The 115190-nt window shown below is 40.3% G+C and overlaps 2 protein-coding genes across 2 annotated transcripts; both read right to left on the bottom strand.

Moving 5' to 3' along the window:
* Window positions 1–50242: 50242 nt before the first annotated feature.
* LOC108882488 (transmembrane protein 26) lies at window positions 50243–89883 on the bottom strand. The gene is given in 7 exon segments (XM_051070979.1): window positions 50243–50277; window positions 50628–50724; window positions 50836–50853; window positions 86535–87155; window positions 87819–87963; window positions 89689–89858; window positions 89860–89883. Coding segments are annotated over 7 exon segments (1110 nt in total).
* Window positions 89884–93740: 3857 nt separating this feature from the next.
* On the bottom strand, window positions 93741–113156 carry gabrd (gamma-aminobutyric acid type A receptor subunit delta). The gene is made up of 9 exons (XM_018675146.2): window positions 112742–113156; window positions 102053–102168; window positions 99814–99881; window positions 98713–98933; window positions 97829–97911; window positions 97592–97729; window positions 97014–97169; window positions 95755–95966; window positions 93741–94798 (listed from the first exon to the last, which is right to left on the bottom strand). Exons 1-9 carry the CDS (start codon window positions 112807–112809, stop codon window positions 94475–94477), a joined length of 1386 nt encoding a protein of 461 aa, XP_018530662.1. The 5' UTR covers window positions 112810–113156; the 3' UTR covers window positions 93741–94474.
* Window positions 113157–115190: the final 2034 nt, after the last annotated feature.

Here is a 115190-nt window from a genome sequence, read left to right as displayed (position 1 = left end):
TCAAATCTTTACTGTAACTCCACAGAATGTGTAGTTTTCTTGTACAGGTCCCTCTTGTGGCTGTGTAGCCATTTGGTGTGTTTATGCAAATACTCTGCAGTAAGTCAGTATGAGCCTGCACACAAAGCAATCATGTTATCCAAGCCATATAATATTGTCATGTATTTTTATTTCAGTAATGCTCTTGGATTTAAAACCAGACTGGCAGCAAATATTACACATGCAAACTAAATTTCATTTAGAGCTGAATTAAGTTAATTAGTAATTATTTAGAATTTGCCAAGTGTTGGTCCTCCCACCCTCTCCAGTTTGGAGAGTCTGATCTTCACACAGTGCTACTGTGTTACTGCTTATCTTAAACAAGGTCACACTGTGTGCAGAGGTTCATATACTATCTGCATGTCCCTGTCCAACCACCAGATGTCACTAATGCTGCAACATGGACATGATCCCTCACCAGCTTCCCACCAGAAAATATGCTGCGCTCCATTTACATCAGAGGTCAGAAGTCGGACCTGGGAGTGACGTCAAGTTAACGGCGTTCCAGTTGTCAGAAAAACATGGATGCTCACAGAGCCTTTATAGTTGCTCTTTCAGAGTATAGACAACTTCAAAACTAATCTGCACTCCACCTGAAGAACACCTTAGTTGTTAAAATCAGATTTTAATGCAAACACTTTAGAACGTTCTTAAAACGCTGTTCAAATTTAGAGAAGTGTTAAGCCATAAACACGAACCGTTTGAAATGTATCTCGGATCAGCCATTGTTAGCAATAGCAGTTGATAACAACACTCTGTGCTGTATTTTGTTCGTACAAACAGCGGCAACAGTCCTACAGTATGTGTATGACTGACTCACTGTGAAACCAATAATACAGAACTGCTGTAAACAGTAAAATTAGCAGTCTTCTCTACTAAAAGTGTGAGCAGTAGCCATCTTGTATTCTTATGTCGGTGTTGGTGAGGTTTCTCCGACTTTTCGAGTCGGAAATCTGGCTTCGGGGTGCATTCCAGTTGAAATTTTGACTAGGAATTCAGGAATTTTGACTTCCAAGTACAACTGGAACACACCAATACTAGCAGACACAATGTCTGTTAAGTTTTGTTAAGTCAGTCAAGTTTCATAAGAATCTGTTTGTAAAGGTCTAATAGGGAGGTAGAACTCTAGATGAAAATCATGACATAGAATAATATTTTGTACATTTCTTTGCCTATAAATGGCTATTTAACACAGAAAATGAATAGATTATTTATTCCATGTGTAGACCATATACAATAAAAAACATCAAATATTTCCCTATTTTATTTAATAAAACAGCTCCACAGTCATCTCCATATTTTGTCACCTTCTTTAAAAGTGTGAGCCCAGTTTTTAGAATGCAGGAGAATATAAAGGTTACAGTATATTTATAGATGGATGTGTAGTGATGTCAGAATTCAGGAAAACATGGACATCAGGATCCATCACATCACCCTGAGCTTCAGAGCAGCGATAACCCCCCTAAGCCGAGGTTAACTGTGTTTTCTCGTAATATTTACCGGCTGAATGCTGAAGTGAAAGGTACTTAGTGAGCAGTGCTTATATCTACCATCTTTCCCATATGACATGAATGTAGCATTAAACTGTCATCCTGGAGGCTTTTTGCACACCTGTACTACAAGATGTCAGTGGTAGGCAAAATCCCATTACATTAAAATCAATGTGCCGATGTGACCGCACAGCAAGATAGGTGAAAATATTACCTATGACAAGATCAACTCTTGCGTGAGAAACAGAGAGAGCGCAGCAGCCTTTCCTTTACACCTGAGGGTCAAAGTGTCAAACCAATGACCACATCACACCTGTTTTAGCCTTTACCACTGCACTGCTCTTTCCTGGAAAAAGTAATAGCAGGTTTGACTGTTTATGCTTTCTGTATTTGAACTTGCTCTGTGCACAAATTCGTAAGATTCATATTCTGAGCATAGAGAAAGTTTCCCTCCCCGTGCCTCAGGTGTGGCTGTGCGGCTCTGTCGGGCTCTGCCTCTTCAGGACCGCCTCCATCAGCATGCAGTTATGAACACAGTCACTCTCCTCCCAATCAGATGAATTGCAGCTGTTTATACATTTGATTGCTCTATACATACACAAGCAACTTTCCTCCCCCACTAATTGTTGCCATGAAGCACACTTCTGTCAAATACCATCATTACTGCATTAGAGAGTATACATACATACTGATCTGAGTGGATACCTCTGTCTGAGGAAACTGTCTGCAGCTCTCAGCAGATGGAAGCTGTCATCGTTCTCTCCGTCACCTCTTCCATCTCTTTCCTTCACATTCACACTCCCGCGTTGCATGTTTGCGTATGCGCTCATACTCACATGTTCTAAGTGTGTAAGTGTGACCCAGTGTGAAGAGGCTGATTTTGCCTCAGAGACAGAGTCACAGGTTGTCATGCATGTCTGAGACTGCGGGTGGCTTCGGCTCACATGGACCTAAACGCAGCATACCAAACATCTGTTGTGTAAGCCATTAACACCCCGCCACGAGAGTGCAAATTAAAAGGAAGAGGGATTTGAGTATTGCTGTGTATCTGCTAAGCTGGACTGAGTCACTCTGAGCACAAGTTGTGGGTACAGTTAACGTGTGTGGGGTGAGTTGGATGCTGCAGAGGGGGTTTAAGGCTGGGGTTTGCAGAGTTTGTCATGAAACTGTCCTTCCTGTCAGTCTTTTAAACCCATTTATCTGAGTCTGGGAGCTTTATACAGCTGGACACAGTATTTAACATACAGGCTGTGTTGTACATATATTAAACTTTTCACTCTCTTCATCACATACTGAAAAAATAGATGTATTCATTCCAATAATTCATTTATTTATTGATTTATTCATAATTTTGTTATGTATTTGTGACCAATTAAACAAAGAAATGAATTAATTAACATCTGCATTCCCTGAACAAGTTCATAATAATATTTCTGTGAATATTATTTCATATCTTTATCTCTAAATTTTAATGTAGAATTTAATCTTAATGAGCATACTACATCACAGGGGTCAGACTGCAGTTCCCCAGGCTTCACTGTCTTAATGGCTCCTTAACAGAAATAGACAGACACACTGGAGCTTTACAGTTCTTGTCCCCACTTTTCTCTCTAACTCCCACTGATGTTAGAATATTTGGCCCTATAGCTGCTAAATGCCCCATATGTTCACCATATGTGTATCAGTGTCCTGCTGTGTGTGTTAACAGGGCTGATGAGAGCAGAGTTTGTGGCTCTGAAAATCAAAACAACAAACAAGAAGAGGCTAAAAAGTTCTCAGCTGAACTCAGTCAGGTAATAATCCTCTGTCCATTTAATCCATTGTTAAAAAATGTTCATCAGTGCATCCTCAGCTCTGGTAAACTTCTCTTGTTCTTGCGATCACTGCTGCATACTGCTCTGCTATTTTTTACCTACAGAGGGAAGAAGAAAAGACAACCTTTTATTTATTTAGTCAACAGTAACTTTAATAAATACAAATGTAATTACACTGCTTGATTTTATTAGTATTGATGTTGGGAGTACTTCTCTTTAGATCTAATATTGCCAAGTGTATGACAATATGAATGGAGAGGAACCTCAGGGAACAGTGGGATACAGTTATGAATTCCTCTGCTGAATACCAAACAGATGATAAATACAACATACTAAATGAAGACAGCGTTTATCATTACACACACACATACACATACACACACACACACACACACACACACACACACACACATTAACACTACAGAGAATCTGGACAATGCTACTGAAACGTTACTAAACAGCTCTGTAATTAACATATACACTAGGAGATGTCTAAATGTTTAAAATATAAATACACTCACACAGCACTGCTCATTTTTCTAATCAAAAGTTACCGAGCTGAAGGTGCATTATTATACTGTGTGATTCTATTATGTTTGGTCCAAGTGTGGCTAAAATATAAGTGGATGTTTAAAAGAAAAAGAAGGACTTAAAGGTACATGTGTTGCATGTTTACCACAATCAGCTGTAATCTGTTGATGCTGAGGACTTTTTCACTGGTGTAAAAGGTTTTTATATTTCTGAATATTACTGTAAGATTAGTTTTACCAAGAATCTATGTGAATAAGCAAGGAGCTTTTCAGATTTCATGCTAGACTCCCAGCCATCACTGGGTTAATTGAGCATACTCACAATATAAAAATGTATTGTAATTAAGGTTAATTCTTGTCAAGTGATAGCACTATAACAGGTCTGTCCATATGCTTCTATTATAACATTCATTTAATCCAGTGTTTTGGCAGCTTTTCAGGTTTGCCTTTGCTTGATTACACAGGAGCTATCTACACTGTTTGTATATGCAAAGACCCATTTAGCCAGCCATTAATACACGGTTTAGTTGGACATTTTTAATACCACTCGGTACAGTGCTCCTGCTTCAGAGGAGAAATCCACATGATTCTATGGACAGGTTAGTTTGTATTCCTCAACATTTAACACCACGTCTCAATGAACAATGGCCCATATTAGTTAAACTGTATTTAAAAAGACAGGTTATATTTTAAAAACTAAGACACCACAACAAAATACAGTTGAATTTGAAATGTGAAGCTGCAGTGAAGCAGCTCCGGGTTTCAATCACAGATTTAAAAAGTGACTTAATCTTTTGGACTTTTGACTCATGAAGCAAAGTAATCCCTCTTCCCTTAACCCCTGACCCTGTGTCATACTGTAGGCAAAGAGTTCCATCTAAAGAACAATTGTCACATTTCACATTCTTTTATTTGATTAATCACCAGCAGGTTGGAAACTATTGGGAAGTTTACAGGAAAAAAATATCAATATCCCACAAAACCTCCTGCAACACAACATAATTATTCTGCATCCTTGTGATGGGTCCCCTGCCAAAAGTTGTGAAGCACTGACTCAGAGAATTTATTCTCAGGTTTCCAACTTTCAAAGTCATCGCTAGTGGGAATTTGAAACTGAAATCATAAACGCAGATAAAATATATTGCAAAGTCAGCAATATGGGCAGTTGTTAGTTTCCTCTTCATGCTACTAGTGTGTAAAGTAGTGCCAATCAGAGCAGGCTGGCAGACATGTCTGCCTCAAGCCCAGAAATGTTATGAGGAAAATTGTTACTATCATGGGAGCCTCTGCATTACTGCAAGCAACTTTTTATGTCACAAAATTATAATATTCAGGTAGATTTGCTATTATTTTGTTAAAAGTTTCCTTAAATCAAAGTTACAGCATGGAGTGAAGATTAATTTAGGTCAAATGAAGAACTTTTACAAGTTTCATTTTATGGGGGCCACTGTGCACACACTGATGGTGAAACATAGTGTAAATGTAGCACAAGTAAAGAGCAGTCACAGATGCACTGCTAGGACTCAGTAATGCCTGCTACACTTTGATATCTAGCTAAACACATTAACTGGGTCTGGCTTCATTCTGATTCATTTGCAAGAGGGAGTTCAAACTCAGCCACAATCTAAAATACAGTACTGATGTCAATACATTCATAGAAACTGTGCATCAGGGTGCAGCCTACAGTTAGTGTGTAGTACTTGTAGAAACAGGTGAGCTGAAAAGTTTTTGTAGGTCTATTGTGTGTTCTTATGTTTCTTGTGGAGGCTGACTTGTGTAATTTCTTGGCAATTTGTGCTTACCACTCTATTTCTCCAAAGTGCTGATGAAAACAAATACATCAAGAGAAAAGGTTGGTGAATGTGTAACAGATGACCTTTATAGGTTTCCATTTAATTTGATTTACTGTATTATTTTGGAGCTGGTGTCACATTGAATAATGGCCACTTTTCACATTTGTGTTATGTTACACAGTGTCCTAAACTGATACACTGGTCATTTATACCTACATCTACACTCCTGATATAGTCATTTGCCTTGGTAACCATACAGCATGTCATGGAAATCTGATATAATCACTACATCGCATGCGCCAAAAAATGTGGAGCATGAGACTGAGCAAACTGATGTGTTACTATGGCAACATCATTTGGATGAGCATTTCAGTGGCAGCTGGGATGAACAGTGTAACTTTCTAGGGATCATGTTTTTTTTTTTTCTTTCTTTCAACACATGAAATGTGTAGAGAACAGCCACATCTCAGATGGTGTTCAGAAAAACTACATGTCCTTTCTCTCCAGTCATGTCTGTGATCTGTGAACACTGAGCTGATAATGTATGAGTGGTCAGGTGAATGGTTGAGGTATTTATAGAGGCAATCATATTGTCCTTTAGTTCTTTAGCTCTTGGGTATTAACGGGGAGGTTGAGCCCTACAGAGAGGAGAGTGTGAGCCCATTTAAGGGGTCAGGATTGGCTCTTAGCTAATGACTGAGGGAATTCAGAGGCACAAAATGGACTTGAGGGATCTGTGGACTAGACTTTTTCATCCGATGAGTTGTCTGACTGTGTACATGAAACAGCTAACTGGTAAATAACATGAAAGCAAGCCTTTTACTTCTACCTCAAATAAGCCACTGGTCTGTAAGAGAGAATAAACAGAGCTTACTGACAGTCTAGTCAGGGAGAGTACTTCATGTTAAATATTTCTCCTCTAATGCTCCCTCTAAGCCGTGCCTCTTGGCTCCTATTCATTCATATATTTTCATTTATTTCTACAGTCCTTTCAGAGAACAATTCAAGAGGTAGTTCCCTCTGGATAAAACCATCAAATCAAATACACTTAAAACTACAACTGCTTCTTCTTTTCCACTTTTCAGTGCACTCCGTGTGTATGAATGCCTAAACAAAACCTGGTCGAACAACAAAGTAAAGTTGTTGTATTGATATAGTCTTTCAACCTAAACCAGCACATACATCATTAATCCCTAAGCTCTGACACAACCCTTAGTTTTAAAAATCAATAATGAAAAATAAATAAATATCTAACCTTCCACAGTAATGGTTAGGTTAGGTTTAGGCACAAAAACAAGGAACAAGAGGAAAGGTCACAGTTTGGGTAAAAATAAGTACTTGATTAAGGTCAGAGGACATTTATCATCATGGTTACAACACTGAACATATGGTTAAGGTCACAATTGTGGTTAAAAGACACAATGTTGACTATTGATTTGAAACAGGAAACAAAGAGCAGGTGCCTGTGTTGACGTCCAGTGTTTTGTTGACCCATCCATCCTCCTTGATTTTCCCCTACGCAGACTTTGCTGCTCCCGTCATATTAATTGATGTATCTCAGTTTAGATCTTAGTCTGATTTTAGTTTAGGCATTTTTAATCTTCCATATGTGTGGACCCAGTTAGCTGCACTAGACACTGCCAACATGGTAACATGTAAGGAGTGTCAGTGGAGTTCATCCCATCATCCCATAAATGAATGATGTAATGAACTGTGGAAGGGAACCAAATGTATATCTTGCAATATCTTACAATATAATAAAATCAATTACAATACCATTGTGTTAGAGTGCTATTTACTTGATTGCATTTCATACAGACTTTATAACATACATTTCAATGAAATATTTAAATTCATAAATTACGCTTTTCTGATTAAACTGTGTATAATACTGCTGCTCGCTTGGTAAATCAGACATAATTTCAGCAATCGAGCCTCCTATGTTTCTTGATTTATGTTGATTACAGTTGCTCCCACGGTTATAAATTTGGAGGTTGTGCACTACGACTCTGGGCCACAGAGAGTGAACAGCTGATTGTGATTGGAAATATACGAATGGAGAATGAAGCATACAATATTGTGCTGCGATACTGTCAGCATGTTATCTTTTGAGCTTCCTTTAATGAACAGTTAGCTACAGCTATGTTGTTTTGAAGCTATTTGACACTGGTGGACAATCTTTGGGTGAGAAGTAGGCGCAGGTCAAGTCAGGTAAAAGGCTCTTTACTCACTGGTTTTGCATGGTTTTTAATGGGGGGTCAAGTCAGGATAAGATGAGATCAGATCATGCTTTGTTAGTCCCACAGCAGGGGAATTAGCGATCTAGAATGATCCACAGGCAGTGAGTCTGATATGACAAACAAGAATAGCTTCAACACTACATCAGTTAAACAATACATACAAGTGCATGTGTGAGACTGTTCTCTGGATCTACTGAGGAGCTAATGAGCAAATGAGGAACAGCTGTGTAGGGAGCTGGCTGATGACAAGTGCAGTCAGGTGAATCTGTAGTGGACAGGTGTGGTACATCGGGGTCTGGAAAATGAGAGAGAATGCAAGAGAGAAGAGGAGGCAGGCTGATGGGGATGATACAGGCTTCATCATGAAAAGTTGATGATGAGAAGTGAAGGTCTATTTACTAGTCATGAGGAGTGCAGCTCAGCCTTTGAAAACAGCTGTAAAATGCCTTCAGTGACTCAGGAAGAGCTTTGGCAGTTTGGAGAAAATAGGAGAGTTTTTAACAAAAGGCCTGTGTTACAAAGCAGGCGTGGATTTTAGCAGACACACAGGGGCTGATGAAAGCACGGATGTATTAAGAGAACTGGATGCTGCCACATTCATTTCTATGAAAATTTGAGTGTGTAACCCAACTAGTTATTGTTACCCATGATTACAAATCTGCTCCAGCTCTCCAATCCCCATGTATTATTTAATATGCTGGACGTTTGCAGAAGAAAAACAGAAGTGTGTAAAAATTTTGTTGGGAATGTTGGTGTTGTACTAAATTTTGGTTTGGACAATATATGTTAAAATGCAATGTGTACACAACATTTGATTAAAAAAAAACACACTACACACACTTTCCTCAAGGATATGTAACCCAACAGAACCGATGAGTTTCATTGTTTTAGTTTTCATTTATTTATTTTCTGATTCACCAAAATAAAGTAAATATGTCAATCTAGTCAAAGTCCCACCCAGTCCGGCAGTACAGAGAAAAACAGGCCTCTGTAGAAAGAGTGTGAACTGAGGAGAAAACTAATTCAACCAAAAAGTGCAAAGCTGAGACTTTGTCAGTGAATGCTAACTGTGCTTGGAGATGACAGAGGTGAGTCAGGAAATCCATGACCCTGTGTAATGAGAATTAATTACTTCTGGACCGTCTTGACAAAGGGGGAGAGCGAGTTGTCGTAGGACCTCATCGCTTCTTTACACAGAAGAGGAGGAAACTATCCAGTATCCAGTATCCATCACTGTGTGCTGGTACAGCAGTGTGGTACGACTGATCAAACCCCAGATCTTATCTAAGATCTACATCAGAACTAACAGACTGAAACTGAACTGATGAGAACTACAGAATCGAGTTTGAAAATGACGCAGGGAAGAAAATTTGGAACTTTGTTACTTAGGTTCACACAGTCTCTGTTTGGTACAGCTGATGTGAACCTCACGTATGAACCATCTTTTCAAGTGGATATGATACAGTGTTCACACTAATCAAACAAACTGGACTTTAGGTGAAGTGCACTTGGATCTGGGCCCAGACTCCTGATGTGAAAACCCCCTTTAGGCTGTTACATGACAGTGATTGACTGATATGCCTCTTTGACACTTTTGATGTTTTTTTTTGTTTTTTGTTTTTTTTCTCTCTCTTTTAGTAATGGATAAATTACGATTATACAAAGAGTAATTTAGGTGTGTCATGCAATACCAACTGTGTCCTGTTACAGGCCTGGTATTGTGCTTTGTTTTTCTTTCTCAGCAGGTATCTGCATCTCACCTATAATCACCATCAACTATTTTCAGGTGTCAGGTGCCTTTATGGCTACACCCATCTCTCTTACTCTCTGTCACCCAGTCTGCTGCTGCAGCGTACACCTTAATGATTTACTTAAATCCTTAATATATATCCTTGTAATTTATACCCTTGGTTTTCGTGTTCTCTTCACTACACCATAATCACCTCGCAGTCTGCAGTCCACTGATTTTATCTGCCTTCACAATTATTCCAATCTCAAGGAAGTGCAGTAGTAAAATTGCTGTAGCAGCCTTTTAATGTAAAAAAGAGATTTTGTCATAAATTGTGATAATTTCTAATGACATCAGAGTATATTTTAAGATGAAAATGAGGTCTACTACTTTTTAAAATCTATTTCGTTCAGTGTACCAAGCTGACGACTTTTCCTCATGTTTTCCTTGACATTTTTTCTGTGACATTAATGTGTGGTGCTCACAGAGTGCGAGCAGAGCAACTGTTAGAGTCTGTGGATGAGCCACCTCCATTGATCTTCTGCCATCCAGGGCTGTGATACTCGACACTCCCCAGCAAGACTCTGGAGTCAAGCTGGACATGTACTGCATGCGCTTATTCTGTCTTTTATTAGGTACACACACACACAAACAGACAAAGGCGCCCTGTCAGCACACTGGGCCAGGGGCCAGTGCCGTTCAACAATGTTCAGGGAAATGTCATATCTTCTCATTTCAAAGATGACCAACAATTTGTTTTATTGACGTTTCAACTCTCATTCAGCTCAGTTTCCATGTGGTTTTTGGTGTGAGAAGGGAAAACAATGTGTTTGTGTTGTGCTGCAGAGGAGAAATGGCAGTTTATGTCTTGACGGATAACTTACAGATGAATGTTGAAGGAAGAGGGGAGGAATTGCACACTTACAAAATGTACCTATTCACCTTGAGGGTGAATAACAAGTTCAGACTGACACCCTCAAGCTGCAACCTTTGATACTGCCAACAAACTTTTATAGCAACATTGCTCCTTAGATGGAATTAAACTAATTTTAATAAGTCCAACAAATCAGAGGAATGGAAAAGTTGAGATTGAGAAGACTGTGAAACTGAGTATAAGACTACAGAACAATTGTTGTCTTTGAGCCACTAACATATGTTTTCCAAAGAAACAGACTGGGGTTCCTTTTATTTGGCATGTATGTATGGCCACAGACATAAGCCTGGAACAAGTGAAAAAACGAAACAACACAGTGACTCGATTCTTTTCACACAGGGAGCGCTGTTCGCCAGAAGTGGGAAAGACTGGCATGTGATAAATCACCACAGTGCTGGAGTGTTTTACATGATTAGATGGTGGCGAGAACATTAAATCATGCTTGATTTGCTAACTGACTGACTGCAAGACTCTTATCCCTGTGCATTCTGGCTCTAAGCATTCTCCATGTACCGATGAAAATGATTGTCCAAAAATATAAAGCATCCTTCATCCCTTAGACCCTATCCAGAGCTTACTGTTTTAATGTATGGCTTTACAGGCGGCTCTTGCAGCGTGCCTCACCTCCTCCAGCTCTGTGCTGCTTCTTATATTTTGTCATTTTGTTGAATCATACAAAGGCAGACTGATAAATCAGCAATGTCAGCGGAGCCAGAAAAAACAGTGGGGACAGTGACCTTGAAGAAATGTTCAATGTGTGTTAGCAGTGAGGGTTTAATTCTGGTTAAGCAGTGTATTCTCTGAGCCCAGAAGATGCAACAGTGGTTAGGCACAGAGATGAGCAAAATAAATAAGCTGGAGCCTACTCTGTACAGAAATATAATGCTGTACCAGATTAGATCTCTCTCATTTCCCCTTGATATTTCTCATGTGTACAGTCTGCTTTCCTCTACTTCAACTCTTTTCATTCAGCTGAACACAGAGAGACAAAGTATAAAGCTGCTCTGTATGTTGAATGTTAACACCTGAGCCGTTCAACAAGATATCAATGGAAATTTATTGGAGCACACTCAAGGACAATTGACTTAGAGCTAGAATATTTCTGTAGCCTAGCAGAGGATCTGTAATGATGAGAAATTCTTCAGTGAAGCATTGTCACCCCGGCAGTGCCTACCTGGAAGTCGAGAGTGTGGGAGCACAGGAGTCATCGCTATGGAAACAAGCATAACACTGACAGGAAAGCGGCATACACGGGGCACAACTTAAAGCAGAGAGCGCGCGGCAGAGGAGAGAGTGCTCTAATTGATTGGTCGATAGTGCTTATGGAAGTGCAGAGAAATACCTTGTTCTATTTTCCCAGGTCACATGTGTAGCACATTTTTCCCCGTGTCTAGGTGGAGAAAAAGGTGTTGTAACAAATGGTAACACTACTGTGCAGGGACAATGGATAAAAGCCTGGAGGGAAAAGCACAATCTATGCAACAGCTTCAAGGTGAGGTCTGAATGTCTACAGCAAATTCAGTTCAGACAGAGGTTTTTTGTTTTGTTTTGTTTTGTTTGATTAATGGTGTTATGTTACCTGGGGAATATGAGACACTTCTAAGCATATAACATTAGCCTTTATTAGGATCTTGAACTTAAATTCTTTTTTAGACCTTGTTGAGAAAGTAACACTAATTAGAGTGCGTATCTTCCTCCTATAATAACAGGATCCTAACATGTTTTTTTTCCCCCAGAGATTTCAGTGAGGTAGAACGCAGGTCAGAGAGACAAACTCCTTGAGAAACAGAGCATGATGACCAGCATGACCATGGGGGTAATTTGATTTATTTCAAGTCACTTCTGTGCCCCTGTCAGCCAGAAAAATGCTGTCCTCTTGTAAGAAAATTTGAGCCAGAATAAGCACAGTTTCCTGCCTATTGGTGAAGCAAAATTCTGCTTGAGTGCAGTGGGTGGATCGTGGCCATTGGAAAGCCAGCACAGCCAATATCGCACATGGTTGGCTTTGGTATTAAGTAGGATGAGATATCTATGGAGGGAGAGAGGGAGGGAGCACAAGTGGACAGACCACAGAGTATGAGTTGTTGCCATCCTGGAAGGAGAGCCTATAAAGGACTGGCTTTAACTTAAAGAAAATGGTCCAGACTATAGACAGATATTACCAACATTAAGAGCAATGCATTTGTCATAAGAATTTATTTGTTTGACATCCCAGTGGTCCAGCAATCTGAGGTGATTACCATGTAATTACATTGTACCTGGTCTGATGTGTGGGAATCCTCCTCTCTCTGTCTGAGCTTCTTGTCTAATTTTATAACAACAAATTTAGATGCTGCAGTTTCCACTTTGTTGAAATTGTGTTGTTGTATATAGTCACTGCTCACCCATTTGTCTTTGTGTCTACAATAAAACCAGATTATATCTGAATAGAAATTTCACAGAAAGATCAATTTAGTAGCTATTTTAATCAGCAGATGTTGTTTCTCCAGCTGTAATGGGATTGGAAATGTAATTGAACAAAAGTGTTGAGTCTGGGTGATTTAAGGAGATTAAGGACTGACTGGTCAATAATGTTGACAATCTCAACATGATCCTGAAGAGGATCCTGTCATATGATCATAAGCTGCTTAACCACTGGTTCAGAGGTCAAGAGTGAACTGTGGACTTCAGCTTTTTAAACAGTACTCCACTGATGTAGCACATCACTCCTATAACATTGTTGGACTCATGATAGTCAGTTTAAGAAAAAAAAAAGTAAAGTCGTCTTATTTATTCCATGCATTTTTCTTGTCAAATACTGGAGCCTATATGACCAACAACTCAACCTGACTGTCAGCAGTTTGGCCAGGAGTTCCAGTGTTTTATGTTAGCAGCAGCTAATGTAGCTCTGAGCTTCTAGCAGAGATGGGTAGTAGCTACATAGGTCTGGTAAGCTTACTTCTCTCCACATCGACTCCACATCAGCAGATTTTCTCAGTTTTTAGACTTGTAGTCTTCAGTCCAACAACTGACACTGTTTCAACTTTAGCAAACTTCGTGCTGCTCCCTCTCAAGCCACAAACTGCTTCGCCCCCGCCCCCCTTCCCCCAACATATACACACACACACACACACACATACATGCAGCTGCTTTCCCGAAGAAATGTGAGTTTGATGTGATAATCAGTGAGTTCTCCTTTGAGCCAACATGGACTATATTTATTTTTAGCAGCATCAAATTATGAGATTTTATAGTTCTGTCCACTGAATCCACTGTGGTACCAAATGTTGTCTGACCTGCTTGTTATTGGGATATTTCAGGTTTTGACAGTAATCTGGCTTCAAACATTGCAGTCATGATGACTCTCTGGGACAGTGGGCTCTCCGCTACAAACTCCCACTCCTTACTGCCGGCCATTTACGCAGCGAGGTGATCAGAGGGAATGGGTTTACCCAGTGTGAGAGGTTTGTCACTGAAACTGAATTAGGGCAAACTGATGGTATTACTCCTCAGGCTGCACTGCTGGGACGGTGTAAATCACTTTGCTGCTGAGCAATAAAAAAATGTCAGCCCGTGGATTAAAGACACTCTGGCAATGAACTTTTCTTTTTTCATCTCAAGCTACGCAAATATGACATTTGGAATGAACGGGACCCTCAAAGCGAAAGCCGCGATCATCCTTGTAACGTATCCAGCCATACCATACCACTGCTATTGTCTGCCAGGGGCTGTATAATAGTGTGTTTTGATAAGAGCTTGTGTGCCACCAGCATATTATGAGGCAGTTAATAGGTTTTACTTGCTTTCATCTGCAATTCAAAGGATTTTGCTGTACAAACATAATAATTTGGTTTTTCTGTCCTAATGCCCCTGTTACGTCTTGTGGGTAAATGCAGATTTAGTGCGCATTCAGTCATTCTGGATTCCAAGGCGGGTTGTGTTATTTGTTTGATCTCGTCTTGCCCCTCATCTCCACACCAATTTTACTCTTTAGTACTCTTCTGCCTCTGCAGGTTATGCCATCGCAAGTGAAATGAGGGTCAAAAATCCAATAAGATTCATCACAGGCTCAAATCAGATTAGTCTAATCCAGTGTAAAACAAGAGCCAAACATACTTCCTGTGGAGGATCAGAATTCAGATAGAACAATGATAGACTATGTAGTATTACCAAGAGTATATGTACAGTACACATACATTGAAACAATGTGCCCTTGTTTAAGGCTCCTTCCAGCACTCACTTTACCCATCACTGAGCCCTGTGGACTACTTGTCAAGTAGCTGGAAAATGTGGATGAAAGCCTGTTGTTGTGTTAAAAAGAGTATTCTGTTCAAAGGGACTAGTCAGTGTCACTGATGCCTGAGCATGTAGAACACCTTTTACAAGACACTTTACAAATGTTAAAATGTAAAAGCTGGAATCTGTGCTTCCTCAACAAACCAGGGCTAAAAAAATCGCCTCCCGCCTTTTTGTTTTACACCTGTGTTCTTCACTGCGCCCCCAGCCTCCCAGTGTAGCAATTCACAGAGACACTGTTTTAATCACCCTGTAATATTGCCTCACTTCACTTCCTTCTCTCCCCCCACTCACTCACGCCACCTCTCTGTGGCATTTAATTTATCCTCAATGCATCGATTTAAGATCAGGAGTGTGGACCACTGCTAACGACTCTCAAAATTATTCATATGTTTATTGAAAGGCTTGTGAAGCTCACTCAGACCCCCCACCCCTGCTGCCGCCACCCTCCCGCTCCACACTTGGCGATAAATTCCTTCAAGGTTTCAAGACAGGTGATTTGAATGATTTATATCTTCCCTTACTTACACATTGCTTTAGTTTCCTTGTTAATGTAAAGCACTGTGGTGTACTCCCGGCACTTTGCTGATTGGAGATCCACTTCTGCTGAATATCTTTACTGTGGCTGGGTGTGTGGGTTGCATTTTACCATTTGCTAATTGGGAAATGAATATCTATAAACTTTAAGGAGGCTGCCTGACTCTGCTGGTGTCCTGTTTGCATGATAATGGTATTTGATCATCCCTACAGGGGAAAAAACATGTATATGTGAAAAGACATTGGGCATGACTTAAATGTCACGCTGTATGTATGTACTGATGCTGTTATGGCATGTCAGGACACTTTTCATCATCACAGTGGAGCGGTAGCAGTGAGCGTGGCACAGTAACATTAGTTTTGTCCTTTTCCTCTCTGGTACTTCCACTCCTGGATGACCTGGAGGCTCCCTTTGTATTTGTCTCACATAGGGTCCACTTGTCAGAAGGATGGCGAACATAACGTAATGATGCCCAGACAGGGTTTGGTAAGTGGTCAGACAGCTGCGAACCGCAAAGCAGATGGACTGATGTACCCTTTACTGGGCTGAATGTCATTGGCTGGCATTTCCCACCATGCCTCATGGATAAGACTGCTGAAAATGGCCTAGAGCAAGAAGGAAATGCTCACCTCAGTCTAACAATGTACAGGGACAGAGATGCTCAGAGCTGTGATCATATGCTTGAACTTTATATTAATTACATTAAGCACTGATCATGCATTCCTACAGAATAACTTTGGAATAAAGCTGACGGACATGTTGGAAAAGAAATGTGACTATACGTTACCATAAATGGAGCAGCAAAGTGCTGGTGGACATCTGTCTTTTATGCTTGTTATGAACATAGTGCTGACATTGACTGTAAGAACTCTTGTTACTTTCAGGCCTCAGTGGAAGTACATTGAGGTTGAGGTTCCTCAGCTGAATCTAAATGTCCAGTCTTATTTTGCCACTTCACCACATTTTGTCTAAAAGGTCCCCCATAATTCATAGTAATAGAGTTGGGAAGTGGGAGGGAGTTGCACAAGCGTTTTCCTTCTTGAAACAACATTGTTAACAACAAAACACAGGACTCTCCTGGATACATTTACAGTCATTTAGGTTTATGTTATGGCCACCAGGTGATGGTGAGTGAGTATAAATACTACAGTATTCCTGAGCCTCAAACACTGCTGCTATGAATAAACCAGAGGTAAGAATCAGAAAGATTGGGTATTCAAAATGCTTTGTCATTTTTAACAGAACATGGCGCCATAGCTGCTGGAAACACAAGTCAAAAAAGAAGCCATTTAAGCTGACAGAGTAATTTTTAGTTCTTGCCCTCCATTACCAGCTCACATGAAAGAGTTTAAATCTTGATGATTGGATGTTTCTTGCCTAAATGCCCCTTGAGGGTCATCATAAATTTCAAATCCCTTCTAATTTGTCTTCACAAGCCTTTACCTTCAACTTTTTATCGTGGAATCTGATCATCTGATACAGTTTCATGGAGATCCAGGTGAGTCATGTAAACTGTTTATGGGAATAATTGATGAGACTTTTACTTCTGAAACCAGGGATGACTGAAATAGTCTCTTCTCACTTACAGCTCTGTGTGACTGTGACATTGTAACAAGCTATAAACTACCAGTTCAGTGCAGAAGTTCAGCCTACAGCCTTTCTAAAGGATGTGTGAGGCTGTACTTGAGCATGATGGGGCTTTTGGTTGAATGCTAACATTAGCATGCTCAGAATAACAATGCTAACATGCTTAAACAGATGTAATGTTTAGCATGTCCACTATATTAAACTAATGTGCTAACATACTAGCATTTCTTAATTAGCAGTAAACACAAAGTGTGACTGACTGATGAGGAAGTCTTAGTTTTACAGCTGCCTATAGTGAACAATTGCAATTTTACCTGGTGATGGCATCAGACATCCAGACATGAATTTGTGCACCAAATTTCATGATCTTCATTTCACTCAACGAGGATCAGTCCTCTGGGTTAATGTCTGAACTCATGTATGAAAATATTTCACAGGATTAGTGAAAACTTTGATCTGCTGTTGGCACTGGAGGAAAAGTGAGGATCATCAAATTCAGCAGGTTTTTTTATTTTCTCTAGGGTTCATGAATGTGATGGTGTGTGTGCCTGTACAATGATGAGCTCCCTCTACTGATGAAGATCATGAGATGGGTTGAAATCCAGCACAAAAAGCTGGAAAAATGACCTAGACATGTTCTTAAACAACAGTTCAGATACATATAACACAAATATACCATACCATTTTTTTTACACATTTACTGCTGTTATTTTATTTTAGTGAGCTAAATTGCCAAGGTGCCAGTTTCAATTCAAAACTATTAAATAATCCTCTGAGATGGATTACAGGGCCACAGTCTTGGCATTGGTTATATCCCTGGCAATGACTGAGGTCTGAAGTCCTTATAATGTATTTGATCGCCTCAAGGCTCTGTCATCACAGTATGTATGACCAAAGTCTGCAAGAGCCGAGTCTGCATGTCCAGGGGGGTGGACATCGGAAATTCAGAAGTTCTCTTCGACTATATCCGGATTTTTATGGCCTCAGTAAGTGGCAGAGATGGTGGTCAGTGTTATACCTAAATCCAGGCTTTAAAATGTTTAAACAAATAACTCCTGAATCAGTGAGCTCTGTCTTTTCTAATTCAGAAATTTTACGCCAATGAGTAGCCAAATAATGCCTCCTACAAGATCTCTTCAAAACACAGAAAACAAAATGTGTTTATAACAACAAGTAATGGAGAGACGATAAGGTCTAAGTGTTTTTTTTTTTATCCTCCTCCCTTCTTTAATTTGGAGACTGCCGTCGGCAGTAGCAATAACTGTAGATTAGCAGTAGGGGGATTTCTCTGGGGAGTGAGGCTACAGAGGAAATCGTTCCAGGCCGTTCCTCGGCAAATGTTTTCCTTTCCAAAGGCCAGATCTCTCTGCTTCATTGTCTTTGCAGCCCCCGTATTTTCCCCAGTTTTACGGCTCTTCTGAGGGACAATTTGTGTGTTGGGCCCTGGTTTTATTTGTTGGTGCTTGGCGAAGGGTAGGAGAGGACGTCAAATGAAACCCATTAATCACCTCACAGGCTATAAGAGATAATTGTGAAGGGAGAGCGAGAAAGACATTGTGAGAGGGAGAATGAGTGAGCGGAAAAGGAGAAGTAAGCGAGGGAAAAGAGTCAGGGGAGAGCAAACAAAATAAATCAGGAAGTGTGGTGTGGGGATTCTTACATATAACAACCTTTGCCTTCAATTTCCTCACTTATTCTCTCTCCCACAGTGCAGGGAGAGGGTTGATTGAGTGCAGCAGAAAAGTGAAATATTAGAGTAAATACATGACTTTTCAAGCTCCCATGATGCTCAATTGATGGTGCCTTGTACCATTTCTTTAAATTACACAGCTGCCTTGAACCCAAATTTAGAGTCAGCTGACAGGCCCTTCACAAATGAAATGTGAATCTGTGGATTGACCCTAAAACAAAGCAACAATAAACACATCACCTGCTAAGAGTGACACTGTTACTCTGTGGGACAATAAATCACACTGATGGTAAAACATCAATATCTCCCTGGATTATAATAAACTGTATGCAGTGTATGTGTCTTTGTCTTGTTCCTGGTTCTTGAGTTTGGAGTCGTATTGATAAATGTGAAAAACGCAGACTGTTGTACATACATTGATAAATCTGTGTGAGAGTAAAAAGATAAAGATATGTCTATGAATCCACTATTAGTTGCAGATATGTACACGGTGGCAGTCTGTGATATAGAAACTGACAAACAAAAATCAAACAAACGAGAAGATGAATTGATCTGCAGCAGGGATTTATCCTGGAATCATGAATGAATCATGATTTGTCCCAGTGACGGGGAAGTGAAGGGGTCACGTTGGAGACCTTAAATGAAATGCAAATGGATGATAAAATGAATGATTTCTCAAATTATCTCATCCTCCCCTGCCAACTCACTCTGAACTTCTGATGAACTAAAAATTGAATTTACATAATTAGTCAACACAGCAGACACAGGCACATCCTCTGTGAGTCCACGCAGTTCACTAGATCAGTTACAGAAATATTTCAATACACTCCACAAAAAACATTTTTTCATTGTTCCCCTATACAAATAGGGTGCATTTACAGTAGACTGTGATTATCTGTGGACATTAACATCTAAGTGATGCTCGATCAGTTCAGTTCACTTCTGGAAATTATAACAATTCTCTGGGGAATGAAATGGCTTACAATGACACAGTACACACAGTTAATCAGGTTTTACTGTCCCCCAGAAACTGGTGTTGTTTGTTGTGCTGTGATTTTGCACTTACAGTGATGAAGATGTTTTCATCACATGCTTATTTGCATAAGATTTCTATTGGAACACACTGTAGTGCATTTGGCCATTTAGTGCAGTTTGTTCAGGCTTGTGTGATCTGGATTAAACCAGATCTAGACTGCTGACAAGGTGTGGAACACCATAGAGACTACACAGTATTCTGGTGCAGAATAGATGTTTTTAGCTGTACAAATGATGGAACTGTACAGAGGTCAAGTAATAATGCACTAATAATGCTCATATGTGAGCTCTTTGTGAGGCCAGTATAACACACATTAAGTTGCAATGTGGGGAGCTCTCTGAGCTCAGAGGTCTGCCGATTGCTGTACATACTGTATGTATGTGATACATATTATTTCATACTAAGCAAACAATTCATTAACCCTTTTGTGTCCCATATGGAAGCCTCTGTATTTATTAAATCTCATTTATTCTGGTTTTTCCTACTAATTTCTCACTTGTCTGTAAAAGCTACACATTCTTTTTTTCATGGACAAATATCCACATCTCCACCTGGTACGAAATGAATGAATGAGTTAATGGGTGTCACACTGTTTCAGCTTGGTGTGAAGGCTAAAATTAGCATGCTAGCATAAAAACATTTCATCTGTGTATTTAATTCAATGACCATAGCAACACTACCCTTAATGAAAGCACTAATATTTGTGAATACATTTCCTACAAACTACAAACTGTATGATTGTTCAGATTGGAGACGCCACATAAAGGCTGCAGTGATGTTCATTCTAGCTTTTAAGAAACAATGAATAGTTCAGGGAGCCTCTGAGATTGGGCCATTTCCCAAAAAATGCCAGGCCAGCACTCTCTGTTTAGAAGGTTTTAAATCTTTGCAGGATTTGAGGTAATCAGAAACACTTAATTAGCAGCATTTGCAGGAAAAGCCACTCATAAATTATGTCTGCTTGGTGCAAAGAGCCAATAAAATATTACTAATTGCACCTTTAATAATTGTGCTGAATTTATTGGGTCGGTCTTTTTAGGTGTCAGAACTAAAAGCCCGGCCTCTTCATTCTAATCTGCTCTCTTTAATGAGGACAAGCTCATTTATTGACCACTTGCACACTGCTCGCTGTCTACAAGACACTGTATTCAATACTTTTGTCATCCTGTTTTAAATCTTCAGAACTCCCAACTGGTAATGATAATTCTGCATATGAGTCAATAGCAGTGTTATTTGATGATATAAGAGTCAGTCTCCCACTTACTGTGCGTTGTGCCAGGGCTCAGCATGGAGAAAACACACGTTTGATTCAGACAGCAATGTTTCACAACAGAATTAGAAGGCTGTCAGTGGCTGCCAAAGTTTTGCAATAGGATATGCAAATGTGCTGATGAGCTGAAGAGAGAGAGGTGGAAATTATCTTGAAATACAACACTCCGAAGCAAAATAAGTGTGAGCTGTCACGGCTCGCCCAGAGAGCCCCTGTTCTCATGTTACTCCCATCATTCAAATTGGCTGGAGCCTTGCGGTTTTCTGCCACTTTTATGGTGTCTATTTATTGTTGGCTGTTGAATCATTTTACTTATCCACCCTCTAGATATGTAGCTTTATTCACTGTAAGGCCTTTGATTTAGGGCCCAATTAACAGAAAAGCACCACAGTCGCTTGTTTATAACTGTGTACGTCAATGATGCATTGACTTCAGGCTCTATAGGATTTTTACTGTTTCCTCATAAGATATACTGCATTTAGTATGGCTGCACACTGCATTCACCAGACTGAACCAAAACCAAATTATACACCTTATCTCGTGATTATGGCTTCTGTATCTTGCAATTTTAAATCATATCTCGTTAAGAAATTAAATAATATGAAATTAATGAAAAAGTATATGATAATTATGAAATCCTGTCTCATGATTATGAAACAAACTATAATTATAAGATTCTTAGATACCAAAATTAGTTGTGATAAACTAGAATTACTCTTATTAGAGATGTGTATCATTTAAGTTGTCCATTCATATTACTTCACCTCAGGCCAGCTTTAGTTCCTACCTGCAGTTATTTGTGGGGGGGGGGCAGTTTTGAGTGTGAGATGAGCCTGGTGTTCCTGTGTTACTGATCTGAGAGACTCTGCAGCCCAATTATTACCCACAGCCTGACTGACTGGAAGAAGTTCTTCTTCAAGACTGAGGGGTCACATTTACATAACTTGGAGACTAAAACCAAAAATTAGACTCCAGTTGTTTTAATATGCAAATATGCATTCATTGTTTACTGAGCAGCACCAGACTGGACATTAGCAGAACAAATTTCAGAGAGTTGTTTCTATATTTTCTGGCTCTGGGCGAGTTGTTGAAGCCATACTTACAGATACTGATTGGGCATGAGGCGGCCATCAGAGTATGATTTCTGTTTAACTTAGCTCTGTTTAGTTTTGTGGTATTTCACTTAAAAGTCCTCATGCCTCCTCCAAGGCTATGGCTACGGCTCATTAAAAAATTTACATCACGTGTTTGGTGAAAGGCCGAAAGCTGTGATTAAATTCGCTCATTACCATCACTCTATGACTGAGCACCACGGCGTTATTTTGCACAGGTCAGGCAGCCTGAGAGCAATATTCATAAGAGAATAATGTCTGTGGCGCGCTCATTAAGAGGAGGACAGACATCACCATTTGCCCACTTTTAGAATTGTAAAGACTTTCTTGAGGGGCGCAGGATCAAAAGCATATTAAAAGAACACTCTGCCAGTGCCAACCTCTTAAGTAATGGCCAGGATTTTTAAGGAAGCCAGCCGCCAGGCTCAATGAGGGCGATATAGGGCTGCAGTAAGGCTCACCAGCTGCTTTTTATGGGTGTTAGTTGATTTAGTTTGACTGGGGCACACTGATGCACTTGTCATCTATGTTTTGCTTTAATTGGATATGCCTTCCTCCCCACACCACGAGATGAACATAGAATACAGAGATGAGTTTTCCTCATTGTCAGCTTTGTGTGTGGATCAAATTCCAATAGAGAGAGGACGTGATTATCATTTGTAGCTGCAGCCTGTTTTAACTGTGAACCTGGGATAAACATGTCTTCAGGCTGTCAATTAATACGGCTATATGATCAAAATGCTGAGCTTATTTCAGCTGGAATTTAACTTACACATCATGTAAATTAAAGCAGTGTGGGTTGGATTATGGTTCAAATGAGCAAGGTTGTACAAAGTGTGTGTGTGTGTGTGTGTGTGTGTGTAGTGGGGGCAGTGATATAGTTTAAATATGGGGATAAGAAAGTACATTTTCAGACAGTTGCGTCCGTGCTGCACTCAGTTATTCACACAAAAAGTGACAGAAATTGTTGTGTAATGAATAAAAAAGAGAGAAGTTGAAAACCTGGCTGCTCTCACCCCACAGCTGGACACAGTAGGTGTGAATGTTGGGCTGATGGTTTCGGAAAATTACCAAAACTTTCAGCTGCAGAACTGCCCTCCCAGTACTGATTTGGGAAAGGTGAGGGGATTTCTGAAGCTGCTCAACCATCCAACAAACAGGTCTGATGAGACACACTGGCAGCTTAACAACAGCTGCACAGAGCTGGACTGTTTGCCCTGCCCACAGCCAGGCTTAGAATGTGAGTTTGATTTGTTATAACTTATCTTATTTTTCAGGTTTTAGCCATCAGTTTCTATCAGTTATAATAATACTGTACTCACTAAACTCAGACCTTAGCCGAAATAAACACAGTATTGTCCACTCACACATACACACAGATAGGAATGAATGAAAAGAATAGAATGGACGATCTTATTGAGTGATCACAACAAATCAAAATTTACACTAAGTGTAAAAAATTCCAACATTGGCTCTCAGAAGGAGGGGGTTATACTGTGTCTTTTATCCACGTATGGCGGCACATTTGTCTCTCCTTAAATGTCAGCGATATCAAAGTGGAGATCACTCTCATTTTGACCACAAAGACGGGGAATGTTTATCACACTATCTATCTCACCATAGTTCTCTCTCTGAATGATGCTGTGGACAAGAACCTGTTGGCAGTAAACGAGTAAAGCCGTCGGACAGATATATCACCACCGTGACCTTGTGGTGCCACAAATCATGGATGTGGAGGTTGTGGAGGCGACACCAGATATTTCATTGTGATAAGAGGTCACAAGATTTATCACACGCGGTACGATTCAAACAGCAAGAGGGAAGCCCCACTTTCACTGTCACTGCCGCCCTGCGTCTCATCCATATACAGTAATCATCCGCCTCATTCCCCCCTTTAATCCATGTCTCTATTTAACTCCAGCTCGTTTTCTCTCCTCTCTGTTGACACTGAGGTTAAAGCCATCAGCTGGAAGTGTATGACCTACCATAGAGCGAGCTATGTGGCGTGAGTTTGGTTCAGTAATCAATCTCCCATGTTATCAGAGTAAGACTTGCATCGGTCTTGAGTGGAATTAGTTGGCGTGTACTGTGGAAGCTTGCAGTACAAACGAGTGTGGTAGAGAGCTTGCAAGAAAACACTCAGCCTCCCTGGAATAACAGGTTTCTAGTCGGAGCAGCCGGATATTCCCACATGTTGTGAAACTGTTAGTTTTTCAGCCAACGCTACTTTCTGCTTCTCTCTACAGAATTGTAAACAACAACTACCAAAATCTTTTCTCAATCCATGAAATGGCCTTTTTTCAGTAATACTTCAGCTTTGATGCCTGTGTGCACTTCAGGGCTCAAACTAAACTCCACTTCACCACAGAATCAGCTCATAAAGCTTTACTGGATGTTGAGTTTCTTCTCTCGGACCTTTGAGCTGAGACCGAGTTCCCTTGTCAGTAAAAAAAATCAGGCCAACCAGTGAGACTTGCTGAGGTCACCAGCATGTATTGTGCTATTCTTGGACTCACTGTACTGTATCATAATGGTCTGTGAGAGGACACCACATTTTGTTTTATCCAACACATATTTAATTGAGTGCCTGAATCTGCACAGGCTAAATACCAGTGGAGATCAGCTTTACTGCATCAAGGCCTCTCAGCTTTGGACAATTCAGAGGAAAATGCTGACTTCAAAGGTTTCCCTGAGTTCCTCTTTTGAATTTAAAACTTGTACATGTTAGTAGCTGTGCAGTCATATGAGCATTATTCATTTACTTAACAGTGTGTTTCACCAGTTTAGCATTGCACTCCCAGAGCAGGACTTACGATCAACAGTTTAAAAAAAATAAATAAATCAGAACTGATGCAGGCAGAGCCAGATCAGACCAAAAGTTGGGATGGAGATTCAGGTGTGTTTGGCCAATAGCAGTGATTGTAGCCTTGAGCTGATAGCCTTAGGTGGAGATGAGGATCAGGCTACAGAGGTCTGGTAAATTCACTTCTGTCAGCCTCTTGTTTTTATTTTTTTCCACATCAAAACTTAGTGTTCAGACCCAACTGACATTATACCACAGTTTATCTTTGCACAGGACTAACAGTCACCAAAGTGAATGTAGTTTATTCTAAGGTGGACTTGAAAGCCTGAACCACATTTGGTCCAATATTGTCCATACTCATGGTTTCATCTGAACTAATGAAAATAATGGCAAAATATTTTCTACTCGCATTTCTGTAAGTTTGAGTTTGCACCGGTACACACTACCTCCAGGAAACAGCCATATGCTCACACTCTGAAGTCAGACACTTAAAAAAACCTTTGTCCTCTCTCTCCCGACCCTGTCTTTATATGTTACCAAACTGTCAGACATTTAAATGGAAGCATTACAACCCTAAACACTCACAGTTAAACTCAGCTGTGAATGATACCAGTACATTCTAAGTTATTAGCTAACATGTTATGTGTTAATATTTTTGGAGGTTATGATGCATATTATTTAATTTCCAGTTAATAACAAAACATATCATCTGGTATATACCAAGGGAAAATAACACTTGAACATCTGGCACTAAAAGGTGGTAGACCAACAGTCAAACAGTTTTCGCCATATAGCACTGCCAAAAACCTGTTTCAGTTTCGAATAATAAACCAACATCCATTAAAGTGAATTTGGATAAACAGCTGTGTGTTCCTCGTTGTGTAAACTCTGATCTTTGTACAAAAGTGCAGGTCAATTTCATGCTAAGATGGACACCAGCATCCCACTGTGGCTCTGACTGAGCACACACTCCCAGCACACTCCACACCGGTTACAGATGGACCAAAAGTTTCACCAGACAAAAATGGCCAATTAACCACCATTAGCACCAACACTGAAAGCATAAACAGAGAGTTCAGAAAACATGTTTCTAAATTATCAATCTGTGGAATTTCAAGAAGATCTGCAGATGTGATCATGGCCCTAATTTACACCTGAATTTCTTTGCTATTGTATGTGTAATACAGAAGGGTTATCTAGCTCTGAACCCAGAGAAAATTTACACCCAGTTCTGCAGCCAGTGGTTAGTTTTTCCAGCACTCTGATAGACTGTTGAGTCTCACCTCTGGTTTTCAGTAAACAAGCTCAGTGTTCACTGTTAGCCAAAGCCAAACAGTGGCTGGTGAAAGATGTTTGTCTCAGTAGCTGGTGAGGACTAGAACAGAGCTAAAAGAAGATAATGTCATCTGTTTCCTAACAGCTGTGCTCAGTGTTCTCTTTTTTGGAGTCTTTCTGCCTCCTAGTGGGGAAAACTCACTTGACGGCTTTACAGTGTGGGGCAAAAACCTGGGTGTGGTTCATTACATTTACATGAAAGTATTTGGGTTAGGGCCACAGGATGAACTTGTTATTAGAAACTGTATGCTCACTTTCACTATGGATAATAACACTCTTGAAACACATACCTCAACAGCTTGAGTTTTATTTGAAAAGATTATACATTTTCCCAATTACAGTTGCACTTGAAGGCAGCTTGAAACCTGCATTAACAGATTTTTTTCTCTCCACATTTTCACCCTCTAAGCTAACATGATGAACTTACTCACCCTGTATACTGTATTTGGTGTAGTTGTGTTCAAGTCCATCTGATGAATGTATGGTAAATCCAGTATTAGCTCCTTTTTTTAGCTCTGTTTTTCTCTCCAACCCCTCAGGGAAATATTTGTCTCTTTAGCTGCTAAATCCACCACTACATTCACTTACTAGTTGCATTGCAGGTAGCAGTAAGAGTGACACACACAGTAAAGTTGTGGACTGGAAAACCAAAACAATGAGCTAAAGGTCATTTCATGTCATTAAGTCATGCGACTTAATGGCTTAATATCAGGTGATGGCACATCCTGAAAAGTGCCTTTATTCTATTTTATGGACCTGCAAACAGTTTGTGAAATTGTGCTTAGATGTTTACATGCGCCTGAATCAACAAAAGACAGCAATTTTATCTGATTTTCGTCAGAACACTGTCAGTCTCCCTTTCTCTGAGTCTGCCTGAAGTCTCCTCAGCCTGTTTTGTGTTGCTACAATGAAAAGACATCTATGCATCTAGGAGAGTGAAGACAGAATGCTCTCAGACAATTTACCATATATTGTTGATATCCTTAGCTATTTGCAAATTGCAACCGCTCCTCTGAAGCTACTGTATACTTTCCTGTCTTTGTCTTCTTTGTTCCACAGCGACTGATTTAGAACATATATGTATGTATGTATATATATATATATATATATATATATAGCAGAGAGTTTGTCTGATGAGAGCAGTCAGATTGGGGGGAAGATAGCTCTAAACCTCTATCTAACCTTGCTGGAATATTCATAAGTGTCAAGGTAATTCCTCCTGCAGTGCACGCATGTAATATTAGCACTTGTTTAACAGGCTGAAATGGAGTGAAAGCTAAACAAAACCCCTGTGTAAAACATCTCTAAATAGCCTATATGAGCCTGATGAAAGCTAACAAGGCCTTATGAGGAGGAATTGATTATGATATCTCTGTGGAACAGCTTCTGGTTGCTTGTCTATTTTCCCTCTTAGTGAATGCTGTGTCCTGCTAACAGTGAGGATTAAGAACTGTGATTTCTTTCTGTCTGTCTGTCTGTCTGTCTGTCTCAGATGATCATTAACTGTGCTGTAGATTTTCATGGTTCCATGATCCCAAACATTTCTGGTCATATTTGTAGCTCCTCCTCATAAAAGGGCTCTAAGAACAGCAATATCATCAGCAAGTTGTTGGTTCCATCTCAGTTTGGTTGGTGTAGCAGCTGCTAGCAAGACTTGCATTATTTGAGTATTATGTGGAGTTTTAAGTAAAAATATGTTTACGTCCATTACATGTGTCATCTACTTGTATTTCCAATGATCTAATGAACCAAAAATAAAATAGGAACTTCACAAGAACTTTTAAAGGTGCTATATGTAGGTTCTTGTTATTGATACATAGCCAACATTAGCATTAACACCAGTTTTTTAACCAGTCTAGAAGAAACACTGTGAGTCCAGAATCAGAATCATTCCTGTACTTGTGAAGAGCTGTCTATGGGCAGTGCGAAGCAGCCCCAGTGTAAACTCGTTTTTTTCTTCTACTGAAGTAAGCATGCTAACCAACTAGCTCTGGACAGTCTTATAATACCACTTTGCAATAATGAGTCCCTACATCGTCCAGTCTGCCCTCAGTCCAACATGAAAGGATGAAGTAGTAGTTCTGCCCAGAGGACATATTCTATGTTAACACAACAATGGCTGCAGCTCTTGGTAAGTGAACTGCTGTCAGTTCTAATGTTGGCTATGTAGCGATAGCAAAAACTTACATACAGAACCATAAAATAGATATTTAACATTTGACCATTTGATAGCAAGTGTATTGTTTGTTAAAAATGTGTAAAACTATGCATTTTCATAGTAGGCTATAACCTGTAAACATGGTTCGATGATGATGGTTTCTTTCAACAACAATGTTTTTCATCAAAAAAGGACAACATCAGTGTTTTATCTCAGTTTTTGTGGGTCAATATTTAGTTAAAATATTTTGGTCAAAGTTAGGCTAGGTTATTATGGGTATTATATGGTTAGGCCAAGTAATTTTAGTTAAGGTCAAAATAATAACTTCATCAGACTTTGTGTTTCCAAGCAGTTTTGTCACACACGTACACAAGTATTCACCATGTCTCAGTCTATGAGTTTTTATGTAATTAAACTGACACATAACAGAGTTTGCTTTTGTATCAATAACCAGAGTATATATTTCCTGTGAAGTCAGGCTGCATTTGAAACTCCTTTTAAGGCTCAATCTCACCAGCATTTAAAACAGTGAAACTGCTGTTTTGCTTGAGTTGCCTGAGTGAAATTAATTCACCTGTGCTGCACCCTCCAGTTTTCTATTACCCTGCTCTGTGGGTGTACAAACTGCTCCTAAATGGAGATGCGACGTAAATTTCAGTCATCAAATGTCTGTTGAATGAAGTTAAAAGTAGCCAGCCATGTAAGTAGCCACTATATTTGCTTTACATCAGACCTGATGTGCACTTAAGGGGTTAGAGTCTCCTGCAGGTTTTTCAGATTTTGTTAGTCAGAATGCAACTATGCAATCAGAGTTGCCTTCGCACTATTTGAATGCACTTATGCAACATATGTCGAGTTTTCTCTGATGCATCGTCTGATTCAGGAGTACATAAAAAGTTTTTATGAATCAGTGTCCCTATAGTCGTCTTGTACTTTTGGTTTGCCAGCTGGTCAAAACTTTTCTTAATGCAATACTTACTTCACCCTCTGTGGCAAACACATTTCTATTCTGCTCTCGGAACATATCACATAGCTCGCGCAATGGCAATTCCACAGACTTATCGATGTTGGCCGGTCTGTCCACATTGATTTTGTCCTCTTTTCACATCAGAAAGATAAATTATTTGACTCTCAACAATGGCACGAGGAGGGCCTGAGGTGTTTTAATGGAAACCTTCTTCAACCGGGGCTTTGTCAATAGTCTACGTAAACATTCAGACAGCAAATCTCTGTATACACTCTATTTCCCCTGCCAGCTGAAGGCTGAAAACAGACCAAACAGAAGGTCATGATCGTATACCTCAAGTCTTATCCCTCATTTTCTGCTGACTTGATACCCTTTGTTGTTTGCAGCGATGTCTCGGGCAAGTTGGCTTGTTGACAGGCCCTGAAATTACTTTGATCAAGTTTGTGGGTTGCTTTCTGTTTGTTTAGATGATTTCTCTTTTGTTATCACCAAAAACAGAAATCAGTAATGGAGTGTCTGGGAGAAATTTTTCAGGAGCGAGAGGACATGTCCTAACAACTTCTGTGTTTGGGGAGAGGAAGAGAATCTAATTAGCCAATACAAATCCACAGCAAGTGTACTTGCTGTAGTAGTGCTACCTGCTTCTAAGAGAACAAGAGTGATCAAACAAAGACAGTCACGGCTCTCTGAAGCCAACATTTCTTGTCTGGTTAATTAGGGAAATGTGTTGTCTGTTCAAATAATCTCAGCTACCAACATCAGTTTACACTGTAATACAGAGAGGTGAAGACTTCAGACAGGGATTTTGTTGTAATGGTGTAATTGGTTATTACAGTTGGGTTTTATTTCATGTTATTCACAAGTTTGCTGAAGTTAATGAAATTTTTTATTTTTATTTTATTTTATTAAAAAAAAAACCACTCTGTTAATCTCTGAGGTAAAGAAAGTCGAAAGTTCATCTTGCTATGTTTACTCATGAGCTGTACTCAAATCCAGTTTGAAGAACAACTTTTTACTCCACTACATTTATTTTACATCTACAGTTACTAGTTACTGTACAGTTTTAAGATTTTACACATATGATAAATTGTTAGACTATTTATCAACTACCAATAGCTACAAAATGTTGCTTACAGGTTAATGCATCAACATGCATCAACAATAGTTATCAAATATTAGGATATATAATGATATTAAAGCAACATTATGAAACTATTTTACCTGAAAATAACAATAAGAGTCATTAAAAACCAGAGTTCATCTCTGATATCCAGCCCGGAAACTTAAAAAATATAAAGACTGCTAAACAGAATTTGGTGTGTGTGTTACAACGACAGCACTTCCTGCTCCAGAAGCTGGGGATCATCATAAACACTGTTTGGCTGGGTTTTAGTTCTGAGTGCGACTACGCAGTTGGAGCTCTCAAGTGATCAGTATATTTAAACACAGCAGTTTGTTTGGACTCTGATTTAATTACCACTCATGAGGGCGCTGTTCCTCAGCAAAGTTACATTTTGTTGCTTTAACGCTGCCTGGCACCAGTCAACCTACGTGGTAAGTATTCTTACATTACCATTGATTAGAATACTTCTTTTCCATAGGTAAAGGATCTCCACACTCCTGCTAACGCTAATTCTCTATGTTTCCCTGACATGTTTGCTTTCCAGTATTTTAGAGGATTTAGTTGAAATCCAGTGCTGTGTGTTGTGTTCCTGCATGTCAGCTGATGTATGTTGTGTGCAAGGACTGCAGTCGCTACAGTATTTTCTGCATTAATCCCATCAAACAGACAGCGCAAGGTTTATACCAGCGAAAGGGGCACATGTTTCCAAACTATGTATTTAATAATGAGCAAATAAAACCATTGCAACAGAGGAATACAAATACCCTTATTAGCTGCAGATTATCTTCAAGCACACAACATTCAAATAGTTTCCCGGACGGTGTTCAAAGTGATACAACAACCACAGGCAAGCTATTAAAACACTGATACACTTTTTAGCTGCACGAATGCTACCAGGCGAGGGACGCAAGAAATTCATTTTCTTGTTATTGCAAAATTATTCAAATGAGAAAACCATCAATAATAAGATTCCCACAGAGAAAATCCCCCCTAACAGGTCCAATGGGATGAGAGATTTGATAAGAGGCCTGTGTCCCGCTGGCACAACATAATAAAAGGATTTTTGGAGCCCAACGGGTTCAGTGTCACAGATGCTCGAGTCCATGATGGATGCCGAGGAGCTAACCCTTCTGTCTGTGCACATCCCTGTTTTTTAAACGATGTTTTTAACGATGACACAGCACCAATGAGGTAATTCGCTAACCCGTGCTAATTTTTTCCTCACCCTTTCGGGCCACAGTGACAACCCAATTTCCATTAAATATAATCTGGCAGTTTAACACTTGCTATAAAACCCAATGGGGCAGAGACAGGTATTGTGCGGGTTTTAATTATCTCACCGATAGCCTTCAACAGCTGCTGTGTGTTTATTTCTCTTCACACTTAAAGAAATACTGTCTGTTCTCCTGTACGCCCCTCTCTCCTTCATCTGTGTTGTCCCTACAGACGCCCCACTGTAATGTCGTGTGGATTTTCTTAATATCATCATAATGTCGTTTTGTTACTTTATCCTGTGGGAAAAAAATAGACAGAGCCATTATGATCATCATGCTCAGCTAGCGACTGACCTCATTGTATCACATTGTCAGGGCTGCAGGCAGGATTGAAGGGGTCTGCAATGCTGGATTGCAGATTCTGTTGTTGCAGCTTTTAATTGGTGTGAAATTACTTTTTTGGTAGAGGCATAAGTATCTGACTTCGCCGGGAATAATTGAGTTTGATATGGTTGACAGACACCCCCATGGAAGTTGTGCACAGTTTGATAGCAGCGTCTGCCCAGCATAAACAAAGAAATGTCAGAGGACTCCAGCAGAGGTGACGTGAGGAAACGGGGAGGATGTCACTCGCCCAGATGAGCCAGCTGGTGTGTCTGATTGTATGTGTAGGTCAGACGTGGACAGCCTGTTGGTGCAGTCGTAAATACTTGATTACATGTTCACCTTTTGTGTGCTATAGCGTGTCTAACACCTGGATGGGAAAAGAGAGGTCGCTTTGATTCATGAGGAAGTGCTGCTGAATCTAGCAGAAATCTTTCACTTCAATAGTTAGATAATAACAGTCAAATGTCTACAGATGGCCATCCTCCGTTAGCTATGAATCCAAGAGAAAAAGGTCATACGTTGACCTTCACTGAACATGCACTGAGGTCTTCATGAGCCCAATTTGACTTGAATTGCTGCTTTAGTGCATGTCATCTTATTTTCAGTGGATTATGGGAGGTGCTTGACCTACACTATTGAATCAGTCTGAACACTTGTTTGACAGGGCTCTGTCTGCTCAGACTGTCCTCTCAGAGAATACCAAATCCCTCCTGCTGGAGGTTTGGAGTTTTAGATGAAAAATTCACTCAACAACAACAAAAACTAGGAAAATTTAGTACTTATGGGAAAGTGTTTTTTTTCCCTTGAGCAGAAGTAAGATGTGTACATTAAAAATATTTTTACCACAAGGTGTTGACATTCCTGACTTTCAGAGTTCCGCAAGCTCAGGTCTTTGTTGCTGCTCTCTGAATATAAAATCTAACCTTGTGAAGCTCTATGTCTAATGTGGAATAGAAAAGCCACCAGAAACACTGTGTGCTGGATCATGTTCTTCAAATTGGTACAAACATCTTTTATGTTCAAAAGAGAGGGCAACTGTAACTCATGTTAGATTTTTCCTTTCTTTTTTTTTTAATTTTTGGAGCATAAGATTGAGACAGAGATGTGAGGTAGTGTATCCCCTTGATGGCGTTAGCATAGATTTTCACTGTCAGAATAATGGAGTAGCCTGTGGAGACTGAAATAGAGCGAAGCATCGAGGGAAGCCACCTGGAGGTCTGCTGGGCCAGTATGAAGAGAAACAGTGCTGCTGCATATCACACCACTAACTAGAAAAGAAAACACCAAGCCGCTAATCAAACACCCAGTCCAGGTGGCCAAATGTAGGTTACATTCACAATCCTGTGCATCCTTTGACAACTTTAAATAGCTCTGAGTGTAGTGAGATATAGTGGACGGTCGCAGTGAGCCTTTGTGGGTATTTACTTCAATTTATTTTTATGTGTTATTTTCATGCTGGGATTTTTTTTTAACATATATATTAATGGCTTTTAACTTTACCATTAAGACAAGACAAAAATCTCAATAGTGCTCCCCAAAGGCTGAAATATTAATTATAACATACAACACAAAAATCTTTAAAGAATAAACAAGATGTTCCCTGCCGCCTCTATGATTAGTAAAGTTTGTTTTATATACTGAGGTCTTGGTTCTTGGGGAGCATAGAGAGAACTGCACAAAATCTGATAAATTGCTTAAATGGTAATGGTAATGGACTTGTACTTATATATACATAGCGCTTTTCTAGTCGTTGTGCTTTAACACATTTACACCCATTCACACACTGATGATACATTGGAGGCAATGTGGTATTCAGTATCTTGCCCAAGGATACCTCAACATAGACTGGAGAAGCCGAGGATGAAACCGCTGACCTTCCGATTAGTAGGCGACCTGCTCTACCTCCTGAGCCGCAGCCGCCTGTAAAGTGATGGCATTTTTTCATTGATTTATTGTGTTTGATTTTACTTTTTGGCCTGAGCATGCATGGAACAGGAAAACTAGTGGCATGTGTTGAAGGGGTTCATCCTCTGGGCAGCAGGAATGTGCTCAGTAAAATCTGTTAATCATAATACATTTCTTGTGTTTGATCTTTGTTTGCACTCGTACATACATTCACCACTGATGTTACTGATAATCACACCTTAATTTGTTTTGTGTTTACTATTTTACAGTTTATTTAACTAAATGATTTATTATTTGCCTTCAACCTGCAACACCATCCTTTTTGCATTGACCTCAGAGCCAGGTCGTGACAGGAAAGTTTAGACAATTCTGTTTTAAATGAACACCTAAAATATGTTAAACGAAAGTCTTAACAAGTAGGAGGTTTTCTGCCATACAACAAACTGTCTGCCAGACCCAACAAACTGTTGAAAAATATGGATATAGATTCATTGATGTCAACCACAGGATTTGTGAATGATCAGCTGGAACACCTGTGTGCCTGTGGTTTAGTCTTAAAACCCTCATGAAGCTAAAAATGTTCAAAACATTCACCAAGACTCACACAGCTCTAACCTCCATGCTGTCAGAGGTTTTTTGATGCCAGCATTTAATGCTGAATATGAGCCATGGTGGTTGTCACTTAATTGAGCCATGTCACACGTATTCATGATATTTACGCATTTATCACCTATATAACTGGTCTGTTATCTTAAGTCCCGCTTTCATTTCAATCCAGTGTTGACGCCATTGAACCACCAGCCACAGTGCAGAACAGACCTGGCACGTACCCATTTAGTGATGCCTTTTATCTGTGTCCAATCAAAAATAATTTGCCTCCTCCTTCCAGATCAAGCCACCTATATTCAGAGAGGAGTCTTAAAACACTGCAGTGGTTGGAAGCACATATCTGAATATGAATATATGGATGTTAAATAGCTGCCAGAGATTAAACACAAAGCACACACACACAAACACACACACACACACAAAAACAAAGAGGTCCACCTCTTCACACCCACTTCCCGCATGGATTCCTTTATAAACAACATGAGTCAGTCAGGTTGGCTTTTTATTGCCGCTGTAGCTCTCCGCATCCCCGTCCTTGGACCAGACTCAGCCAATCACGCCTGCAGGAGGGAGGAAGATAGAAGCAAGCCACAGTCATCAACAGCTGACCAGAAATGGGCTGAGGACAGGCTGACCAGGGGCTGTGTTTCTCTCTGGTAATTGGCTCACTTTTAGATCTTAATACAGTCAACAGATGTTTGCCTGAGCCCTGAGCCATGGAACAGCCAACTGTGGAAGAATTTGCCCTCTGTGCTGTGGTGTCCTTGTTTTCAGCCACTCTGGCGCCTGACACTCTGCTTGACTTGATTGCAGTGTACATAATGTACTATACATCACGGTCCAATTAAGCTGCATGTAAGTTGGACTAAAATATACTGCTTTGGCATCATACACTCTCAACACACACAGACTGTCATTGCACTGTTTCTCAAACTGGGACATGGCCCGAGATGGAGTTTAAGTTTGGGGGAAATAATACCAGTTAGAAAATCATATCTCTATAATTCAACTGCTAAAACCTTCTCATACACAAATAATGTAATGGATGCCTGTGTCCATGGCTCTTATTGTAGTCTGTTTGGTTTCAATTACCTTAAAATATTTCATTTAATCTTTTCTAAAATAACTTACTCCGTATGACATGTAACGTTTTTTCTGGTGCTGGCAAGAGACATTTTCAGAGTGCATCAAATATCCATCACTATTAAAGTAACCTTGCTCCAAAAATCTATTAAATACTCAGCCCCTGGAAGCTTGAAAGGTGACTGTGAAAAGTTTGTAGCTTGCTCCTTCTCAGAGGATGGCAGCTGTAGTCAGCTTGGATTCACATCAGTTACACTGGATTACAATGGAGAGCCACACTTATTGCCAGGAAAAAGTGAAAACATCAAAATGTACCTCCAAACTACTCAAACCACAACTTTAGCACAATCCACTCCTCTGCTGTTAAGAATTATGCTCAGTGTGTTCGAGCAATCAGTACTTCACCAATAAATTGCTAAATATGCCGCCACTAGCACAGCCTCAGAGCTATACTACATCCCCAACAATGTGTATACTCTCAGTATGCAGCCATGCTTTATAGTTTGTGCTAATGGATAGAAATCCTAATGATATGCATACAGTGCTGCTTTAGAGAGTTTGCTGCCAACATTGTGGCAACAGTTTGTGTTTGGCCCTTTTCCAAGAAGACAATGCCCCTGAGCACAAAGCTACATCCATGGAGAGATGGTTTTCCCAGTTTGGTGTTGAAGAACTTGACCTCAGCCTCATCTACACCTTTAATGGTTTAATGAACCATTTAAACTCTGTAAAGCAGTAATGCTTATGTTTATGTATGAGTCGTATGAGTTAGTCACACCACAGAAAAATGTGCTTTAACCACCCAGCTAAAAAGTCGACAAATATATAAACTTAGGTTTCAAAATCATGACAAATGGTTGGACGGTTAGTTCGGGCTCATTCAAAGGTGACGGTGGATTATTGCTGAATTCCTGTTGTCTCAGATGAAAGTTTGTAAAACTAACCTGAGTGAAATGAAATTTTCAGGACCTGCCCATTAAATCCTTAGAATGAAACCAATGGAAAACTGTGAAATGATCAAACTCCACAATGTTTTTTTCATGTTTTCAGGAACTATTTTCTAACATAAATGACATGTCTAGACACAAATCTCTGAATTTGCTTTACATAGACTTTAATGAACTGGAACATCCACTATGAACCACACCATTGTTGGGGTTAGGTAGAGATCATAGTTAAAATGACTTCATCAAGGGGTTGGGAGCTCTTTGATGTGGCTATAATTCAGGAATGATCATGGTTGTAGTTCAAATAAATCACTGTTGAACTTTTGTTTTTTATGTAATGGGAAATGAACCGCAGCTTTGTGTTAAAGAGCAGAGAACTAACATTTTAATGTCCTACATCTTCACCCCAGTCTTGTTACCATGTGTCTCTCTGTCACCTCATTTCTTCCTTTGCTCTCAATGGACAAGAATCAAAATTCCTATGACCTCTAGAGGAACTGCATCACTTGAATGTAAAGGTGGTGATTTGGGTTCTTTCTGAAACGACTGACTGTGTTGTTTTCCTTGGGAGGACAGTCTCAAACATATGGATTAACAGAGTAGACATGGATTATGCTACAAGAGTTGTCTGAGAAGCCTTTATGGACGTTTTGATACATTTTGACACTATTATGAGTCACTGTTATGACGCACTTTTCTGCCATGACTCTGATTCAAGCCGACTGCATGTGCCATCCTCTGTAGACTCACAGGCAGCAAGTACTTTACACTATGAATTATCTTTTGAAATGATTTTTTAAAAAACTACAAGGGCACTTCATATAGGCTTCTTTAAATTGCTGTAGCTCAATGTATTCCGGTGCCATAACTTAAGTATCCTTGAAGAACCTTTCTTTCTCCAATCACAGGGTGGCCGGTAATGAAGTGACAAACTCTAGATAAGGGCAGCTGCTATAAAAGTGCGTCACTTTTAAAGCCCCATAAATGCTCTCCTACCAACGAAAGACACAGTTGTTTGGAAGGTTTTTTTCCAACATGGCCTTCTCAGCTGTGGGTGGTAATTAATTCTTCATGAATACCACACATTTTTATCAGTGCCACAAGATCCATTAAACAGGGCCACACAAATGGAGTTTAGTTATCAACAGTGCTTGCTTATTTCTTGGCTGTAATGTGTATTTTAATGACAAGCAATTATACTGCACTCCCTGCACAGGGACCCACCTTAATAATGTTTGATTCCTTTGATGTCCACTTGGTACGTTCTCCTTTCATTGTCTCCACAGGCTTTTGCCTAATGTTCTCTTGTAACCTTGAAAATGTATTTTCCTTCATATCAGCATATTACACATCTCCTTATCGCATTATGATGCTTAGGTATGACCACTGCAATTGTGTTACCTGATAATTGCTTCAAGAATGTTAACCTCCTCCATTAATGGAGACTCCATTTTCACTGACGCCGGTCTCCAAGGGTCAGTTTTATTGAATTGTCTGTTTGAATCTCTGCCTACTCTAAATGGAAATGCATTCAGATTATTTCATTTATCATAAACTTATAGTCTCCAGAAATCTCCTCCTCCTCTTCCATCGCTCATAAAGAATTGAACAAATCATTTCATCTACAGTGGAGGGTTATGTTCTCTGGCACAGGAGTAGGCTGCAGTTTAACTGCATTATTTAAGACACAATTAAATAAAATAAGGACAAAGCGCATACAGGAGTGAAAACACAAACATTAAGGGAAACATGATCCAAATCCAGAAAAGCAAACAAATATGAAAACCCACACAAACTGGAAAACAAATACAACAAAGCTGCTATCAGAAGTCTCTGGGATGCTGGGGGATTCTAGCTTAGTTTGGATGAGCAGCAACATTACAAATAATATTTGGATGTCCATCAGGTTTTATGTTTTGATATTTTTTCATGTAAGAAAATATAGAGACAATGTGGTCAGCTTATCCAAATAATGTCTATTTGAAAATTTTGCCGACATTTTTATATGTTGCATTTCTGGATTTGTAGCATTTCCCTTAATGACTGTGCTTTCACTCTTGTTCATGCTTTGTCCTCAAGGGCCACCATACCACCCCCGTCCAGGGGTCCAGTGTTCTTACGACCATAATGTCTGCACAAATATGTACATGCATGCCTTGTCAGGAGGTTTCAGCTAATAATTCTGCAGAGCAACTCAAAATGCCTTCTTCGGTTAAATATTCAAATAGCTCTGTTTGAGAGAATGCTAAACTTTTCATATTTTCACTCTGAATATTGACAAAACACTTTTGTGATTTTTGTGTTGGATATTCATTTCTTCCACTGATGCCAATTTTATAATGGAAGCCCCTAAGGCTGCAGCAGAAGTGAAATGAAACTGAGAGGGTCCTTTTCTCCCAATTTAGATGTTGTAGATATTCTCTCATTATTATTATGTTGGTATCAGATATGGTAACTGGAGGGGATTTTTCTTGGCTCTGAAGAAGCCATGAATTGAAACTTCAGTGAGAAATCCAAAAACAGACTTCAGAAGTGCTTAGAGTCAGTCTTATCACCACTTCCACTACATCAGCCAATAAGGAGAAGACATGAGGCCTGAGAAGTGCATAGTTTACTTATGGAACCTCTCTTGATTTCTGGAAGCTGAGATCACCAAAATTCAAATAACCCAGTGCATATGCTTACAGCCACGTGTAGGCACAGCAGTGCTTCGCACTAAATGCTAATATCAACACGTTAACATGCTCACAATGACAGTACTAACATGCTGAGGTTTAGCAGGTAAGATTTTTACCATGTTCTCCATCATAGTTTAGCGTGTTACCAATTTATGACTAAATACAAAGTGCACCTGAGGCTGATGGGAATGTCATTCATTTTGCAAATATTTGGTCGAATTAAAATTAAATTGCTCTGATGATGGTGTTCATGGAAATCCATATAATGATTGTCAAGACATTTTACAAATACCAACGTCATGGTGGCTTCACAAGAACAGTCAGGAGATTAAAAAGTCATTAGTTGTTTGGGAGTTAGTAATGTCTATCAAAAAAGGCATAATGTATAAAATGATTTGTGCTTCTGTGGAAAGTACAAATTGTTACATGGCTGATGCAGACAGTGTTGGCTCAGATGGAAAAGTATCTGTTAAATTAGACGACCTAGAAACATGATGAAACACATCTGTGTGGACAGTCTGTAAAATCTGATGCCCTGCTAGTCTGTTCATTATACCCCATGCTGCAGCAATGTGCACTGAAAAAACACAATATCAGTTTGGCTGTTTTTAGAACCTTATCAAGTCTAAGTTGGACCTCCAGATGGCCTGAGACAAAACACCATGGAGTCATTAAATCTGAATTCATACTCAGTCTTTTCTCTCGTCTAATGTGGAACTGTAATATTTCCTGTATAGTTGAGGTTTTGTAATGATGGGGCAATTAGAAAAAATGTATAATACATTTTTCACGCCAATTTATAATTTAGATTGTGGTTATTGATTATTTTCTATTATATATTTTTACCTGGGTGTGATGCAAAAATGCCAGAGGGTAATGGCAAACCTAGGGTTCATCTTCTGTGGAACATGAATATCCACAGTAAATTCTGCTGGCACCTAAGTTTTCAAGATACCTGTCATAGACCAGAGTGTTGGTTTAGAGAAACGTTTAGTTGGATAGAAGTGCAAAACGAAAGGTCAGTAGGACATTAGAGTGATTGAGAATCATTCTGTAGTGGTCTTGAATATCCATACAACATTTTGAAGCTGAACAGCAGATATCAGGATGTGAGTATAATTACTGGACAAATAGATAGATAGACTGACATCCTCATCCATAGTACCTGCCACTGGCTGAACAAAAAGAACTAAAGGCACCTACCCAAGAACTCTGTTTCATTCTCTCTAGAGATGAAGAGCATACTGACTGTCAAACATCTGTGAACACATTGGGTCAGCCTGAATTTTTTTTTCTTACATATGTTGCTGTCCAGTCTGCGAGAAAAAATGAACTAAAGAGAGTGTGTGATCCCTTTTATAGCAAATCAATGTTCCCCACTTAGGTGCAGGTTACATAGAGGTGAAAGTTTCCCTGCTGAATTGAGGCCCAGGATTTATCACACTACCTCTATAATCTGTATTTAACCATCCATTTCTCACTGTGACCATTATAGCATTAAGATCAGAGAATGACTCTGCAAACCCCTTCACAAGAAAGAAACTTTGACATTATGAAAGAGTGCAGGCGTTCAACCATGATTCTGTGCAACTTCTAATGGTATAAAAACTTCTCCAGAGGCCGATTTTCATTTTACCTTCTAAAGTCTTTCAAATCACTAAGTGATTCACTGTCAAGTTTTAAGACCATTCTCAGATATTACTCAGGGGTTTGTAATCAGTGTTTCTGAATGTAATAAAAATGATATATTTGAAAACTTTCAACACCAGGCTTAACTCCAGTTGTGTCAATCAGTCTGATTTTGTGCAGGAAATTCTTTTGTTCGAGAAAAAAAAAAAAAAACACACACACACACACACACACACACACACACACATACATACATACATACACAAACTCAATTATCATGTGCAGTGGACATAGAAAACTGTGGGTGTATTCAAATTTGAAACCTCTTGGGGTGAAGTAAAATATATAATGCCTATAGCAGCTCAACTATGACTGTGAAAGGAAGGAAACAGCCTTGTGACTCGCCCATAAGTCTGACACCACAGTTGGAGGAAATCTAAACATAAGTCAGCCTACTACTCCAACAGTGCTCGCTTTAATTAATGTACATCCTCCTAGGGATAAGTCCAACAGTCTTAACCATGTCATGTTGTTTCTGTGTAGGTGTTTGGTAAAGTATTGGCTGTCTCAGGGTTAGTCCAGAGGCTGGACAGGATTAAATTGTTGCCCTTGTCATTGCAAGTGTTGGTCAGTAACAATTGTGGTTTACAGTAATTAATTGTGTGAGACTGGTCCCAGATGGGTTAGCTTACCACTAGTTCAGAACATATACTCTAACAAATCTCTACCAGGAATCTTCAAGCTGAGCCAGTTAACCCACAACTGACTGAACCTGAAAACTGAATGAATAACTCTCACTAACTCCAAAGATGTCTTATTTAAATTTTAAATGTTCTTTGCTGGTTGGCTAGCTCACAACTGGTAAGCTTACATTCAGGAATCACCTGGGTTTTGTTCATTTGTTTCTTTGAAAGTGTGTGTGAACCTTGCTGCTTCACTGTGAGGACAGGACTTCTTGAGTACGGTGTACAGTCACTACAGTAGTTAAAAATGATTGAATACAGTACCTCTAAACTGCAGGCTAGCTAAAAATAGGTTTGAAAAAAAAAATAGGCCCAATTGGTCAAGTCAAGAGCAGCCATACATTTATACAGGCTGTAAATAAAGAAGTAGATTTACCAGATTTGTTACTGTACGACTTTTGATGTATGACAAGTATGTTGGGTCAAAGCTGAACCAGAAAATTGTCTACAGCTGTAACAGTTAATAGTTTGGTTATAATTTTACAGTAACAGTGGCTAACTAAAATAATCTGATCTATAATATATATTATAGATAATATAATCTGTTTATCTGTACGAACATGTGACCACCTGTGTCGTTGCTGGAGTGGTTGGGAGGCACCACATAACCTTATTACTTCTGATGATTAGTAATTAACAAAGTAAAAAAATTTAAATGAGTCATAAGTGATGATACAACATTTTCAAGTAACTTGACCAACACTGTTTACAACAATGCTCAAACCATTGATTTTAAAACTTCTTTGTGTCCATTCAGTCTCAGTGTTAGTAAGTCTTTATAAAAATAGATTTTCTATTTGTTATCATTGTATGTGCCCTTTTCTTTCCTCCAATCAATACTTCATCCCACAGAGGTTTATTTTACAGCCACCCATTCTAACAAGAGATATTTTAGGATTACTATAATTATTTGAATGCGTTGACTAAATTTTGATGCTCCACCTCAGATAAAGTTGAGGGACATCATCAACCCGACCCTCCACTCATAATGCAAAAAAGCTACTCCACACCTTTGTGACTTTGTGTAATATCCCTCCAGCTGAGTATTATATAATGCCAGGTGTTGTTTGGGTAACAAAGCTGGAAAACAATTGATGTTCTAAGTGTCACTGATCCCGACAATAGGTGCTTAGGTTTCACCAGCAGAGCTTTGCTAAATCCTAATCTGCAGCTGGAGGCTTGAAGATGTGCGTGTTCATCTGCTGCATCAAACGAAGGAAACTTCAGTACCTTAGCACACATTAGAAAACAATTTGCTGTCAAATTAATTACGGGTCTCCACAATTTCACCACAAATTGTTTGATTTTGGCTTAAGGTTGGTATGTACCCATTTGTGTTTGATATGCGTGGGTCTTATCCTTTTCACAGCGTGTGGGTGGGTGGGAATTAAATGAGGGGAATAAATAATATCACTGCCAGCTGATAACAGAAAGAAAAAGTCTGTCTGTCTCACTTCCTCCAACTAAAGCCCTAACAGAGCGGAAGGAGCTCCGGCAGATGCAAAAAGCCACTCTGCTGGTGCTCTTGCTCCCCCTCAAGTGACAAGTGACAGATCCTGCATTTACATGAGCTTTACATATTAATAAAGCTGCTCTGGAGAGGAACATGCCTTCTCCATCACCATGTTCGGTCTCATCGCAAGGCTTCATCGAGTGTTTTCCTTCAAGTACAAGATAGTTCCAATACAGCTGAGAAAGATTAGTGGGCAAACCTGAGAAATTGTGTTCATCTCAGCTGATAACTGCTGCAAAAATGAAACAGAATAGGCAATCAAACATGAGAAACCCCTGCCAGACATTACACAATGGTGTTATCTTATGATGTTTGCAATGTGCAACCTGAAATTGCATCACTGACAATGACTGAGCTGTGTCGCTTTATTGAACTTTTTGTTTTCTTGGTTGTTGTTTTCACAGCAAATAAGGTTTATTCTATAGAGATTACTGCTCCCACTGAGAAAATAGACCCATTATCCTCCCTAGAATTATCCAGCGATGTACTTACAGTCACCTTTTTCTACCTTTTCCTATTCACACTCATTGGAGCAGAGCTGCAAGACGTCTCTCATTACTGACTGAACAGGAAGGAAGTGGATTCTCACCAAAATAAATGGAACAGTTTGAGGCAATTGGAAAAAGTATCAAATATGGGTAATAAATTGGACTAGTTCTATCTGTTAACTCTGAATCTACTTCTGTGGACTCTGTGGAAAACTAATAGAAGTCGGTTACTAGAAGGGAGAAGATGGCTGATGTAATATCAAATTGACCCCTGACATCCACAGAAACATCAGAGCTCAATTTGGTCAATCTGGAGCCTTTCACTGTAACAGTGATTTTGTAACTGCAGTTCTTAAGACTATAAATTTTGTTGTTCTGAGACTGAGACTGTGATGTTAACAGGTGGATGGTTGCATGCTAAATGTACAGATGAATGAGTGGTTTCAGTGAGTGAAACACTGTTATCCTCCTTCCCCCTCACATCTCTCCAGAGCACTTAACAAGGTTGGGCACTCCTGTATGCAAACAACCAGTTCTCATCAATAAGTGGCTGTTGAGGCCATTCCAAAATAAATTTGTTTTACAAGGCCAATCAACAGTCACTCATTAAACTGTGACTGTAGTTTGGATTGATCCCCCTCGCATAGTAATTAATGACTGGGAGATTTTTAATATGCAGGTTCACTGAACATCATTAATAGAAACTCAGAGAAACTTCAAGGCAGGCAGAATAAGCTGATAGCTTAGACAGCCTTCTGATTGCATTTAACTATGAATATTTGGACCAGAAAAGCAGATCAACTCTATTAGTGAGTGCCACATATTGAAATATACTGTTCACTCTTCTGCTATCTTGCAAATCACTCCACATTAAATCCTATTTAAAGTATTTTTATCAGGAGATTGATTTAAAATAATTTGGGCATGTGTATTGTTTTCCCGGGTGCTTGACATAACCCCACTTAACAGCCTCTCATTAAAAAATATATATTTTTCTATTCAGCCAACCCTTAAATTGTATAAAAATTCTAGTAGCCAAATATTTTTATGTCATGAATTAATCCAGAATTACATTAATATGGAAATTACATTACATTAATATGGAAATTACTCTGTGCCACTAAAAACCACAGGTTTTTTTATTTTATTTTATTTCGGTTTTTTTGCTGCCAGCAGGTGCCCCACTTGCCCCAGATGACCCTGTCACATATATTCACATGTGAAAGCCTAACAGGCAAAAATTAAGAGGATAATAATATGATAATGTTCTTGCATGAGGCCCATTTTTTTCTGGCACTAGGAGCAAATGTGCCTGAATAAGGCCTGAATAAGGCACATTTAAAATGTAAATAAACAGTTTCATTTCAACAGCAACAAAAATAATGCTCAATATATCAATATAGATAAAGTAAGAACGTCTGTATATCAGTCTGTATTTATCTAGGAATTAATATGAGTGAATCTTATAGAACCTGTCTGTAGCCACTTTGTACTGAATAAAAACCCTTACAGCCATCTGAAGGCAGCAGGGCAGATATGTTGATATGCTGCAGCACAGTGCTATTATACACAGCAGTCCACAGTCTTTACTTTGATTGAATTACATGCAAATGAAACCAGGCTGCTACAGAATTACCACACACACCTATACACACTTTACGCTGCTCAGCTATAACTCCGTATTCTATCCATTTATGTGGGAGACGTTGGATTACCCAAGCACATTAATCCTCTGCATCACAGCCTCTTATCCCATTTTCAAACAATTGTTTTATTCTTGAAATGCATTATGGTACAAATACTCACAGTCACAGTCTAAGATGTTGATTGAAGATGACCATTTCTGACTTTTTTTTAAATTACTAGTCTAGATTATTATTGTAATAATTGACTGTTTAAAAAACCACACCATCTGTCTGTGGCTGCAGATTTGTGGCGCAGTGTGCTTTTGCATTGGTCGTTGGGGTTGTGCAATCAAAACACAGCTCACTAAGTGAAAAGACTATATCCCCCTTTGAAAACAAATCCTTAGTCACCATGTCACCAAATTGTGTACTGGAAATTTTTCCCCAATAAAAACCATCTTGAAACGAGTTGTCCATCACACACCACCTGACTGACTGGCCCTATCTGCTGTCTGCACCTCAGCACTATACTGTGAGACTATTTAGTGACACAGGATTTTGAAGCAGAGCAAATGTCTAAGCTGCTACTCGGCAGCTGTCCAGTGGAACTGAACCACATATTGCACCTCAGATAGGAGGAGAGCAGCAACACATTTTGGCCTTTTCTCCATACTTGTTTGGGAAAAGAAACTTTGGATCCAAGCCCACACTTAAAATAACTATGTGCATACTGTACCTACACTCTTTAGTCATTGGCAGTACAAAAGGAAGCAGAGGTATGCAAGTGAACAAAAATCAAAAGTATATGTCAGTACAGGCTAACTCAAACATCATCAGCTTTTTGTCTATGCATGTAATGTTGTTATGCAACTATTAATTGTAAACTACCATATACAAAAATGTTTTATCCCCATAAATAATACAAATGACATGTCTCTGGTGCCCTTAGTGGTAGCTCCAGCTCTACTCCCATGTCTTTTAGCTGAATGTTTTACAGTGCATGCATAATGTCTTAAAGACTTCACTTCCCATCTCTCCATAGTAGGGTGTCATCAGTGAACTAAATTGTAACTTTCATTCCAACTTTGGACCAGAGCCCAATGACTTTAGCAGAGTGTGTACGTGGCAGCCAATAAGTTGCACAAAACTACATTTCTTTACTGCAGTTTGTATGAGCTCATTCAGAAACAGTGTCACAGTTACATCGTTTGACCACCTGAGAGCACTGACAGGTTTATTTTTGGCCTTGTTAGCTATGTGGCTCTAGGGATGGCAATGTCTGTCACCTGTTTGGTCCATTGATTGGATAGATTACCATGAGGTTTTGTACATGCATACATGTTCCAGTCAGGATGAACTGTAATGACTTTAGTGATTTGACTTTTCATATCCAGTTGTTTACTTCATGACCAAATACCAACAGAACTAATGAAATTCCCATCAACTTTGTGTTTAATGAGAATGTTAGCATGCTAACACTCAAACCGAAGATGGAGAATGTAGTAAACACTGTACCTGCAAAACAAAAACATGTCATTGTCAACATGTTAGCAACAACAGTAGTATGAGTGAAAAATGTAGTAAGTACAGCACATAGTGTTTATGTTAAGTGTTACGTTGATCAACCAACAGGCTTATATTGTCCCATCGTTTACTTTTTGTGTGTTGCATTTGTGTACATCTGTATTACCAGAAGGGATTATTATGGGGGGAAACTGACAAGCAAATGAGAAGCAGATTGACAACTACCTGTAAGAATTAATGATTTATGAGCTCATATAATACATACAATCACCAAGAAGTGCAATTTCTGAGTGTGAAGACATAACTAATGAGATTCAGTAGACTTCTGTTTTTTGTACTCATGAGGTGCAGCTAAAAAAGCTATCAAAAAGAAGAACATTAAGAACATTAATTTATGTCATTTCTTGCCTGGTGTGAAATTAAGAAGACAACCCAGGGGAGAAGCATAAATTGGTGAAAACAAATTTTGTCAAAATGCTGTGAAACTGCTGTTTAAGACCAAGTGTTCAGAACAGCGAGTGTAGAAACTTTTATTGACTGTGTGCTGTGTTGGTAGGTCAGACTTTTCTTGGTATGTACTTGAATGGTCTCAGGAGTGGAATAAGAAAGCAAAGCAGCTGAGCATTAAAGCTGCAGGCGGTGAGAATAAACAGTGTACAGAGTGGGACGGCAGCCCCTCCAGTCCCTCGCAGTCTACACAGAAGGGACAGCACTCAAGCAAAAAGCCATTTATCTGTTAAACACACCCTCTGGATTATTTATCGCTGTTGTACACGGCACCCATCCGCTGGAATCTCAATGTCCTCCCAGCAGCCTGCTCCGCTCAGGTAAATCAAAGTGACTGTTTCACTGAATGAGGTATGTAAAACCATTAGGGCAAATTGCAGGAGCCAATAGGGCCTGCTGCTTCCCTCCATTCTGCTGAGAAGCTGTGGGCGTTGTGTATCACAAGAGACACATCAGCTTTGAAGGGGGAGTTCATGCTGTTGAGGTCGCTTGTCACATAGGCTGCTTTATATTTAGGTGAGAATTCTCTAGAGGGGCCTGACTAATGGCTCTATATCGATGCACATCCACATGCCTTGACTTTCTGTGACCTTTCAGCATTAATGCTGAACACCATGGCTGCCGGAGCATCATGCATACTTAACTGTGGATATTTAAGGAGCAGTAAAGATGGTTCCTCTGTGAGTGGGTTTGAAGAAATGTTCATCATTGCCAATGACTCAAGCTTCACCTGACCAGGTGCTGCTCATTTTGCATTTTGTTTTGAAGTCAAATAATAGAAACTCAGTCACAATGATGCAGGTTGGATCCTCATCAGCAGTCTATCTAAAGACCAGACTAGGGTTAGACACCGGCCTGCTGTTGTCAACTGGGCAACCCACTCCCAAAACAAGAGAAAGAAGTGGGGGAAAAAGGGAAAGTACAGGAGAGAGGAAGGAAGACAGAGAGAAATAGAAAGTGTCCACACATCGAGCATGAGCATGGAAACCTGCAACCTGATGTTTCATATGGTAATTACTCGATATAATCAGGATTTTATCAGTTAAGTGAATAATAACAAGAGTATGCAGCAAGGAATGCACAGACTTTTACACTGGGGGAAAAAAACAACTGCTTCACAAGTGCATGGCACAATACAGGAGAGCTGACTCCTCAGGTCAGGACTCATTAGTCCAAAGGAGACCAAAGGTTTGAAGGAGGAGTGAGAGAAGCCATCTACATCAAACTGGAATGACTTCACTAAACAGAGGAGGTGGTCCACAGCACCACAGCCGTTCACAACGCAGTCTGAAGAGGTGGGCTTCACACCTCATGTGACCCTAATGACTCAGTCAGCAATGGCTCACATGTGACCTCTCAATGTGTTAACGAACCCACAAGAACAGTACTGGGACCAGTCAGTTAAATAATTGGGACCAGTCAGTTAGAACTGAAGAGGCTTTTCAGATGAGAGGTATGACTTCTTCAAGCAAGTCCAGTTGCTTTGAAATGCAGTGACCTGGATTACTGAGAGTCTGTACACTGCAGACTGGAGTCTCTGCTATTGGTGACAACTGGAGATTAACGTGGGACAAATGTCTCTTACAAACTGGTCCAACACAGATCACTCACTCATCCAATGGTGGAGTGGCCATCGGGAAAAAACCAGGACTTTTCCTGGTGGGCTACTAAAAAATTTTGGCTGGGGGCTCAATGTGAAAACAATTAAACGTCAGAGAGAGAGAGAGAGATGTGGCTGTGTGGTGGTGATCAGCACAGTCAAGCAGTCTGCACAGCCCACTGCGGTTCTGTGTGGCCTCCCCAGCTAACAGCGTTCGGTTCGGTCCCACAGCTCCGGCTGCATGCTTACTGTTTTTGTGTCGGTATCTTTATCATGATCCAGCACTCCCTGGCAGATGAGATATTGTATCGCAGTAGGACCTTCCTGGTTAAATAAAGGATAAATAAATAAATCATTTAAACACTGAGGCAGCCAGCAGTGGACTGTTCCTGACACGCTTTACATGAATAATAAAGTTTAAAAAATGGAAAAGAGCGGCTGAAAGCTCAGAGAGAGAAGTTAAAATCCCAGAAAAATCCTAATGTTTCAAATAGCTGTGCATCTAGCACAGGTAACGCGGAGCAGCAGAGTAGGTTCACATCCACAGCTCCCAGTGAGTCCAGTATTAGTTGTAGGCAGAAGACACCAGGAAGACAGTCTGAGTTTATTTAGCAGGCTTGTTCTCTGCTCCAGTTTCATCAGAAATTCTAATATGCTAATTAAAGTCTGTGTGATTAGCTCAGACATGAAGGATTTTGTTTGCATCTGTGATCATGTTTGACTTTGGAAACAGCTTCCTCAAATCTTTCGGTTTAAATAATTACAGACATGAGTCTTTCTTTTGTGTGATTCAAATATGTTTATCTTAGTGTGAGGACTGGAAAGAGAGGGAAACGAATACCCTGGCTCTGTCCAGAGGTGACGAACTGCACCTGGAAGCACCTCTAAAACTCACAAATGAACAGATAATATCTTGTTTGTTTAATCTGTGCAGAACAATGAAGTGTAAAAACATTAATTTATGTGTGAATATGTGTGAAATATGTCTTGGCTCTGAGGAGTTGTTACAGTCGACTCCCAACCCCAACTATCCATAAAACAGAGAACTATTATTTTTACACTTTTCTTGTACAACTACACAAGATATAATGTGTTGATTAGTGAGTTGCTTTTAGACAGATTTTGTTAACATTTGTCACAGCCAGGCCAGTGTCAGCCCTCTGTTTCCAGCCTTTGTGCTAAGCTAAGCTAACTGGATGCTGGCTGTAGTCTTATATTTCATGGGCAGTGGCATAAATCTTCTCAGCTCCTCTAAGGCTTTTTTTTTTTTAAATAAACATGAAAGATAAATGAACAATAGATCATATTTAGCTCTTTGCTGCTCCATTCATGTGTAATCTGCTCCTATTTCCAACATGTGACCTGAAGGCAAGATGACACAAAATTAAATCAGTCATCAGATACTGCACCGAAGAAGAGGTTAAAAAGGCTGAAGGCTGAATGTAACATGCTATCTTTTGGATCAATATGTGATTACTTACATTGCAACAGTAATATCTTCATTCCAGGAAAACATGATTACAATAATCTATATTGATTCAAAGTGGTCATACATCCAGCTCTCCTCTCTCTGTCTGCAGCTGTCCACTGATGCTGTGTAGTCTCTGTTTTGACAGCTTACCAACAGTCGTCGCTGGATCTTAAAGACAGTCACTTTTGGCCTCTCTCTGGCTCTGCTTTCATCTGTTCTGTCTGTGTTGAGCAACGCAAACCTTGCTCTGACAGCCGGCGTGGCTCTGTCCTATAAATGACCTCTCCTCTGGGACTTCTGTCTTCTTTTCGCAGCGGCAGATCTGCCCCACTAAGAACCTACACATCGAGACACACTGATGCTTTATGTTGTAAAAAAGCAGCTTGTGATGTTGCATCATATCAGTAACTGGGATCATATTACCTGTCAGTGTGTAGACATTCACTCACCTGTTTGCTTTCCACCACCTGTCACAGGTAACAGAGCAACAGAAAAGTTTAAATATTAATACAATGTGCTTATTTCAGTCCTGTCTCCAAGTGTCTGGCCCTAATTTCTTGCTTTATTCTTAGTTGAGGCTAATTTTGTCTAAACAGTAGAAGTAGGTTAATGAATAAAGTCGTCAATAATTTACCCCAAAGTTTCTTTCTGCTTGCTCGTCACACCTCTCAGAAAAAGCAGCGACTGATACTCTGGTATCTGTTTCCATCACGTATGTTTCAGGGAATAGCTAGTTTCATCTCACCTCTCCAACCTGATCTTTGACACAACTTCAATTTTTTTGAAGGTTGAGATAAATGGAAATAAACAAGATGTATCAAACTGGAACTGTTGCTATTACTTGTCTTTCTGGTTGGTTGTGCTCCAAATGCAATACCATGTACCGGGGAAGAGGAGAGGAGGGGGAGAAAGCGAGGACAGATAGGCAGAGGTTTTCATGTCAGTAATTTCACTGTTGTGTCTTTGTTGCGTTTCTTCTTCTTTTTTTTTTTTCTTTTTTCTTCTTTTCATAGCTACCTGTCACATCCACTTAGACTGAGGCGAGGTGGGGTGCTTTCTGAACCAAAGTGCCCTTCAGTCTGCTCGGCCAAGTACTCCCTGGGAATAAAACCAAAACCACAGGCTTCCACTCCATGAAACAATTCTCTCTGCCACTCCTCAGAGATCTGCCACTACAATCTACTGAATTTCAAAACAGATTGGCAGGGAGACAAAAGCTCAGGCCCTGATGCAACATGTTTATTCGGGGTAATGAAATCTAGATTGTGGTGAGGTCTTTGTCCATTTAATCAATTCCCTGAGTGATTTTCTATGGGTCTGTCTGCACATTTAGGCTCACTTCACAGGGGTGCAAACCCAGGAAGGCTGCTGACACTTGAAGGGAATGAGAGTAGTCACAAGTTGCCTTTTGGGCGTTTGGGGGCTTCAGGCCTTCTCGCGCTGACCCAGAACACACCACTCGCATCGGCAGACTCAAAATGAGGAGTTACTCACGAGGTAAAGCACTCAAACATGGAGGAATATGTGATGAAATAATAACATGGCAAATTGCATCTAGTGATCTCACATCCTCAGCTCCCTTGAAAGAAGATCTGTTGCCTCAAATATTATGTTGTGACAAAGCACAAGCATGTAGCACACGGTTGTTCTGCTGTCGACGTACTGTACAATTCCCATGCATCTCAGATCAGGCTCCTGCACAAGTACAAATGAGACGTGGAGTTCTCTAACGAACACATTGTGCGCCGGCGGGCTGCAAAAGCCAAATCCGACCGGAGGAGATGATGGGGTGAATCCACACTGTGGTTCTTTTCAGCGCTGCAGTGTGTCTCTGACTGCCTAATGAGGCCTTATTAATTCAGATCAGGGTGAATGATTACCTCATCATTCCCATTCTCCTGAGAGCTCCCTCTCCCTCTGTACTCAGTACTCAGTAAATTTACAGCACAGTAATCCACAGAGCGTCTCTCGCCGTAAGACTTTAATATGTTTGGAGCGGGTACTGAACGATAAAAGCCAGGACAGACCTCTAATATGAACAAGTCATACATGTTCCTGTGGGACTCAGCAATTATTTGGAATTGTTTTAAGTTTGTGCAAACGACTGGTATCTGTTTTATCTATTTTTTTATCTTTTCTCTTTTGGAGAGGCTGCACTCCCACTAGCAGCAGATCTCTGACAGTAAACACAGAACACCCTCCCCATCTCTGTGCAGAGACTAGTTGCCTAGCAATGAAGTCTCTGATTTTATGGTCTGTGAGGCTTACATACGCAAGAAAAGGAGAAAAAAAAAAATCCATCAGGATTAGATTTAGAGTACTGTAACAGCCAGGCTCTTACTCTGTTTTTGCATGCTTATGTGGACAATATCAGGCCGCTGGTCTTTGGATATTGACAGCAAAAAGAGCATAGCAAACAATGCTGCATGACCAAACTGGAAGCTTAATCCTCAGCGAGTGGCACAGCGCTCATTGATCCCGCTCCAGGGGTGGCACTGCCCTCGCCATCTTTTGACAGTGTTGATGAAATATTAAACAAAAGTTAATCTCAGAGGGCAACACAGGGTTTGTTGTTAATCAAATTTGGTGTGATTGAATTCAAAGCTTCAGTGAGAGGAAAAGGAAGGCTCTGCTCTGTCTATTATTTCACCATCAAGATTTCATTTCCCACACCATCTCAGAGGATGTTAAATTTTCATGCTGCTAGTTGTTAACAATATAAGGGTTGGATGTTGGATTCATTGGATGGATGATTTGAGTGCTGCTGTCAATATGCTGAAACTACTTAAAAAGTAAAAACCACCATCTGCAGAGATAATCCTCGCAAGAAAACAAGCATATCAGTCATTTGTTCCAATGCTTAAAATGATCTGTGTTTACAATGACGTAACAAGGGCCCCTTCTGGCCATGTAAATCAGAGGCAAAGGCAGAACTAGCCTGATGATGTTACAAGTAGGACTCGAATATTTTACTCAAACCACAAATTTTTACAAACATTAACAACCTAAACTAACCTTAAAGAGTAATTTCACACTGAAAATCATCTCTTTGTTGACCTCCATTGGTTTAACTTCTCTCCTTGCTACAGGAAGATAGAGGTGCACTGTGGCCACAGCATAACATCAGTGGTGGCTGTGGTGACAAGTGCAACAGATCACCTGTCAAATGTTGCTTTTCAGCCCACTGTCAGGTTACTCTTTAACCATAAAAATGTCAAATCAGAAAATGTATGGGCAAGTTTCTGAGAGATACAGGTGGTCACAGAGCTAAGTATATGCAAGCAAAAGATAAATGTTCACATTTTTATGGTAAGGTCTTTTCTCTTGAGCGATACAACTAAAAGAGCCGATGTGACTGGTGGATGACCCACTCTACCTCCTGTGTCACAGTAATGATTCACTTATCAGTATTTCTTGCATGAACACTTTTTAGCTTCTTTTAGCTGATAGTTTTGGTTTTTACAGAGTATTTTCTGTGTTGGCTCAGGCTCACTGCTCTCATCAGCCAGCTGCAGGAAAATGTTCAGCCAGAGAGCTCTGATAAACCCAGTGGACACCACCTGCTACACCCAAACAGCAGGCCAAGTTAGTAACTAGCTGCTGAGGGAAGAACAATGGCTAACTGCTAATGAGCCAGACCATTTCTGTTGGAAGTTGGTGAAGCCCAAGACAGAGTGATACTGAAGTTATATTCATGTGTGGATACAAGCATGACTTAGAAATGAAGGCTACTGTTCCTCTTGTGTAAGAAGGCAGTTGTTGCTAATGTTGTGGACCAAAACAAACTGGTTTACACTGAAAAATGAAATATCCCAGTGAAACTGCAGTTTGAGGATCTGTAGCTTCTATAATGTGACGTATTATTACATATACAAATCAGCTAGCTACTACAGCCCACAAACTAAAGGAGAAAAGAGTGGGATTTTGTTATATAAACTCTCAAATTATTATTTTGACATGTTTTTGACCCACAGATAACAGAACAATTACTGCAGAGACACAAGGAACTTGGAAAATGTGTTGTTGTTTTTTTCATTGTGTCTTAAAGACCTGATTCTGTGCAGATTCATTTGTGAGTCAATATGGTTATTTTTGGATCTTGCTGGTATTCTAGAGCTGCAGAAAGGATCATGAGAGTGAGAAAAAAAGCTAAATCGTGAGTCAGGAGAGTCAAGAGAGAGGTTATTTCTCAGAAGCTCAATTTAAGAAGTTTAAGAAGAAAATAGATAAAAGCTCACACTGATGTTAAAAGAAGCAGTGTTATGTCTTTTGAATTTCCTTTTCCTCTGGGTGATGATTGAGTAATCCACACTGGAGCTCAGAGCTCACCAGGGGACGACCATAAAGTTCTTTGGCAGTCCTACAAAAAAAAAAAAAACCTGTGTTGAAGCTGTGGAGATGCTCCTTGTCCTCATCTCCAGGCTCCACCATCAGACTGAACAGACGACAGTGAGCATGGTCGGCATGTAACGCCAAATGAGAACAGCGGTGATGTATTTGAAAATGCACTTTATATGACACATACCAGAAGAGAGCGTGAGAGTGCCTGCTTTGAGAAAAGAGTCTGCTGATGTTCTCCTGCATTTTTAATTAATTTTGTCCTTACACTTCACCCCCGCTGCATCTCCCAGTTGCCAAAGCTCTTTAGCAAGAGAACCACTGGGAGAGATACTCAGCATCACATGGCTCCTGAAAAAGCTGCAAGATGACACAGCCCCCTTTAAATGGAACCATATATAGTCAGTGGCATGTGTGTAGTGTATGCCTGTGGGCGTCTGTGTGTGTGTGTGTGGGTGGGTGGGGAGGTGGGTGTTCCTGTACTTTTTTTTTGTTTTCTCTTTAAGGGCCAAAAATACAGAACAGAAAATGAAAGAATCCTTTTACAGGAGGATGTTTGGGTCCTATTTAGCAAAAGAAAATTAAATTATGTAAAAATAATAAGTTCTCTGTGTAGAAGGTGCGAATCATTACATGGAGAACGTATCATTTTGCAGAGATATAGCTGTGTAAAAATTATAAAAATCCTTGGGCAGCCATCATAAAGACTGTTGTATGTTTTAGCCTGTTAACTACAGAATGTGAATATGCTCCATTACTGCTGACCATTTTCCAAATCGTTGAGAAGCACATTACTCCCCATTAGGAAAATACAACAGATACGGTCATATTTTCCTATAAATCTTGTGCCTCCCTCTCTCGTCTCGGCCTTATGGTCTATTTTTGTTGGCGGTATGTCAGTAGATGTTTGAGCAAAGACTTTCTGGATAAATTTCCAAAGCATAGTGAAAGTTTTTAAATTGATTTCCCACCTTCCAGGTTGCCCCATGTGAAACCTCAGCACTTCATACCTTACTCTGTGATTTGTTAGCACTGACTCCTCCAACCTTGAGGGGGAAAAAAATCTAAAGGCTTTTTTTACCTGTTTTATTTTTTTTTTTTTTAAATCAACGGGGGTCTCATCTTCAAAGGTCTGTCCATGCAGTCCAGCTGGAATGATAAAATGTTTACCTGGGTCGGACCGAATGTTTAAATCCGATATTTTCACAGTTTGAACAGAGTTTTCTCACCAGAAACACAGATACACTTTCCTTTAAGTATGTGCTGTATGACTCATCGACTGGCCCAACAAATCGTTCACTGGCTGCCGATCAGGCATTAGACCTGGTACAGTCTGTGTTGATGTTGGATTTCAAAGTTGATTTCAACCCATGAGACATTTGTAAGATAACATTGTTTGGAGATGCAACCCATTGCAAATAGAAACTTTCTGCTAAGTTTGACATATGCAACACCTTGGGGATAGATCATGGCAGAAGTGCTGACACCACAGAGTTTTCAGGTAACTAATGGTTTCACTTCCTTTAGCGCAGGATGTAGATGAACTTGAACTGTACTGAAAATTTCTGGACATGAACTGGACTGTCTGCTTTATATAAAAGTCACATTGTGGTCCTGTGGTGAAGCAGTTGTATGGGGTCTGTACAGTAAGGAGGAGGTCAGGCTTGAGACTTTGACACCAGAGACTGGGGTTCACATCCTTCACAGTAGGCGCAGCCTGTTAGCAGAGCAGCAGCATGGATGTATTTAGGCACAGTCAGGCTTAAGGTCAGTGCCCAGAGCTCAGTATTCAATCACTGTAGTGTAGGAAAATACACTTTACATGTACAAATACACTTAAGGTGGCATATGCAGATGTGCAGCACAAGTAAAACAAGAGCCTGTGTGGACAGCTGGATTGATTAAAGGTATAATACGCTGTTTATAAACTCGTCATTCAAAGTTTGCCCCTCCTCCGTGGTTCAACATGGTCAAGCGAGCTAGAGTGTGAATGAAGAGAGGGAACAGTGTAAGCAAGAACAAAGAAGTTGGGTTGGAAACACAGAGTGGTAACAGTATGTCTGTATTTCAGCTGAGGATCTTCAGAAATACCAGAATACAAGGTCAAGTGTATGTTGTGTAAGTGTGTGTGTGCTGTCTCTGAGGGGACAGTATCATGTCATGTGACAGCGAGAGAGCGTGTATCTGGTCTTCACACTGCAGTAGATCCTCAAGTGAAAAAAGAATCTCATTTCCTCTCGGCCAGAAGGCTCGGGGTGAATTGATGCGCAGAGCTCGCAGCCCGTGTAAAATTGACCATGAAAGTCGCTCAATTCAGATCAAAGTCAATACAGCCCCTCTCGCCTGTTCAATAGCTTCAGTGCATTAGAGGTTGCAAGAAGGCTTAAAGGTCTCCCCCTCTCTCCCTACCACAGCGAGTGACCAGGGACTCTGAGAGGAGGGCTCCTGTGTTTCTATGAAAACAGATGAGGTGATGGATGGACTGACTCAGATTCTTCATGCCATGCCTTTAGGACAGTGTTGGATCAATAGAGCAACATGTGATCAACCTTACTTATCAAATAGAGAAGGATTCAGAGGGGATTTACAGGCAGCATTGTCAGTGTCCTTTATGGGTGGTTTGTTCGTTGTCAAGAGAAAATTCCAGTATTCGTCTTGATATTTTTCCCTGGATTGTTGTTCAGTGCACAGAGTGTTTTTAGCTGTCATTCAAAGCTAACAACACCCTCCTTTTACTCATTGTATCCTGATCCACTTTAAAGCGCTCTGTTGGAACCACTGAACTGAAACAATAGTTTACTGTGAACTGACTGTTTGTGTTGGTCTGCCTGCCAGCTTTTGTCACCTGAATATCACACAGCACATTTCCATTCATTGTTTTAAATGTGCAGTAAGGAACAGAACATTAGTGAGTGAAATTTAGTTTTTATAGCGTTAGTATAATGTCAAACTGTGGTCACAGAGGTATTGTATTAACAGGTGTTGTTACATTGATTTTCCTTTCATTTCCCAGCATTCATTGATTTGACTAAACAATATAATTGATGAGCAGATTTACTGGGAGTGAATGAAACAAGAGCAAAAATAGGAAACAGCAAATGTGTCTTCTATTCAGGGACAGTGTGTTTTACCTTTGTACATGTGACTAAATGTGGTATAAGTAGAGAAGACTCATAAGACACATAAGCATTTACACATGTTGACATGTACAAAACTTGTGAGTGTTGGTTTCTTTCAACCATGACAACAATCCTTAAACTCAAGTGGTCGTTACTGTAACCATGACGATAAAGGTCCACTAACGCTAGTAATTAATCCAAACCACGATCTTTCCTTTCAGTCTTACCCCAGTACTTTCTATGCCTAAATCTTACCAAACCTTAATCATAGGAGCGTCAGATCAGAAAATTACATTTTTGTAACAATGACTTGCAACATTTTTTGGGGAGACAGGCCAATAATCAATTCGATGGTGGGAGGGAGGGAGTGGCACATATGAACCCCATGCTATCTTACTTCTGGAACAAGCCATCACACTCGTAAATTAGTCCATGATAAACAATTCTGGCCCAAAATCTAATATATAAATATTTGAATGAATGTAATTGGAGGATTAATTAATCCAATTAAATCTCTGTGCTGTACTTTCTTCTTCTGATTCCTCATGTAGCAGCCATACCAGACAACAACAAAAGAACATTGATATTTTTCATGAATACACCCTGCTGTCATGACAAAGTTCCCAAGATAAGTGGGAGAGATTTCCTGTTGATTAAAAAAAAATAAAAAATCATTTCCGAATGAGAAAGTCTTTTTAAACTTCTATTTGACAACTGACACATCAAATCCCTATGGTAGAATAAAGTAAACACTTGATGTAAATATCAAAATGAATAATTTAACAGTGAGAAACATTTATCTACAAATCTACAAAGAAATTGGGCTTTTAATTAAAACATATGAGGATCAGTTTCAGCCAGCTGGATTATAAGTTTTATTGCGACAGACTAAAAATCACAAAATATCCCTAAGGGTAATAGAATCACTTTAGAAAATAACATGAAAGCTGTTAAAATTCATTCATGCCTCAAACACTGGGTGAAACTAAAGGAGTGTCATTGTGACATGTTGAGCTCAGTATACAGAGCAGCTCTGAGCCAAATGTGAAGTTGTCACAATATATTTGAAAGCACACAATGGTCTAAGACTGCTGAGGTCTTTCTCTTCTCTTTATTGAACTGGAATCTCTCCAGGTTCCTGCAGCCAACTGTATTTGTCTTCCTTCCATATGATGGGCCGAGACTTCTCCCAACTCTTCTCGAGCAATTAAAACACAGAGCAATATAAATAAAGGATGTCCCCTTAATTGCCTGAAACATTTTTCTGTGAGGCTAATGTTGTAAATATAAGGAAATATTTAAACTGCATTTGGCTTGCTAATTAACTTGAATGTATAAATATCTCATTTATACCAGTGTTGATGCAACAAATTAAAATATGCCTGACTTCAGTAGACCTCAGAGAACTTTTCCACAAATGCATGTCTGCAACGGTTGACTGGTTCTGATACTTTTTTTCTGTGCATTGCACAAACTCCGTCTCTGCATCACTGACTCAATCAGCATTTCGTTTTGTTTCCACTGTCCAGAACATTAAACAGGAGGCCAGATTGATTAATGGCATTTCATTTTTCCCAGCATGCAGTGTAAGAAACCCTAGAGTGTTCTGATATATGTCCTCTAATTAGAGTGAGCCAGCTAATGAGCCTCGTTTGGGCTTGGAAAACTAATAAAGGAAATCTAACGCAGAGGTGATAAGATAAGTTACCAGACAAGCAGTATTTTTCCAAGCGCTTCTGGGGGCGCTTCAATGTCAGAAAAACGTTGTTAAGTGTCTTCATTACCTGAGATGAATTTGTCCGTTACAGTCCTCAATTGATCAAGATTGATCGGGCTATAGACACTTGCACCAGCTGATGAAAACAGGCCAGTGTGCCTGGCTCATTAAGAGTATCCTTGTTAAAAAGTAAAACAGTGACTAAAAGGTCCTCCTTAATTTATAGAACAGTCTGACTGGCTGGCGGGCACACCAGGACCAATCCCGGTGGGCCATCTCATCACTGGACTGTCAGAAAATTTTTTGCCAGCTCTGCATATTCAGTTTGCACGTGAGAGCATTCTGCATGTGTGTGTGCTACTGGCCAATCACAACCATGTTTCAACCCTCACCAAACCGACATGTGACATGTCACAGTAGAAAAAATGATGGTTGGATTCCATTTAGCTGCATCAGTTTCAGGGTCCTGGTATTGTTGTGCTTTTCCTACTACGATGGTCAAACTGCCGACTACAGGCTGCCACTGGTTTCAGTTCATTTTATCAGTTCACATCATGAAATCAACCTGCAGACCCTTGAAACCTGTCAGAGATGTGTCATCTACCTCATTGAATTAGCAGAATTATTCTTTCAAGGTCACACTGTCTACCTTTCACCATTTTGAATGACTCTCTCCCTGGTGGTGCATTTTAGGATCGTCCAACATCCAAGACGTGAGAGAAAGCTGCTAAGAGGCTATGACTTCAGTTATTGTTGTGGTTGTAAGATAGAGAGGCATCATTGAACACTCTCACGATAGTGAGAGCGCGCTCTTCCATGTTCAGTATATTGTGAGACATCAGAATTCTGTCTGTTTTATTCTCTTCCTGGTGTCCTCTGTTGTCATGGCAGAAGTATGAGGCATGTAACAATAGCAGGTTACATCTTCATTTTTATTTTCACACTGTAAGAAATAGGGGACAAAGTCTACAATCCTTGTTCTGTACTTCTGAACTTCAGCCAGGCTAATATGAGGCTTCAGCGGTTACAGATCAAGTGGGTATCTTCCACAGTGTGGTCTTTTTAGCATGAAATTCCCTTTTTGCGTTTCCACAGTGACAGCGTTTGCTCAGTGCTGAAGTCGCAGTGGAAGGATACATCCTGGCAATCACATCGTAGGTTTGTTGCCAAGATGAAGCAACTCCAGTAAAACCACGCAGGACTACAAAGACATAAATACCCTCTTGAATTTGCTAACTAATACTGCTGAGAGCTTAATAAATAATAAATGAAAATAATAATAATGATGATGTGTTTGTGTGTGCATCTATAATTAAGATTTGGGCAATTTTAGGCAAATAAAACTTGATTAAGACAAAGAGAAGATTTGGTCGTGGCTGAAAGAAACCAGCACTGGCTGTTAGGAGGAAGCAAAACCAGTCTCCCAGGTCAAAGTCTGATGTTCTGTACACCACCTGTAGACCCAAACCACCTCCCTAAAGACATGGTCGCACAGTGATTTAAAACAGCAAAGTTCTGTGGAAAATTCAACAGAGTCACTGTTTGTTCCATTGCAGTGACTTCAAGGTATCTTGACAGCATTGACCTTTGAGGGAACACAAAGCCAGAGAGTCAAAAATGAGGGAAGCTGTTGTAGCCTATTAGCTGTGCTCCACCAGACACATTTATTTAACCTCCACTGTTGTAAACTGCTCCACAGAAGAGCAATGGTCCTGTAGACAACAGGAATCCATGGTACAAATATGTCTTTTGAATAATCAGTGTGAACTGTTAGCAAGATATTTTGACTGGCTACCATCACAATGTTCCCAGCTGGTTAGCATGTTAGCGGATGGTTCACCAAGTGGTCCAGTGGGTACTCTGTCACTTTTTAGAGCCAAATATTCAGCAAAAACATGCAGATTAATTTTGCTGTGCCACTCTCTGGTGTTACTAGAGAGGTTTTGTGGTTCATCATTACTGCCTCTACTTTTATCTCTGATAAGAAAACAGTGTTATTCGCACTGTCACAGAAAGGTCCTTCTCAAAAAAATGTAAAGACAGGACATTTTAAGTGCTTGATCAAACAGCCAATTAAAGACGACCTGTTCCAATTTCAGACGCTGGATAAAGCCTGAGGCCACCAGAAGTGTATGGCTGCTGTGACGCAACTACTGTAAATCCTTGAAGGATTACCATTAGCTCAGACAGGTCTGATGTGTGTACCCTGTGTGACACCTGCAGAAAAGTCCAGGATGTCTTAAGTTTTGAGGAGGCTGATACTAAAGCATCCTGAACTGATTGCTGCAGGGCTCACTGTTGCACAGCCGTCAGCAGCAAGGGACAACATAATCCTCTCAGTGTTGAATGACTCAGTACATACTTCTAAATGTGTTTGCGTCATAAAAAATAATGGATACAATGTACAGTCTTCTGTAGTGCTCACTTTCTTTCGCTCTAGGGCACAATATGCTGCAGAAATGCTGACTTCTCCCAGCACCATTATGTTTTGTTCATCCTCAGAGCAATCACAGTCATTCCATAATTTCTCCACATCTGTTCCTCGTGCTGCAAAACAATATGAAAGAGGTTGAGAGGAGGATCACTGGGGTGTGGAGTTTTAAACAATATGAGGAGTCATAGAAAGTCATTGTTACACAGGAATGTTAACTCTGAAGTAAAACAAACCTACCATGAGGGGAGATTAATCACCTTTTACATTATGTTTGTCCAGAGTAAAGTGGATTTGCTATCAAACATGTAAGAGCTGTATCTGTGGATTTTTTTTTAAAGTCCAACGTAGGACCAAACTCTGTGAGATGTGCAGTGGTACCACTCTTTCATATCTTAAAAGAAACTCCATCACATAAACAGGTCTTGGTCACTCAAGGCCGACTGAAAACTAGTGAAAAAAAAAAAGTTCAAATACCAACTGGAGTTAGAGAGAAGTGCGCTTACCAGACCTCTGTAGCCTGCTCCTCCTCCTCTGCCTCAGAGGAGCCTCACTCCAGGCTACGTTAGCTGCTACTAGCATGACACTTCAGACTGTGAGCTTTTGTGTGAATTGAGACGAGTTGATAAAAGAGATGATTTCTCTGGTTCTGCTGCGTGGATTTTGATTGTTTATTTTAAACTGTCCATCGTGAGTGTTGTGGGAGTGCACTTTACTTTTTGAGGTAGAGCAACTTGTTTTTATCCTAACAGAACTATAAAGAGTTTATTTTCAGAACTTTAAACTGTTGTTTTTTTTGTTTGTTTGTTTGTTTTTTGTTTTGTTTTTTTGGCCACAACCATATTCCGAGGTTTGACATTTGAAATTTGACATCTTGTAAACCCTGATCATAAACTTGCAAGGTTCTCATTATGGGGAACCTTAGTGAGTGATTAGTTGAATCTTAGCCCTGTGATGAGTGTTGCTGCAACATTTAGCTGTAAGTTTTTTAGGGAGACTTTGTCGAGTCATCTAACCAGAGAGTTATTACAATATTCCAGCTCTGATGGGACAAACAGACATAAATAACTGACTCCATATTAAACAGTCTATGAATTAGAAATATTTATAAACAGAGAGTGACTGACCAAGGCCCCATTCAGATTAACATTACAGGGGGAGGGGGTGAATAAAATGTTCACTGTGCTCCTCTGTAATTTAACTAATCACTCCAGGCGGCATTTTAACTACCTGGAAATTACGGGATGTGGTCTGTAATAGAGATGAACACTGAACAAAAGAGAACGCAAAAAGCTTCCCCAAGATAACACATAGGAGAGCTGGAGGGGGAGGTCACAGAGGGTTAGTCACCTCAGTCAAATCTTAACACACAAACATGAAACACACACTGATATCATTCAGTATGACCAGCACCTACTGTGGGTATCATTATCATAGACTTCCATAGTGAATAAATCCTCTTAGAAATTACAGAAAAAAGATGCTTCAGAACTTGCCTGAGAATTGTTTTTTTAAGTTTTCCTCAGTATCAGAGTGACACACTGATATCTGGCTGTGAATCAGTGGATACATTGCAAACAAGACCAGTTAATATCTAATCCGCCATATTTTAAATGTTGACAATTTACCTACAGGATGGCTCAAATGACAATACAAGCACCAGCCTGCCTATTGAGGTTTTTTTTTTTTTTTTTTGGTCATTTTTTTCTGTTATTGTACTGGCTCTCAGATAGGCCCATATGTTGGTGTTAGCATGTTTCCATCTGTCAGATCAGTGAAAACATTTTTAATTTACTCATTTTCACACAGAAGTTGCACTGAAATAAATGTTTTAAATAGGAGAGGGACAAGCAGCTCTTCACACAGACAAAAGTTAAGTCCTCTTAAAAATAAAAGGATGTCAGTCTGGATGGGATTTAAATTACCAGAGGACCACAGAAAAACCGCAGTGGAGGTGAAAACTGACCCATATATGTGCAGATTAAAATCACTGACCAGCACAGTTAATGTGAACATCACCTCACCTCACCTAGAAAATAAAAAAACAATCTTTAGCTTTTTTTTTTCCTTATCATCTCTACTCTGTAGTACCACTAAATACCTTTTGACCATGTGTGTTTAACATTGTTAATAGATTGAAAAAATGCTGGAAAAGTGGTTCAACTGTTCGCTACACTGACTCACACAGCAACTTTATTTATCGCTTTAAGTCTCATATCCATCTTCCTCCAGTTAGACACATATTTAGCACATGCTAAGGCTTATGGATTAAGTATCCAATACTTCACAATATAGAATTAGTAATCTTCCACTGAGACAGAATAACACTGACGTGAATGGTTACTCAAATGAGACAATTAATGCAATCACCAGACACTGGATATGGCTCTAAGCTGGCTTAAGTACACATTAATGAATTAAACAATTAACAATGCAGTGCAGAAATGAATAATAACATGTAATATATTCATGTTTGACTAATAAAGACTCTCGTCATAATTTAATAATGACAGTATTAGAGTGATTAGAGCTCATTACCATTAAAAGTAATCACTAAGGGTCTGGTGAATTCCTCTGTAATTAATTGTCCACCATGTTGCCTCCCCTCACAGTGACATTCACAATGTAAACAGAGCACCATCTCATACATTGGCTGCTCCCAGACACACGCAGTACACACTGAAGGTACAACGCTGAGCTGCTCTGCTGCCTTTTTGTTAAAAGCACTTAAGCAAAATTGCTGTTTCATTTGTGAGGAAGGAACTTACACATCAAAAAACCGAGCCTCATGCTGCGTTTTTGTTTTGCTGTTGCCAGGCGACTGCAGAATAGCTGACAATCTGCTGTCAGTCACACAGCCAGCTGTTGTTTATTGTGCTGGCCTGGTGTGATTTGACTATACAAGTATTATATAAAATAGGTGAATGGTTACAAAACAGCTCTTATTTGCTTCTAAACTGCTGTAGTTTCCCCCAGAAGGCCCATCTCTGCATTAGTACCACTGGTGAACAGAGAGAGGAAAAACAAAAACAATGAGCTGACTTTGTTTCGGCTCAGGGTGCTCAAGGCTCTCTTCCAAAAAATGCAAGGTGCCTAAAGCAAAGAAATGCAAGATGCAGCAAAGCCGAGAGCAAACACACTCTGCAAATATATACGAGGCCCTCCTCACCGTCTATTGTCACCCTTCACTTTACCTGTCACACCTACGTGGATTACAGGTTTTCACCCAGCTCTGCTCTGCTGCAGAGGCTCAACAGTCTCTCTTGTATTTCATCTGTGAGGGGGAAAAAAACACTTTCTCAGTGAAGATAACATAATGAAGACATTTTCCACTGTTAATGACTGGAAGTGTTCATCTTGTTTACTTTCAGCTTTCCTCACTTTAAATGCTGACTGGACCACAGTGAGTGCACTTTGTCACCACTACAATCATCCTCATCATCAGCATTAATGTTACTGCTCTAACAACAACTCTCACTCCAGCAGCAGATTGTTCTTCAGCAGCACTGGAACTGCAGAGATTAAAATAATATGTCACTTTGGAGAATTTAACAGTTTGCTTTACTGAGGACAGCCATACTGGCTGTTGGTCTTATAGTTGGTTTGTTGTTTGAACTGTCAAACCAACAATTTGTCCCAACACTACCACAGTATCTCAACATGTACCGATCAGATTCATTTTATTTAATTTATTTGGTATTCCTCCCTCTAAGTGTCTCTAAGTGTGAATAAATACTTCCTGTTATTTTGTTACTTTTCCTGATTTGTCTCATTTGCTTTACTTCCTGTCTTTGACTCTTTCCCACCTTGTTTTCAGTCCCACCAGTGTCCCATAAATAATGATCTCCTGTGTATATAGAGTCTTGTATTTTCCCTGTTGAGTGGGTGTTGTGCTTCATGGAGTTTGCAGGCTGCTTGTGTGTTTTTGTGGACCCTCTTTCTCTCGGGCCCCTTGTGTTTTCTTGCCAACCCTCATCCTTTAACTTTGTGAACTTTTGAGTTTTTTGAGATTTTCACTTGCTGCACCATCACAGTAAACTTTAATTCTCCTTCAATTTGTGGTTTTAATTCAAATAAATCTTCAAACTGCTCCAGCCTCCCCTCAGTGCCTGCATGTAGCTCCTTACTCCTGTGTCTTCTCACCCTAAATGTGACAAATGCTATCTGTTTGGTAACCAGTCCATTTAATAGAAAAATTATGGTTGAACTGATGGCGCCTTCTCTCTGGTTGCCTTTACATTTATTGAGCACACTCATGCTCTCCAGAGAATGAATCCTTTCCTTGCTGTCCCTCACCACCATCAGGTTAAACTGTCTACTCTGAACACATCCATCATAACACTCTGTTATCATCCACCAGGCAGATTGTTATTAAACTGAGAACATTCATGGTGCAGAGGGAGCTATTTCAAAGTTTCACTTATCGATATTTTTATTTTAACAACAGATCAAATGACTGTGTTTAATCATGACAGCTTGGTTCACTCCCTCTGCTCTCTCTCGCCTGCCTGTGTGTCATTCACATAATACACCAAAGCATCACTCTCTCTTTTTAGCTTTTAGCAGCTTTGTGGCTAAAAACATGTGTCCTATTATCAGTCCCCACTGAAGAACTGCAGGCGAATACAAAGTTGTGGCTGTGAACTAAAAGGCTCCAGACCATTAGTGACCAAAGAGGCATTAAAGTGTTAGCACCTAAATGCAACTCATCCTGGGGCGACTTTGACCTCAGTTCCTAAACTCAGCTAATCTGCAGCACACTGAACACTGTCACATTAAGCAGTGTAAGTGGTTATCAACATGCACAGCGGGCTATAGAGGCGTATCATCAGCATGTCCTGTGTAAAACAAACTTATCACCTACAAACTCGAGAAAAGATTCCTGTGTTTGGGGATGTTCTGCAAGTCAAAGTGAGTTTATCTTGTAGCAAAGTGATTTATTCCACCATGTCAAAGGCAGCTCAAAATCATGATGATGAGTGAGGAGACCAGGCTGCTGAAATGATATTACAGCCCTGTAGGAGTTGTTTGCTCACTCAAATTGTCCTCCGTTTTACTCTGTTTTAAGCCCAGGTTGTCAGCAGAAAAGTGCTGGAATATATCTGCTTTAGATATAGCCCAATGAATAATTAAAAACCTGAAGCTTCACACGTCAAGAGAGGGTGATGTGTACATGGCTTTGAACAAGCTGCGGAGGAAATGAATAAATACATAAATTGTGTCTGTGTATGTGTGTATGTGTGTGTGTGTGTGTTTGTGCAGCACGCAAGCAAGGAAGCTACAGAATTGAAATTACACAGGGGGATGAAAGCGAGAGGTAATTTTAACATAAAGCATGAAGTGTCAGAAAAGCTTTTTAACTCTTCAATAGCGCAGCCTGTTTAGGCAGAGTGTTTGTGAGATGACAGATCCAGCCTATCATAACAGGAGGCACCACAAACACACTCAAGTTTGGTGGATTACTTTGACAACTTCACAAATTACATTTCTGATAGCATGTTAAAGAGCATATTAAAAATAACTTTCAAGATGATACAGTTAAACATTTTCACAGCTGGTTCTGTGATAACAAAGCAACGTGACTTTCTGTTAATACAGAATTCAAAGTGTAATATTTCAGGGATATTAAGAGCTTTGGACCTAATGTCAGTGGTGTTAAGGACCGGTACCTCAGACTGTTAATACTGTAGTACAGTGGATTCACAGGCAGCAGCAGCAGTTTTAAAAGACAAAGCTGCACAAAAAAAGAGCTGAACTTAAATAACACTTGTGAACACTGACAAAGATCAAGGTAACAAGAGCTGCTGTTTCACACTTCCAACCAGAAAACAGCTCTGTGTGTATGTGTGTGTAAATGCACGGGCACATCTGTTGTCAGCGTGTGTGCATTGATGCGTTTTGTTGCAGTCATTTAGCTCAACAGCAGCTCTGTGTTTACTGCTTTATGGCAACTTTCCCTCTCTAATTGGTCACAGTTCAACTTTGTTGTAGACGGCAGTCTGTTCTCTCTGTCTACAGGTCAAAGTTTCCTCTGGAAAAACAAACTTAAAGTGAATTTAGTTTTCTCTCAGAAAGGGAACAATTTGCAGTGAGGTGACTTTCCCTTTGAGTTTCCATGCACACAGAAATCAAATATGGGGAAGCCTGAAGGTGATTCAAATAATGGGGGAGGGTGGGTTTTATTCTGTATAAATGCATTTATTATTATATGTTTATCAGTTTGATTTCAGTGATCGCAGAAAAGGAGCTGTCAGTGCATAGCAACTCAATATTAATTCAGAGTTTCACTCTCTGCAATACCCACAATGTTTGAATACATAAAGATCAGAAACTCAGGCTGCAATCACAAGGAACATAAATCACAGGGAAAAGATATCACAGGTTTTAAGATTAGATTACAAGTAAGTTCTGAAACACAACTGAGCCACATAGTTGCATGATAACTATGATACATAAACACTGTTAGCTCTGTTCATTATATTAAATCTGGAATCAGTTTAACCCATGATCAATAAACACTACATTACCTAGTCTAGTCTACAGCCATGCTGATGTCTCTGCGAGAAAGCTGCATCAGCACAGTGGAGCTTCAAATGCTAACATCAGCATGCTAATGCTGCACTCACATGTCCCTCAGATTGTCCCATTTCCTGAGCTAGAAATACAACTTGTGTGTGTTCATGTGCATGTGTGGAAACAACATGGACGCTACAAAGAAGATGTCGTTGTATTTTATTACTCAGAGAGTTTAAGCAAAACGGTGAAGATGTTTGATGCTGAAACCACGGTAATATTGATTGTTATCTGTTAAGACCCCCCTTCTTTAGTGACTCTGGTTTGTGGTTTTATTTGGAAGTTATTTGTTCCCTTGTGTTTTCAGTGACTTTTGTTCCTGTTTTATTATCTTCCTGTTGGGTCTTTTGTGTTTTCAGTGCTTGTCTTTTGGTATTTCGTTCCCTTTCGTTTGTGTTCTGCTCACTTCCTGTTTTATTTTGGGAATTATTCCTGGCATGTTGTTTGTGATTTTACTTCCTGCCTACGTGTTTTCTGTCTCACCTGCACCTGTGTGTATACATAGTCTTGTCTTTGCCTGCTTTGCTTGGATCCCTGTTTTCCCATCCTGTTCTCTTGGACTTTTTCAAAGTCTAAATCACTTGTTTCAAGTCTGCCTCAGAGTCTGCATTTTGGGTCTGTCTCCTGTGGCCTGAGCTCAGAATGTGACATTATCAGGGTTACATCCTGATAAATAACTTTTTAAACTAATCTAGTTCTGATAGGCAGTACCTGAATTTGCACCACCAAATGTTTCTTACCATCAACCAAATGGTTGCTTTCATCCACCATGTTTCTGTGTGTATAACATCAGCAACTCAGAAAGTTTACCAGTCTGTGTACAACCAAACTTAAAGTGAATTTAGTTTTCTCTCAGAAAGGGAACAATTTGCAGTGAGGTGACTTTCCCTTTGAGTTTCCATGCACACAGAAATCAAATATGGGGAAGAACTGGAGGTTTTATTCTGTATAAATGCATTTATTATTATATGTTTATCAGTTTGATTTCAGTGATCTCAGAAAAGGAGCTGTCAGTGCATAGCAACTCAATATTAATTCAGAGTTTCACTCTCCTTCTGCAATACCCACAATGTTTGAATACATAAAGATCAGAAACTCAGGCTGCAATCACAAGGAACATAAATCACAGGGAAAAGATATCACAGGTTTTAAGATTAGATTACAAGTAAGTTCTGAAACACAACTGAGTATGTGGCTCAATAGCTGCTGAGATATTTCACTGAAAACCACAAATGTAAACATTACGTTGGCACATGAAAAGTCGGGATCACCAGAGTCATTGGAAATCCACCCAGACAGCTGCTCAGATATTTTGACCTGGACTAAAATGGTGGACTGACTGACTCACTGACAGAGTGACATTTCCATCCCTGGAGAAACATCACTTACATTAAGTATACCAGTTGGCAGCATCAGAAAACAATATGCACCAGTGTTCAGGTCATGTTATCCATGATGAAATAGCTGCTATGCTTGTATCTGCTTGTTCACTACAGCTCCAAAGTCAAATCAGATCGTAGAAGAGGTAAATGTGGAGGAAGCAAGACTTTTCTGTCAAGAATTGTTTTTGAATTATAGGAAAATTCTACTTTATTCCATCTTGGATGTTATTTTGACAGGTTTGACCATCATGTTCCACAGGTTCTGACTGCACTGTCAGTGAGTTAATGGGAGAGACTAAAAACAGTTCTGGGAGGGCAGCTCTAACCTGAGGGTTAAAACCTGCTCAGTCTCCTGCCCTGACAGACGTGTTTTTAGTGATGGCACCGTGTCTCAGCAGTAGACTCAGTGAGTACAGTGTGATTGCTGCTAAAATAAGACTCCAGTTGTAATAAACCAGAATTATCCTTTAAGCGCGTTTACGGCCTACCAGTACTTTGGAATATGAAATTATCACTGCAGTTTTAGTTGCAGTGTGAAGTTATATTAAAACTTTAATTCTTCATGTTATTACAGCTCACCTATAGGTGCAACAAAACTCTAACCAGCATGGTAAAGAATGTGTGATCAGTGTTTCTGAAGCCCAAAGTGAGTAGTTAATTTGTTTTCTTTCTTTAATACTTCTCCTCTCCTCCAGACTGATGCAAGGAATGGATGTTACACACTTTTTAATATTTTAGCTCACATCCTTAATGACTCCCAGTAGATTTATTTCATTTAACCTACTCTTTAACCCACTTTCAAAGAGCTTAGCGCTGACAACAAAAGAAGGCCAACACGACACCGTGTATAAAATAACTCCACCCAGCTGAGAAGCTGTTAACTTTGATACTTTTTAATTCCACCTTGTTGGAGCAGGTATTTGCTGTACAACAAAGTCAAGGCCAGGGGACTGTCTCCAACAATACAGCAGGCCTGTCACTCACTCTGTGCATTCGCGTGGTTCCCTTCACCCAAGGGCCCACCTCCTTCCATTAGGGCTGAATAAATGTGGTGCCAATCAGCCAGTTGAGGTTTTGACTCCACACAGAGCACAATAAGAGCCTCTGTCTGCTGGTTATGGTGAAATTTTGTTGGAGGCAGGCAGGGGGATTCACTTCACACTTAATGCATTGTGGGAGCAACAAACAGAGGCACTCAGTTGTTGCAGGCAGGGATTTGGGAGTCTCTGGTTACTTGCAGGGTGAGAGGGCTGCAAAACTGAGAGAGGCAGATAAAAAGAGAGGAGAATAGGGGGAGAGAATGGTGGAAACTGGCGAGCAATAACCATGCCTACTACTGTATATGTACCACACAAAGGATGCAGTGCCCCTCTGGGCCAACAAATGTACTTTTGAAATGCTTGAAATGCATCATTCATCCCTTTAAATGTTTCAAACCAGTCAGAGGTTCTGACATACTGTGGGTGATGAGTGAAGACTCTGCTGATGTACGGACTTACAACGAAAACAAAGAGTGCAGGTTGCTGACACCAAATCTTAAGTTTTGATGTCAACAAGATGATGTAAGATCACCGTTCAAACCTCAGCAATGGAAAACCAGGTGGAAGACATGATGGAAATTCATTCATGTCTGTTTCATGTATTAATTTGAGGAGCATTGTCCTTATCACTCCTCACAGATGTATTGTTTTCACCTGCTGCCATATTTTCAGTGTCTTCAGTGGAGCAGAATCCTCGGTAACAAATGAGTCATCTGGAGTGTGTGCAAATCATGATTTATGTGCTAAGTCTACTTCCATTGCACTTGATCGTATTTTGTTTTTATCGATACACCAACTGTTCCACCTCAGCCGAGCGTGAAATCCTTTTTGTGATATTTTGAAAGCTTTTTTTTTTTTACTCTCATAAAAGCAGGTAGAAGGAAACGTACTTAGTGACTAATAGCAAACAATACATCAAGGTTCAAAATAGAAACACAGAAGTGTGTGAACTACAGGATAAAAGAAAAAGGCATGTCAGACCAGAGATCCACACATGCAACGCTGAACCAAACTGGCCTCTGCTCTGCTCTGCCACATGGAGACATTGATATCTCTCCTTCCTTTGCCTCTGTGACTCTTAATGCTCTACCCCTTTCCTCAGGAAACATGACGGACATGCCATGGACAGATTAACTACACAGAAAGTCCTCAGTGGACAAACAGGGAGTGATACTGATAGTATGTTGTGTTGTTCAGCGTTAATTCCAGCAAAACATAAAGTAATAACTTAAATACTGTGTACACTTAAAACAGTCTCAGACTAAAAGGTAAAACTTTTTAACAAGGTGACAGTGGGCCATCATGTGATGTAGTGGGATGTTATTGACCGGCCTCTGCTCTGCTTGGGTCTTAATTCATGAAAAGCCCTGCTGAGCTCTTCTCTTCCACAAGTGGCTAAGGCTGCTTGCAGAGCGTACGAGAGCAACAATGATTAATGTGGTTATAAAACCAGTCAGCCGACTTTTAAGTGTTACACTAGATCATCTACTGAGGGAGCTCCACCATGTGCACTGGAGCGTCACGAAACTGGGAGCTGTGAGAAGTGCATGGGAAACAAATCTCTCATCAAACTTTGATGTACTCCCGCTCAACAAAAAAGAAAAAGGAAAAAAAAAAAAAAAAAGCCTCCTCTGTGGCTTGACCCGGCTCTGAAAATCCTTATTGCCTCTAAAGTGTCGTGCTGCTGAGGTAATATTTGCTGTCCATCATACAATGATATTGCACCGCTGCCGCTTTCACATTAGAGCTTTAATAGACATTTTCATTTAAAAGGGGCAATAAGTAAGAATTTTACTGTCCCATGACATAAAATGGCCGTAATATATTTGTGGGGCGTTGATGGGGTTGTGGATCACTCCCTCCCAATGGCTCAGGGATTACTTGATTAAGAGCTGAGATCTCCAGCACATACTGAATCCTACCCTCATATTTTTACCAGCTGATCATGGACAGTGCCCTGTACAGCTTGAACCCAGCAAAGCTCATACATTAGCCTTAAAAGCAGAAGCTTGACGGTACACTGAGACTCGAGTGCCATCCACATTATACCGCTTTGCCTGCATTCAATCCCAGCACTAGCTTCTGATGGGCTGTCAATCATCAGCTCTGGCAGTGGGGCCACATGAGAATGATGTCAGATTGTTGCTGTTCATTCTTGTGTGCATGATGGAGTAACGACCCTCTCTGGACAGGACTCCTCAGCCTCTCCCTGCAGGAGCCTGGAGGGTGGTGTCAGGTGGTCAGGGACATTCAGTTCACCCAGACTGACTGACTGATGACTCCCTATAAGCTCGTGGCAGTCAGCCCATCTTTTTCTCTCCCCCCAGCTTTAAAACCTTTTGGTTTTGCAGCATTCTGTTTGTCTTTAGTCTAATTTCTCTTTTGCTTAAATAAAATAAACCTATTTTAATTCCTGTGTGGGCTTCATTCTTTGTCCACCCTCAAGCTGGGTGGTGATAATGGCTATCTTCGCCTAGCCTGTGTTTTCTGGAGCACTGGTTGTGCTTGTCCTCAAAAATTAATGCTTCGTGTCCACAAAATGCAAATAGGCTTTCGTAGGGTAGGGGTCATGATTCTGCAGCAGACTCTGGAAAAAACAACAACAGAAAGTTTTTAGGACGAAATAAAGGAGCTTGTCTACTATTACCCATATTTATCTCTGTATGTAGGGGTACATAGGGGACAGGCAGCTGGACACTGGTGTCCTGTATACCCACGTATTAACTGTAATGCATGAACCGACAGTATAGTTTTTATTTATCTGATTATTGTGTAAACTGTTTGCTAAAAAGAACAGTAGAAAAACAGACCATCCTCCTGTTTTAGTCTAACAGCAGTTGGCAAACAGTGAAGACAAAACAACAGGGAGTTGTTGCACCTGGTCATGCAATTAGCGGCAGGTGCACAGGTTCCAATTGAGAGAAAACGAGAAATCAAAGGAGCCAGAAACAAATATCTCCTGGGCATTTACTGCAGCATGCTCTGCTCGCCACCATGCGCAAACAGCACCACACAGGTCAAAGGCAGCCGCATGGTGTAGTATCTGACAGTCACATGGTCAGACCCACACCTCATATGATAATATCAGAGCTCCCGCTGTGTCCCAGGTCAGATCCTTTAAAGGGCTGCAGGCCATGAGGGGGTAGTTCTGCAGAGCACCTGAAAGTCAGACTGTGTCAGTACCACCTCCTCCCACAAGACGTCGAGCTTCACAGAGACAAACACTGTGGTGCATTCAGGTGCTTCTTAGGTTCTTAGAGCATATATAATGGATAGTTGGAGGTTTCATGACATCCCAGTGTAAGGTATGAGTTTCACTTTGACATATTACATATTATATGAAAAATAGTCTCCCAAATTAATGGAAAAATACATCTATATACCCCCCCCCCCCCCCCCAAAAAAAAAAAAAAAAAAACATCAGAAATGTAATCATCTGAGGATCCAGGCCCTGAAATTAGATACAGCGACATTAACAAAATACAACAAATCTGAAAAAACTTATTTTTATTCCAAGTGTCTGCACTGAAATGCTCAATAATGTGAGTTTTCACAGGCCTTAAGGGTTTTTCTGCTAATATCCAGACTCTGCATGAACACCTGCATTCCTTTGTCTTGTGTATTATATCATGATGCATACGCACATTAGTCCAGCCTGTAAGTGTTAGGAAAGTTTTTTTGTCTTTTGGCTGTGTACTGCTGAAACAATGACTGTGAGTTTAAAGTGCTGACTTTCAACTTCAGCTGTTTGAGGGCGTTTACGTCCACATGATGAACCGTGTAAAAGCTGCAGCCCTGAATTGTTCACTCATCATCAGATGTGAGCTTCCGTAAAGCTGAAGTTCAGTACTTTAACCTCATACTCATTGTTTCATTTCAAATCCAATCTTCTAAGCCAAAGCAATGAAAAACACACTGCATCACTGTCCTAATACCCGCACACTGTACTGTAGATACTGAATTTAGTTTGTGAGTCGAGTTTTGTTTTACTTGAGGTTCAGTGGAGGCTTCTGATTAAGTTACAAGAACATTCAATTAATGAAAATGTTAATGCTAATCCCTGCTCTCTGCTCTCATCTGTCTATCCCTCCTGATTGAAGGTGTGAACGGAAACAAAACCAGCAATGCTGATGTTTTTGTTACATCCTGTTGTAGTTCCAATTATATTGATGTGCCCCCCCCATCTTCCTTTCATCCTTCCATCCCTGAGGCGTTAGGTAGGCGAATACAATTATTTGTTCAAAAACAAAGGATCAGCAAAAAGGATTCTGTTCTGGATTAAGCAATATTTTAGTTCGCTGTGGGGTATATATCACAGCACGTTCTATTAGGAAACAATTCACTTTGTAAGTAAAGCTTTAGAAGCTGTTTTCCTGCCTCTTGTTCATGCAGGTTGTATATTGGGCTGATTGCATTTTGCTGTGCAGGTTTATACCCTGTGTAAAAGAGCAGTGACACCCTTGTATAAATGTGCACTTGCAGCCTCTTCTCTTGTTATCCAATGCCAAATAATCTGTTTGAACAAAGTCTCTCATTGCTGTACATATTGGATTCATGTGGGCCAGTAGTGACAGTGACATATGAGGCCTGGTTGTTTTTTGTGAGGAGCCAGAGCCAGAGCAGGGATAGATGGGAGGTGAGCCACATTTCTGAGTCTGTGCTGTGGCTACACCACTCCTCCTCTCTGTGTTTCTGCTCTGAGCTCCTGGCAGGCACACTGGGGGAATGTTGGAGAATCTGCCTTCAAAGGGTTTTTTTTAACATGTACCTGCACCTTGCTACATCAAAGTGAGGCTGTCAATTAGAATGTAAGTAACACGTATTAATAAGCATTAACCAGTGCAGAGCACTACACTACCACCCAAATGGTTAAGTGAAAGATTTGTGTACAGCTGCACGTGATGTCATGTTAAAGAAATCTGGGCGTAGAACACGAGCCCCTCAAATCCATTAGCTTGTCAAATTGTTTTTGACTGGCTTTGATTTTGCTTTTATCCTCGCCTGTCGCTCGGTAAGAGTGAGGCGAGGCTGTTATCGTGCGATGGAAATGGAAATCAGGTCTTAGCCCACAGTACAATTGCATGGGAGGCTCTTTGAGAGAGGCATAAAAAAGAATACGCTTTATCAATCCACAGTAAGTGGGTTTCAAGGACAAGTCCAATAATACTTCAGAGGCACATTAAGAATGCTATGGCTGAATTAATGCATGCAGATTATTTGGGTTTTACGTCGCTGGGACTTTAATCTCAACATCATTTTTACTTCAGTCTGATGGTTACTGTGCTCCATTAAACTGTACTACAAGTTTTTCTGACAATTTATTCAGGAAAAGCACAACAGCTTTTTGTCCTGAGTGACATAAGAACATCAATGTCAGTCCTATTTCTGTACATACAAAGCTGGGGTCAGGGCATGGTTAGCCTAGCTTAGCATAAAGACTGGAAGCAGGGTGAAACAGTTAGGCTGACTGTGAGGCTGTCTTATTTACACAATATAATTATTTTTATCAAGATATATAGATAACAAAAATGAACAAAAACAGTTTGTGAGTTCAGGTTCAGTTACTTGTTTGTAGTGGGTACAGGTCATGGTTTTGGTCTCTGAGCAGCTACAATGGAACCAAACCTGGAAACCATGTGACAGGACTGTGGGAAATTATCCACAATCACCCGGCCAAGCTGCTGTTCACCAACAATAAAGCATGTAAATCCACAAACTGTGGCCTCTACACAGTGGTGGAAAGTAACTAAGTACATTTACTCAATTACTATACTTGAGTGCAATTTCAAGGTACTTGTACTTCACTTGCCTCTTGATACTTCTACTGCACAACAGTTCAGAGGGGTTTTCTGGACTTTTCACTCTACCATATTCATTTGATAGTTGCTGTTACCAGCTACATTTCAGGCTAAAATTTTATATTTAAAAAAAGTTGTGATAAGGCTGTAAAAAGTTATCATATCATGCTGAAAATCAAACCCATGGTTTCCACCCTCCATACGCTGGAACCGTTGCTCCAACCTTCTCTCAGTGTATACAATCACTAAAACATGTTTGACCTGCTACGACAGTAAAACGCTATTTATGCATTTGTATTATGTGATACATCAGTATAAACAATCTGATAGTGTAAAATATGCTAATATGTCAATTTTCAAGAACTAGTAGTTTTACTTTTGATACTTGCATTTAACTGATACTTATGTACATTAATTTAAGTAGGATTTTAAATGTAGTTGATGAGTTTAAACAAATGAGATACAAAATATTTCATATCTCAAAATCAATATATTTCACGATGGACAGAGCCAAGCTAGTAGTCTTTTTTATGCTATGCTAAATGAATCATGTCTTTTGTGCAGACATTAATCTTTTTATATCAGTCAAAACAAAGCATGTAAACATATTTCCTAAGAAGTGTTAAAGTTTTTCTTTCTCCAGTAATTTCCTGCAGCCTTTATTTCTTGATGTTGCTGTTTAATAGAACCCAAATGGTAGAGCTGGTATTAGTGGAAACAAGCTGTTAACCAGATAATTGCATCACTGCATGCTGCTAAACTCCCCTCCACATGAGTCTGAATACAATGTGTGACATATATGTTACAGCAGTAAACATACTCAGTGTAACACTGTTATCCAGGCCGAGATGTGTCTGATATGTTTTATCTTCACCATCTTCAGAGTCAGGGGACACCAGGGGCTGCATGGTGCAATAACAAATATCCTAATGTGTAAAATATGTGTTTATTCTCTGAATCAAGCCTCTTCCCCTCACCACTAACCCACTTCCTGAAATAGATCTGCTCCATTCACTCTCTGAAGTGTTCCAAAGAGAAAAAGCGCTTCTGGCTGCCCATGTCCTACATAATGTAATTATGTAAACTAAACCAAGAAAAAGAACCGGTACACCACACAATCTACCACGCAATCAATGACCAATAATCACTGAGGGAGCTGTAAATGCTCACAAATGCACTGAAGCAACACTACAGTTATGGCTGAAGATGGTGATGCTGTTCTAATCCTGAGGATACATGAGTATTGTCTGAGTCAGTTGTTTTGTTAATATCGATCAAATTGTGTTTTTACGTGCATAAAAGTACTGAAGCATTCTTTAAGTGCTGAGAGGGCCGTGTAAGAAACCCAACCACCACCACCACCACGACTCCTCTTACAGCAGATTGCTTTCTCCAGGCCAAAATGACAGCCGCTATTTTCTGTCCGTTCAACAAAACCATTTGGTGCTTCAGTCTTCATGAAATGCCCCTTGAAAGCTTTGCTCATCATTGTGTGGTAGGCAATGGACCAGTGCCATAATAGTCTCACTCATACGCACACAGTCAGAGGCTTCACATGGATCCCACTGATACTACAGTGTGTAGCGCAGGACGAGCAGTACAGGTGTCATATGCGTTTAATGGAATAGAGTGAAGAAGAGATGAGGAGGAGAACGAGCTGAGGTCCTGAAAGAGAAGCGTTTTAGTGAGGAAGAACAGCTTTGCATGTCTCATCTTTATTGCAGCATGTCTGTAACACAGCTCATTGGTCCTGCCATTAAAAGAAACAGGCTTTCCTCTCTCACATCTGTGATGCCTCCATTGATTATATTGACTCACTTGGGGAATACTTGTGCCATTACAGAGTGGTTCAATCTGCAAGTGGGTGCAGCTCTTATTTGCCTTCTCTCTTTTTTCTTTTTAGAGATGCTAGGTTACACACACACACACACACACACACACACACACACACACCTAGAACCCCAACACCACAGCCTATTGGTGCCATTAAAGCCAGGGGCGTTTTCCTCAGCTAAGCCTGTCAGGTCAATGAAGACACACATAAAGTGAAGTGAAAGCATTTTCTCACTATTGAGCCCTCTTTTTGACACATTACATGTTCACATAACAGATCATGTCAGAGCCTCACCTCCTTTACAGATACACCATGTAATTCCCTTTTCTGTATTTTTTTCACATGATGCCTACACTCTCATGTCTGAGAGAGGAAGGCATTCAAATGATAATACACCCTGTATATATGCTTTACTGTGCATAAACACTTAAGAGTCAAGGACAGCCATTTAATAAAGTTAGTCCCTCGAGTATCCCCCACAGTTCCTCTAATGCACACTTGATCTGGCTCCAAGAAGCCACATACACTGAAGCAACAGAGAAAACTTTACTTGGGCAACAGCTAAATGTCACACACTTTAACAGGACTGTTTTAATTTCTCTACAAACAAAAATCACATGAATTTTAATCATTTGATAGATTAGCATACCTGTGATTTGCTCAGCAATTCAAAGAGGTCTGGTGTTGTGCTCACTGAAACTGACAGCTGTTTCCCAGCAGTTGAGAAGCAATCAGAGGATTGTCGGCTCCTGAGTTAGCAAGCCACATGAAAACTATTGACAGAAAAATGTGAGGATGAGTTCGCAGCATTTGTAGAAGCTGTTGTACATTTTAAGAGAAATAACAACTCTTAAATTAGTATGTTTCTGTCAGGACAGATACTAGGTCCATTCACAGCCAGAAATCACCTACCATGATGGTAGAAAATGAAACAGCCATTCAGTCTGATTATCAGGGTACAGAGATGAAATGATCACTGTCGGTGGGAGTCTTTGGGAATCTCCTTGATGTGATTCAATCTGATTTTTGGTTTCAGGCTTCAGTTCAGAGTTGATTCTCAATTCAAAATCTATTCAGTGAGAAGTACAGTGGGTACTGTGTTCAGGCTCCAGTATGCCAAAACATTCACTTGTGTTTTAAATCCACTAAATTAAAATCTGAAATATAAAATTCTGTGAAAAGCCCTGAGTGTCTGTGGTACACCCACACAGGGGATTTCACTTGTTCTGGCAGAAAAGACCTTTTCTCAGGTCTCTGTGGGCGTGTACAGACCATTTGATTGACAACCTCCAGACTTTCTGTTAGCTTTGTTGCACCCGTGAAGGTGGGATAGATTATATGATGACCTCGTGGTGTTACTGTACACTCCAGCATCAGCTCAAACTCATATAGAGGTTTGTGATTAGACTGAATTATTTTCTTTACCTGATCAGAGTTGCCTTAAGTTTAAAGTGTTGGAGTTTATGTTTGTTATCCAACTCGTTTGTTAGTGCTAACTCAGGCTTTATGACATTTGTTTTTCAGTCTTAAAGTCTAAGACCTCTTCCAATGTGGAAAAATCTTTGTTGTTCCTAGTTTTATATATATTGTAAGTGTTTACAATAAAATGCAATAATCATAGTGACAGTGAACTAGTTCATTCTTGATTCTTCTTTCAACCAACAAGAGCTTGTGGGCTGCAGAGGTAAAATGTAGTGCACATGAGTCAGGAGTAGCTGGTCTGCTTGGTGGAGGACAGAATTAGGACATCAGCATGGCAGTGTGGGGATATCATAAGGCATATGGCTCAAACAACACTTGAGCTAAATTCAAAAATGTGTTTGTTTATCAAGTGCTCTCAACTGTCCTAATTATGTCGTCCAGTCAGACAGCCGACTGTATTTCCTCATTAGAACTGTTGTCCCAACGTGGCCTTGGCCTCCATGACCAGAGGCCATGTTGTAGATTGGAAATGGGTGAAGTGGCAGCTCTCCCAGCTCAGAGGAGCTGGGGGGTGGCAAAGGAGGCAGCCAATTAATATTTCAACAATACATCCTCTGTGGCCTGAGATTGACAAAACTGCTAGCTGTCGTAGCAGTTATCTCCAAAACTGCCATGTGGGTAGGAATTCTGAATGCTCGGTTTTGAAGGGGATTTCATATTCATTGCTCAGTTTTGTATTCTGAATAAAATTGGTTACAGAAGCAATTAAGACTGGAGAAAAATGAAATGAATATAAATAAGGCTGAGAGACAACAAGTTGAAGTTATCAGACACCTGAGGAGCTAATGGTCTCTTCCGACGCTGGTTTGACTTTGGATCAGGAATTAGCAAGAAGTTAAACTGAGCAAACTAATTCTGAACACTGAGGTGACACCATGAAGTCAGTTCATACTCAGGCTTTATTAAAGGAAATGCCCCTTAACATTCAAAAGTCACTCATACAAAGTAGTTCAAATCTTCATGTCACTCAAAACATGAGTACTGAACACACTCTGCTGAAGAAGACTGGGAGATCTGGTTAAAAATTCCAGAAAAACAAGCAAAAGGTTGTGCATTTCTGAAGACATCTTCAGGCTGTTCCTCACAAACCAGGTTCTTTATGTGTAGATTATTACTTGAGGACGGCAAGTGTTGCATGGTTACATTATGAGCATCTCAAGGAGTTTTAGCCATGTTAGCAGCAAGGATCTGGGGATGACAGTGTCTGTCTGAAACTCCTCAAGAACGTGCTGGATGTCCATGAAATGATGAGACATTCACAGTCCCCAGAGGATGAATCCTACTTACTGAAGTTATCTCCTGACCTGTCCCCTAGCACCGCCATGAGCCTGATATTTTTGGTGTTTAGTGAAATATCTTAACAACTGGATGGAGTAAGCATCAGTACAAATATTCATGGTACCCTGAGGATGAATTTTAATGACTTAAATTACAATAAATTACAATTTAATTTTGTCCAGTATTCTTCCCCTGACATTTTTATGGGTTTTATTTTGAAGGCAAATGGTGCTGTCCTGTAGACAGGAGCAACTAATAAGAAAACAATTACCTACTTTGTCATGTGGCTGGTTGGACTTGATCAATCTACCACGCCAGTTCAGACTGTTTTCCAGAGACATGTTGTTCCACTTTCTAAGAACCAGCTTCCATTTGCGAGGTTCCCAGATCTACCACCTATCTATCGATCTATCACCCTGTCAGGTGTTGACTTGACCCTTACCTCTGTTCTTCTGGTTTTGGGCCACTTTAGTGACACAGTGTGAATACACAGGTCTACAAAGTGTGGTTTGAAAACTCTGGAGGTTGTAAGATGCTGTCGTTCCTGTTTTTGTAGAGCCTTATCACTGATGTGTGTTGGAGCGGTCTCCAGCTGAGTGTGATTGGGATACAGTCACAGTCCTGTCACATAGGTGGGTTATGGCCAAATGTTTGACTAACAGCTTCCTTGAACTTCACACATACCTCAGTTCTTCCATCACTTTGGAGTAGTTCACATACATTTTCTTCTGGAAAAAAAATAAATAAATAACTTCTCTGGATAGGACATTGCCTCAGGACAGAGTCAGGAGCTCAGAGAGCCTAGAGGAGCGCTGCTGCTCCTCATTAAGAGATGCTAGCCTATGTGGCTTTAATTTTGGGGTCATTCCTGGATGTGTATTGGGAGCCACAGTCTGAGAGAAGACCACATGGCAGACCACTGGCCTGAGGAGAAGTAAAAATATTATGTCCAGAGAAATTTATTTGAAAGTTCCCCTGTGATTTTAGATAAATTAGGACACCTCTACATCACACTCAGAATCATATACTATGTGGAACAGGACAGCTGTATACCATAGCACCCATGATCCACAACCAGTGAAGTACAGCTCATTATTTTGCCATCCATGGTGTTATATGAGGCAGTGTGAGGTGGATCCTCAGCTGCCTGTCAGAAAGTTGTGGAGTTCATTTGAAGTTTGCCTTTGTTTTCACTCGTACTCTCTCACTGTAACAGTTCAGTGGCATGTTGACGGGTTTATCTGTAGGAATAGAGGCTGATGAGGCGCACCTTGGCGTGTTTGGACTTCCTGATTAGTTGACACAAAATAGGGAAATTGTGGCATGTGGTGAAAACGCTCCATGCTGTCATGGGAAATGCACCTGCTCAGGTTGAGTAAATCTGTCTCTGCCTCCCTCTCTCTCTCGCTCTCTCACTCTCTCTCATCTCATTAGGACTTACGCAGCATTCAGGTTCTGTTGGAAAATCAATATCATGTCAACCACACTTGAAGAACATAATAAAGTGGTACATATGTCTAAATATCCAAGCTTTTCTGGGTAGCTGGATTGCTTAGAGACCCTGTGTTAACTAACTGAGTACTGTTATATTATTATTTAATCAGTGTAGGTTACTCAGCATTACATAGTTAGAGAGATGTGATTTTTCTTCAGGAGACTGTGATCTCTACTTATTCTCAATTTTATTATTTTCATGCTCAGCCCTCTTCATTCTGCTTCTACAGTGTTTCCTGTGCCATTTTAAAAAATTAAACAAAAATAGCAGCCATCACACAAGGCTATATTGAAAGCTGGCAACTGCCAACAGACCCTCAGGGGCCCTGAAGGAACCAAGATTACTTTTGTTGAATTTGATTAGTTATTTCACTCAGAGTGAAAATGTATTCTTCACCTTGGAAAAGTTACTTGGCAAAAAATATTGACTCAAGGTTTACTTATTAGCTTTATCCAGAGCTTTTAACTGCATCTCAGGGTCTCCCTCACAGTTGTCATGGAGATAGCTCATCACTTGTCACCATGTGACCTTGAGTTTAAGGGATTAAATTGATTTTTTTTGTTTTGTTTTGTTTTGTTGTTGTAAAATTGAAAATTTCTTCTGGAATATGGATCAAAAAATGTTTTTCAGTTTGTTCAGCTGCTTTGTGTCTGTGTGGTGCATTTATCCTAAACTGTAAACCTGGCTTCTGGGTGCTTTGGCCAAAATACAACAGTGTAGTGTATTCTGCTGTGTGTACTCTAACTAAAGGTAACAGGATACAGACACACAGCTCAGTTTTGCCCTGAGGCCCCCTGGTGGTTTGCCACTACAAAAAAAAAAAAGAGGTGGGCACATTTTTAATTTTTATTTTCTAACCCCTCAAAGAAAACACGCTTGAAGCTACAAGTTGTATCTATGATTTCCACATCTATGACAGGGTGTGCCACACGAGTCTAAACTTTGATCTCACAGGTTTATCAAAGAGCAGCAACCACACAAAATCTGTTCAAGGACCATACTGCAACTAAAACTGTAAGAGCTGTTGGTTGAGTACCTTCAGTATGACTAATACTCTCATCACTCCAACCAAATGATATGTTGTCAGTGACCAGTCATTCCACTTTGTCCTCAGAAACATGATCACATACGGCAGTTTGAAAAATTTAGTAGGAAATGATATCACATGCAAAGACTAATGAATCTGATCTAAATCAGAGATGTATACATAGGAGCTTTTAAAGAGCACCTGAAGGCAGCATCACTCGTTTCCGTGTGAGCAGATATTTTACAGTCAAGGGCTTGTGAGGGTTTAATTTTTTTATATATATCCATGTGCAGTGGAGTTGCAGGCTTTGAGTTTCCACGCTCTCTTTCTCTCTCTCTATCTATGTAGGGCAGCCCGTGGATCAGCTGACATCCCCATCCTCCCACATGCCCACACAATCTTGTTAAAGCATGCAGTTAATCTGAAGAGGAAAAGGACTCTCTTCACAAGCAAGCGGCTCTTTCATCACCCTACTGTATTGCCCACATCACGTTGCCACAGGAATATCGGATTCTCCCAAAACTCAGGTGCTAAGAAGAAGCAGCGCCCTCGTACTGCCTCAGTGTGATGTCATTTCCCTGGGACTGACTTTTTGTATCGGGCATTATCTGGCACTGTGAGAGCATTATGCTGCTGGAAGAATGAATTTATCTCAGTGGGGACTCTGCATTACTTTTTCTCATCGTTCTCTTAAAAGTTGGCTCCACCATCAATAATTTAGACCAAAGTGCCTCCACAAAGATGAAACAGAGGAAATACAGTAGCTCTCTCCAGCAAATCCTTTGGAAGTAGCCTACAGTCATCAGTTCAGGAAATCTTGCTCATATTCTATGTATTGTACATTCAGGCACATACAATGAAACAAGGGCAGAAACATGTGCTCTTTTTCTCTCTTCTCTGGCTCCTTGTGTCTCTATCTTTCTTTCATCAAGAGCTCTTTGAAAACATAGAGTTCTAACTTGTTCAGAGCCTCAGCTCCTATCATCATCTTACAGGCGAGGTGAAGTGCAGCAATTTGATGGACACAGATACAAGGCAGAGCTAGAAAGGCCTCTGATTGAATTGCCACTCGCTGCTGTTGCTGCTCTTCACTCCCAGTCTGCCCAACACAGTGTAAGAGACATGCAGTAAGAGGGTCATCCATAAATGCAGGAGGGCCACATCACAGCCCATCGTTTGACAGGAGAGGTATTGTCTGGAGCAATTGGAAGGTGGAGGTGGAGGGAGGGGGAGCTGTGCTGCAGCTGTTTGTCCCCACCGTGAAGTGGCTCGAAACCTTGAGACCCCGAGCTTCAGCTCAAACATTTCTCTGTCTTTATAGGCTCTCAAACAGTCTCTCGCTTTTATGGGCTGTGGAGGAATATCTCAAAAGCACCTTCCATCTCTCTCGAAAGAGAGAAAGTGAGAGCAAATCATGTCGAACTTGAACAACTCCCACATAATCACGAGTGTGCTTTTTCAGACATAATAAAAATGCACTGAGCTCTCAAACAGGCTTCCACAGGCTGATTGTGCTCAAGAGGAAAATGAACCTTGACAAATGAAGCAAACCTCTCCACTCTCCTCCTACCTGTTATACTGTATGAGGTGTCTCTACATTGACTACATCAGACTGTTAATTACACAGCCACTGCCTGAAGGGGACTAAATCTTTTAAATTAATTCATCACATGAACTCCTACATCCTCATTGTATCATTATGTCCAACAGAAACCCGCAGAGGAAGTTGTCATACCAAAAACTGACAAAAATCCAGTTCAGCCCCGACACTGTGTTATTGTGCTGCTCTCTTACAGTTTTTTTTTTTCCCCCGATGTAACTGGCATGTATATTCCAGTCAAGTAAACACTGTATATTTGTGCCGTGCTTTGGTTGACTTGGCAACACTGCCATCTCATGGTGATCAGAGAAAAAAAACTGCACAGTTTTTATGAAGCATCTTTACAAAAAAAGGTTTATTAATCAAAGCAAGGCAAGTTATCATCATCTGATACTGTCATTCTGAATCAGATCAAATTATATTGTTTCCTGTCAAAGTCATCACCATCATCATTATATCAGAAATGCATCAACAACAGTATAAAATCATATTATCCCATGCTGTTTCTGATTGAAACAAACAGAGGAGCTTTAAAACACAAAGCTGTGTTGATTTGATCTCAGCTACCTTTCTGATTCCTTCACATGTTAAACTTGTTGAGTTGAATTTCTTCAGTGGAGGAACTTTCTCTGACTGAAACAGCCCCGTTTTTTTGTTTGTTTGTTTGTTTTATCAGAGGGAGTTGCATAAATTCATCTCTGATCTTCTCAGAAGGGACTTATTCTCTTCTCTTGTGGTCTATTTCCAGTCACTGAACCTCCAGAGAGCTGAAACTCTCTCTGAATGAAGCTTAGATGCAAGAGATGGCAGATGGATTCGACTTTTCTCCTGGCTTGTGAGAGCCACAACCCCCACCTCCCCACCCCACCGCCCGAGGGCTAAAGTCATGCCTCATGGCATTTTGAGCTTTTCTATACCTGGACACCTCTCTGATCTTCCTCCCTCTCAGTCCCCCTCGCTGTGTCTGTATGACAGCTCTGCTCTCCACACCACTCCTCCCTCCCTGCCTCCACCTGTTTCTCCTGCTCCTCCACCTCCCCGCCCCTCCGGCTTCGACACCAGAGCACCAGAGCGGCACACTTCTCTGAGCCCGATCCCACTGCCTGCTGCTCGCACTGAACCACAAAGATTCTGTACAGCTCCAACAGGACAATCAGAATGTTCTTGCAGGTGAAGAAGATCATGAGCTGGTTGAGTACCTGCTCTTGGACCATGAGGTAGAGCCGGTAAAGCAGGAAGGGGCCGTCCTGGAGTCCCACTGTGAGCAGCAGGCTCCACACTTCACTGGAGCAACAGGACGTGAACGAGTGTGGAGATCTGGGGCAGCAGAGGAGACGTTCTGTTCTCCTCTGGAGCGACTCACCCTTTGGGGGTCGTGTTTGAGTGAGAACCAGAGGAAACTGCATGAGCGCCCACGAGAAGAGGGCCAGGCCGATGATGACGACCGCCCGGTTGGTTTTGACCTCGGGTTCCTTGAAGGTGTCGAAGATGTCCAGGATGTCGGCACCCAGTCCCACGTAGACCATGAGGAGCTGGGACAGCTGGTCCCGGGACATGTCCCCCTTGGGCATCAGCCAGCGACCCAGGACCAGCACTATGAGCATTGTTTGCTCAAGACCAGCCACCCAGTTCTCTGGGCCCAGCTCCACTATGCCCTGTGTCAAGGAAACAGCAGCATCTGGTTACATTGAAGGCACTAAATTAGAAAATGAATTTCTCACAGTTTGTATTAGAGAGCAGAGAATTTCCTTTGGTTTCTTACTGGGTTACTTTGCCATTTCAATTTGTTTTTGATCAGTCATTTGTACCATGAATATAGTACAATGTTATATCTTGGTGTGTGAAAAAATGAAAACGTGTAATCACTGAGACACACTGGCAATCATCCATACAAGACATCTCCTCTCTGATGTTGATGTGATTCTAATGACTTGTGATTTCGACTCTTGGTTGTGTCGGGGTTTGTTGAGTTTATCTTGACAGTACCCCTTAACATTTCACAATGTTCCCAAAACACTACGTCTTCAGGTTTCAAAAGCTGCCACCCAGCCTCGAGCACAGCCAAGGGGCAAAAAAGCTCCCAAATCCTACATGAAAGAAACTGCACTAAAGCCATCCCAGAAAGGGAGAGATCTGAGAGTTTTTCAAGCAGGAGCCTATCTGGACTTCATCTCAATGTGTCTATTACACATTTCCTGCAACTAATAGTTTATCCACCCCCTTGCTAGATTTAAATCTTATCTGATATCAGGTGTTCCTTTAATGTGGCTGTGTGGAGGGCAAGGCGGGGAGGGCAATTTTTGTGGTGGGATGCCTACCGCGGTGATCGGGATGTGAGCCAGCAAATGAAGCTCAGGGCCTGAGGAATTGTTGACGGGCAGCTTGGACTGCAGCAGGCTCAGCTCCAGAAACCAAATGGATGGAATGACAGTACTGAGGTAGAGGAAAACCATGGGGGAGAACCTAAAAGAGGACCGCCAAAGGAGAGGGAAGGGGGGGGGGGGGTATTTTTAGTGACACATTTTTATTTATTCTATTTTTTTGCCACTCAGTAAAGAGGAAAGAGTTCCCACCCCACCCCCACCCTTTTTTTTTCCAAAAAGAAGCATCGAATTTCAGACAGGCAATTATTCTCATCATATATGCAAATCCCACTTGACAGTGCAAAGCCTTCTCCATGAGGAGAGAACTTCAAAGTAAGACTCAGTGAGAAAGGAGAGAGGCCTGAAGAAAGCTTGTGTCTGTGGATGTTCACTGAGTATGTACTGGAGAGCTACAGCTTTTGAATGAGACACCGCTCTGTGTTGAATGAGGTGTGACACTAAATGCTTATATCGTTTTGAGGCTCTCGTAATAAAGTTTGACGTTCAGTTTATGTTTATGCAAGCCAAGTTTAAAAAAAAAAAAAAAAAGCTAGCTGGTCAGAAATGACTGGAGCCAGCAGGACACATCTTCTCCATAACTGGATAAGGGAGGCTGTGACAGAGACGTGATAGCAGGCTCAGAGCATCAGCTCAGTGAAAGACAGAGCAATAACACAGCAGAGGGATAGATTTGTTTTTGATAGACAGTGAAAGAGAGACAGAGCTGTGGAGGATAACAGAGAATTTAGTGGCAGAGAATATTACAGAGAATATTATAGGCCTTACACAAGCTGACTCTCAGCACCCTGGGCAGATGGGCTGTAAAGTGTTCACACAGTTACAAGTTCAGAAGTTATTTACTCGCCGCACAAAACAGTTTTACAGAGTCTGGATACAAAACCTCAATCCTCATCCTCACCGCTTTAAACAGAAAAGGCGGCAGGTGAACATCTGGCTTATACATGATAATTCAGCATGAGGAGAGATGACACTTTCACACATTTATCAGTTATTGTTGTCTAACCATTAAAGGGACAATCCAACAACTTTAAAAGTCCAGATAAGTTTACTCATCGCCTTTAATACAGCTGCTCACCATGGTCAGTTAAAGTGGATCAGAGTCATTAATGTTGTGGTGTCACTTTCTGTGGCTGATTTTTTGGCCTAAAAACACTGAAAAATCTCTACAACTATTGTATAGACAGCCATGAAATTCAGTACAGACATTCAGGATCCCCAGAGGATGAAGCCACTGACACTGGTGATTTTTTTTATATACTACCACGCCCATCAGCCTCAGTTTTAGTCTGTGTTTAGTGTTAATTAGTAAAAGTTTGCATGCTGAACTGAGATGGTGACCTTGTTAAACATTAAACATGCTAAACATTAACATGTTAGTGTGCATTTAGCTCAAAGCCCTACTGTGCCTATGTACAGAGACACTTGCTTGTCTCTTAACAGAGTATTCTGTTACTATTCTTACTGTTACTGTTTCTTCTGCTGCTGCAACAAGAAAATCATGATAGGAGCACAATGATGGAAAATATCACACATTTAGGTCAGAGTGGAATTGTGTCAGGACCTGACCATTGAGTCAACATGTCAGCTTTACCAGGCATTTATTAATGTGCAGTTGATAAATGGTGATAACAAGAAAGAACTAAAGATAAAAAATTAAAAAAAATAAAAAAAAAAAAAAAACTCAAAGGAACATGCACTGAAAATTCTTAAATCTAAAGACTTGTTGTTCAGTCTACAGTAATATCAGCCTGATCCTGGTATCAACACTGCTGTGTTGTGTTGAACATAAAAACATGTTCGTTACCATTTCCACTCTGCGTTCCTGGTGCACTTCAGAGTGACAGCCATCTCCACACCCAGCAGGGCCACACCCGTCAGCAGCAGCCAATAGAGAGGCTCCCCTTTAATGGCCACCACACGCCACACTGTCACCACCCCGTGGACCGCAAACAGGAAGCGACTCAGCAGAGCCAAACAGGATGTTCAAAAGGCGACACATCATGTCCCACAGAAAACCTGTACAGATGAAAACTTTATGACGTTTCATCAGGTTTTATCAGACTCATTATAACTTACTGTGCATCATCTTTCCTTAATTTACTTTTTTTTTGGCCTTGTTTGACTGAACCACTGATTCGGTTTGCTAAATAGATGGACATAATGTTAAGTGACTGAGGGGAAAATGTTATTCTTGTGCCATATTTGCTTTTCAAAAAATCATTCTTGCAAGGCTGATAAAAGCTGAGGCTGATTCAGCGTTTTTGTTTTTTCTCATTCAAAAGAGCGTCCTGAGAGAGCGATTGTGTCAATAAATATATAAAGTTGTGAGTCAACACTTTTAAAGATGAAACTGATTAGAAAAATTGTCCAGAGAGAGAAAGAACATATAAGTGAGAACTACTTTATACTTCAAACTTTTGTTAACAGTGTCTCAAAGGTTACAACAATAAAGTGGTTTATGTTGTTTTGAACCTAATACAGTTTTTCTATTGTATTACTGTAATAAATTTGACGTCCAACAGTAAAAAGGCTTTTGCAGAGTAAAGAATGGAAAACTGCCAAAGGCCACTTCAGTTTGATTGCATTTTGCACTAAACTTAAGGAATAAACTAACAGAGCACATCAGTGTCAGACTGCCAACGACCAAACTGACCATGAAAAATTAGTAAACACTTATGTAACCGGCTGCATCATTACACATTATATTCCCAGTTCAGCTTTTCATTATCAATAACTATTGCATGATGTGAGTGTGCAAACAGTCCTTGCTGTCAATTAGTCAGCAGGATAACAGCTTCTAAGCTTTGGGGGAATTCAAAGCAAGCAGTGATTAGTAAGCAAGAGTTAGACAAACTGATGTGCAGTCAACATTAAAGGACTCTAAGAGGCTTTGCATGCATTTGCTCAAATTTGATCTCCGGATCTCTGTGGATTATATTTGATGACTTGAAAGCAGAAATGATGGAATATCCTGGGCCTCATGGTTAAGGTGGACAATAAAAAACCCAGTTTGATTCTGACCAGGCACACCTGTTGTGAGTCAAACCCCTGTGGCCCTCCCCATGTTTCCTGTCTCTATCCACACTGTCACTGTCTGTGGAATAAAGGGACCCCCACACACACACACACACAAAACTTTTTTAATAAAGCACCTTTTATAATTTGAGACATTAGTATAATAATGATAATAATAAATAATTATAATAAATTGTTTACCAATACTTTATAGATTATTTTCATTGTCAAACACAGAGAAGAACTATCTGAACCCACAAACACTGACATGGTTTTTACTTGGCTACAACAAAATGTTAGTAAGTCATTAAAAAAGTATCACATATTTATCACTCTCTAGGAAATATTAATGTCACCTGCAGTTCTAAAATGATACTTAATCATCAACAAAGGGTTGTTACTCAGGTCTGCAGATGTAAATGATTGGAGGTCAAACATACTGAGTCTTCCTGATGAGCTAATACCAGAGGATTTCAACAACCTGGCAACTCAAAATGTGTTATTATTAAAGTTTTATTACTACAAATCATTAGTAAATGATGTATTCACCATGAATAAAGCAATTAGTGACAACAACATTTAACCCTTCTATAGTCTGCCTCTTTAGAAAGTGGTACTGAAAGTGTCTTTAACACAAATAACTGTTCTGACATGAAATCAGCTCAGGTCTCTATAACTGTTGTGTGCTGTTATTCATGCAATATGTATGTCTGCATGCAGTACACACCCAGGATGAGTTGGACTCCTCGCTCCTTTCTTCAGTGTGTGTCCAGAAAGTTCTGATCCTGTGTAGTAGAAAATGGCAACAGCACAACAGTCACGCACGGTGACCTGGTCTATATCTGTCTGACTTTGCCTTTTAAATGACAGCCACCTCCCCGACCCACTGGATCAGTAGGCATGTCAGAACTGTGTGTGTGTGTGTGTGTGTGTGTGTGTCTGTGTGTTCAGTGGGGAGTGACTACTGTTCGAGTCCACTGGAGTAGAGTATCAGAGTAAGTGTGTTCCACAAGTGTGTGTCTCCGTCCCCTCGGTGCCATTGTAGGAGATAACACTTCCTGCCCCCTGCGCCCACATCTTCATTGCCATCCGTCATGATGTCATCTCTCCTGGCCCAGAACAAAGTTATCTCCCTGGGAGAAGCTGGCCCGCCGCGCTCCCTGTTCGGAGAGCACCCAGCCCTGCCCTGCTCCCACCCATGTCTGCTGTGCCTCTGCATTGCTTGCCCTGATAACAGTCTCGCTCCCCGGCCCTCGCACACACTAAAGCATGGTGCAGCGGGAGGGGAAGGAGATGCTGATGGCCCCCTGAGCAATCATTACAGTGAGCTGGTATGTTACTGCTGTTGCATCAGAGTGAGGATGCCGTGTGGGTTGATGCTGTCCAGGAATGTCAATCCTGTCAATCCACTCGACTGCTGAAGTGAATCAAGGACAGATGACTGATAAGATGTTTTTTTTATTATTTGGTCAGTGTGTAAATCCTAAACATTGGTCAGGGAATTATCAGTGTAGAGGTGACATTGCTGCTACATGCTCTTCTGATGGTGTTTTTGCCTCCAGCAGCAACAAACTGTAAACACAGAAACAAGCAATTTATACACAGAGCAACATTAGCTTTCATTTGGAGGTGTTTTACTTTCCAGCTGATGCATTGTTTTACCTGAAAATAACAGCTTCAGAATCATTGTGATGGTTCACTGACTTGTAATAGAAAGAATGGAGCCTCTGTCATCCCTACTCTGCTCCCTGAACACCTGTTGTTCCTCTTTGTAACTGAGCAGCTACGATCTCCCTATAACCTAAGAGTAAAGCCCAACTGTTGATCAGTTAGAAAGACTCAGAATTCACTAAAAACCAGCGTTCATCTCAAACATCCAGCCAGGAGGCTTTGAAAATATCAAGAATTAGAAACAGTCTAGTCTGTTTGTTACAGCCACAGCACTTCCTGGTCCAGAAGCCAGGGATCATGGGTAATATACACTGTTCATGGTCGTGTTTCAGCTTAGTGAATTGAACTACGCAGTCAGAGTTCCAGTCAACAGATTGATTTTGTTTTCTGAACATGAAACCACTTAAACGCTTGGATTCGGAGCCAAACAGGATTAATTACTACTCATGGCTGCAGAGGGCGATGTTGCTCAGTTAAGTTACATTTTGTTACTTTAATATTTATTCCCTCTCCTCTTAGCTCTGTTTTAGTTTGGGCAGAATGCTGTAAAATTCACCATCAAGTTCCTCAGAGGATGAATCCTTTACATTCTGGGTTGCCCCTCAGGACAAGTTTTGGTTCTACAGTTCTCAGAATGAGATATTTTAAGACTTAAAAGTTTTTTGTAAGAGGTTGTATATAATATTAGATTCTAATTAGACAGTATTTGCTTAAACTTAAAAGATCAAATGAGAATGTTGTAAGAAAAGAGAACAAAGGCAAAGCAGTGATGTTGAATCTAAAAAAAAAAAAAGTGACATTCTGTGACTAAGAAGCAGTGGTGCTTTCTCATCCCTGTATTTCCTAAAAATCAATTCCCTAGTTAAGAAGAAGAACAGACAAGAATTATTAAATATAAATTATTAATACTTATCCCCCATCAGCTGAGCATGCCAGTCAATTATTAATAATCCCTCAAATTAGAACTTTGGTGTTGAAATAACATTCACTGCAGCTAATATTTTGTGTTTTAGGAGATCATGCATTCACAAAGCATCTGTCAGAATGGATTTCAGCTTTTTTTTTTTTTTTTTTTTTTGTTAAATCATACCCAACAACTGTTTGGATTTTAGGTTCAAGTGACCATTTGAAGCCAGGACAGAGAGAAAGACACACACACACACACACAGGTAGTGGAGCAAATCCTTTAATGATGAGGAAACAGGCAGAACTGGCAGAAGGAGATAAGACACTCCAGACAGTGTCCCAAACAAAAAAAAATGAATTGGAAAAAAAAATGGGTGGAGGACCAAAGGAGAGAGAGACGAGGAGGGGGTGGTGATGACTGGGGAAGAGGGTGAGTGAGTTATCAGCCATGCAGAATAGTAGTACAACTCGTCTTGTTATCCTCTTGTTTGGGCGGCGCTTTTTGCTTTTACGAGATAACAGGCGGTACACTCCAGATTGTGGCTTTGAGTTAGTTAAGCTAACTATGCTTATTTGTGTTTGAAAGATGTGAGCTCGTGGTCAGTGCTGCAGGTGATCAAGCAGGATGATTTGTGGTAGGGTCCCGTGTTGAGTTAGTTCATATAAGACAATGACATGGTTGGTTAAACTGTATTCACTGAGTATGTGAATGTCCGACAGGCAACGCAGTCCTTTGCCTTATAAAACACATTTCTGCATCTGTGAAGTCCCATTAACGCTTTTTAAACTCATAACTACGTCCATTAATTACCATATTTCCATATTCACAGGTCATAACACTTCATTTCTTCTGAAGTTTTTTTTTTTTTTTTTTTTCACTGAGGCCTGCAGTATATCTCAGCTGCACCAGTCTGCCAGCACTGAAGTGGCACCGCCCCAGCAGTTTCTTATATACAGCCCTGGACGGCAGCCATTAACACAGACCTGCTGCCTGCTCCTCACATGGTGTACGCCACCCAGTAGATCACGTTCACCACGGCAAACGTGAATGGGAACACGGCCCTGGCGTAGATGTCGATGGTATCGGCGTCAATGGGTTTGCAGACACACTTGGAACAGCACTTCTTCTCCTCCTCGCTCTCCTCTGCCTGCTTGGATCTTCTCCTCCTCGGCTCGGTCTCCTCGGTGCCGCCCTCCCCGGGTATTTCACTGCTGGAGCGGTGAGTTCGGCCTTGGCGGCTGGAAATCATCACACCCTGGTTCATGCCAGTAACCGACAGGGAGAACAGAACCATGGCCTGTTTACCGTTCTTTACAATGGACTGTGGGGGAGACAGAGAGAAGAGCATTTCAGGGCTCTCTGAAGCTTTACCTGGTAGACTGCAGTTTTCAGAAAAATAACAGGCAAAAAAGACATTTATCCTCACTGAAGAACACAGAAAAATGAGAAAACACACAGTATTTAATATCAAAAGACAGAGACAATCATTCCACAAGTTTTTAATCCCTCACCACTTTTTGGCAAAGCATCTCCTGCTTTTGCCCCATTTTACTGGATAATTTACCACTTTTGCACCATAGATGCCTACTTGGTAACTTTTATTTGTGCATTTTTTCTAACTAAATATTTTACATGGGCCTCAACACTGGCATATTTTAACAACGTCACATATTTAGATAATGAAACATTATGGTCCAGGACTGCTACACATGTAAAACACAGCAGATTATGAATTCATCAAGTTTGAGTCTCGCTCATTAAAGGAAAGCTATGGCTTATTATAGCTTGGGATGGTGTGGCAAAATTGCAGCTTTCAGTTTTGTAGTTTTACTCACATCAACATTGCATTCTGGGTCCCCACACATTTTAAGTCACATTTAAAATATTCAGTTTCACTCTTCCTTTTTGTCTTTGTTTGAATTTTCCTGGGTTATCAGCATGTAAGCATTTCCTGTTTAATATTTCTTAATTGAAAAGAAACGTTAAGTCAAGACAGATCTTATTCTGAGGATAAATTGCAGTAAGATGAACAGCAACAGCAAAGGAAACAGACACTGTGACGACAATCACTATTACTCCCTGTAGGGAAATCTTCTCGTTTCCCATTATGCTCTATAGAGATTCATTGTCTTGCTGAAGGTTAGTGGGATGGATGCTTGTCAACAGCTTGTACCTGCTCTATGTTTGAAAGACATGCTCATTACTCACCCCCCCAGCCCCCACAGACCAGCATTGTTATCTGCTGATGCGAGTGCATGATGGGAGTGATTTCCTCACCTCAGAGCTGAGCTTGTTGGCCTTCACCTTGGCCTTCTCTTTGAGACGATAGTCAGCATTGTAGTGAGCGAAGGCGTACTCGATGAGCGCCGCAAACACAAACACATAACAGATCCAGAAGTAGACGTCCAACGCCTTAATAGCCGATGCTCGTGGCAGGGACGAGCGGGCGCTCACCATCAGCGTGGTCATGGTGAGAACAGTTGTGATCCCTGCAGAAAGAACAAAGCCACAATGTACAGATTAGGCTGCAGTGGTGTTTTAGACGTCTTAAGGGCAATGTCTGCCATTTTGGTTCAGACTGAAAGATCTGTTGGGTGGATTGCCTGGATTAGCAGAATCTCAAAGTTGTCATCTATTGGATAAATTGCCCTGAAATTCTGACATTCGTGGTTCCTGAAGTAAGAATCCTAATGATTTTGGGATGGACAGCTGTTAAATCTGATAGAGTGAACTGTAATCATTTTGGTGATTTATTGATACTTTGGGTTATGATTAAATGTTTGCAAAACTAATGACATTCCCATCAGTTTTAGCTCTGCTTTGTGTTTCCTACTGCTACTCAGCAAATGTTAGCATGCTAACATGCTAAAGTAAGACTGTGAACATGGTTAACATTACACCTGCTTAGTGTCAGCATGTTAGTGTTGTCATTTCTAGCATGTTAGCAGACTAATCTGCAGCCTCGCAGAGCCTCATGATGGTAGACCACCAGTTTATAGTGCTGATTCAAAGTTCAGCAGCTCAGTGTTGATTCATCATTTTGAATTTGACAGTTAATCTACCAAGAGAAATACTACTGTACTGGCAGTTTCTGCAGAGTTTTATTCTTGGGAGGATAATAAAGTCTGAAGCCACTGATCATAATGATGATGCTGGGTAATGGTTTTAGCTGTTAGCAGCCATCAGTCATTCAGTCAGCCTGACTGTCTGCCGGTCCAACACTTCCAGCCCAAATTTCTACTTTTACACATTGATATTGATGTTTAATGGACATATTGGTCTACCACCAGCATGAGTATTACACTTGCAACCCCATGACTGGTAAAACTGTCATTATGGTTTTTCTATTAAAGACTGGTGATTCTGTTACTGGAAGGTTAATATCTGCCTCAACAAGCTGCACCATCTCAAAACAATAAAACACAACATGTATATGCTTTAATCTTTCTACAGATCAATGAACCAATCTTCATTCAAATTACCCTTTTTTAAATTTTCAGAAAAGTTCAAACAGGCCTCATCGAACAAATACCAACCTAAGGAAACACGAGCAGGAACTGCCGATTGGCTGATCCAAAAGGACACCCAGGACATGGCGACTAGCAGTATTGAAGGCATGTATGACTGGATGATGTAGACTCCTCGATTACGTCTCAGCTGGAAGCGAAGACTGAGCCTTGGAAATCGTCCCGCTGGGAAGAAGAAAGCAGACACTGTTTTTAATGGCTTTACTGAAGAGGTTAATTATCCACTGAAAGTAGAGAATGATAGTAGAGAATCTGTCTGTGCGCTTGTGCCCCTAGTGGCAAAACTTCAAGATGTAAACATGAAGCAGTGTTGCAGACTGTATCTTCCCAACAGCAACTCCTATCTTCTCCTAAACCTTCTGCCTGGTTTGATCCATTCCCTCTGTGCATCAAATATAACCACAGATGTGCCTGAAGTTAAAGAAAACATCTCGCTTCAAAAAGAATCTAGCAGAACTTTCCAACACAAGAGGCAAGCCAAGTCCAAGACTCAATTAGTACATGATGCATAACACATTGAAGAAACATGTGAGGGTTTTCAGAGTGTGGTGTGCTGGAGCTGAACTGAGGAAAAACAAGATGCTCACCAGATTTGAAGTTCATCATCTCAGTGACAAACCGGTAGTCTGTGATGGTGAACTGGGAGAGCTCCAGTTTGTCCAGACCATGGATGTGTCTCTGACTCTCTGACCAGTGATACACAATGTCCTCTGAGGAGTAACCGTCTGGAGTGAAAAAAACACAGATATGTAATGTGAGGGTTGCTGAGCAGAAAGCATTTTTATCCTTATACTGATGAGTGTTAAAGGTACATCCCAACTTACAACTCTCCAGGTCCAGCATACACTCCTGCTCATCCATGGGATACTTGGTCAGGTCCATGTCACACGCCACTGTCGAAGTGATTCTAGGAACAAAAGAGCTCAGTCACCAAAACATGACTTACGCCAGAATAGTTTCCCCTGATTTTGGTTGAACCCATTTAGACCTGGCATCTCTCCAGCGAGACTAGTATCTTGTACTGTTAGCTGAAAGCTGTGTTGGCTGATGATGAACCAGAGCTCAGTGTTTATTAAGCAGATGAAAGCAAATGTACAAACACTAAAAAAAACATGTGACCTGCACTGATTGATTTTGTTTGGCAACTTATGGGCATTGTTCATGAGGTGTAAACACAATAATGACATATTAGTGACTTATAAAGTCAAATAGTGAACACTTTAGCCAACAATTGCTCATCCAGCTGGTTTAGCTGGTTAAGGAAACTATCTGGCTTTTCAGCAGCTAAATACTCGACTATGTTTATCAGCAAGTCTGTCAGGCAGCAAACAGTGGATTTGTCAGAGCTGAAAACACTATTAAGTCTTAAAAATGATCCTAATGAGAAAAGTTAGACTGAACCAAAAACAAAAAAAATTTAACTGCGAGAACCAAACCTTAACCACAGAGGTGGCAGCATTTATCCAGTTTACAGTTAACTGAGATTATTGTTTGAATCATCAGGGATTTTCATGCCTTAAAACAGCAAATAAGAGACATCTGTGCTCTCATATGTCTGAGATGTCTGCAGTCATAACCTCTGAAACTCTGAAACTAGCAAGAACTTGCTCATGTAGAAGAAAAAGGTCAACATCACAGCACCGAAATACATAAACTACATAGGTAAAGAGTCTGAGTCTGACTGGTGAAGACAGTAATGTGTTCATACCGGCTGCTGTATAGAATGACTCCGTTGGGCTGCAGGCGGATCAGCTTATTCTCCACGGTCACATCGTGGAACCAAGCAGATTTGGCGTTGACGATGAAGGTGTCGGGAAGCCACAGCTTGTCCACAAAGCGACTGTCCAACCCCAGCGTCTTGTTGGTGTGATTGTAGGACAGGCGGTCATCGTGCCAGCTCTGCCGCAGGAACACTGTCATGGTGTATTCCTGCCAGGAACAACACACACAGATATAAAAGCTGAGTCATGGACATGAGGAAACAGATTTTATTTCTAGAAAATGGACAAATGTAAAGTAAAAAAAAGAGTTAATTTTTCAAAATAATGCTGAGAACAGAGACTGATGCAAATTTGTGTGGTTTAAAGTCTCTGTCACTACACAACCAAATAAAAACATATTACTGAAAGGGAAAATCCACTAATTTAACACAAAAGTTGGTTTAGTTATCATAAGGAGTACTTCTCAGCCTGGGAAAAGATTTGAATTATGTCTTTTGTGGCTTTTGTCAACCCTGACAAAAACTGTTGCATTATGGGATTCAGTATTTTTGGAGTCAGGACATCTCTGTCTCTGTTGCATAAATGAAGAAATTGTGTGTCACAAGTCTACTAACTTAATCAAGTGCAAAACCTTTTATTGAAAACTTTTTCTAATATTTTTATATTAGAATTAACATTCATATTTTTCTGATTATACTTGACTTCAGAGGGGAAAAGCTAATTCTGGTGTCATCTGTATTCTACATTTCAATCAAACTCATGAGTTATCCCTGGTTTTCATCTTTGTTCGTTGGACTTTTCTAAAAACGTTAAAGTAAGAAAATGTTTATTTGTTTTCAACAGAAAGCCACAGACATGAATCGTCCCAACAGATTTGGTTCTTCCTGCACAAAACCCATGAAAGTATCAAATTATCTAACAACTCAGCCAATGTGTCACACATGTTCACACTGGGTACTTTCAAACCCTCAAGTGGGATAAATCAGGATTATGCAAATAGCAAATCTTTGATCTTTGCCGCAGTAGTGAAGCTGAGGGACGAGAGAACCTCGCTGAAACAGGAAGGAGGATGTGACTGTGTACTTTACCATGTTGGCTTCAGAGATGTGGTCGATGCTGGCCACTTCAATAGCCATGGCCACGTTTACAGGTGGACCTGCAGGGGGAGAAGTGAGAAAAGAAGGCAAGCCAGCCCCCACCCCTCCCTGTCTCTAACACACACACACACACACTCACACACACCTTCTCTGCTCATCCTCACTCCATCACCCATCTGTTTCCCTCCCACCCGCCATCCTCCCACGTCTCAAACACTCCTACAGTGCATAGAGATTAAGCATTATCCAGTTTAACCATGCTAAGTGGCACATCACACTGTGGGCATTCATAAACAGCACTGGGCTTTCATGGACTCGCACAGAGTGAGCTTCTGCCAGCACACACACACACACACATACACACGCCGCAGCGTTTTCACTCAACAGTTTGCCATATGATTAGCATGGAGCGTGCCTCTCTGATCGGATGCTTGGGGGCAGAAACTACAGGGGAGCTCGCTGATGCAGAACAGAAAGGCTATTTATGTTGAACATTAAGGAATCATACATTATCATTCCCCACCATTCAACACCTCCCATAACCATTAATGATGTTCTATTGACCATACACCAGATGTATAGTGACAGGTTTACTGTACGCTGAGGTCAGCAGGAGCACCGTCACTCACTTGATGTCATAACAAACATTTTACATAAAATCTTCCAGGGACAGCGCACAGATAAATAATACATCTGTCATAAATACTCTATACCAATGTTTGTTTACTAGTTATAAAATGGAAACGTTTCCAGCGTACAGTCTTACCATGAATCCACTGCGATGTTTACGTTAATGTGGCATTAATTTTGTCTCATAAAACTTTGATGTGACACACATTCATACATGCAAATACAGTCAGATTCACAAATGTGTTCTCTGCCATACAAATGCAGTGACAATGCATTTTCAAATAATATCAACAAATATGTATTGCACTCTGGAAATCATGCTAGCAATTATATATACATGATATATATGGTGGCTAAAAAGTGGTAAAGATGCTGTATTTGTTTGTTTGTGCTAGATTTGTCATTCTTTAAAAAAAAAAAAAAAACTGCACATTCCCACTGTACTGAACACACTCTTGGTCATTTTGGGAGATTTACTTCCAATTTTTAATGACATTTAGCTCTTGTGATACAGAAGTTAAACACACTTATTATAAGTCTTATTGGGGGAAAAAGCCTCTGCCAAATTAATGTTTTCCAAAATATAATGGGATTCACACATCCAAAGAATATTTTGTTTTACAAATGATATTGCGAGCATTAAGATCCTCATGGAAAGATTTGGAAAAAAGATCCACAAAAAGATCCACATTATAAATGTATGTCTCCAAAGAAAACATAAAATATTGTTTTGTAGTATATAGTTGCAGTATGCATCATCTCCAGTGTAAAAATCCACTGGACTGTACCAGAAATTATGAATCAGTCACATTTGTTTATGAGTGCAAAGTCATATTTGTGAATATTATTTCATTTGCAACATATTTATGAATCTGTTTTTGTGTTTTCCTATTTATTTGATGTTTTATAACACAAATATAACACCACATAAACAGCCATGAGATGTGAGTTGAATGAAGGGAATTACCCCAAATAACAGACATGATTCCCAAATGGTCATAACAGCCCTTCACTTTGTTTTTTTTATTTTCCCATTATAATGTTACATCAATAGGGATGTGGTGACCACATGATGTTGCATTATGATGATCAGTGTTGACGTGTAGTGCACAGGACGGTGTGTGTGTCGACGGCAGTGCTCCTGTTCCACATTTTCACCTTTGCTCAGCTGAGTTAAGCTGTGAGATTGAGAAATCTATCGCTGTGGTCATTGGATGTTTCACATCTTGCAGCCATTCTTAGCAAAGTCTCCAGGGTGGTGCACATTGTTTGCACCACCCATCTCCCTCTAGTCCTTGAAAAGCTTCGTCCTCAATAATCCCTTCAGCAAAGCTTCTCTTCACCTGTGTTTTTTTTTTTTGTCCTTAACAAACGATTCACCTTACTAAGGAGTCAGAGCAGGGATTTACATAGGGTAAATAGGGATTGGTTCGAATGTTGCACAAGAAAAAACAAAAATAAAGACACGCTCAGGATAATGAAACTGGAAAATGAAAACATCCATGTCAGTGTATCTTGGGTCAGGTTATGCTAAGGATGGCTGTAAATGTGAGGGGGTGAAATGCAACCCAACGCCACGAGCAGTAGATCTCATACTCACCTCCTATCCCAGGGCGAAAATTTCTGGCATAGCCCTTCATTAAATCATCCAGATTAGGTAACCAGGATATTTCAATGTCTGTACCTACATAGTCCCCAATGTCACTCAGCATGGCCCTAAAGGAGACAAACAGCAAACACAGCAGCCTTCAGCGGTCGACCAGCCACACCATGAGTCCACAGGGGAAAACCTGCCACAGCCTCAGACACAGTCAGGAACATTAAAAACAAATTTTTAAATAAAACATGAGATTAGCTGCTGTTGAGAAATGAAGAGAAAGCATTAGAAGTCTCTGTAAAGAAAAAGTGGTTAAAAAACACATCCAGCAGATACACGGATACAACATCATCATCGATCTTGGAGTCGTGTTTCTGTCCATCTGATAAATAAAAGTCCAATATTCACTCTCCTATTAGCTCTGCTTTGGTCTCCACCTGCTAAAGATTAAAATATCTATGTCTCTATACTGTGCTTAGTTCTCCAGCTAATCACTCACTCTACCATTAGCCTGAAAACCAAAACAATTTCCCCCTCTTTCACACTACAGTCATTTGATTCATTGATGATGTAAATCATTTGATAAGTGCAGCTTTAAATTTGAGAATTATATAATTTGTGTTGTTTTTAAGGGATTTTCAGCTAATTTTAAAGGAAACTAAATATTACAAACCTATTTAATCATTTATTTATTTTTAGATTTATAGATGTACTTTTTGCAAACACATATGATTATTTCATGCACAGATACTAATAGAAATTAAGTGAAATGTCACTGTGATCACCAAACATGTCATATTATATAAAGTTAGAAAAGAAAAATGTTATTTTATACTATAGAAAAACAACAGAACCCAACATATTTTCTAATTAATTTTGTCAGATGTTATACTCTAAACCTTATCCATCCTTTGAATTCATAATCACTGAATTTAAAAAAAATATTGAGTCCCTTAAACTTACAACAATAAGAAGAAATGTGAACATAATAATTAATATTATTATTCTGCTTGATGAAATTTTAGAAAGATTTAAGTGGGATAAAGAATGTGCTTTTTTATTTGTACCCTGTTTTTATGTTTTACTTCCTGTGATCTTACATCTACACATAGACACTACACTCATAGTATGAATGTGGTCTCCTGAAATATAATGATACCTTTTATCAGAGATGATTATATGTCATCATTATAGCAGCGCGTCATGAGAACAACTTGTCATTTGTTGGAGATTTTTGCATGAAAATGATCAAAGATACCGAACGTCAGCAGAAAATATCATCTATCAGCTGCATCCTCTCAGAAATCTGTACTTGCCACAGCGTGCAAAAGTCACATCAGTTGGCATATTTTTCTTCAGTCGTGTCTCCACATGGAAGCTGACAGCAGATCCAAATCTACCAGATTTCACACAGCTCAGACTGAACATCATGCTGCGCCTGAGCCTCAACAGCTTTTCGTCTGAATTAAAATAGGTTCTCATTAGATGACAGATCTGCATTTAATAACGTTTATTCCGAACCACTTACCACATTTTCATATTGCGGTCTCTAGCTTGGGAGGGCGACACCTCGATTCAAACAACTCTTATACATTTTCCATCCCACTAAGCTCTCAGGAGGGGAATAAGAGTGAAATTAAAACAATTTTCTGGTATAAAGGGACTCCCCTGCGGCCCTGTGGAGTCCTCAAGGACCGCTGCAGGGCCCAGAGCCCGCACTGACATCCACAGCCTCTGTGCAGGATTTAACAGGAGCAGCGCAGCTCAGATACCACCAGGTGGCAGTTTTGCATTTAAAACAGTGAAGCAGTAAACAGATACCATGCAGATATATGGCACTGTGTGGAGTTAATGTCAGCTCAGCTACACACTGTCATGACTGGTACATTTCAATAACATACTGTCATTACTACAGACACTTATTTTCAGATGTACACTGTGGCACAGAATCAAATTTTGCTGTCCTCCAGTGCTGGAAGAACTGAGTGACATGCAACAAATAAACTGCATTAGATTGAAGGTTTCAGTGACATTCAGAGTCACAAAGGCTGATGCTGGTACTGCCAGGGAAATGGACCACACAGGGGCTTGATCGAAGGTGTTATTATTGACTAACAATGAAAAGCCACTTGGTGACCTTTGAAATGAGGCTGACATTTGAGGGAAGTTGACCTCCTACAGAACAAAGCTTTATGCCCACAGCTACATGGAAAATTGACCTCCACAGCAAAACAACACACTATGAAAAGAGAAACAGTAAAAAAATAAATAAAATAAATAAAAATTATTGCCATGTCATTAACATCCCCTGAGTGGATCCATTTTGTAGTAGCAGATGTATTTTTAGTCTGGCAATCATTGTCATGTCTGGAATAAATGGGAGCACTGAGTGAATTAATTAATCACTATGTAACTCCTGGATTTCTTCACTAATTGGCAGTTTCTAAATTTGGAAGTAAAGAGCTTTTCCTTCAAGAAATCCGTGAACTCACCAAGGTCAAACAGGCTTCCTCACATGGAGAAAGGAGACTGTGTGTGTGTGTGTGTGTGTGTGTGTGTGTGTGCTGGGAACAAATCCTACTGTCCATTTATTGTCTTCTGATATTCATTTTACAGGAACCTTCTGTATCATGTGTCTATGGTGATCAGATAAATGAGTTTATTGTGGCTTTTTAGTATTTTTCATACTTAGTGTTGCAGTTCCTGATCTTCCCTATGTGACTTTGCCTCTTAAAAGCTAATCTGTGAAGTTTCCCACCTTTGTTAAGAATGACTCTGGTACTCACTGTATTTATAGTTACAGACTACAAAATGTAACTTCTATCCCCTCAGTGTTTTGGGCCACTACTGCAGCATCTTTTTCCGTGAATGTCTTATTAATGGATTTTGACTTTCTTTGTCTGTTTCTCTGCTGCTGTTTATACTCAAGTCTTCCTCTGTTTTTTCTGAACCTATCAGAGACTGAGAGGACCGATTCTTAATCTGAAACATCCAAACACCAAATGGACATTTATTTAAAATGTCAAAGATTATTGCTCTAATTAAATACTGCTCTCCACAGAGCAGATTGATTTTCCCTGACTATGTAAGCTGGTGCTTGAGGAAAATGTGTTTTTATTTCTTGATTCTCTAATCTGAGTTAGCATTTTAATGACCTCAAAAAGCCAGAAACAGAAACACAGCTCACGCGCAGCTCTCCGAGGAAAGAAATGTGACTGTACGCTGTTAAAAGACATGCACAGGGTTGAACATTTGATTGCTCTCTGGGGAGATCCACTAAACATTTGCACCTCTCTATTTTCTCACCCTTCCATCCATGACAAACAGTTGAAAGTGCGTATTTCCAGACACTGCTCTTCCCTCTATATTTCATTTTTATTAAATGTCTCTCCCGAGGCCTGGATCTGCTCCGTCTGTTTATGAGCTAACATTAAACAGATGGGGAGAGAAGAAGGAGAAGAGGGAAGACAAACAGTGGCAGCGTCGCTAAAATTTATGGCGTCTTTTTGTGATCAGAATGTGCAGCATACACTAACAAGCCTAATTAGTTTTATATACTGACAGTGCTAGTTACCTCAACACAAGCAGCGCATCGCTCCTCTGATCCTCACTCTGGGATTCACTGTTTCATTTGGTTTATTGGCATCGGTGTCACATGAGCAATACAATACACTGAGATACAGTCACATCAAAATCCAATTGGATAAATCATAATAAAATATAAATAAGTTGTACATCTCAATAAACCGCCCCTCCATTCAAATGACTGTGTGTGTGTTTGCACTGCATTGGTTTACATTGATAATAAAAGGTGTTGCTGCTTTTCCAGCAAACATATCTTTTTATTGACTATATTACTACTATGGAGTCCTAGAGGTGACAAAACTGGACGAGTAAATGGATGCTACATTTCTTACTTTACACCCAGTCACTTAATAAAATGAACTGAAAATGAAGTAAAATTTGACTATTATGTTTAACTTTTACTGGCCTTTGATCTCTTGGCCCTAGCACACAGCTCTTTCCCGTCACACCCACCCACAGCTACATGATTTTCATATAAGCATCAGGGAAAACGAGGAAAAGAAGGTATGGAACAGGAAACGGAGAAACTAAATTACTACTGAAGTCATTCTATTTATTTATGTTCTTTAATCTTTAAGATAAAAATCCATACCAAATAATTTGACTTTACAACAGTTGAACAAGGATTGGCTGCTGACACAGTCAGACAGTGTGTCTACTAGTTATTCTTCTGTATGATTCAGTTCTTATATTAGAATATTTCGAAGTTTCTTTTAAACATTGTTATGATTTGGTATCTTCTTGCATTTTACTGCTACCAGGTGTCAGCAGGAACATGTACCGAGTCACCCACATGCACGGACGACCTCGAGCTCATGCACAAAATACAACACATTACTCCATAGTTTTTACTCCACAGGTACATGTGTGGTTGAGAACAGACAGAACAGAAAAAGTCAACACATCCTGTCCAGTCGGTGTTGAAAAATCTAACCTAGTCAATAATGTTTCCTTACTTTTACCAAGTGCTCTGAGTCACCATAACATGTATCTTTCCTCAGGTCCTATGAGAGGATATTGTAGAGAAAACAAAAGCGCTGTCAGTGAGCATTTTGCAGATCAGCATGAACATTTTGCAGTCTTGCAAATGTGCTGCTGCCTGCTGCCAGGCCTGGTCCCAAAGCAGGGAGAAGTGACACCCAGCAGTCCTTTAAAGCTCTGCTCCAGGAAACTCTAATAGATCCACAGAAAATTAGGAACTTTATTTCTTTGCTCTACTATAAAGCCAATAAGATTTTATGGAACAGAAAATGTTTTGTTATGCAAGACAAGAATAGGCTGCATAACACTTTTTTTCCAAACCTGAAACTGTCCTCAGTTAAATAAAGAATTGTACTAATAATAATAATAATAATACTGAATTATTAATCGCTCAACATTTCCTGAAAAACTGATCAAACGTAGCAGAAATGACACTTCATGATACTAGGAACGGTTCTTCCTGCCTCGGCTGCTTGTACTCTGGTTAAGATACTGCACAATGTTTACAGTATGTTACAGTGGAGAACTGACACAATGGATCGAGTCCAGTTCATTCCCACATAGGACAAGTCATCTCTCTTCTGTCACACTCTGTTCATTTGTTTACTGATTAGTTTTTTGTTTTTTTTTTAAATAGTAAAACCTATGATTACAGCTCAATGAGAACATATGATGTACTGTTTCTGCAGGGAGGTCAGAGGTCAGCTAAGGAGCAGCTGAGAGGGACACAGTGTCTTGCTCGAGGACACCTCAGCAGTGTGGAAGTCTGAATCCTGAACCTCCAGCTACAAAATGTTGTCTCTAGACACGAGGCCTCTGATCAATAAGCTGATGGAGTCTGTAGTGGATCAACACACTGTACAGAGCTGTGGGTGGAGAAGCTCCACAGTGAAGCAGGTTTCTCCTCGTCAGAGAGAGAAATGCTGCAGGGCTCATTTTCAGGTCAGTGATTATCCTCTGTTATTTCAAACAGCCTGGAGAAACAGAGCTTCTCCAAATCTAAATAAAGTGACATTTGGTCCTGAACAGTTTTTATCAGTGGATATACAGTACGAGCCAAACTCTGCTGCTTTACTGCACAAAACTAAGCAAATAAATCTGATTCTTATTTTCAGTTTTGTGATTGCAGGAAGAACTGCAGACTAGACAGAATATATTCTCACATGTTAGTGTCCACAGCACATTAAAAACAACTATTTGTAGTTAATATATAACAAATGATTTCTTCTTTTTCAGAATATGAGCGTTCCTGTAGCTGTTATGTTTTACCCTTCTCCACAGCTTACAGTGACTCATCTCCTGTGAAAAACTGTGATTGTGGTTACATCGGTCAAATGACTCAAACGACAGAAAATGAATCAATTATAAATTTAAAAATCTGTGAATTGAATGTAAAAATTCAAACAGTTGGTGGTGCCAGCTTCTCCGTCAGATCATGCTGCTTTTCTGTTTGATACTAAATTTTTAAATGAATATTATTTTGGATAAGTGGTGCATGTGATTTGAGTTCTTATGTTTGATATTCTGTTCACTGGCCATTAATTGATTAATCTAAAAGAAATAGTAAAAAGAAAGCTCGATCAAAACTGCAGTCAGGACTGTAGTCAGTTCTCAGGTCGACACTCACCTCCTGAAGATTTTAATCCGATATTCAACACTCTAAAATGTACCTAATTTCTTATCACTCCCTACTCTAAAATGTTTTAATATCTCTCTGCATATTTTATTTTATTCAGGTGTAATGTTTGATAATTACGTTGTCTATAAATGTTATTTACCTATATTGTCTAAATGCAGAATCAGAGCCTTCCATATTCTAGTGGAGAAATAGTGAGTCATTTATTGGTTAACTCCTGGGCTAAAATTGATCATCTTTTAAGACGTTTAATACGCATTTAATGGTGAAATGAGGATATCCATCAACTGCAGAATATAAACTTCCCAAAGTTTCTAAAAAACCCAAATACAGAGGACATGACCTCAGCGTCTTTAATGGTTCCTACAGCCCTAACAAAAACGCTGTGCAATGAACAACTAAATTAAAACTGGGCAATTCCTTTATTACTAAGATTGTGTTATGTGTACTAACTGTATGGCTTCAGGTTTTATGTGTTTGTGGAGAATTTTATAGAGTCTGAAAAAACACCAAATTGAACACATGAATTAATTTGTATTAGGTGATCAGAAATCAGAAAAAATGAAACTAATCTGTTTCTTTCCCCTGTTTATATGTGGAGCGTCACCTTGAATTGAGTGGGAGGCTTTTAGTGCTGAAGTGTCTCTGCAGCAGCTCACCCTGAAGCCGGAGCAGAGCCAGGCTTTAGAGCCGGTTCATGCAGCCCGTGGAACACGATCAAATCACGGTGTTATTGGAAAATGTACTCTGTGGACAGTAGGAGGGATTTGTCCGCTGACTCAGCCTCTCATACGGATTAGTCGAGAGATGCCGTGTCACCTGAGTGCAGGTGTAAGGACGAGTGTGACCGAGCAGAAAGATCATAACATGTTGGGATTAAACCCTGCTGCTTCACATTTTGCTGCCACAGTTTACTTAACTGTAATCTGGACATCTCTCGTGTGTCCAGAAAACTAAATGTCAACAGTCCAACCTCATCCACCTGTCTCTGTGAAATGATGAAACATGATACTGAGCTTCTGTAAGATAAACTAATATCCTCTACAGGACTAGTCAGGAAAATATGATGAAACAACAAGGCCAGATTAACCTGCCAGGACAGCCTGCCAGGGCAAAAGTGAGAGCCCCAGAAAGTGACCTAGAAACCACCTGCATCAACGTCCCTCTGCATGTTCTGCATGTTCACAAACACATTTAATCAATCAAATTACTACAAACTACTTTAATTCACATGGTGTCCCCCCAGAGATGCTACACAGTTTTCTTTCCTGGCCTCTGAGATGTCACTGTAGCTGCTTGCTGTCATGATCTTCTTATCCACTTCCTGTCAGCTGGTGGTAACCACGCTGACCCACAATGAAAGGCTCAAATCCTGACAGCCCCTGTCATCAACAAACAGGCGTCTGTGCAGTGACATGATGTTTAACTTGGTCTCACCGCGCTTTGTGTAGCAGCACCTTCCTATCACAGGAGCCTACAGTACACTGCTGGAGTTTGGATCTGAGTCCCCGTTCTTACCTGTGTGGACCAGATAACAACCTCACCGTTGACTAATCTGATGCAATCACAGCTGAATAAACTGTAACTATATTAAGACTGCAGACTCAACACTTTATGCAGCTGCTTTACTGCTGGTAACCACTCAGAGAGCTGTGTTGTTGTGCAGCTGCAGGAAGTGTTTATGTGGTCAGCAAGGTTAGAAACAGACTGTTAACTGATTCAAGATGTAGCCACAAGTGAACTGGTTAGATGAGAAGCTGCTGATGACAGGCCTTTGTCTTACTCCATTTATTTATAACGACATGAAATCCAACAGACTTCTGTCACAGCAGGCATCTTCACATCAGAGCAGGAGAAGCACAGGTGTAACTGATGACATTACTAATGATTGCATTTGGGACCAACCGCAAATTAAGTCATTGTTAATATAATTAATTACACGTGTGATTTCCTGATAAAACCAATTGAAATGTGACGAAGGTCTACAGACTTGAAAGGATCAGGTTGGAATTATTTTATGTTTGTGAGTATCAATAAATTAAAGACAAGACTATTCTCTAAGCTCAAATCACTGTTCTACTGAATATTTAAGAAATGGTCACAGACGTGTAGTTTCATTCTTTAAAACAAAACAAAAAAGACTAAGTCACTTCTTACAGTAGGTGGGCACTGTAGCTTTTGGCAAACTAGAGTCAAACTAGAGTAAATAGTGCATCTGCTAGCGACTATTTTCAGCTGCGGATTAATACACATTTTGGTGTTTACAGCATCAGAGCTATGTATACAGAAATTGTTTCAGGGGTCTAAATTAAAAATGTATCAGGCTTTGAATACAAAGGCAGTACATGCTAGCAGATCAATTTATTGTTGATTTTAGTTGTTTTATGGGGAATGCTGTAGGTTTTCATCACAGTCAAATCCAAAAAATAAAATAATAATCAGTCTCTGTTCCTGTAATCGTCATTTTAACAAACTTTGAGCAATAATTTCTTTGATCTCTTTAATTATTTTATGGTGTAGTAGTGGCTAACACACTGTCCTCCTCTGCAGTATTTTATAACCCTGTGCTTCTTGTTGTCTCTGTTGCAGATATTACACCATCAATTAGATGCAGATTGTGTTGGTGAAGCGAAGGGTAAGTGACACTTCAGCTGGAAAGAAAAGCTGTGAAATTCACGCCACACCAAAGGTGGCGAGGCAGAGCTCAGCTGAGCGACTTTTATGAAATGGATAAATGAGGAGCTAAAAAGAGAACCAGTGTAATTCTGCTCTGAGAGGAGGGGGGAGGAAGCAGTTTGCAACTTTGAGCCACCAAAGGCAAAACAGCAGCGTGTGTGTGTGTGTGTGTGTGTGTGTGTGAGAGAGAGAGAGAGAGAGAGAGAGAGAGAGAGACAGAGAGAGAGAAAGAGAGAGAGAGAGAAAGAGCTGACACATAATGAGGTGCAAGAAAAAGCCTACACTCTGCATTGTACTGAGAACAAAATAATAATAACAGCAGTGACTAGAGGCAGGAAAATCCAATTACAATAGCTATTACTCCCTCTACTGGTGAACAGCCAAGAGGGACAATAGAAGTGATTTGCCCCAATTTTACCCAAAGCTTAAACAGCTTCACCCTTTGCCCCCTTTCAGTGGAGGCGTGTGGGCTTTGGGGAAACTGGAGCTCAGAAGTTAGCGCTGGTTATCCTCACAATTGGATGCTTGTGAAAGCTAATGGACGAGACCACAAGGGCATTTTGACTGTGCGCAGATGATTGTGCTATAGGCCTCTACTGAAAACATAAATGTAAACTTTAAAGCACTAAAAGTCACCATCTGGTTTAGACACACCTGGTTTACTCAGCTGACAAAAGCACGCTGTTTTATATCCAAAGAATCTGTCTGATCAGGTCGAGGTTGGATTAAATTTCAATGTAGCAACTGAGAAAAATCACTTTAAATGGCTCGGGGTTTAGGGTTTTCTCAGCTCACAGTTTTCACGTTTTCATTATCTCACTCTCACTTTAGGTCCTCAGCTGATCAATAAATTATCTAAATTATCAATAGACTAATTTTAGCAAAACGTGCAGTAAACAGGAGGTGTTGTGAGTTTAATTCAGTGTCACATTGAAGATGGCAGCTGTCCATCTGACAACACCAACAGAACAAACAGGGCATCTACTGTACATCACTGCAGCAGTGCTGTCTGCATCAGCTCCTGTATATGCACACACACACACACACACCCACACACACACACACACAGAGGCCTCTTCTAATCCCTGTGTGTCAAGGCACCATCTGATATTTGACCCCCATCCAACAGGCCTGCAGGTGGGTGACATTATCTGCCACACAAAAACGCACCCACTCACCTCACCTCCCAGGCATCTCCTTTAAAAAAAAAAAAAAGAAGAAGAAAACAATCACCTCTTTCTATGCATATGTATTATGCAAATAGTGTCATCAGGTCCATGTGCCCGGAGGGAGTAGCAGAGCTATAGGGAGCAGACTTGAAGTTGTGGGTGTGGAGAAGTGGAGAATTTTTATGGAAGTATGTAGAGAGTAAAGCGACGTTAAATTCAATTTGCTCAGCTTTAGGCGGAATGTACATGAATGAAATATTAATGAAATAAAATCGTGGGAGGTGATATACAGCAAGAAGGAATCATAATAACTAGTGATTGGTTTTAAACTGTCAGAATATTAATTAATGTGTATTTTTCGGGGTGATAACTGATTTTGGCTGATATTGGTTGTTGATTAGTGCAGTAGGCTACTCAGTCTACCGTCCACAGACAGAGAGGCGTGGATACTATAATGCTTTGCTCAGAATATAATCCTGATTCCCAGTTACTGTTTGCCTTCTCTGGTCAGACTTTGGTTATATTCAACTTTTCATTAAGCCACCGAATCATTGGGGCGCTCTGCGTGAGGAGGTGACATGTTAGACACCTGCCACAAGTTTAAAAAAAACAAACAAACAAACAAAAAAGCAAGACTGATCTCACCTGGTGAAAATATCTCCTCCGACAAAGAGCAGGGCGAGACTCGACAGCAGGAAAGTTGTGATCTCCATTCCACACGCTTTATGATGAATAATAATTGATATAAAAGAAAAGTTTCCCGGGTTGGAAATCGACGACAGAAGCCACAGAGTTTTATCGTAGTGCGCTCTTCTCGTGATCCGGCGCCACGGACAACAAAGTAAAGTGTCGCGCTGATGCTGAAGATACTGATGGTGAGGAAGATGACGATGATGACCCCATGATCAGGTCCCCCAAACCCCCCACCACCACCACCACCACGCGTCCAGGAGCGCACAGGATTAGAGCGCACCTCAGGAGAAGGAGAAACTCCCGGTCCGACCGCAACTACGCACCGATCCACTGCCGCCGCCGCCGCCGCTTGTCCCCCAGCAACAGAGCAGAGAGAGAGAGAGAGAGAGAAGAGAGAGAGAGAGAGAGAGAGAGAGAGAGAGAGAGAGAGAGAGTCACTAATCTGTCGATCCCTCCGTTGCTTGGCCTCTAAACGTCAGATTCAATCTGGCCACGGAATGGTGGGTGGGGGGCATGTCACGAACGCAGGACATCATCATATTATGTAATGTTTGAGACATTTGAATAATCTCCATTAGGTAATTAGTGTCTCTGATAAACTTGTGTTTCTCTGTGGTGGAAGAAGGGGAAACAGCAGAGGCTGTCACACGGTGTGTGTGTGCGTGTGTGTGTGTGTGGGGGGGGGGGGGGGTCTGAGTGGGTGAAGGGGAAACTAATAGTTGATTTATTGTCGAGTTGATTCAGGGACCTCACTCCTTTAATAGCAGGTGGTCTACAAGTACATGAGTTCTAGTCTAATTTCATAATTTCTTTTTGTCCCGGGCTGATGTGGGTCAGCAGAGTAATGTGGAGAAAATGAGGAACGACTCTGATAAGAGTTTTCACTGTTCACACTGCTCCACACCTCCACCCTCTGTTCTACATGTACCCTGGATCAGGCTGTGAGCATCAGGCTCCTGTTACAGAGGTTATCACACACTGTTTCATGTCATTTGAAAAGAATTAGTCTCTACAGGAATCCTGTGGAGATCGCATGAAATCACACTTGACACTAAAGTCACATTCAGGAGTATGGTGAGGCATGTCCTGGTGACTGCTGAACATAAACCATGTCCAGTCAGAGACCTTCGTCACTGCACAGCTCCTGTCGCCTCTCTACGCTCAACCGTCTAATTAAGGACTAAAAATGTCTCAAAAATGCTAAAAGAATTACAGTGATACCAGATGAATATAATCCCATTAAGTAAAGAAGCTGCTGAATGTTGTCATCACTGAGGAACACAGTGGTGATACCAACCATATGAAATCTGTATTTAGGGCGACTGACACACTATAAATCCATGTATTAACACTTATAGTATAATAAACAACATTTATAAGGTTATATTTTATACACTGATCAACACTAATTCAAACTGATCACTGGTCAATAACATAAAACAGAAGCAGCCTTGGCAGATTTAAGATCAGTCAAATATATATTATGCTTGGTGGTGGCTAACTGGCTTTTAGTTACTCACTGTGGCCGCTAATGAGATCTTCTGGATCATCTGGTTTGGGCTTGAGTCTCAATAAAATGTACAATGGAAGTTTGAGACGTAATTTACTGGAGAGGGAGGGAGGGTCTGATGAGAGGTGCTGTTAAGTTGTATTATGTGAACCGTAGCAGTCAGTGTTTGTGGAGATTGAGCCGTTGACAGCTGACACTGAAAATTATCTGTCAAATCTTTCTCAAACATTTTGCAAAAGTAACATAACATCACTTTATTCATTCTGGTTCGTTTCATCAAACCAGGGTGATGTGTGATCAGATAATCTGACCTGTCAGCTGATCAACTACTTTTACTGTGACCCACAAAATGTTTATAATTGTAATTAAATTATGTTTAGGTCCTTGTTCCATGAGGGTTCACAGCAACATGAAGTTCACCAGGAGAAGGAGGCTCTGACAAATAGTAAAATAGATTATGACACAAAAACAAAACACCTAGTTTCAAACACATCTCACCATCAGAGGAATTATTCTATGGATTTTCAAGGGATTTATTATATATATGTTTTATGTGGGTCCCAGCAGTCAGCATTTTAATCTCCACTCAGTCTGATTAAACACATATAGGGTACATACAGCAAGTAATCTATCCTCCATTCTGCCAAAATTTGCAGGCTTTTCTATTTTGCCCATTAAAAGAAACCTCTTTCATGTGCAGGGTGGAGAGCACCTGCCCCGGTTTCTGCTGCCTCACCCTGGGGAGCACAGACAGGCCTGGAGTCTCTGTCTCCCACTGGACCCTCCACTTGGATTTGCACTGCAAGATCTTTTGATATGTGGAACGCAGAGTGCAGTGCAGGCTGCAGAGCACTGTATGGGATTATATTCTCTGTGTCAGTCACACACAAA

Source organism: Lates calcarifer, linkage group LG6, assembly GCF_001640805.2.
Source record: "Lates calcarifer isolate ASB-BC8 linkage group LG6, TLL_Latcal_v3, whole genome shotgun sequence".
In the NCBI taxonomy this organism is placed as follows: Eukaryota; Metazoa; Chordata; class Actinopteri; family Centropomidae; genus Lates; species Lates calcarifer.
Note: the sequence above shows the minus strand (reverse complement) of the source record. Positions and strands in the feature narration are given on the sequence as shown.

Coding starts and splice junctions, on each gene's coding strand:
- gabrd (XM_018675146.2), bottom strand. CDS start 112,809: ATGGAGATCACAACTTTCCTGCTGTCGAGTCTCGCCCTGCTCTTTGTC. Junction 98,934..99,813: donor ACATCTCTGAAGCCAACATG/GTAAAGTACACA, acceptor TGTTCCTGGCAG/GAATACACCATGACAGTGTT. Junction 94,799..95,754: donor CCAACAAGCTCAGCTCTGAG/GTGAGGAAATCA, acceptor TCTCCCCCACAG/TCCATTGTAAAGAACGGTAA.